Source organism: Emys orbicularis, chromosome 17 (assembly GCF_028017835.1).
Source record: "Emys orbicularis isolate rEmyOrb1 chromosome 17, rEmyOrb1.hap1, whole genome shotgun sequence".
NCBI classification, from domain to species: domain Eukaryota; kingdom Metazoa; phylum Chordata; order Testudines; family Emydidae; genus Emys; species Emys orbicularis.
In genome coordinates, this window is record NC_088699.1 from 20,671,964 (window position 1) to 20,796,737 (window position 124,774).

Below are 124,774 nucleotides of genomic sequence, written 5' to 3' on the forward strand. Positions count from 1 at the left end.
TATAGCACGTCTACCGCTTCCTCCTCCTCCACTAGGCTTGTTACCGTGTCAAAGAAAGCTATTAGGTTGGTTTGACAGGATTTGATCTTGAAGGGGATAGTGGTTTGATCAGTCAACGGCGAGGAAATGAACATTTGCTGCAAGTCTTGCAGCAGCTGGCCAGCCTCCGCACTGTCCCAGATCCATGCTCCTGGATCAGAACCTGCTGCCCCTTCCCCGTGTCGTCGAGAGGGAAAACGTGGAAGTGGCAGGCGAACCAGCAGCTCTTTCCCCCGGAGGGATGTGGAGCAGAGGGGCGCTGCTGGACCAATAGATGAGGGAAATCTTTGATCGCGTTGTGCTGATTCCTTTCAGAGCCCCTTGGCAGCTGGGCTGCCCCACTGAGATGTGCTAAATATGCCTCGCTGTTAACATCCGCATGGCTGGATTAAGGGTGGAAGGATGCACAGGGCAGCTCTGCTTGAGAGCGGGGGCTATTGGATTAACTGCTAGGCTGGCTCCTGTCCCCTATCGGCCAAGCTTTCGGGTGCTGGAATATGGACATGGAAGTGGGATGAGTCCAGCCGAGCCATGGAAGGGGAAGGACTTGGGTTTGTGAGCTCTGCGGCAAAGCAGCTCATCCTGACTGGCTTCCAGGTAACGCAGTTCAGCTCACCTCCCCGCTCTTCCATTGTCACGGGTGTGAAATAAAAGCAGCCGCTCTCCTTGCCTGATGACTCTCTCCCGGGGGCAGGGCTCCAAGAACACGTCTGTCACGAGAGCGCAGGGGGCTCCCAGCTCATCACCCTAGCCAACAAAGAGCAGGCGAGACCCAGAAAGGCAGGGAGATCGCACCTGCTGACACAGCAGGGCAGCAGCAAGGTTGCAGGGACTGTTAGATCTAGGGACTGCTCCCATGATCTCCCTGCTGCGTGGAGCAATAAGACTAGGGCTGGTCCCATAATGTTGAGTTCTTTCAGCCAAAGACCTCCCAATTCTCCCAACTAACTCTTGCTCCTGCCAAACCTTGTCTTAGATCCATTAGAGAGCCCGGCCGAATGGTTAGAGTAGGGGGTGGAGCCAGAAGCCCTGTGCCACTGACCTATGACCTCAGCAAAGTCACTTAATCTCTCTAACTCCATTTCCGTCTCTGTAAAATGGGACTGGTACCACGATCACGGAGGCTGGGGCTACTGAAGTCATGTGTCGATTGTATCCTGGCCAAATTTTATAATTGCAAGAAACATCTAATAACGAGAATGGGTCAAATGTTTTCATTTCAAACGCTTTTGACACAAAAATGCCTTTTTGTTGAAAATGAAAATTTTCATGGAAAATTTGTTATTTTTACCAAGTTTTCCAATTATTATTATTATTTTTTTTTAAACAATAACTGATTTTTTCCCAGTCCTTCCCCAGAGATGCTAGTTTGGGAAGCTGGGAATGGGCGACAGGGGATGGATCACTTGATGATGACCTGCTCTGTTCATTCCCTCTGGGGCACCTGGCACTGGCCGCTGTCGGAAGACAGGACACTGGGCTAGATGGACCCTTGGTCTGACCCAATAGGGTCAGTCTTATGTTCTTATGAGAGAAAGGCAAAGCATTAGTATTTAGAGATGGAGCACGCTGAGGGACAGATGCTAAGTGAGGTTAGGCCGGATGGCAAATCAGTGGCCGAGCCAGGAACGACTGACCACTAGACAACATGCCCGGGCCCAGATCCCCAATGGGAGTTAGAGGCCTAAATACCTTTGAGGATCTGGGCCCCTGTGCTTATGAAAGAGAGAGCTGGAAAGTGCCACTTGAAAGCAGGCTTCTCCCACAACATTTATGACCCTTAACTGCCTCTACTATCCCTTGGCCCCTCGGAGAGGCTGCCATTCGGCAGCAGCTTAGCAACGGGAAGAGAAGTTCAAAGGTAGGGATCAAGGTGAAACCACCCAAAATTAGCCGTTGGGTCTCTGAATAAATAGAATCATAGACTATCAGGGTTGGAAGGGACCTCAGGAGGTCATCTAGTCCAACCCCCTGCTCAAAGCAGGACCAATCCCCAGACAGATTTTTGCCCCAGCTCCCTAAATGGCCCCCTCAAGGATTGAACTCACAACCCTGGGTTTAGCAGGCCAATGCTCAAACCACTGAGCTATCCCCCATAGCACATATGTGGACTAATGACTCCTGCCCACTATGCCACTTCTTCCTCTCTCCCCAGTGCATGGTAAAGGGAGGAAACCAGGAAGGATTAGCTAGAGTGGAGGGAGGCTACCTCCCCTGCCTTCCCCGGAACCCCAGAAGGGTTGGCTCAGCTAAGAATGATTTGGCCTAAGTTACACACAAATAAAGCCGACTCCAGGCCTGACCAATCCGTGCCCAATCGCACCGTGAGGTGCACCTAGTAATAAACCACTGATTGAGCAGCCCGGAGTGTCAGGAAGAGACTCCCTTGAGGGACACTTTCCTGATGGGGGAAGTCTCATTCCCAGCCTTCATGTATCTCATCAGCCGTGCGACATGGACAAATTGGGCCATTAAGCTTCATTTGGACATGTAGTTACTGCGAGAAACTTAGCCAAATGTCTGCACGGTTTATTTTGATAAACTGCTTGGTGCCACGGAGCGAGGAAGAGCTGGTGACAGGGGAACTCATGAGCCTATGCGTCAGCTGTGTCTAATGAGGAACATGGTAGGGAGACAGCAGGATTCAGGAGAGGTTGGTTCGCTTCCCAGCTCTGCTACCGACTCCCTTGTGTGAACCTGGGCAAATCACTTAATCTCTTTGGGGCTCGGTTCTCTTTTACTATGGCTACGGAGCGAGGCCCTCCCACTCGGAAAGCATCGGTAACCCCAGCTCACTGGTGGAAGGTGACAAAGCGCTTGAATACGCTTTGACTTGGTGGAACACAAGGCTGGAGGCAGATTTCAATGGAGCAGCTGCTACAGAAGGGAGTGAATGAAAGGGGTTTCATTAGGCATGGCTCTGGAGCGAGAAAGGGTACGTCTACACTGCAAAACAAACCCCGTGATAGTAAATCTCAGAGCCTGGGTCAGTTGACGCAGGCTCACGCTATAGGGTTAAAAATAACCGTGTCGATGCAGGGGTGCGGGCAGGAGCCCGGGCTCTGACACCCTCCCCCGTCCCAGATTTCAGAGCCCGGGCTCCACACATCTACATGGCTATATTTAGCCCCATAGCACGAACCTGAATCATCTGCCTGGCTGGGAGGCTCGCTGCCACAGGTCTTCTCTTGCAGCGTAGACGTACCCTTACTCAGCAGGGTTTCATATTACAGGGCGCAGGCTGCTGTGGCTAATCTAGGGTTCCTAGATCTCCCCACCTCCCATGGCACTGGTCTGGTATTGGGCCCAAGTCTTCCTTTTACAGCCACCTTCCACCCGCAACATGCTGGCTGCTTTGCTTTTGAGCTCTGTCCTCCTCTCCCAGGCCGGGGCTGACTTAGCATCAGGGCATGATACAGGGGCCGCTCACTGACAAACCCAAGGCTTCAAAGATTCTGAGTCAGGCCTGCAAAAAGCCATGGCTTAAAACCCCGAACTTGTAAAAATAGTTGGGGGACTTTTCCCTTTAGTTTCCTAGTTAAGGCTCCGTTAGGGGACATCCTGTTCAAGAGGCTTTTTCCCATGTGGGCGAGGAACTTGCTCTTACTTTAAATGAAAGCTGAGATTCTCACATGACTCCAGAAACTGGGGCTTTTAAGAACACTAACTGTCACCAGAGCTGGCAACGCTGGGATGCTGTGGGCTCAGCACGGTAACTTCCCAACTACAGGATCGGATCCATTCATGGTCAGCGCCTCCTTCTGAACTGAGACTTTGGTCTGCTGAGACTCCCAAAGGACGAGGGGAAAGCCCACCCATCTCCACCTGCTTGATCCAGCGACGCGCCTGATGTTCTTTATTTTAACCTCTCCACCCTGCCCAGGCTCGGAGTCAGTGATTTAAGTGCAAAGCATCTGGAGCTGAAGGTGGGTGGGAGCCTCAAAGCTGCTCAGCAAAATCAATAGTGCGTTGTAATTTAACTAGCAAATGATAAAGTTGAGTAGAACATCATGGTCTAGTAGCTCCAGGACACCGGAGTGGGAGTCAGGAAACCAGAGTTCTGTTCTCAGCTCTCCCACTGATCTTAGACGTCACCGCCCTACTCTGTGCCTCAGTTTCCCTCCTGCCCGTCATCTGCCCAGTATATTTCGACTGAAAGCTCTTTAGGGTAAAGACTCTCTCACCGTGTGTTCGAGGACTTGGAATAAGGGGGCCCATATCTTGGCGACAGCCTCTGGGTACTATTGTAATGCACACAATAAATAATGCCAAGCACAGGAGGGGAAAGGTACGTTCGCTGGTACGGGTGTTACGGAACATTTGCAGCCAGGGAACAGAGCAGGGTTTTATTTTGGGCGACGGGGGAAATGATCACAAATAAATCTCCAGTCACACGGCACCTTCTCTGCGTCTGACCAGCTTGGGGCAGTCTGAGCACGTTCAAGGTCCGAGATGGACAGAAACGGAGGTCTCTGGTCCATAGGTCACCTGGCAAGGATGCCAGTGCTTCTCAGGAGAGTTATCAGCTGCTCCTGCTGCATCCTCCAGCCCCCCTTCCCAAACAGAGGCACACCACAGCTGGGCGTTCATGTAAATGACAAGTTTATTGACAAGGACAGAAGGTAAAGCTTTACCAACAAGTGAACACATCAGAGTGGATATGCAGTACAATGGAATGGCATCGACGCTGAGCAATTCTCCTTGCCTGCCCTCCGGCTCCCCTTCCCACAGCCCACGCTTCACGGCATGCAGACACACACACAGCACAGGCCCAGAAGAGACGCACAGACACCGCGGGGGGAAGGAGTTCCGGGCAGGCGAGGGCTTTGCTCAGGGTTTTGTTTAATGCTTTCCCGTGTTCAGGCTTTACAGAGGGCTTAACTGAGCAAGACTCGTGCCGTTATTCCCAGGGATCCTCCACCGCTTCTCCCAGGTCAGTGACCTAATCCGGTGCAGGCTCACTGAGCGGCAATCTCCATTAGCCAGCACCACAGCCAGGGGAATACGGGGCGCTGTGCAGAATCTGCCGTCCCTTGGCAGAGAGAGAACAGGGCTTTCCCCTGCTGCCCCCTCACGCCCCCTCTGCCCACCCCCTCCCGTGCACACAGCTGAACTCTACGGTGGAAACTTACGAGAGGCCGGGTGCTGCTTCACAGCTTGGCTCCGAGGGGCGGCTCGAGAGAGGCACGTGCCTCGGCGCACCCAGCACTTTATCAATTACTGTAATAATTATTTCCGCAGTGCTCGCAGCCCAGCTATCCTCAGGGCTTCAGACAACTAATCAAACAGCCAAGCTGGTGCATGCTCAAGTGCCTGGTTTTTACAACTCCGTCCCGCCTTCTGCCCAGCCAGGATTCATGCTGCCAAGCGATCTCTGCACCGAGGACGCAGCTCAGCTCATACAAGCGAAGGATGCAGTTGCTCCCAATCTTCACTCGCTTCCCTGGCTGAGAACTGGCTTCAACCTGAGTCTCCCTGCCATGGAACCACATTTCATCCCGCCCGTGACCTGGCCTACCCTCGCTGGCCCCTTCCCTTCCCCCTTATTCTCCAGGGCCACCGTTACAGTCCCGTTCTGTAGCCCCAGATTCACATGCACCTCACAGGTGATCCCCGCCCGGTCTCGGGGTTCAAGAGCACAGGCTCTGAGGGTTGTATGTGGTCATGTTAAGGGGGTCGCTTCACTCCTGGGGGAAGCGCTGTGCCAAGCATCAGCTGAGAGCAGTGGGGACTGCAGAAGCTGTTCTGGGGCTGGGTTGACACATTCAGCTATGTAGATGGACCGATGGATAGAGCCAAGCCAGCTACTATCCCCGCTTTTGTTTCACCTTTCATGGGGTCTATTCCAGCGCCTTGCCTGTGACAGGGAAACTCCCTGGCTGGCAGGAAGCCCAAACAGCCACCCTCCACCCTGGGAGCCTGCTGCGTGAGCAGGAGCTGCAACAGAGAGGAGTAAGGGAGCCAGTGAGTTTCAGACGCTAGGACCCCTAATGACCCGCAGTCTATTGCCTTTGGCACAGAAAGCCCAGCTCTGGCGACGGGATGGAGGGGACGAGCCTGTGAGATCACCTCACCTACAGCACCCACTGGCCCCTGCAGCAGTAGGGTCGTCCGGAGCTGAGGGTTTACAGGGCTGGAGATTGCACTCAAGACTCTCCCCCATCACTAAATATTTTGCGTGTCACAAGTGGGGGGGAGGTGAGCTGCGACTCCCAATCAGCTTCTCGGCGACTCTCCTTTGCACCCCTGCATAATGGGTGCTTCCTCCTCAGCCACTTTTGACGGCAAGCTTTCCAGGGCTCTGGGAGAAAAGGCTTTCCAAAGCCCGGGGCAACTTGCCCCGCAGTGCCAGTGACCGCAGGTGTAAGGGGGGCGAGGAGGGGCTTGGACTCCTCCAGCGAATTTAACCCAAAGCGCACAGCCAGATGCTGCCGTGTCCCCCAGCTTTCGCACTCACACCTCAGCAGGCAAGCGCTCGAGGATGCTCCCACAGAGAACCGTAGGCAAAGCGGCTGTGACCATCCTCTGCCGAGATTCAGATTTCCCGCACAGGTCCTTCAGCCTGGACAGCAGGCGGAGCTAGGCATAACCCAACTCAGCTAGCTGAAGCTGGCCCAGCGGGAGGAAGGCAGACAGGCTGTCGCAGGAAGACACAGGGAATGAGCGGGAAAGGGGAAAAAAGGCAATGACTGCACCCCGTGCTCTGCCAAGAGCCTTGCATTCTGGGAGTCAGACCTGCTGTTTCCTTCCTCGTTTTGCCATCTGCTGCCCCATTATCAAACCAGACCCTACCAGCTCCTACTTCCCCATGCAATGAAGACCCACTTCCAAACCCCAGGACCGCAACCAGGCAAGATAGCTGGGGCAGAGATTTCTGGGATGAGCATCGGGTACGACACACAAGTACGACCCAAAGCCCCATCCAACCCAAGTAGATGCACCTTGGGTCTGAACTGGCTCTCTCCACACGTCACTGGCTCCTCAAGGCTACGCTAGTCCTAGCTCACCTGCGTTCCCGTGGATGTTTTCACTACTCCAGATCTGTGTTTTGTTTTTTTTTCCCTTTTTTCATCTGGTTACAATACAAAAAAAACCCCAAACGTATAAAAAATATAAAATAATAAAGTGCAGTTTGTGTTTCTATGATGCCTTTGCCTTGTTTTAATGAACAAGAGACTTGTCTTTTTCGGGTTTTAAACGAGCCATATATTACAAAATATCAACTACGCCTAACGCGGTTTAGAAAACGCTAAAACATTGGCACGAGATGGAAAAGCCCACAAGAAAGAACGACAGAACAGTGGCGCTGGGGGGACACGGGAGTGGTTGAAGCAGTGGTTACAAAGTTTCCATGGACGCTAAAAATATCAAACAGTTGTTCCCTATATTATTATTAGCATGTGGATACTAATCGCTACCTTGGTTTCTCGGTGCGTTTGTCTGAAATCCTACACATGAATACAGCTGCTTCCAGTTAGAGTTCTTTGCCTGCACCGATAACGGGAGGATCCGGAGTCTCCCTTCCTCCCTCTGCGGAGTGAGACATGGACCCATGCTGTTAGTTTTTCAAAATGCCGTCGTAGACCTGGTAGATGTACTGGGACACTTCAGGAGCCCGGCACTTCAGGGACAGCTAGGAGAGAAGTGAAGCCGAGGTTAGTGTAAGAAGGCAGCAGATAACACACAGCCCATCTCTACTAGCTAGTCTGTTAATCCCTCAGGATCCATTTCACTGCATTGGATCCAGACTCCACCCAGTCTAATACACAGCGAGGCTGCCACGATGCATCACCCACTCTGCAAGGTGCTATGCACACCAATGGTGCTGCACACAGATGTCTAACGGAGAGTCAGTCTGGCCTAACATAGGTAGGCAAAGACAAGTAACACTTTCCTGTCCCCACCGTTCAAGTTCTTCTGCCCTAACGATTGTGCACCTTGAGCTGGGTTGACTGAAGACCGAACCCAGAACCCTGTGGATCTCAAAGCATGAGCCTCTACTAGTTGGGCTAAAAGACCATGTCCCTTAACTCTGTTGCAGCAGCAGACTCAAACCTCAAAGGGGTGACAAAGAGCCATACCGGGTTAGCACAGGTTACCATTGTCTTTTCCAGGATACCAGTTTTTTTTTTTTTTTTTAATTTACATACAACTTCAAATATTTAGTCCCAGTTGCTGTCCACCAAAGCGCTGAGTTCTGCAAAAGCACACTCCCACTCACGTAGGAAAAGCTAGCCAATTTTGTGACAGAATTGGGGAAATGAGCAAAAGAAGATAAATGGGACCCCACCCTTACGAATGCTTACTCCTTAGCGGTATGATTAATAGACCTGCACCAATGTTCAATGGGGGACCTGTACACTCCTGACAGTCCTATCCCACAGAATCAGAATTCACACCACATTAAACCAAGATAATGCCAGTGGTATTCGGCTGGCGTAGGTCAATAACCTTGAGAGGTGCTTTCCCTTAAGGGCAATGCTAACCACCAAGCTGCCAATTCCCAACAGCAGACCAGCTCACAAATCAGAGCCCTGCTCGCACGACAAACTTCCTTTTCGGCAGTATATTTTCAAGGGTTTTAATTGTTTTCCTTCCACACAAAGGGCCCCCCGGGGTGTGCCTTGAGATTCTCAAACCAGGAGAGAGACTCCATCAGCAGCGAGAAGAATCTACAACAATAAGCAGTAGGGAGGCAGGCCAGTTAAAGGAAGTAGCTACATGTGGGACAAGCAGCGCGCTTGCCTATGAGTGGCTGCCACAGAGGCCAGGCCAAGGAAATCTCCCAAGTCTGGACAGCTGGTCTATGCTTCAACAGCTCAGCATGGCACAAATCTAGTCTTGTTTACTAGAGGGGGAGGTGGAAAGGCAGAGGTTGGGGAGAATTCTGGCAATGCTTTTGTGTTGATTTCTCTTGGCTAATTCGAGTGGTAACAATCTCGGCCAATAAACGCCTGCTGCTGAGTCAGCATTAACCTAGCTCAGCGGGTCACTAACGTAGCTATCATCAGTGGGTTCCCAACTCCTCCCAGCTCAGCAGAGATTTCCTTTGGCGCTGAAATTAACAGGCCCTGCCCCAAATGAGCACGCTGGGAAGAAGCAGGCTCAGATTTGACATAGCTTATGAAAGGATGTGTGGCCTCTCCTCTCCGCCCCATGCCAAGAGCCCAAGGGTCTTACTGTGTAATTCGGGTTCCCAGGTTGGATACGTAGCTCAGCCAAGATCCAGATGCCATTGGTGAGCTTCAGAGACTGGTAGAGCATGTCCTGGCCTTCCACATTCCTCTTGGCAATGGTGTAAACATTGTTGTTCTGCAGCTTACTGGAAACGGTGTCTTCAAACAGAAAAACACCTATTAAATCAAGTGTGCACACCAGACACACAGAACTACACCCCCAAATGTCACCTGTGTTATCCTAGAACCCCTAGTCACGGACCATGGGCCCACTGTGCTAGGCAGTGTACAAACAGAACAGGAGTGCACAGACGAGGAAGAACTGGCAACTGCATGAGACAGTGAGTCTACGGGGGAAGGCGCACATCGGAGAATGAGGCAAGAGCAAGATTTGGTCACAAGTGTTCCATCTCCCTGGAGACCTCCCTTCGGATTTGGGTCTCCCTCAGGGATCCCTCTCCCACCTCCACGATCACACTACTCTAGGCAAGGCGAGAGTACAGCAAGGCCCGGGTCCCTTCCGTGAGCTGCAGATTCCTAAAAAAAAGCCCAGAACTTGGACAGGCTGATTTTGGACATTGTGCCCTGCGCTTCCAAGCCAGAGGATGCTGCTTGGTAAGAACAAATGAGTTCACTGCCTAAATCTCAACTTTGGCTTCTCAGTCATTAACACAATTCTCTGCACCCTGAATTCAAACCCTTTTCAGTGACTTAGCGGGTGAGAGAAAACGCCTTTCCCATCTGCCTCCCGGCAGTGCGGCCGTGATGAGGTTTTTATACAATTTGTGACTGTAGCACTCGGGAGAGACGTATGATTTTACCTGCACATAAATATACGGCTGTAACCATGACACCTATTTCTCAGGCACCTTACAGCGAAACAGCAGCAGCAGCAGGGATCCAGAATACACAGCATCCAAATCAATGGCCCACACTGATGGCCTGTGGAACCCAAAACCCAATTTAAGGGATGGGATGGCTGTGGTCTTTTTGAGGCCAGAAGGAAGAAACTCTGGGCCATAGAGGCCAAGATATGAGCAGTGCCCCTGTAAGTCTCATTCCTAAAGCCACACAACCTGCTGACCTAGGAAAGCAAGTTCAGTAGACGAGAACGGAAGAATGGCCATATTGGGTCAAGACCATGGTCCATTCCTGCCCAGCGTCCTCTCTCCAACAGTGGCCAATACTGGAGCTTCGGGGACAATGTCCAGAACAGGGCAATTCTGGAGTGATCCACCCCTCTTCCATTCCCAGCTTTTGATAGTCAGGGGAATCTTGAGATAACCACAAACGTCCCTTGAGGTCCCAGCCACTCCTGGCTGTGGGTTACCGGGGTAATTCCCTGGCTTTCCAGGACGTTACTTACGGCAGTAAGTTCAGCTGATGTTCTATCTACTAGTTCACCAGGTGGTTCTTGTGTTCTAGCCAACTTCCAGTTGGCCTGAAGATGCTGGCACAAAGTGGGACTGGACTCAAGCTGCGCCAGGCTGCCAGTCCTTTTGCTCCAATCACTAGACCACATGGTCACCCTTCTGCGTATTAGCTGAGGGCGCAATTATTCACAGGCTCAGGAAATTCAGGAAAGGGAGGAACAAGGATGTGGCCTGTGTTCCCAGAATCGCCTTCCTGAGCAAAAAGGGGGATAGAAGCTCCTCAAGCAATGCATGCTGGGGGAGCCTTCTGATGCCCGTTTTGAAAACCCAGCTCCCTCCTTTGCTCCAAAACTGTTACAAGTGTTTACCGCACAGGTGAGCTGAAGGCACTCGGCTGATTAGAGCATGGCATTTTCAACTCGCCCACTAGAGAGAGCAGAAGGAAAGTTCAATACCGTCTGTTTCCAACCTCACAAATTCAACCGCTCCCTTGTGCCAGATCAGCCTACAGGTGAGGACGAGGGCCTGTGTGGGAAACGAATGGGCTGGGCTGTGTCGGACCCTGGTCAGTAGCTTGTACTTTCCACAGCAACCAGGAAGATGGAGAGGAAAATGCAAACTTGGTTGCAAGCAGCTGGGAAGACCCAGCATGCCCTTTGGAAACAGTGGCAAATAAACCTCAAGGCAAGCAGGCAGAGGGCACTGGCCCAGAAAACTCACTACATGAAAAGGGATGGTGTGGTGGCAGGACAGTACACCATCCACATAGGGAGTGGGTACCTGACCAGCCAGCGCCTTCGGTCGCCCATGTTCACGAATACTAAACTCCAGAGTGCCACACAAAGGTTTTGTTTAAAGAATGGAAGCAATTAAGTCAGCGCTGGAGCAGGGGGGGTCAAAGGAGGAGCATCTAAGCCTCACTCCATACAGCAGAGAGCAGGGAAGGGGTCTGACTTCGCATGCTGCGAGCTTGCCCTGGAGCAGCTGCCCCTCTTCCTCCGCTTAGCCAGCAGGTGGGGGCCACAGCTGAGTTGCTGCAGAATCGATTACCCCTGAAGAGCCGAGCAGCTCTCTCCACAGCATGGGAACTTTGAGTTCAGGCTTTACTCAGTGACGACCAGCAGCTGGACTAACCCCTGCTCCTGAAGGCTTTGGGACAGCGATTTGCAGAGGATGGGCACGGTTCATGCGGCTAACTACCCAGACAGTCAGGTTTGGGTTTTCCTCTCTTCCTTGGTTACTATGGAAACTAGGAGAGGCAAGTAATTAATGAATTCCTGAGTTAAAACCCCTCACTCCCCATTTCTCCTCCTCCCCCATACGAAGGGCCCACCTGGGTTAGGAAAAGATGCAGAGCAGAACAGTCCGCTCCTAAGCGCAAACGGAGCTGGAACAGGCACGGAGGGGCTCTGTTACAAGCCGTATCAGCTGACAATTGTGCTGGGCACAGACAGGCCCCTGCCAGGGATCAGGAGACGACCAACACACTTGTTTCTTGTGCAACCCAAGCAGATTGCCACATAGAAAAATCTGCAGAGGACCTCAAAGGCAAAGATCTACTAATGGTGGGGATGCCACATTGGGCAGTTGGTCCTGTCCGAAAGGAACATCAACCACATAGTAGTTGCAACTTAGGGGTAGATTCGCTTCCCATGTGGAATGGAATGGGTCATGTTTAAACCCGTACATTTAGCAGCTGCTGCTCCCTGGCAGTGCACACAGCGGCAGAGTACCGGCTCTATAGCTTCCGATACCTTCGCTCCAGTTACATTAATGATGGTTGCTACCAATACATCACAGAGGGCGAGGCGCATCCTTGCACGGGATTGGCATCCTGACAGCCTGGATTCCGTCGGTGCAAACTCAAGGCTCTGACCCCCAACGGGGGCACTGAATCTAATCGCAATTGGAGCCCTTAAGTCTAAAGCGTGAACCTGCTGAGAAGCATTTATTGGCCTCTTACTAGCAGCAAGCCTTGAAGATGCTAGAGAATTGCTAATTCGGCCAAGCGTGTCATTTCCAGACGAGGAAACTGGAGCTGAGCGGTCCAAGGTGATGCCTGTCCAAGATCACGCAGGAAGACAGAGCTGGGGTTAGAACTCCCAGTCTCCTGCTTTTGCTGTCTTGGAAGCGCGTCATAAGATCCCTGGACACAGAAGCCATCAGGTTACTCAACCACTTATAACAATCCAAAGCAGTGACAACACAAGCCGAGCGTACTGGGGCTTGGATTGTCACTTGAATCTTTCTGCCTCCGTCTCTATTAATACAGACTTCAGGATACACACACTGGAGAGCAAGTGTCATTTCCAATTCCCTTCCATCCCCAGGTAGCAGCTCCAGCCACTTCTCTGTGAGCAAGTCTAAACCAATGTCAGTTTCTCCAAGATCAGGCAGTGTCGCTAGGCAACAGTGCCAGGCAGTGCCTTGCTCAAGCAGGACAGTTAATGCCATGCGACAGCGCTGCCGTTATAAACAGACATTTGCTGGGAGCTGGGAGATCGGCCTTGCTTTGAATTGTGCTGTGTGTTTATCAGTGAGAGGAACGGCAAAGCCTCAGTTAATGACCACACGGAAAAAGCAGAAGCTTGTAAAAAGGCTATGCTGACTGCGCGCAGACTCCCTTCTCTGCGCCTACAGGACCCAATGACAGTGCAAACCAATCTGAAGAACGTATGGTTCCTTTAGCAGCGCAGGATAAGCGGCATCTGTTCTCAATATGCAACTTCAAATAGGATTTTGTGAGGGGTTGGTTTTTTTTAAAACATGTTTGTCTTCTATACAGACAGGGTTATTTTTAATTGAATTTTTAGATTAAAAAGGTATGACAGAAGGAGTTTTCCTTCTGGGGAAAGCTCTCAAATACATAACAGACACAGCCATCCACCTTTCGCATGCCATGCATACTTCTGCCCATACTTTTTAATGACAAATTACCGTTGTCGGATTGGGGGGAGAGGGGGGGAGGAAGGGATGAGATGCCAATTGCTAATTAAGGCCTCCCTCCTGCAAAGACTTGCTTTACATTGCAAGCAGTTGCAATGGCCTCTATGGACCACTTGCTTGTGTAAAGTTAAGCACATGCATAAGTCTTTGCAGAATCAGGGCCTAATTGTATAAAGGGAAAATAAGATTAATATATCATGCTCAAAAATATGTGAACTGTGCATTTTGTAACACAGGGAATTCACACACACTGAACCAGATTGCTAATCACATCTAACTAGGTCCCGGATACAGGATCACATATATGAAGCTTTGCCACCTACTTATTGAGATGGGCCTTTTTTTGAGTTCAGAGCCCTCAGTACCATTCAGCAGTGAACAGTGGAAATCAGCAAACAAAACCTAATAATTTCGTCTGCAGTCGTGCGACCCTCAAATGCCTCCCTGTGCTTCTAGCGACATCTGACAGAGTCTGTGTAGCCAGTGAAGAGATGGGTTCAAGCAGAAGGTGCATCTGCAAACCTTGCCTGATCCCATCGGGAAGAATCACAGTCGTTTCCAACTGATGTCAGAAGCACAGGGCTTTGACTTCAGCTGCATGATCAAGGAGAAGCTGGGCTGTGAAGGAGACAATGCTTAAAACACAAGCAACCTCATAGTGGGAATGCAGGGAAATGCCAGAAAAGGGCATGCATGCTTGTTTCTGAGTTTGCTCCAGCATGAAAGTCTCTTTCTAATTTAGAAAGCCAGGATGGGTTAAGATATTAACAACAATCCTGGAATCTCTTAGCTAATCACGGTCTCTACTTGTGCATCTTTACGGAGACAGAAGATTCTGCATCATTTCAGTCGAGACATTCTGGATTGGCCAAGAGATTGCAAATGTAGCAGCTGCCTGGCTTCAGCCCTCTTTACAGATGTGTCTGAATTCCGTGCTGCTGGAGGTGCCGGACTGGCGAGCAGCCTTGGTGGCTAAATACTATTTGGCCATAGAACAAGGCAGCAGTGCAAGCTTCCCACTGCTCACGGGGTTTAATTCTGACATGGAGGAGCCCACCTTTAAGGTTGCGGGGGAGGGGGTTTCCATACCCATTCAATAATTGGCGCCTCTGCTCCGAGTGCCAGCAAAAGCACCAGTTGGACAGGTGGTGGTGGTGGTGGTGGGGAGTTCGTTTATAATGTGGACGTCTGTCCTCCGGGAAGTGGACTGAGACCCACCAATCCATCAGAGAGACCACTGAGCAGGCAGATGGTAACTACCGTCCATACCAATCTGGGCTGCCACTGAAATCAGAGCTTGAGGCGAAAAGTGCCCTGAGTCAGACTGTCAAGGGTATTTAGGTACCTAAAGATCAGATGGGAGCCTAGCAAGGTGTACAAAACGCCTATGGGAGTCAGACACCTAACCTGTTTGTGTAGATTCTACTAGGTGCCCATCTACATTTTTAGGTGCCTAACCACCTTGGAAAATCTGGCCCCATGTCCCACGCACTGTCCAATCCCCCCAAGTCCTCAGCCAACGTGTACAAGCGTCGCCCACAACCGGCAAAAGGAGCTAAGACCAGTTACGGAACATGGACCTATTTGTGCTGTAAAGATCCTGCCCATGAGGAAGGTTCCCCTCCTTTAGAAGGGTGGCTGTATTTCACCCCGCATACGGAGAACTAGGGCCATATTTTCAAAATTGCTGAATGCCCAGCTCCTCCCCAATGGAAATCTGGTTGTTTCATTTAGGTGTGCCAATGGAAGCACTGGGGTGCTGAAATCCTGTCCCATCTTGTTCTTTGAACAGATTTATCACACCAACTCTGGTAGCAGAATTAGCTTCACTGTATTCAAACCATCTCTCGGCAGCAATGGGGCTGGAGAGGACTTGGAATGTTCCTTTGTCTAAAAGTGGCTCTCTTATTTTCTTCCCAGTACATTACATACAAAGCACAGAACTACGGTGACTAAGAGATCAAAAGCATTCTTTAGATTAGGCCCAAGTATTAAAGTGCAAACCAGTGAACGGTTTCATTTGTATGTCAAGGGTCGGGCGAAGAGCAGAAAACAAAAGGCATGGATTGTATGGGAAAATAATAGAAATGTACTAAGATATTAATAAAAACACACTGGACTGAAAATAATGGGACTGTCATTCCATCCCAGGGTTCTGGGGACACTGATAAAGCAGCAGGTCAAATAAGGTTATCAGAACTGCTCAACAGAATGACAGCGAGATTACATACAGCCAGACTGGCATTATTTTTTAATTGTATGTGTGCATGTACATACACACACACACGGAATTCCCATCGTGGAAGGGTTTTAAGAACAGGTTGGACACATACCTGCCAGGGATGGTCTAGGTTTCCTTGGTCCTGCCTCAGCACTGGGGGATGGACTAAATAACCTCTTCCACCCCTACATTTTTATGATTCTATGACACACCTACAGACAATACGGCTCTTGTTTTATTTGAAGGGCTTGTCTGGACTAGGGTACAAGGTGCATTTTTAAAATGTATTAGCTAAAATATGCTGGCAGTCAGACTAGATGATAATATATAGCCCCTTTTGGCCTTAAAAATCTATTAACATCTTTTAACTAACATGTTTTAAGAAATTATAGTGTGAAAAAGGAAAATTGTATTTTAACATGCATTAGCTAAGGGAGGAGAATGTGCATTTTGCAAAAAATTACCTAAGCTAAATACATTTATGAATTTGGTATCGCACATGCATGGTAGGAACGCTGACTGATGCTGGGAGCTATGAACCTGTTTAATAGCATATCCAGATGGCAGCTCGGACATCTCATGAGTAAGAATTTCAGTGCAGAACAGGACTCTGTATTGAAATCTTTCTACGCCACTGGAGTTTCTAAACTTTGCCCCTCACTGCTCTGGAGGTCTCAGCTTTTTAAGCTCGTCTCGCCTTTTAACTGGATTTTCCCTGCCTTTTCACGTGAGCAGAATAATCAAGGTACCAAAGTCTTAAATTAGCATAAAAGCCACGATATGAGAAAATGGAGGTTGTACCTTTAATCTTACCTCTGACCCTTTGTGTGTATCCATGACAACAATCTTTAATTACATGATCACAATCTTTAATTACATGATCACATGGTTTCTCCACTAAAATATCATAACTGTTTCCCTATGGCCTCAGATACATGAGCAGAACCTGAATGTATTTAAAATATAAAATGCACCCATATGTATACCTTAAATAGTAGATGAGTCTATGTATTCACACTCTGGCCCAAATCTGCATGCCACTGCAGCAAGACCCACTGATTGCAATGGGACTCATGAGGGCATTGTAGTCACTTGTGGGATTGGGGGCATAGGCCCAGATTTTAAAAAGTATGTAGATGTTGCTGCACTCAGCATTGCAACGCCTAACTGATTTAGGAGCCTAAATCGCTTTTTGAAAATGAGGCATAGGCTCCTAGACCCGTGAGGTGTTGAAGCGCTGAGTGCAGCCTCACCTAACTACCTTTAAAAATCGGAGATTCAAGGGACAAAGTCACATCTAGTCCATCCGGGGGAGACAAGCGTAGGATTGCTCCTTCCAGTACATTTTGCCCACAGATTCAGTAACATTTGAAATGTCTTTATGTTTGTGTTTCGATCTGCCTTTTATTTAAGGAAAAACGATAAATAACCAGAGTTATTAGGCGAAAGGTGCTTTGAAATCTGACTGCTGCCCAGTGACAGACACACAATCCTGGATGTACAGTACTGTAGAGCACAGAGCCAGACAAGAAATTAGCAAGCTGCATCCCTGACTCAGTAAAAAACCCATCTCTGCTGTAAAGAGATTTATTTGTAATTTAAATATCCCATAGACTCATAGACTCATAGACTTTAAGGTCAGAAGGGACCAATATGGTCATCTAGTCTGACCTCCCGCATGATGCAGGCCACAAAAGCTGACTCACCCACAACAGAATCTTCCAGCCTACGACCCCTGCCCTATGCTGCGGAGGAAGGCGAAAAACCTCCAGGGCCTCTGCCAATCTACCCTGGAGGAAAATTCCTTCCCGACCCCAAATATGGCGATCAGCAGAACCCCGAGCATACAGGCAAGATTCTACAGCCGGACCCTCATTTTACCCGCGATGGCCCGTTAATGCCTATTTGACTAAAATCACATTATCCCATCAAACCATTCCCTCCATAAACTTATCAAGCCTAATCTTGAAGCCAGAGAGGTCCTTTGCCCCCACCGTTTCCCTCGGAAGGCTGTTCCAAAATTTTACCCCTCTGACGGTTAGAAACCTTCGTCTAATTTCAAGCCTAAACTTCCCCACGGCCAGTTTATATCCATTCGTTCTCGTATCCACATTACTACTAAGCTGAAATAATTCCTCTCCCTCCTTGGTATTAATCCCTTTGATATATTTAAAGAGAGCAATCATATCCCCCCTCAGCCTTCTTTTGGTTAGGCTAAACAAACCGAGCTCCTCGAGTCTCCTTTCATAGGAAAGGTTTTCCATTCCTCGGATCATCCTAGTGGCCCTTCTCTGTACCCGTTCCAGTTTGAGTTCATCCTTTTTAAACATAGGAGACCAGAACTGCACACAGTACTCCAAATGAGGTCTCACCAGCGCCTTGTATAACGGAAGCAGCACCTCCCTGTCCCTACTAGAAATACCTCGCCTAACGCATCCCAAGATCGCATTAGCTTTTTTCACAGCCACGTCACATTGCCGACTCATAGTCATCCTGCGATCAACCAGGACTCCGAGGTCCTTCTCCTCCTCCGTCACTTCCAACCTATGCGTCCCTAACTTATAACTAAAATTCTTGTTAGTCATCCCTAAATGCATCACCTTACACTTCCCACTATTAAATCTCATCCTATTATTGTTACTCCAATTTACAAGGTCATCCAAGTCTCCCTGCAAAATATCCCGATCCTTCTCCGAATTGGCAATACCTCCCAACTTTGTGTCATCCGCAAACTTTATCAGCCCACTCCTACATTCGGTTCCGAGGTCAGTAACGAATAGATTAAATAAAATCGGACCCAAAACCGAACCTTGAGGAACCCCACTGGTGACCCCCCTCCAACCCGACAGTTCCCCTTTCAGTACTACCCGCTGCAGTCTCCCCTTTAACCAGTTCTCTATCCACCTCTGGATTTTCATATCGATCCCCATCTTTTCTAATTTAACCAGTAATTCCTCGTGCGGCACAGTATCAAACGCTTTACTAAAATCTAGGTAAATTAGATCCACCGCATTTCCTTTATCTAGAAGGTCTGTTACTTTCTCAAAAAAGGAGATCAAGTTGGTTTGGCACGATCTTCCTTTCGTAAACCCATGTTGTAACTTGTCCCAATTGCCATTCACCTCAAGGTCCTTATCTACTTTTTCCTTCAAAATTTTTTCCAAGACCTTGCATACTACAGAAGTTAAACTAACAGGCCTGTAGTTACCCGGGTCACTTTTTATCCCCTTCTTGAAAATAGGAACCACATTAGCTATTTTCCAGTCCATCGGTACCTCCCCCGAGTTTACAGATTTATTAAAAATTATCGCCAAGGGGCTTGCAATTTCTCGCGCCAGCTCCTTCAATATTCTAGGATGAAGATCATCCGGTCCACCCGATTTAGTCCCGTTTAGCTGGTCAAGTTTGGCTTCCACCTCTGATACTTTAATGTCAATTGCCCCTCCTTTATTCCCCTCTGTCCCGCTCCCTCTATTCCTAAGCCCTTCATTAGCCTTATTAAACACCGATGCAAAATATTCATTTAGATATTGTGCCATGCTTAGATTGTCCTTAATCTCCACTCCATCTGCAAGCTTCAGTGGCCCCACTTCCTCTTTCTTTGTTTTCTTCCTATTTATATGGCTATAAAACCTCTTACTATTGGATTTAATTCCCCTCGCGAGGTCCAACTCTACACGGCTTTTGGCCTTTCTCACCGCATCCCTACATGCTCTGACCTCAATAAGGTAGGTTTCCTTGCCGATCTCTCCTCTCTTCCATTCTTTGTACGCTTTCTGTTTTTTCTTAATCGCCCCTTTGAGACGCCCGCTCATCCAGCTGGGTCTAATTCTCCTGCCTACTAACCGTTTCCCCTTTCTCGGGATACAGGCCTCGGACAGCTCGTGCAACTTCAGCTTGAAATAATCCCAGGCCTCATCTGCCTTTAGCTCTCTAAGTATGTTAGCCCAATCCACTTCCCTAAGTAGTTGCCTTAATTTATTAAAGTTGGCCTTTTTGAAATCGTAAACCTTAGTCACAGTCATAGTTTTATTTCTGTTAACCCTTCCATTTAGTTTAAACCAAATTAGCTCATGGTCACTCGAGCCAAGGTTGTCCCCTACAACCATTTCCTCAACGAGGTCCTCACTACTCACCAGCACCAAATCTAAAATGGCATCCCCTCTCGTCGGTTCAGCTACTACTTGATGAAGGAATTCATCCGCTAGCACGTCTAGAAACATCTGAGCCCTATTATTGTTACTAGCATTTGTTCCCCAATCTATGTCTGGGAAGTTAAAGTCCCCCATGATCACACAGCTCTTATTAGTTTTTACTTCCTTAAAAACATTAAATAGTTCTCTGTCCGCATCCAGGCTAGATCCCGGCGGTCTATAGCACACCCCAAGCAGTATCTCAGGGGAGGCTCTAGTAGTTCTTTTACCCAGTGTAATTGTTGCCCAGACAGACTCCGTCTTATCCATACCATCACTTATTATTTCTTTACATTTTAGCTCATTATTGACATACAATGCCACACCCCCACCTTTACCTTTTTTCCGGTCATTCCTAAACAGCACATACCCTTCCATACCTGTACTCCAGTCATGACTACCATTCCACCACGTTTCGGTTATTCCTACGATATCAGGTTTCATTTCTTGGACCAGGAGCTCCAATTCCTCCATTTTGTTACCTAGGCTTCTCGCATTGGTGTATAAACATCTTACCATATGCTGTCTATCCTTTCTCCCATTAGTTATGCACTTTGGTACGGACCCAGTAGTGTCCATCTGCCCCCTCCTTCTTATGTCCCATTCCCTACCCCTACCTATATCTGTGCTTTTCTCCTCGCCCTCTTTTTCAGTGTTGGAATCTGGCGTGGAGATCAACTGGACATCTCCCAACCGTCTCCCCCAAGTTCCTAGTTTAAAGCCCTTTTGATGAGATGAGCCAGCCTCCCTCCCAGAAGTCTATTTCCTTCCCTACTCAGGTGAAGTCCATCCCGCGAGAACAGCTGTCTGTCCCCGAAAGCCTCCCAGTGGCCATACATCCCAAAGCCCTCCTTATAGCACCACTCCCTTAGCCAGCTATTTATCCTCACAATCCTGTCTGCCCTTTGCTGTCCTTCTCTAGGAACAGGCAGAATCCCACTGAAGATAATCTGAGCCTCGACTTCCTTACAGAAGTTACAGAAATCAGCATTCCTCACTCAGCTGGATAGCAGGGCTTCTGGTATAATCTGTCTCCCTCTCTAGGTGCTGTACTGGCGTTTGTAAGATTTAAACATTCACGAAGATGGAAGTGAAGGGTCTTCACGGCGAGGAGAAAGAATGCCAGGCAGCGCGCACTGATGGAGGGAAGACTGTTTTGATTAGCCCGCTCCTCAGGGGCTGATGCACAATTGTCGGTGTGTTCGCTCCATCTGTCAAATGCCTGCTATAGCTCTGCTACTATATTTAAATAACCGGTTCCGCTGTGATTATGGCAGATCAGCTGGGAAATGGAGGTATTTTTAGCTCCCAGCTCAATTCATGTTGTTGAACCGGAAATCAGCTAGACTGGAGAATGAATGTTGTCGTTAACAGAGTTCCTAAACCTGGAAGAGATCACACCACAGTGTGGATTCAGGAATTAGCTATTTAAGTGGGTCTCGTGGGATTCATATCGATTTACATGGACACCTATCGAAAACGAGCAGCTGTTGGAAGCAGTGATCTGTGCTGACGAGCAGCATCGCAGCAAATTTTGAATCATAGTCAACAGGCACTGAAATTCACAAGCTTTGTTCATGGCAACTGCTGCCCTGGCACAGCTGAAAGCTAGGACCAGGTCCCTAGAGCATGTCTGTCCCTGTCTGTGCCAAGGGTATGAAAGTTACACAGCTGCACTGTTCAGATGCCTCATAACGAACATGGGAGAGCTGAAATTTACAGTGAAAGCTTTAATCTGCTGCTGGGGTCTCTTCGAGAAAAAGGCCACGATAACGGAGGTAGATTGTTTAATCCACACCCCCAGGGCAAGTACACACAGACTTCAGCATTGCAATTCACTAACCTCAGAGGGAAGATTGGATGATGGCCAGAGGTAGCCTACAGTAAGGCCTTGTCTACACTAGGTTTTTAGCCAGGACCACCAGTGCAAACCCTTAGTGTAGACAAGATTTACACCACCGCTGTGTGGTTTGCACCAGTTTCAAATTGCAAGGGTACAAATCGTGCTGCACGTGCATCAAGTCTGCACCAGTGTAGCCACAGCCTAACACCTGTTATTCCATGCCAAGCTCTCAGCCTTCCGCACCCACTAGCTCTCAGCCTGCTTGGCTCTACGATCCAGGTGGTCAGTGCAGAAAATGGCTCCTGTAATTGCAGCAGGGACGAGGCATCAGCTCCGAAGACGAGATCAGAGGCGTCAGCTGATAAAAGCATTTGAAGGCTGTTTATCAGACCTGACCCATTTTCCTCCCTAAACAAGCAGAGGAGGCTGGCAGATTCTGCACACTCTGTAGCCTCCCTAGCGATGGATCACACTCAGGCACCGCTTCCAAAGCTCTCGCTAAAAGACTGACAGGAGCTTCCTCTCTCTGAGCCCTGGTGATGGCTGCAGATAACTCTGCAATAGAGCAATGTTATTACTCACATGGAGTGCAACCGCGCAGAAATCTAACGGGACTAGAGTGCTCCTGCGTGCCCCTCCGCTGAGAGCTGGGCTTCATTACAATTCTAAGCAAGCCCAGGCACAAGGTCTGGCAAATGGCTGGTAAAGCAGCCAAACAGGGAATGCTGCCAATGACGCTGCATCCTTTAATGACTCTCAGCAAAGGGGAACAGGTGGGTAAAGTGGAGAAAGCACTGCAGTGCATAGGCTAATTGCAACCAAGGGTCAGGCAGAAACCTTGACAGTAGAGTAATCCTACAATTAGAGGCATTACAGCTTCCTTAGCATTGGCCAGTGTGATGACCGCAAAATGGACCAGACGGCCCGTTGATGTACGTCAAGTAACCAGGAATTAAACTACCTATTCCTCCCAGGCAGACAGATCCACTGCAGCTATGGTTTATAGAGGGTAAAAGAACTAGTTTCTGGAAGTCTCGTCAGAAATAAAGCCACCTGCTGAGACTTAACATTTAGAATCTAGGCCCAAGGGGAGGGGGGCAGGATTTTAAAAACCTAACAAATTGTCCATCACAAGAACGAAACCTTCCTTCTGTGCCGCAGAGCACGACAGACAGGGTGGCTAATGGATGACGGTGGAAGGAGAAGGGTGTGATGGATTACAGGGCAGAACTTCCAATCAGGTGGAAATGTCCGTGTGCCATTTGAGAGGCTGGAACAAAGGGAGCGGCTGAGAGGCTGCCCTCGCCAGAATCCCAGGAACAGAATCAAGTCATAAGGTCCAACGGCTGCTATTTGCGTCACATCTTTTGTGGTCCAAAATAGAAAAAAAAATCCTGGCTACCAGGGCAGGCGGTGGTGTCTGCCTGTGATTGAAGTGAGAGGAGTGTTATCCCTGCGTGATGGCAGGCGGGAGAGACAGTACCAGGAGTTTGTGATCAGGAGGGACACACCTCTCTGTAAAACATACTAGCTTTAGTTACAAGCACTTGGTTCCCATCCAGGTCTCTCAAACGGGAACAATGCAGCTCTACCAGCCATGTACTCCCTCATCCTTCGGTGGCAAAAAGCTCTCCTGTAGGGCTTTTCATCAGGAGAGCTTGAAGCACTTTACAAAGGAGCTCAGTATCATTATTCCTTTGTACAGATGGGGAAACTGAAGTAATCTGTCCAAAGTCATGCAGCGGGGATCAGAACTCAGGTCTCCTGAGTCCCAGTCCAGTGCTCTAACCACTCAGCCACTTACTTGCAGATGGGGAAACAGACACAGGAGGGACAAGTGACTCATCCAAGGTGGCACAGCAAGTTAGTGGCAGATCTACGTCCCACATTCCCTCACTCCTAGTCTTGTTCTCAACCCACTCAGCCACAGCTGCCCCTACAGGTAACAAGCCTCAGGGATCCCAGCCTGACAGTGAAAGACAACAACTTGGAACCAATATGAAATTTTTGTGATGTGGGTTAGGTACAAACCACAGTAACTAGCAGGAAGGATTTGAAATCAAGCCCAAAGCTCTCTGCTCAGAGACACCATGACAAGGAAGGCAAATAAACGAGAAAGGGAGAATGTAAGAACTGTAACGGAAGGAAAAAGGGAACGGGTGAAATCCTAGGGAGGGAACTGTTTTCAGAGACATTCACTGGGGAACCTCCTTTTATGGAATTCAGCTGAAAGTTTATCCTTGGGGCTAGAATTTGGAACTGCTCAGCCTGTACCTGCAATCCTGATTTGTCAGCGTTGTCGATACACAATGCTAATGACCAGCAAAGCTCTACTGAGTCTCTGTCACTCCTGTGCATTACATGAGGGCTCGCTGCGGTCCAGAACCAAGTTACTCACCAGCATTCAAGTGACACTCTTTAATCTGGAACTGGAGCTCGTTTTCATTTGGAATATCCTTCCACGTGGCAAGGAAGACCTGGCGTTCTGCATACAGGAAAGACAACGGTCAGTGTCCCGCCCTCCTGGTTCTCTGAACTACCCACATTGCCGGTCCCAAGAGTCACTGCAGAAGGACATGCTGCAGAGATAGAAGAGACCTGCCTGGTCGCATCTAGTCCATTCCTCGGGGTCTAGTTCAAGAGTTTTCCCTACAACACACTGGCTAGCAGTTTGTCCAGTCTAGTTTGACTGAAAACAGCAAAGTCTTGAAGACCATGTGGATCTGTTCCCAATGTCTTTGCTGCAGCAGACTTTAACGAGTCAGGAGCAGGTGGGGTTTGTTAGGAAGAGACCCCAAAGCTCAGAATACAAGAACCACATCATGCAGGATTTCCCTTTCCCATCAGCAAAAAGGCCAAATGTAGAAGCCAGCTATGATTCTGTTTTCCAAGCACCTTCTCCGCCTTTGATGTAAAAGCAGGCTATTGAACAGGAGAGAATGTGAAGACTTTTTTTTTTTTTTTTTTTTTAAGAATATCAGGGTTGGAAGGGACCTCAGGAGGTCATCTAGTCCAACCCCCTGCTCAAAGCAGGACCAATCCCCAGACAGATTTTTGCCCTCGATCCCTAAATGGCCCCCTCAAGGACTGAACTCACAACCCTGCTACGGACGGACTTGCATCAAGCTGTGCTTTGTCAGGACGTTGTACTCTGCCTGCCCAAAGAGCAGAGGGACGCTGACCAAACAGTACTCACCCATTTTGCCGTCCTCCACAAAAAGCACATTGAGAGGAATAAGGCAGCTGAAGTAGAAGACGTCGATGCTGTTTTTCACAGCCACCTGGCAGGAAAAGAAACAGGAGAATTAGGGAATTTTCTGTAGCCTGCTGGGGATGGACAGGGACAGGAGTCTCCTAGCCATCGTCCTCTGGGGTTCGTGCCTTTCTAGGAGTGGTGATCTTTAACGGCCCTGCCTGGAGGCGAAGGGCATCTGTGCACACTGGGGTATGTGGAGAGATGCTGCTGAGCCTGAAAGAACATCTCTCAGCAGTTACAGACAAGGAGCGCACCCAGCCTGCTCCTTCATCAGGTCTCACTCCCCTCCCATGGGCACTTCACTGTGCCAGCCGCTGTGGGCTCACAGCCAGCGGCCTCACGCTCATTTCTTATTCCGCCCTCATTTCCCATCACTCCCCCCACAATGCTAATCTATTCTGGCTGCATGCAGGCACTCTGTCATTTCACGCCCCAGTCCACAGATGGGCTTTTTAACCTTCCATGTATGTCCCCTCCCTCCTATTTGCAACCTGGTCCTTTCCCCACCCAACCTGTGTGTTCTACAATCTCAGCCGGCCTCCCCCTAGCTAGGCTCACACTCCCCTTTCCATCTCCCTGTCCTCCCCTCCCCTCCACACAGATTCCTTGGTTTCTCTTTTCTCAGTCTAGCCACGCTCTGAATACTCCATAGCCTGAAGCTGGTCTCCTGTCTCCAACGTCCCCTCTCCCTTTCTCCTGCATTGAATGTAATTTCTTTGTTGCAGCATGGAGGTGGGGTTTGGGCACAGGCTCCATTTGCCGGTTCATACTCGGTCGGCCACTAACTCTGGACACTCCCTTTTACACTGCACTTGGACGTGTCTCGGCAACACCTTGCTAACGCTGCTTAGCACGTATATTGCCGCGTTCGTCAAATTACCTCAGCGTGCCTCACAAGGCTGCATTTTGCAAATGGGGACACTGAAGCCCAATGGCTAAGTGACTTGCCGGAGGTCACACAGCACGTCAGTGCCGGAATCGGGAATACAACCCAGATCCCCTACTCTCGCCTCACTACCCACATCTACCGCACTTCCAGCTGCCTCGCTTTTTAACCCTTCACACCTCCTGTGCTTCACACACACAAGACCAACAGTGCAGATTACTCCAGGGTAAGGGGACATTTAACACCCGTTTGCAGCAGGGCCTGAATTCCTTGGTGTTTAGTGGCTTTACCCTGGGGAAAGCTGTGTAAATGTCACCATGGCGGTGGCTGGCTGAGTCGACAGCTCTGAACTGAACTGGAAGGAACACGGTCTGCGTTATAGCAACTGGGGGAGGGCAATCAATGGGTGAAACGTTTAATCGCCAACAGCCCCCTTAAACTCCCACAGCGGAAGAGATGCACACAATTGCCTCTTAGCACTACAAGAAGCCATTCTGCGTAGGACTGACTGCTCTTTGCTCACCAGGAGAGTGACTGCACTTGAATTTTCTTCTTGATGAGGCGTATGGCAATAGTAGGGGCAAACCAGAGGTCCGGGAAAACGTATGGTCATAACTGAGGTCAGGAGTCTGGCTCTGGCCTTTTATTTCTCCCTCTCCCGCTCTCTGCCCACACCATGCAATGTCGCTGGAACAGAGTTTGGCAGATAGCCACAATTCCTTGGAATAGGTGAATCCTAACCCAGGCATTGGATAGACAGTATTGACCGGAAAATGCATAACATCTTGTTATGGGCTGTGGCTGGGATATGTAAAGACCCTTGAATGTCAATAGGAATTGAGCACCTCACTCCCTGAAGATCCTGGGGAAATCAGATTAATGGTTCACCCACTGTGTTTGGATTTCAGTTAGGTGACCAGTCAGAGGATTCGTAGCCAGTGGTGAACCAGATTAATCCACAGACGCAAAATTAAAGACCTCTGTGTTTTGTCTGCAGAATAAAATGTCCATGTGTTCTGTAGGGCCTATTTAGAAATAAAACTAATCCCAGGAGAAATAGCTGTTGATAAAGGAGAGGAGGGGGTGATGGGAAATCTGAACACACCAATCAGCTGGTTTGGATGACATGCAAACTAGAGCGTTAAGGAAATGAGGTCAGCGTTCTGAACAACTGAAAATTATTTTGGAGCAGTTGGGAGGGTCCCCGGAGAGCAGAGAAAAACATGAGATTTGCATGTGACAGAACTTGTTTTTTCCACGTCTTTTTTGTTGCTGTTGTTTAAAAAGGGTGTATATTTAATTCACACAGTGAGAAAAGATCTTTTAAAAGCAGGGATTAGTTAAAACCATTACACCTTGTAAATGACCCATAAATACAAATAGCTCCACATTATGGTCTGTTGTCATACACCGATTGCCGACATCACATGCTGGCAGGTTTGAAGGCTGAGAGGCAGATGGAATATTACATTCAGTTCTTGCCATCACTTTAGAGAGATCTAAACAAACTAGGTGGCTTTCAGAGAGGTGCAAATTAACTGGGAGACTGGAAAGAACGACTTATCCAAGCTAAATGTATGAGGTTTGGCTAAATGATGCGGGGGGGGGGGGGGGGGGAGAGCAGGGAGAGAGGCGTCTATAGATACAGGAAGAGTGTAGCCAGATAGGAGGGAGGTGTAACTATTCAGGGGGTAACATGGGGTATAACTAGGGAGTAATGGGATTGAACTGAAGCTGGAAAAATTTCGGCTAAATGTCTGGGAAAATGACAGTGAAATCTATTAAGCGGCATGTTAATCTCCTGAGGAAAGGGGCCGCTCCAATGCTCGGGGCATTTTAAATTGGACTTGACTGTGCACTAGGAAGACGTACTGTAGTGAGCAATGCTGCATGGCAGGGAGGTGGACTCCGCCACCGAAGAGATCTTTCCTAGCTCTGATTTCTATGATTAACAGCCGTGTTTATTCTACAGCAACAGAGGTTCGTTAGTTTTTGTAGCTAATTGTTGTTGCTATACAACAGCAGCAGCTTACAACAGGGGCCGGGGAAAAAGCGTCCTCTCCCTCCAGGCACAGATCTAGAGGCACCCACCAAATTAATATGCTGATCTTGCTTCTGCAGTTACGAGAGTGCTATAAAAAGGTATCTGTTGACCTCCCTCTCAACTCTGCCGAAGAACAGCGAGCCAGCCGATTCTGATGCAGCGCAGTGCATTGGAGCACTAATTTCCTCCTGACACCACAGCAAGCAGCCCAGCATCCTGCCTAGCAAATTACATCACAGGGTTCACTGATGACATCGCTTGAAAAAAAACATTCAGCATCTCTAATGAAAACCTCTGCAATCAGCCTTCACAAGCAGCCTTTGCAAACCAGGGGCAGCGCTGACGTGAGCGAGGGGTAATCCTGCTAGGGCTCACGCTCCCAGTTGTGCCACAATAAGTCCTGGTTTATTTTACAAGGTTTATCCTACATATTATCAGGCACTTCCTTCTATATGGCAGGGCTTCAAGAGAAAATCTGTTAGAGCCTGGACCCGTGACAGCCAATAAAAATCTCTCTCTCACCCTCCCATCGAGGCTGTGGGTGGCTCAAGAGACTGGAGCAGTGATGTGGAGTCTCATGAGTGCTAGGTCACTTTGTCTGAGCTTCAGCCAGCTGGTTTGGAGCCTTTTGATGACAGTTTGCAAGAGACGAGGCTGACAGTCTCAGCACAGGCAAGCGTCCACCGCACAGAAACCCGAGGGAGGCCCAGGAACGACTGGACTGCTCTCTTCTCTGATCCCTGAGAGAGAGGCTAGCCCTAAGAGGAACACACTGGGAGTGGGGAAGGGTTTGTGCTGTCCCCATTCCATGGAGCGAGAACTTTACATTGCTGGAGACGTTACCCCAGCACCTTTCCCAAGCAGGACATTTACTCACAAACGGGACAGCTTCCCCATTCGCCTGTGCACCAGTCTTCAACAACACTGCAAACCTTTCGACTGGGAGCAGGTCTCAAGAGTGCCTGGGGATTTCTGATCTCTGGTCCTCGCTCTAGATGCATCTGATGCACTCCTGTGTCAGTTGCACAAACCACGCAAAGCGTGCCCTGCTCGAGGGGTTAGCCACAGCTTGCTACCTACAGCAGGGCTATCTACAAAGGAGGGAGATTATTAAAAACAAGGCTCTGCGGGCCAGAGACCACAGCCCAGTTACCTGTCATTGCGCCCCTATTGCTGTCCATGCTCAGCACTGCAGTGTCTGACACATACCATCACACACACTATTACAAGCTCTTCCAAGAAAACTTGGAGGCAATTCTGGGCCAGGATAATTCTCTCTTCTGTTCCGAAAGGTTCTCTTAACTCCTCTGTTATCTAAGTTTTCCCCTGACAGGTATGGTGCTTTTACAAGCAAGGATGACCGTGGGCTAGTCGCTGCTGAAAGGAAGTTCCCCAAACGACCTCAAGAAATTCTTCACAACCTGCTCCGTTCAGCTGCTTCCCTGTAGCCTTGTATAACAGCACTTTGCTTGACACACTATGAAGGAATTTCCATTCATCTTCAATAACCCCTCTCATCCAGACCAACTTTCCACAGGAGCTTGCTGATCCAATAGGGCTCACCCTTCAGAGAAGTTTGCCTGCGTGTAGTGTGTAATTAATTAATTAAGAATGTACAAGCACTTTCAGCCTCAACCTCTTCTGAGAGGGAGACCGCCTGGTACACGCTGGTTGAAGCTGGCTTTCCATCTGCAACCTGGTTTGAAGGGGAAAAAACCTCTTCTCTTTGAATTCTGCCAAAAAAGAGAGGATAAAGTCTTTTGCAAAAACAAAGGGGACAGGTTTTATTTGTTCAGACAGGCTTTCTTGTGATGCTCTAACACTGAAAAGGTCTCACCCAGGCAAAACCTGCACCAGGCACCCAACCGCTCAGAGCTTGTTCAATTTTGCACCTTTGGCACCTCGAGCCGTCGCAGAGAGAGAGCGCATCCTCTGTAGAACCAAACTGTTGGGATTCACGTTCGCTTGCTTTGCTGCGTCTGAACTCTTTCGCTGCAGGAAGACATCAGAACGCTGACGGCTGGCAGCTGCTGTTCTAGGGTGCGTAACACTCATTTCTTAGACATTGTGAGCGTGCACTGCTTAAAAAAAGAAATCAAACCCAAACCACATTAGTACTAAAACGAAGCTCTAAAGACGGGTGTGGACGCACTCGCCCTGCCCTGGAATGCCATGTGCTCAGCAAAGAACACACCCTGGGAGTACCAGGACCGTGCACCTCAGTCGTAGGATACATCTTCCCTGAAGCTGGAACTATGCTTCCCAGCCTGAGTAGACAGTTACGTGTTAGCACGCGTCTGGCTACCCACGCTGAAAAGCACGCTCCCCCTTGCAGGGCAGATATACCCAGAGTGTGCATCAGAGCGCCTTACAGCTATGATGTTATCACGGTGAGAACTTTCTTTTCCAGGACCTACATCATCTCTGCCAGCACAAGGCCATGGTTTATTTCCATGACCATGTCTGCAGCCAGAAACCTCACATGAATGCTCTCTGCTTCCCCTCATGTTGTTTGATGGGTACGGTTCGCAGGATCCTACAGGATTTGACGGCTCAGGCAGCAGACTGGCGTGCCCGGAGCGCCCAGGCTGGATGACATGCCCTTAGCTGCAGCTGTCAGCTCCTGAAATGCTGTTTGCGTCAATGGTCAGGAACAGTAAATTAGTGGAAGGAAGGTTAGGCTCTCACGGGCGTCTGGCTCTATTGTAACTTCCAAAGCACATTTTATTGTATCGAATGTGCTGCAGCTCATGCCAATGAGGACAGGTCTGGCAAACTGAGGAAACCTGCTGCAGACTCCAGTCTGTGCTCTGGGGGTTAACTACCTTTCACAGGTGATTTTTTCCCCTCCTCGGTGGGATATGGCTCTCTCGCCTTAAGGAGCTAGAAAGGCAAAGGCAAGGAAACGGATTAAGCACCTCTCTCTTCAAGGCATGAAATAAAGCTGACCCAGCAGGATCAGGTTTTCACCTGGGTCTGAAGGGAAAACAGGGTAATGGAGTGCAAGAGGGAGCACTTTTTACTTGCTTGACTCACCATTGCTGGAGATTATACGGGATTGTGGTGGAAACAATACATTGATCTGTGGTAGGTATTGGGAGAATTACGGTTCTAGTCCCAACTACCATTGGCTCCCCATTGTGACCATGAGCAAATCCCCACCTCTGTGCCTCAGTTTCCCTTCTATCAAACAGTGGGGAACGGTACCCACCTAAACAAAGGGCTTCAAGAAAGGATCCACATAATTAGCATTATTCACGGTGCTGCTAAAAAATGAAGACTGTCCCCAAGCAGGCTCACAGTGAAAGCAGCACATCGTTACTGATGGGCCCTGCCAGTTTTCTTCCCCAAGGTCCTTCCTTTTCAGATACACAGGGACAGTTTAATCTACCACCAAAATATAGCCAGCTCTGGGGTGGAACGTGACAGCACACAACATCAGACAATGGTTTAGGGCAGGAAGAGCAGAATACAGTACCCAGATGAAACCACGGGCGTCATCTGCAATTTGGCCAAGACAGGAGCGAACATGTAACTCTTGCAAAAAGTGCCGCAAGCAGTCAATATTTTTGATACAAGACTAAGGTTGATCCAGAAAATACTCCCCTCCAACAGCACAATGCCTCCCAACGTACTGGGGAACTGGGTCAGGACCAGCACAGAGAAGAGCCCCTACTGGATCGTCATCACCCCTTTCTGTAGTGTCTGGGTTTCCCTGGATTTCTCAGCCAAGCTCCAACCAGGTCCAGCCCTGCTTGGCTTGTGAGATTTGACAAGCTCACAGAGCCCTGCCTGGAACCTCCACCATGTCCTTGTCAGGCCCTCTACCTTCACATATGTCTTTCTAGGAGGGAGTCTTAGTGTCTCCCCACACCCTCTGAGAAGGGTTAACAACTCCCTAAACCTGCCACCCCCCCCTCCACCCCCCCCATGGAACTAACCTAATGCATGCTCAACACTCAGTCAATTTGTCGCTTGGAAGAGATGATATTTGTTTTTTCCGTCTCTCCTTCCAAAACAATCTGTTTGCTGAGGCTAAAGTGGTTTCCTTGCTTATGTAAGCACTCAATGCCTTCCCACATCACCTCCTCTCTTCATGTACTTGTATGGTCCCCTTCATCACAGCACCGGATCCCCTCACATGTTAATGAAATTATCTTCAACATCCCCAGGAGAAAGGGAAGCATCCCCAATGTGACTAGTCCATGGTTGTAGAGGAAGTGCTGGGAACTAAACCCAGGTCTCCTGATCTCCAGTGGCTTACCTAGGTTAGCCGCCTTCAAAGGAGAGAATTGCATCTTCACTTGACCCTTGAACGGCAGAAGGTTTCACTACACTCTTCAAACGCAGTTTGGAGGAAACTTGTTCTTCATTTCACAGTGCTTTGCAGGGAGTCGAAGTTCTGTTTCCAGTATCGCTGCACTGAAGGAGTAGGCCTGAAGTATAGAACTGACGGGAAACTATTCAATCTGAGGCGACTGCGTGCCATCACCAAGGTGAAGGAAACTGTACTTCGAGACTTTCTCTTTGCCGATGATTGTGCTCTGAATGCTAGTACAGAGCCAGAAATGCAAGCCAGTATGGACAAGTTTTCAACTGCATGCAACAACTTCGGTCTCACCATTAACATCAAGAAGACTGAGGTCATGCACCAGCCAGCTCCCCACGCTCCGTACTCAGAACCGTCCATCACTGTAAATGGACAGAGACTTCAGACAGTGGACCACTTCACGTACCTGGGCAGTACCCTTTCCCGAGCAGTGTCAATCGATGATGAAGTAAACTGCAGAATTGCTAAAGCCAGCTCTGCATTTGGCCAATTGCGCTCCAACGTTTGGGAACGTCGAGGGATCAGCCTACCAACGAAGCTGAAGGTCTACCGAGCAGTGGTGCTTCCAACTCTGCTGTGGACTGTCTATCGGAGTCATGCACGAAGGCTCAATCACTTCCACATTTCCTGTCTGCGAAAGCTTCTAAAAATCAGATGGCAGGACAAAGTGCCCGATACTGATGTGCTTACTAGAGCCAGTCTGCCGTCAGTTCACACATTGCTGATGAGAGCCCAGACCAGGTGGGCCAGACATGTCGTGAGAATGTCAGACGAACGCATTCCTAAACAGCTCTTCTACGGAGAACTCACTCAGGGAAAGCGCTCCCATGGAGGACAAAAGAAGCGGTTCAAGGACACGCTGAAGACCTCTTTGAAGTCCTTCGAGATCAACATCGCCACATGGGAAACCTTCGCACTGAACCATCCAGCATGGCGCAGCCTCATTCACACAGGCAGTAATACCTCTGAGGTGAGGCGTACTGCTGAGGCTGAAAAAAAGCATGAGCTGCGCAAGTCCAGAGCTGCTCGTACATCATCGACAGTGCCATTACATGTCTGTCCGACGTGTGACAGGACGTTCCACGCCCGAATCGGACTGATCAGTCATCTTCGGACGCACAGAGCCTGGTCATCGAAAGAATGAGTTGTTGAGGTCTTCATCGATAACGATGGACGAACATCATCATCAGCCATGAAGAAATGCAGCAATTGGCAACACAATCACTACAAATGTGTGCCAGCCAATTGAGAAGAATTTTAAGGGCATTTTGAAATACTGAAGTCGTGCGCTCGGCTGCTAGCTCACCAGCTGCGCTGAACAAGTCCTGGTGATTGATAGAAGGTAATGCCAAGGAATGGAACACATTGTCGATGTAGAATGTTAAAATCCCAAGAGAACCCCAATGCTCCAGGCACAAGTAGGTACATTAAGGCTCTTTGTGATTCGTTCTAGCTTGTTTTTTATTAAATCATCCAGTGCAGGCAGTTACTGTTGGGACAGAGAGCTGCAAAACTCCAGAGTGGCAGCTGGGAGCCCGTAGCCTTTAGCACACAGCTGAGCTGGACTGGATGACCTCCTGAGGTCTCTTCCAACTCTAACCTGCTATGATTCTAGGTCTATGTAGTAGCAAGTCAGACCTGGCAATTTTCTGAAATTCTCTTCCCTATTGCAGCATTATGGGATTGCCAGACTAGACTAGACACCATCACTACTACCTCTGCATTGTCTAGACCAGTGGTTCTCAACCTATTACACAAAGTGTTAGCTGTGCCACAGGTTGAGAACCAGTGTCCCATACCTAACCCCCCTCCCTCAAACCCCTATTCTCAGTGCCCTCTGCCCAGAGACCCCTCCACAGAGTGGGGCCAGGAGTGGAGAGCTGGGCCTGCGACCCCGACCCCGGACCCCAGACCCTGCTGTGGGGGGCCGGGCAGCACCCAGCTGCCCAGACCCGGCGTGGGGGAGCAGCCAGGACCCTACCCTCAGACCCCACCAGGACTTTGCAGTGTTGGGCTGGGCAGCAGCCGGCTGCCCGGACCCTGAGCCCCGCCATGAGGGACAGCCAGAACCTGGACCCCGAGCCCCACCACACGGGGTTGAGTGGCAGCCGGGAGCCTGTAGCCTTTTAGCTGGGCCACAGCTGTGTGCTAATTGGGCCGCATGCAGGCCGTGGGCTGAGAACCACTGGTCTAGACTTTCTCAGAGCAAGATCAGACAAGACTGCATTGAATGTCAAGGCTGTTTTATAATAGCATTTGCTCCTTAGGACATTTTTTGGGAAATTGCTATTACAGACGCAGCCTTAAAGCCCTGTCTATACAGGAGCAGACTGTGCCAGCCACAACCATGATTGCACGTTTTAAAAGGAAGCAAGTTTTACAGCGCTGTGCAGAACTATGTGGGACAGCTGGCAAACACAGTTGTATTCAGCGTGGAAATCCAGAATGGACAGCACTGTATTCGCTAAAACTGTACGTCAGGTTACCCCTCCAGCAGAGATCAAATGCGTCTTCTGAACGTTAAATCCCGGCCAAATATGGAGGCAAAGCTCAGTAAAATGAGATTTGGGTGTAACTCTGATGGGAAACTATTTTAAACATTCACAAGCACTACTACACAGCCAATGGGGAATATAGTCTTCACTGTTAAATACCCTCAGTGGACTAAACAGTGTTATAACATGGCTTATTCTTACCTGTGTGGTCAGAAACACAGAGTCTAGATTTCGACCAGGGTTAAGGCTTGGCTCCCCAACAAGGTTAGAATATTTTATTCTGCCCACACAAGGAAAAAGACAACCCAGGTTGCCCACAAGACGGTGGATTTTGTAGTGCAGATGGGCTCTGGACTGGCCCCGAATTCTGGGTAAGATGGTTAGTGAGAGACAGCCCACACACAGCTCATCATTTTCAAGTGACAGAAGGCACTGAATTTTAGAAGCCTTTACTTATTTCATGGTTCAGCAGCTGCAGTGGTCTTGAACATAAAAAAACCTCACAAAGTATCCCGTATATCGGGGCAGGACACTTCAACACTTGCAATTCCTCCCAGAGCTGCTCGGCATAATGCAGAAGTTACAACATTGAGGGGATTTCTGAACTACCCTTGAATGGGGGTGTATTAGGACTGGGGCTTCGCTTTGGTACAGGACAGATCCCAGCAGGCATTCCAGCATGCCTTTTTTTATTCCAAACCTGGCTCTGGGTCTCGATAGGATTAATGGATTTTTTTTTTTTTAAACCACCGCATGCTCTCATTGCAGAGCCACTACTTTATCCCATGTGCACTGAAGCAGAGACTTGAGATGCAACTGCCACTCGGGTTCCACACCTTGCTCCAAGGTGGGGAAAGAAAAATAGAAGCCGAACAAGTCTGCGTTTCGTTGGCCTGCAGACAACCCGGGGCCTCTGAAGGCCAGCTCAGCCCTGGCTCAGCCCTGGCACCTTTGGGCACTGGTAGAAGAGCCTAGCAACTACCACTGGGTTTAGCCAGCGCTGTGCAGTGGTGAGATCAAGTCAAATGCCAGGCGGCCAATGAAAGGCCGAGTAAGTAATTTGAAAATGTTCCTAAGCAACCAGCACTGATGGAAATTAACAAAATGAGAACTAAGTCATGAAGATCTCATTTAGCAACAGACACTCTTAAAAAGGCTCATTCCAATAGCAGCTCTCTTTTGGGGGAACGTAACAGGGATATAAATACAATGAATCACAGTGGGGTCTGGAGTCTGTTTAACTCTACAGGGCCAAGATGCTTCTGTATTTACATCTGGCTTCATCCTTTAAGGGTCAATCAAACTTTGCTACAATAGCTGATGAACTTGGCTGACCGTTCCCATCAGCAGACTACAACCATTTTCAATATTAGGTTGGGGTGAGGAGGGAAGGAGTGTGCTATCCTTTATCATACAGGGCAGGACTACTGGTAAACACAGTCTAGAAGGCTGTTAATGCTGGGTGTGGACCCTGATTGCATCTTGCGTAAGTAGATCTCTTAACATTTAGTTCTCCCTTCTCTAATGTGTTGGTTTTTGTTAACGTGTCAAGTGCTTTGATCACTTTCGCTGATTAGGAAAGAGGTAAAAATTAAACGCCATGTAGTGGAGAATAAGACATTCTAATACAATTACAACAGGAACAGGACAAACTCATTACTTCTGAAATTGCTGCCTGCAGAATGAACTACTAGCCTTTGAAGTTTTTAGTTCACATGCCATGGGAAGTTAGAGATGAGTTTGGTTGCCTGAGGACTTATTTTTCTGTTACTGCAACAAAAACGGAGAATAAAAAAAATGAAATTAAGGGCCTTAAAGTTCAAACAACTCCTGTACACTGGCTCCTAACAATTCCATGCACAGAAAATCCCATGCAATATCGCACTCAACTTACTGAGAGTTTTCTGTCTTCAGTGAAAATAGGTGTAGGGAAATACAGGAGTCCCTATATTTTGCTATAAATTGCTCTCTCAGTAAGGCACAGTGATTTCTGTAGGATGTTTTAAAAGTCATTATTTCTGTGGGAAAACACAAAGAATGCCATTCCAGAGCTGGGTGCTGACCGCGCAATGACAGCTCTCCATCAAATCCACTGCTGTCTGGAGAGTAACAACCGTACTTGTTAACTTGGCTTCCGTTACCAGCGTGACTCAACTCTCAGCTGAGAGAGATACTATTACTCCAGATGGCAGCTTCCCTGATTGTAAAAGGGCAGCCAACTTGTGTGGCAGTGAGGTAGCTAGTCAACGAGCAAGCAGATCTGGCACTAATGAATGCTCTGCTTATTTCCAAATAAGGCAGCTGGAGGTTTCCACATATGTTTTTGCTCTGCTTTATTCTTGTAGCATTTTCTGCTAGAAACAAACTGCATTCTGATGTCTTTGGAGGTTTCATGGTAACCCGATAATTCATCTCCTTTCTGATCAAAGGAAGCAGTGGCTTCCGTGTGTGTTTTTGGTTGATGGGACACCCCTTCGTGTCCAAAGCCAGATCTAGAAGGTCTGGGACTCGCCCATTCTGTCCCCATGAGCTAGTGTTCATAACAGCTGAACCAAACTGATGTAATCACCACCTTGACATGCCTAACTATTCCTGGCCCTGGGAAATCTGTGATCCTGTACGGGTCTCCTACACCGTGGTGCAAAATGCTGCAACTCCTCCCTCTGTGGAATGGATTCCAAGGGCATTATCAACCCCCCTGCCCTGCCGCCTTCTCGCTAAGCAGAAAAGGCCCCCGCATGGGAGATATCACGTGCAGCTCATCCACGTACTCCCCTAACCTCGTGACTTTGCCCAGGGTCTATGGGGTAGGGGACCTGCTCATCTCTGCTCCACTCATGCAGAAGCAGCTATTGCACCACTCTTGATGTGATGCCAATTCGGAGCCTCAGGAACTAAGCAGTGGAGCTATTTCTAGCGGTTTGCCCGAAGACTCATTAATAAGTCATAAGCCAGGGAGTGGAACAGTCAAGAGAAGGAAACTGTTGTTCAGGCAGATGAAAGTTACAATTTAATCATTGCATTTTTTTTAAACCCTGGAGGGAGTAAGAACTCTCTCTACATGGGAAGTGCTCCGCTCCGTCTGGGCCCCTAATGCAACTGGAGACCAAACCAATGGGATATATATATATTTATATTTATATTTATATTTTCAGACCCGCTTCATCCCAACCTCCCCCAGCCCCAGATCAAGTCACTGAGCTATATGTGCTGTGAAACTGATTATTTGCATCTACTGGATACGAGAATCTCTACCCAGGAGATGCATAGATAGAACAGGCTATAGACAGGGGAAACACTAACCAGCAGCTTCCAGGAAACAGGGAGCTACTGCAGACTGAGACTGCAGGCTTTGAGAGCTGCATCTGCCTGACCGGTGAGGTGAATGCAACATAGATAAACCTAGCAGGGCCAAGACCCCAGAATCGCCACTGAAATATCTGACCCCAGCTGCACTAAGGGAAGCGGTGAGGCCCCCTGGAGGGAGAACTGCTTTACCAATCCCTGAATTACAGTGAGAAGGGTGGGCCTGAGAAATGAACTATACAAAACAGCTTCATTAATGTAACATTAACTACCCCTTACCCTCTGTTTCCTGGACCGTAGCTCTTCGGGGCAGAGAAAGTGCCAATGATCTCGGGGAAGCACCACTTAAAACTAGCAGGGCTAGATAAATATTTAATCCATCTTTCCCGCGGGTTCCTTTATTCTTACATCTCAAGCCATCATCTGAGCTGAATTAACGCCCAGCATGGGGATCCACTCCAGATGTTCGCGGCTCTTCCTCTCCTTTCGAGCCTGGCTCTTGGCAAGCCTAGCAAATCCCCACCCTGCCCTCTCAACTAGCTCCATATGTACGTTGTCTGGAGCACATCTGAATCTGCTGTATTCACGCAGCTCCAAGAGGGCTGGCTTATTTACTGCCAAAACGAACAGGTACAACACAAACAAGTCACTCCTTGGGGGAGATGAAACAAGATGGGTATTTCCCTTTCGGAGGAGGAAAGATGGCAAACCCAGCCTCCCTCGTTTATCGGATAATCTGCATAGCTCTGCACGACTGCCTAGTGCACATGGCTTTTCAGTTCTGTACATTAACACCACGTGGCATCTGGGCTCTGCAGAACTTCCATGCTTCACTGGCCAACTTCCCCGGTTTTGTTCAAGAGCGCCTGTGTACGTCATGAGCCACAAGCTGCCACTTTGCAGAAGGCAGATGTTCTGACGCAGTGTGGCTTGGATCTGAGGTTAAAAGGGTTACGTTTTCCTGCTATAAAGATGTTGGGAAGGAGGGGTATTAAAATATCAGAGGAGTTTGTTTTAACTCCATGTAATCAGAAGAGCACACAGCCTTTGGAGAAGGTGTTAAATACAAGCCTTTAGGGTGACTAGCCCAGCACCCAGGGCAAAGCCCGGCTCTGGTAACTACATTCTGCCTCCCCGCTACAGTTCCAGTTAACCAAGGAATCATCTTCGCCTCCTGTCCTACACCGTGCAGCCTTGCTGCACACTCTTGGCCATGTCCCACCCAAGAGGTGGCTGCAATGCAGTGGCATCAAGTAAGCCCTGCATGTCAGTTTAGGTTTGCGAACTTTCAGGATGAGAGAGGACATAGATCACCTCTAAGTGCTACAAAAAACCCCTTCCCACCATTTCCAACAGATTGCTGGCCAGAAGTCCCCAAGCCATTGCTCAGCATTTCAGTGAACTTCTGCATTCCTCTGCGGAGGAGCCCCCAAACAGAGGCGACCTCTAGTAGAAGCGGGAGGAAGACAACTGAGCTGTGAGCCCCCAACGTAGCATCAGACGCTGCTTACCTGGAGGTTGTTGAGAGGCTCCATTTTCATGACAGGTCCCAAGGTGTTGAGGGGAAGGGAGACGTCAATACTTTGGTTTGGCATCAGCGGAGTATGAATGGCCAGCGGAGTGCTGGGGATGACGCCGAAGCTGGGCGAGAGAAAGCCAGAGGGTGTTCACACAGCACTGCATTTCTGAGAGCCCTACATGCGACGTAGTCACTTATTTTAAAGGGAAGGGGATCAGGGACTGCTGTCCCAAAGGTTCTCTCTGCTCTCCATTTTAGCGTGGGCTGGCCTCACTTACTGCCCTTCCTGAGATGTGCCTCACTGTGATTTAGGGGAGAGGGAAATAGGTGACAATTGGCATCAAGGTGGACGCTTGAAATAGGACAATGCACATGAACTTGAGTCTCATTGGTCGCCCTGGCCAAGAGAGATTATCTGCTGGTGACATTTCCATTCTCTCCCGCCTGGGGCCAGTCTAATTGCTGAGCAGCGGCCTGCCCGGCAAGGAGCAGCTTACTAGCATGTGAATTCAGAAGGGCTGGAAGGAAGGCTCATGCCCTGGGACAAACACTCTTCGCTTTCACCAGACAAGTAGGCAGACAGGCAGCTGTGGGCCTTGTGTCAAAGCTAGGAGCAAAGGACAGATGCAAGAACTAGTACAGGGCAGGGAGAGGACAGTCATGAAACAGCTAACCAAAGAGGAATCAGCAGGTTGCACCAGTACTGCCACAAAGCAAGGCAGTCCTCAGCACTGCCAGATGGCTGGGTTTGGATGGGTGCTGGCTCTCTGCTTTACTTTACACTCTAACTGGGGAAGCACACCACCAAAGCAGATGGGAGTTACACTCACTCATCCCATTCCGGCTCAGACACATTTTAACCCCGCGTGTCCTACTTGGTGGCACACGTTTAGATGGTACACGTTTCACCTCCATACTCTGCAATGGCTTGTGTGCAAGTGCAATTCAAGATGTTAGCTTGGATTGAGACCGGTTATCTTAGTGACCAAGTCTCTCCTTATGTACTTGTCTCAGCAGCTCAGATCAGCTCGGGCATCTAGGCAAATGCTCCTTGAATTTGAACTCCAGGGAGCTGGAGGCAGGATATTCTCAGGGGAAGGTGGGCTGCTTTGCCCTGCCAGGTGGGGAAGAGACCATGGTGGTGTGTGCACTAGAAATGCTCGGAGTTCTCTTTGCATTGGCTGACACATGCTTGTTGAAGGGATGACAAGCACCCAGAGCTCTGACGGATGCATTGTAAATTAAAAAATAAATGCTGTAGTACTGGAGGGGGGGTGGGGGGTGGGAGGGAATCTTCCTGCTCACAGAAGTTGTATCACTGCTACGGCTCAACGACAGGGGCACGTGTAACACTATGTATATTGAAACGGAAAGGGCAATCAAGCTAGCTGGGAACAAGGAGGAAACGGGAAGAAAGAAAAACCGCAGCAAGAGCAGAGAAGGGAGAAAGATCATTCCCCTCCCTGGCACCCACCACAGTCTTCCTGACCAGACGCTTCTTGCGTGGAACCTATTAACCTGGCTGCCCCCTCTGAGGCCATGCTGTCCTGAAGAATTGTTCTTGAATCTCCTCCCATACAGTCCATCCTACTAGTCTGGCTACCTCTCTGATGGCCATCTTCGTCCCAAGCTTCAAATTACACAACGCTCCAGAGTCCAGACGGACATACCCGCATCACGCAAAATCTGAAGGTCAGTGACTCGGGGAGCAGGGGCACTTTAGGAGGGCTGGCCTGGGCCGAGAGGGCGCATGCAAAGTGTGGCACTTCCTATCTCAGCTGACCCCCTGTGACTTTGGAAGGGAGACCTCATGGGATTCTGACGGGAAGGAGAGGGTGAGACCACCAAAACCAATTCCCAGCTGCACTGGACCAATAAGGAAGCGGAATTGTTTGGATTGGCCAGAGAATCCACATCTCATTTAAGGAATACAAGTCCATCTGCTGCAAAAGCAGTACATGCTGGTCTACTGTCCCTTGCGAATTACACACTGCCTAGGTCTGAACATCCTCCAGGGGAGCGTAATACCAAAGTGCGTTTAAACAGAGCTTTACACAGTGGGAGACTCTGGCAGCAGGGAAAGTCTCCGGCCGGGGGAGGCAGTGGTCGGGAGGGAGGGAATGGCCCTGGCAGCTCCCCACAGCCAGAGCCTGAAAGGTAGTTACACATCGCAGTGGGGATGCAGCCTGCTTTTCACTGCAGTGTGTAGCTACATATATCATACATGCCACCACCAGCGTAGACAAGGCCATGGCTGCCGAAAGGGAGAGAGGATTCCAGTGTCTCTTGGCAGAGAATTTTCCCTTCCTCTACAAGGCCACTCTTAAGAAATGAGGAATCTGCATGCTAGAATGAGACCACTTTAATCAGAATGGGCCCTTTACGCTCTTGACAGTGACTCAGCGTACGCGATGGCAGACCACTCCACGTACCCTCTCTTTGACTGAGGCAGGTACAAATGGGAACGAGACGAGAGCGGGGATTCTCTTTGTGAGGGCAGGTTTATGAACAGCGATCTGTACGCTCCAGACAGTCTACTGGACTGCAAGTGGCAGCTCTTGCCAGCAAAGTGATTTTGCTACCCACTGTGCTCGCCATCAGCTATTTCACTGGTGATTTGTTCACTGACAGTATTTGTTCACTTAAAATAACTATTTCAAAAGGCCTGCGTTTCCAGACAGTTTAAGTCTTGTGTGGAGGCTGTGCTCCCTCCCAACTCAATTTGGAAACGCAGTCATTCGTCGACTCGCCAGGGACGGTTACATCTGCTGACTCAGCAGCCTTAGCTGTACTTGGCTAAGGCTTTACCAGCCATAAAAATCACGCTTCCGCCTTACAAATCCAGGGGTTGTTTCAAAACATCCCTGAAATGTAAAAAGGGGCAGCTGCAGCTTCGGCGCTAGAAGAAAGAGGGGACCATATGCTCGCTTGCTCACCAGGGCAGGGCAGACTGTAGAGAGCAGATTGTATTAAAAACAACACAGATGCATCAATCTATGATATTTTCAGTTGTATTTCATACAACCCGTAGCCAGAACTCGTCAGCACATCATATTAAGCATTCGCTCTCAGGACTGAAATATACATGTACATCGGGGCCTGTTTGGGGCTTTAAAACAGTTCCTTACAGATCTACCCCAGAGCAGGTACCAGTAGCATAAATGACTTCAGGTGGCCACAGCCAGACTGCGTTCTACTAACTAAGGGTAGTTCTTCACTACCCGCCGGATCGGCGGGTAGCAATCGATCTATCGGGAATCGATTTATCGCGTCTCGACTAGACGCGATAAATCGATCCCCGAATGCGCTCCCCGTCGACTCTGGAACTCCACCAGCGCGAAAGGCGGAAGCGGAGTCGACGGGGGAGCCACGGCCGTCGATCCCGCGCCGTGAGGACGGGAGGTAAGTCGATCTAAGATACGTTGACTTCAGCTACACTATTCTCGTAGCTGAAGTTGCGTATCTTAGATCGATCCCCCTCCCCCCCCCCTCCCAAGTGTAGACCAGCCCTAAGAGGTAACATTTTCCCCTCTCTATACGCTCACCTAAGCCAGTTAGATTCTCAGCTGGGTTACTATGGGCTGTTCTGTGGCTTTGCCCGGAGATGAACTCGTTTTCGGGTGGATGAATGTGTCAGACGCGCATGCTACAGTTACTAGACACACAGGGTGCAGTTTTCAAAGCCACTCGGTGCTGACTTAACTCTGCTTCTACTGAAGCCAGCGGAAGTTTTACTGTTGACCTCATGGGGAGAACTGCTGGGCCACCACAGAGCACTCTTGAAAGTCCCACGCACAGCAGCTATGAGCCTTCTCAAAAAAGTTCGCCACCTCCAGCATTTAACCTAAACAAAGCAATCTCGGCCTCTAGGTAGAACATATACACAGTGCTTGCCCTGACTGCATGTAGAAGAGGTGATGAAGAGAAATCTCACCATGATGTCGGCTATGCTTTGACTCTCACTTAGCTGGTGGCCTGCACCCATGGGTAAAAAGTACAGGTAACTAACGATCCCATAAACTGAAGAGGTTTTAATGACAAATCATTGCCATTAATTTTTTCATTGTCTTACTGTCGATCTAGAAATGTTTTCAGTGGAAGTTTTAGAACAGCTGTTTGCCCCTCTTACCTTTTAACCCTTCATATGCGGTTCAGCCAGTAAATGGAAGATGATTTAGTTAGCAAGGGGCCAACGGTAGCCCGCAGATGACTAACCGGATAGATCAAGAAGGCTAGTTTAATCCTATTTAGTGGTTTGGGACTTACAACATGCAGCCAATGAAAGAGCCCATGTGTGTGTCTGGATTTGTTTTAAATCCCACAATGCCAATGAAAATTGTGCCCTAGAAGGTCACGAGCAGCAGGCTGGGAACCACAGGTCACTCGCGCCCATGTCTAGAACCGGGAAACTGAGCCAGGAGCCCTCTCTAGGACCTTGCCACTTCCCTACCAAGGTCATATGGGTTTCTTACCTGTTCTTATTAAACTGAATCGCAAAGTCAGTCATGTGCTGCAAAGCCTTATTGGTGAAGTTCATCTCCATGTAGATGTGTCCCTGCCTGTGAGTGAATGTCCCAGAGATCTCCAGGCCTTTAGCCTTCACTGCCGGCAGCCAAACCTGAAATACAACAAGAAATCCTGCTCAGCACCAGCCCAGCCCAGCTTGGAGAAACCCAGTGAACCCTACGGAGTTTTTAAACATTTGAAAGAAAGGTCCCGAGTCGTGCAATCCATTCATTCGGCAACTGTTGCAGTGTCCATAAATGCTGACAGAGTATGCTGCACATGGAGCAAAGGAATCTAAAACAATCAGGCTCACCAATGAGCAATACCAAACCTGCTGCTCCTCTTCCATTGAGAAAACCCTATTAGTTTACAAAGCTCCCATTGGAGCTTTGAAACATTCGATAACACCAACGTGCACAGAAATGGAAGGGGGCCGGTGTCCAGGACTGACTGGTCTCTTGAAAAGGCAGATTCCTCCAGGGAATGTGCTGGGATAATCCTGAAGACTGAACCAAGTACAATCACGGGGCTGGTGCTCTTATCTGTTCCTGAAGAACCTTTGTGGGGGAATCATGAGCATCAGCAAACACAGACTAATGAGGACTGTTGCACCAGCCAGTGACACCATGGTTGATGGTGTCACACCAGGCCTCATGTAGTGAAATTCCCAGATCTGGCTCAATCTGTAAATCTACGAATATCTGGAATGGCCTAGCAGGCAATGCCAGGTAGCGACAGGGCATGAAACATTTCACCCCCTGATGGAGCCTTTGAGGGCATACTGGGGTGTTTTTGTTCATCCTGGTGACATGGCCGAAGAGCAGGCAATGCTGTTTTGAATACAACGAGCTTTTGAAGGAAGGCCAGCTCGCTGTGCGATTATAATGTTTCACACAAAGTCAAACCGCTTCATTATGCTCAGGATTTGGTCTGAGAGCACATCTAGGCAGACGTGCTTTGTGGAGAATGCTGAATGTAAATGTGATTGGTTGAGCAGCGGATAGTGGTGTTTAACTTGATACTTGGTGGGACCTCTGTACACAATCTTTTATTTGGCATAGTACCAGCAAACAGCCAAATGCTGGAAGCTTGGCATAAGGGGCAGAGCAGTTTATGCACATGGGTTTTATATTATTGTAAACAATAATGATTGGTTGGTTATTCACTGAGATTAACAAAAGTTTTACTAAGTGGCAGCTCCAAACAGGAAGAAGGTGAACACACTGGTGCCACAAGGAAGAACTCCATCCCTCAGTGACACCCAGGGCATGGAAAAACTAAATGCCACATTCAAACAGCTGCTCTGAAATGGCATGCTTCCCCCAGAGACCTAGCTTCACATTGGCTATTCTAGCTCGGCCAAAGCCTTGTTAGCAGGACCATGTTCTGCTGATACTGAAGGATCATCAATAATTGGATTAATAATAAAAATAACGGTTCCGTCAGAGCTTTCACCATCTTTCTCTTCCACAATCAGGTGCAAATCCAGGGTGCCCACTAACACGGTGCTCACTCCAACCACTGATTTATTTTAATCCCTCGTAAATAGGACTCCCCTCATACAAATGGATTTTCTGTTTATTGATCAGCACGAATGGTTGGACCAGTGGGGTGAAATCTTGGAATCCTGCTACAGGACATCTAGTTAGTAGCTGCCCAATGGGGAAAGTGACAAAGTCCAAATTTTTGCAGCTCCCACAAATCCTTCCTTACAGTAACATTACCTTACTGGCAATAGTAGGGAAATGCTGAAAACAGAAGTCTAGAGCCAGTTAGATTTGTCCTTCAACAATCGCTGTCACTCTGGGGGAAACATAAGATATACCTAATGGAACATAGCTCAGGTAGTCCATCCCATATCTCCAAAGAGCATGAAGGGGACAACTGAACAGCCTCGTTATCTCCATGCTGCCTAAGCTGTATCATTGGTGAACAACGTACTGTACCAGCGTTTCTCTTACGTACAGATTTCGGAGCCACGTATCCCCCAGGCACCATGCCGATACCAGTAGAGAGTTCGAACAGGTCGTTGAGTCCACTGCTAACCACAGCGGGGGTGGGTGAAGGGGCAAAAGTCGCAGGCACAGAGGATGGAATGAAGGTCTGTCCCACCTGCAAGAGTTAGGAAGAAAGGGTAGCGATGAACAATGCACATGTAGAATGCTGCTTATTAAACAAGGCATGAATTTGGGCAATATCCTGAATATTTTAAAGCTTCCCTGCTGAATTATCAAGAGTGCTAAATAATGCATTTGTATTCCAATGCTCTTGGAGACTAATCCCTGCAATCTGTGCTGTCACCTTAACCACATGTTATCCTTGAAACCACCACTAGTGGTTCCCCACCCCCCCCATGTAGAAAAAAAAAAAAAAGACCTCTAGGCTCAAGAGGATACACTTTAGAGAACAAGACTGCATATGCCTGGCAAAAGGACAAGATAATCTAAATCCTTTTCCTTTCTCCATGCTAATTGCCATGATTGCACTGAATTCATACCAAAGGACTTTGCATATCCAGAAATTGTGGTGGAGCCATGATCCAGCTGGGCGCAGAGGGTCATGCCATCCCAGCAGAACAGGAGCTCTCTCTATTCTTAGTACCATGATCAAAAACGGTTCACTCCTCTGCAGACTGGAGATCTAGTCCCATATGCTCGCCAGGAACGGAAAGCCTCTGCTAGAGAAGTTCGGTTATTTCCCTGAAGGACTTAGTTATAAACAGCAGGAGACCAGGGCCATTCTAATGAAGACAATAGCTCTGCCTCCTTTTGCTCATTAGAGTCAGGAGAGGGGGACTCTCTCTCCAGAGATGGCAGCTCCAGTCCTGAAGAACTCACCTGGGGACCCGAACACTTTTGAAGGACCCACTACCATTCACTATGGTGATAACCGTCTGTTTTCACAAACACGGTGGTTTAGTAAAGCAGCAGTGTGTGGGGGAAAGATTATATCAGAATTATTATATTAGGGGGAGCTTTTTTTACTGGAAAAAAATTGATGGCACTTACTGCCGGACTTCCTCCAATGCCCCCGCCAAGGTCACTGCCAAGCTGAAAGAGAGAAAGGAGAGAGAGAAGAGAAAGGCAGAGTTCATTTAAGCTAGGTATTGGTTGCCAAGGATAGAGTTTGCAGTTCACTCAACGGAACCGCTGCAAACACGTCTCATGCACTCACCATGCACAGGACAGATGAACAGTGTGTGTTGTGAAAGCACATACAGTGGGGGTTTCTTAAGCTAATAAAGCTGCTTAGAGAAGAAGCTGGTGAAGAAACTAACACCTTGTAATGTTTCAGATAAACATGTTTCAATCCATCTTCCCACTGGGACTGAGTCCACATCTTAAAAAAAAAGGAGTACTCTGACGGTTGATCAATTAAAAAGCCAATCCAAGCTCTGACCTATCATCTATTTTGCAAAGTCTGTGCAATTCTTCATGTGTTTCACACACCAGTGCTTTTCTATGAAACCCATGTCAGCTACCAGCAGTCCTGAGCAGCTCTACAAAAATCCAGTAGGGGTAACCATGATGGAAGATAAAACTGACAAGCTTTGGGGTTCTAGGGAGTTGTTTCTAGAGTGCAGAAAAAGCAAAGACTTCACAATTATTTAAACACATCTCAGCTGTATCCTTTTAATGTGCGACTAATTTTAATATCCAGGGAGAGGGATGTTGACTTCCAGTGTGACCACTGCTCGTGCAAGCTCAGAAGTACATGCTTTCCCTCAGAGTTCAGTTACCCCATATGGAAAACAAAAGAGCGCCTAGTGGTCTGTTGGGGCCTGCTCTACAGCCATGAGACCTGACTTTAGAGAACAAAGTAATCCAGTATTTTAATAATGATTTCCTTGAAGCTACCAAGCTGCCATTTGGGGCAGCTAAAATTGTTCAACATGCTCCTCTTAGAACCATCTTATTCCAAATTGTTTCATTTCTGCTGTCCTTCCCCGCTGGATCACCATGCCTTTGCAGTTTACCTTTAAGCCTTCCTTTGCTCTTTAAGCTTACCATGAACTTCCCTTGAAAAATGTTAAGATTGTTTGTCTGAAAGGGGTAAAGCCCATGATACAATTTCTGGATTTTCAAGAGAAAATTCAGTGCTGGGGTCAGCAGAGGTGACCAAAACCTGTGATCCCATGGGGATATCTACCTGAACACAGGTACAAGTAATACTATTGGTATCGCAGTGCTCCTGCACCACGCATTTCTCAATTCCATCAATATTTATAACTAATGAGGCAATGTTGATCTATACTGAATATCTACCATAGATTCTCATTCTGCAGGCTTATCTTAGCTCACAAGCTTTTGCTAACAGGGCAGTGCTACGTATCTCACCACACAGTTTTCCAGTCACACATAGGACACAAGACACACGCTCTGACCACAAAGACAGACCACCACCAAAAAGAACAAGAGCGTACATGGAAAAATGCAGTGACAATCACATGGGGAAGGGTTGGCTTGCTGGGACAACACAGAATGTCATATGGAAGGCTCTGCAGCTAAGTTTGGCCCAGAGGTATGTGGGGCTATTTGACAAATGGGATCATCAAAGATCCATGTGTGCTTGGTCCAGTGCTCATGGAGGAGGAGAACGAAGCATGACAACACGGCCCAGAGCAGGCCCTGGAGCGGTGCAAGCTCAGAATCTGCAGGGCTCACGTACATCCCGTCCCCACCATATGGCACTTGTTCTTGGCCGTTTCCGCCGCACTTTCTGGCAGCTCTCATGGCAAGTGTGTGTTTGTATTTTAAATTGGCCAACAGATGGCATATTAACCAATTGCTTTTTTCCTGCAGTGGATACAAATACGTTGGCTTGAGAACAAGCTTGGAGGCCTTTTTCAAGTCAAAGGCAGGGCCCTATTGGATGACGGCACGGCCACCTGAAATCCTCTGGCTTTAACCAACACCTTCGTTGCTCTGGGTTTCCCCTCTTTCTATAGGTGCTGCAACTAGGGGTGCTGCCCCACTCTCTGGCTTGAAGTGGATTCCATCATATACACGGTTTAGTTTGGTTCAATGGCTCTCAGCACCCCCACTATACAAACTGTTCCAGCCCCCCTACTTCTCTCGGGTATATCCTTCCATCTCCTACAGCAGCCGCCTAGCTCTAAAGACACAATGCTGCCTACCGCTAAAGGGGCATTAAAGAACATTGCAAAATTGCAGTAGCCTCCCTCCTGGCCAGAAAATCTAAGCGCGCCCTGTCTAATGAAGCTTGCACCAAAATCACTCCAAAACCCAGGTCTGCAACCCGGTAGCACAATCCTCCAGGCCCCCACAGCGCAGCAACTGCTTCTTCATACACAGACCTCGATGCTTTGTGTAAGGAGAGAGAGCTGCTGGCATTCACAGGAAGCAGCATGGAGCTCCATTCTTTTTCAGCCTACAAGCGTGCAGGGCTCAAGTGATCATTTCTCCCGGTTTACGTCAGAGACAACAGACGAGGTGAATGATTCTAGTGTGAAATAAGAGGAGCGGTGAAAGGCCTAAAACGCCGATTAATACTGAGCTTGCAAAATGGGGTTTATTAATCTTCTGGCTGCCGAGTTCCTAACCATTCGAATAGGTCCGTCTGACACAGCAGGGGACTGCTATGCAAACAGCTCTCTCAGTCTGAGCCATATCGTAGAAGAAAAGACCTGAACACGTCTGCATTAGGACTGGCTTGCCACATAATCGCATATAACTATTACACCTTCTCTCACTTTATATTCTTGCTTGTAGGTGTCAGCCAGCTCTGACTCTACATCAAAAAAGCAGCGAAGTCCAGGGGAAAAAAACAAACCGAGAACAAATGGAAGGAAAAGCGGCAAGACCTGGTCATAACAGACTCATTTCTAAATGTTATCGCAGGGGAGTGGAGTTTCTGGGACCCTTGTCTGATGAAAGAGAAAAGAAAAAAAAGACACTCCCATCATGCAGCAAAGATCTTATATAAAGTACTATGGAAATGATTGGGAATAAGTCTGCATAATTGAGACAGATGTTTATCAGCTTTTTATCAGTTTCTTACTCAGCTCATCTTGGAAAGCCACAGGCTCGAAATTCAAGCTTGAAAGACAACAATCAATTCTTTGAAACGCTGGCAACCGCGCTGTGCGCTGCCGGTCTGCGAGTGCAGTGGGAAATCTCAGAGATTGGACAAAGCACGGCTTGTAAATATCAGGAGCTCCCAACGGCAGTCTCCTCTTTGAAGGAATTCCAGATTTATGGTTCTCCATCAGAGCAGGCACAGAAGCCTTCCCAACACATCAAGGTGCAATCCCTGACCCCGAGAACTATGTGGTGGGAACATAATTCCTTGTAGGGATCACCCATGCCAGACAGGTTGAAGGGAAGGAGCCAGATTAAAGGCAGTCCTCCTGCCAGTGGTGGTGAAGGGTTATGTTCTGCATGGACTACAGAGGCCTGAGAGAGAGAGGAGCAGGAGCACCTATTTCTCATTGCTGAGGGCCAAGGAAATGTGAGGCAGGGTTTCTGGCCTAGAGAATTTCCCTTACCCCTCCTTAAACATTTTATTTGCTTTCATCCCCTTGAGTTGCTGCCTCCTGGCCATGTCTTTCCAACCAGAAGCAGCTTTGACCTACGTCCCTCTGACGCCTCTCAGTCTCTCGCAACCCACCTTAAAGGTTCTCTGCACAGCAATGCAAAGGCCTCCGTCTCCGTTGGTTCATATGCACGGGACAAAACTCAGCTGATGCATAATATGCCAACTGCTGTGCCAGCCCAGAGGCCCGGAGGCCCTGGGACAGACAAAGGCGATGCCCCACTATGACCTAGAGCTGTAACTCCCCGGCTCATGTACTTGCGCCTGACACCAGCATGCATGGCATGGCTGAGAGGTGCCTCTGCTGCTGCTACCGCGGTTACGCTGCGATGTGTACACAAGCAGAGGGATCACACCCCTACCTCGTTGTTAGACATAGCCCGAGTCCTCTTCGACAGAGGCACCGCTGTCTATACAGTGTGTTGGAGAGGGAAACTGACACACACCTGGTTTAAATTGTGATTGATGCAGAAGAAATGCAACAGGTTCCCAACTGAGCCCAGGACAACCTATGCACACGAAGATCAGTCTCAACTGGAGCACCTGTTGACTTGATACTGCTTCCCCTGCCCCCATCTTTCCTAGGTATCTATAAACGTCTCCGGTTTAGAGACCACCGTTCCAGCCTGCTTGTTCCCTCTGCCGGAGGGGGGGGAAGAGGAGAGAGGAGGGAGGGAAGTTTAATATGAACTCAAAAGATGGAGGTGATAATAGTGATGTGTATGAGTAACGAAGAGAAAGGAGGCAGACAGCGAGAACAGGAACCAATTACCCATTGAGTGTCCTCTCCCATCTGCAGTGACAGGCAGAATGCAGAAGGAAAGAAGCAGATATTAGTCAAGCGTAAAGCAATGCTGAACAAATTCCCTGGAGAGCTGGCAGCATCTGTTAACCATTTCCATTCATTTTAACAGCAGGTGTCTAACTGGCCAGCCATCCTTAGCAGGAAACACAATGCACCCCATGCTACATAGGAGCAGACAATTAAAGACAGATCCGCTTAGATTAGAAAAGAACTGGATTACCACCACACCTTGCCCTGCCCAGCCTGACAAATTCTTACTATTTCGGTAGGACGGGTAAACAACCACCGCCCTTAGCATCATGGGTGACCATCTCTGGGGACCTGAGGCTTGATCACAAGCAACTGCAAATAGCTTGGACAGCTTGCCGGATTGGCAGCCTGGCATTGTCCTGAAGGTCACCCTGCCAGAAACAGGAGCTCCTTTTCCATGACTGAAGTACTTCCCCCAAGAGCAGCCATTTCGGAGAAGGAGAGTGGCAAGCAGGCAGCCACAGAGTTACTGGACATAGCAAGGACTGCCTTCAATTATATCTACCTAGCTACACATATGGTCCCACCACTGTAATATCATAGAAGCCACTACAAACTAGAGGAAGGTGCCAGACCTCCAGACAGCAGCAACAGTAGCCCTGAACCTCAAACAACCGCAACATCTCTGCTTTATGTTAACTGCCTCGGATGACGCTGCAGATGCTCTGCAGTCAAAGAGCAACTTGTCCTGCAATTTTATTCCACTGCAAGCAGTTACACTGACTTGCACTCCCACGTGACACGCCAGCCCCTATTTGCGTGTTAACGGTGCTCTGTAAGGACAGAACTCGAAGATGTCTGTGCAATATACGTGGATTACAGGCTTCCACAGCCACGTCTGCAATGTTACGTGAGGTATGCCGAGAATCTAGTCCAGGTGCAGAGTGAGAAGGGATGGAGTTACTGACAGGAGCTGCAACAACCGGGCTCCAAAAACAGAATCGTCCTTGGTCATAGGATTGCTAGATCTGTCGATGCAGCTAGGTAATACATGGAGCCTTACTTAATCTGTGGGCTAACAGGAGAGACATGATTTTATTCATCTAACTACGTTGTCATGGTTCAGGGAGTTAGATGAAAACGCTATGTTACTAAGAACGTGCGCAATGTGAATCTGCCTAACAGCAAGGAAAACAAAGCGTTTTCTGAATAGCATCAATTGGATTTGGTTGGCTAAAGAGCTGAGACGCAAACTGTTGCCAGTATGAGGCTTGATTTGGGCTCATTTTATTTAAGGCACGGTCCTAGCTGCAAAGGGATTTGGGGGTGTGCCGCATCCATAGACCTCCTTGAAGCTGTCAGACACATTTCAGTTTGCAACCTCTTTTCTTTGGTTCACACGTGGGCATTTTCAATACGCAAGCTAATAGACTCTCTTCCGTGTGCGCTTTTCTCAACAACAAGATCTGGGGGCCTGTAGAAAGACCGTTATGTCAGCGCACAATCAGACAGTACACAGTTAATGGAGCGGTCACACGAACAATGCAAAGGAAGGACCATTGATTTCAGTGGCACTTATTGTCATACTACTTGGTCCTTTAGGGGCGCCTCCATCAGAGGATCTCAAAACTATTTATTAGCTATTTAGTTTGATTTAAATAGTAAAAGGAGGTGCCCATAAAAAGCTCAAGGTACCACAACGCTCAATTTAACATAACCCCAGCAGCATTACACAATCAGACAGGAATGCAGCCAGCTACCAGAGCTCCTTTCCATCCCAGCACTGATCCAAGAACATGCTTTTAACAATCCTAAAACCCCATCAAGTATGTGTCTTTTGCGGTGTGCCCAGTTCATCACCAAATTTGGGCCATTTCTTTAACCTCTGAGGATAGGACAAGAAGCAATGGGAGGTTTAGGTTGGACATTAGGAAAAACTTCCTGTCAGGTTGGTTAAGCACTGGAATAAATTGCCCCGGGAGGTTGTGGAATCTCCATCATTGGCGGTTTTTAAGAGCAGGTTAGACAAATACCTGTCAGGGATGGTCTAGATAATATGTAGTCCTGCCATGAGTGCAGGGGACTGGACTAGATGACCTCTCGAGGTCCCTTTCAGTTCTACGATTCTATGAACTAAGCCTTACAACAGCCCTGGGAAATTGGGAAGTATCACCCCCATTTTGTAGAACTGAGGCACAGGTAAGTTTAAATTACTTGCTCAAGGTCACCAAGCAAGTCAGTTGCCGAGCCCGGAACAAGGACCGACTCCTAGTCCAGGGTTTTAACCGTTAGATGAGGTTCCTGCTCTAACAGAGCCAAAATACAGACAAAGCTAGAACCATTAAGGCAAGTAATTAGAGCAGATGTGTGTAAAATAATAACATGGTTTAACTCTTTAAAACTAAATTACTGACGAGGGGCTCGTTCCCACTGGGGACTAATGGGCAGGCCTCTATCATTTAAAAAAGAAGAACAAAGCTGGTTTTTTTGAAGGAACACAGTCAGCTGAAACTAGCCAGCCGGGTATGCACATAATGCCAGGTGCCCTGAATTTCCCAGCTGCAAAGCACAGATGGGGCATGGATGGGCAGAGGACTGTTGATGCCGAAGGACTGGTAACATCAGAGGCTCAATTCAGTGGCTGCTGCTAACCAGCATTTGTGATCTGCCAGTGCAGAGGAGCGTGGGCAACAAGCGCAGAGCAGAACATGATGCCGCTTCCAAGGGTGGCAGGCAAACCGGTGGCACCGCATGGGTCACGCAAAACCCAACAGCGTTAACATCACCTCGCAGAAAACCATGGGGCTCCAGGAGGCTGAGTCGTTCATTTAGAGATCACCTCTGCCACCAAGTGAGACTGAGCGGCATTGAGTCCAATCCCATCATAAAGCTGAGCGGATGCACCTGAAACGGACTCTCGCCCAAGTCTGCCAAGACATGGCGCTTCAGGAAGGGACTGCAGGAAGTCTGGACATTCAGTGTTTATTACGCAGCTCTAGAATTCTGGGCATCAATCAGTATGACTGGCTGCCAGGCTTCTGCCAATAACTTTGTGGTAGATGGGCCATTAGAAAATTCTTTACCTAATAGACAAGCTGTCCATTTCGACAGGTTTACTGCCCTGGTGGTGAAAAGTGACTTGTCACATAACAGCTCCTGTTCAATGAAGAGAATCACATTGCCTATCATGTCTTGTTGCTTGTTTGTTCAACAAGAACATCTGACATTAGGCAGCTTTTCAAAGCAAAACCGTAACACAGGAATGATTCGTAAGGAATAACGACTATCATTACAGCTGCAGTATCCAAGCTCTGTCTTACCAAGGGCCTCGTTAGCAAACAGCCAGGAACTGGAAGACTGCACGTGATTTGCACAGAGTGCAGCCAGTAGAACCTAAGTTTCCTGCCTCCCAGCGCTGGCTCTAATCACTAGAAGATGGCTACCCTGAATTATAAACAGCTCACATCGGGTTCATGGGATAAACTTTGGCTGCTCCTCTGTTACAGACCCGGTATTTTTTAAATTTATGTTTTTCATTTATAACATGCCCTGAGCACACTCCCTCTACGTATGGGCAACACTATAGCTATATCTCCATATTGCTCTGTTACACTGTAACTCGCTATTTAGATAAAATACGAGTTATTTGCTAAAGAAATTAACCTATCAAATAGCTGGAAGTCTCACATGGCATAAGAGACCAGGCCTGGCAAAGCTGAGGGAGGAATTCAATGAAGTGCACAGGATTAATTTGCTGTGTATCAAGTTTTGCACAATCTTGTCACCATTCAAATGCCTGGAAAAGAAATCAATCTGTTAAAAAAAATTAAAATATAAATGATAATTTGCAGTGAAACTTGCTCATCGGGCTGTTTCTTCTCTGCATCAATCTTGCTGGGTCTTTCGTGTCTTGTTTTTCTGCACACTGAGCATCTCTCTCTGAAGTAAAACACCTCTCTGTAGAAAGCCTGCATTTGGTGAAGGCGCTATTTCTGTAATGGGCAATGCTTGAGAGCAGCATTTTTACCTACTCAGATTAATGCCCGGCACCTTGACTGAAGAAAAGACTTATTTAGCTGAGGGATTCTGCCAGCAGTCTAAAATAAAAGATGTCCCGTTCTAGTCATTCAATTACCAGTGCATTCTCATTAATCACAGCCACGGAGATGGGTTTCACCATATACGAGTTTGGACGTTTGCTGGGCCATTTCTCTCCACAATGATCGAGAGGGGTTTGTAATATGTACAGAGCAGTTAACTTACAGACACGGAGCTGCTTGGGGCATTTAACCTCTGTCAGGCCACTGTCTACCCACTCTGCACTTTGGGCTGCAGGGCCTTGCTAAAGACATGTGGCATAGGCTGGATGTTTGTTGCATTCAAATAACCACCACTCCCATACCTTCCTCTGCAGCAAGGAGTCTACTGGTGGGGAGGGGCCGGGCAATTTCTAGAGAGAGGAAGGAAAAGCAGAGGGGACGAGGAAGCAGATGAAAACAGGAGGGGAGGTGGACAGAGGAGACTAATGGTAGGTTAGGGAGTGGAGTCTCACAAAAGGAGAGGTGCCCGTGCGTGTCAGCTCAGGACCCACACAGTGGCTCTCTCTCTAGGCAGCAAGGACTGAGTGGCACAGCTGCAGCATGAGTTGAGGAAAGAAACGTCGTTCACGTCACGCCTTAGTATCCCTTCCCACAGCACAGACTGACCCCACAGAGCCATATTCAAATGTCCTTGGCAACTGGGAGAATACAGCGAAGGTCCCTGGAAGAGCCCTAAAACAATGAAGAGGGAGACTCAAAGCAGGGAGAGAGACAGACTGCAATGTCAGGGCGAGGAAGAGAAACAAAATTCCAGGGGGACGTACGGATGGCAGAGGGAAGAAAAGTAATAACTGAGGAAGATGAGGTAGGAGATTCATTTTGGATCCCAAACTCATTATTAAACAGCATGAGCAGCCAAAAGGACCTCCCCTTTGCCCACGGCCCCCTTGCCACGTGATGATCCCTGGTTATGAGGCGGGGGATGGAAGTCTCTCCCTCCCGGAGACTCAATTTAACCCCAGTTTGGGTCGTTAAACTCGGACGTCCCATACACACGTACCGGTACCTACGCACACACAGCACGTGCTCTGTCTCTCACATCCAAAACAACACGCAGACAGAAACAGGTTAGTTTAGGGAAAGACGAGCAGTGAGGGAAGCCTGGGATATACAAGGAGGAGAGTCACTTGTACATATCCCAGAGAGGGAGAAAACACAACAGGGACATTAGCTGCAGCGGCACATCACTAGTAAGCGTTTGGGGGAAGCGCCAACCGAAAGGTCGCTCTAGCACCGTGTCTGTAACTCATGCAGGCGACCATTTTATTTCCCTTGAAGTCTGAAACAGGGTGACCACTCTGCCGATACATGGCATTTTGTTAGAGGACACTGCATAGCCCCATGGATTTACTTTAACAGAAGCAAAACATGAAACAAGTGACAAGACTCTAGGCTTCCTGCTCCAATTTGTGATTCCAAATGGGTCCTTATGTTAACATCTCCCACACCAACACTTATAGGAATCTTTTCCCAAAATCTATTCTAATTAGGTCGTTATACTGCACCCATCTCTATGGTATCTGAGCCCAAACAATAACAAAGAAGCTGGGTTCACTGCACGCACAGCACCAGAACTCTAGCTCTTATATAGTGCTTTCCATCAGTAGAGCATTATTCCCATTTTACAGATAGGGAAACTAAGGCAAAGACAGAGGGGAAGTGACTTGCCCAAAGTCACCCAGCAGGCCAGTGGCAGGAATAGAACCCAGGTCTCCTGCGTCCCAGTCCAGTACTCTGCCCATGAGGTCATACTGCAATACAGAGGGATTTGTGACGCTCTTTGGAGCTGCCGCGGGTGGCACTGTTTCGTGGAAGGTTTGGATGCAATTCAAGAAATTGAGATTCTTAGTTCCTGGTCATTCTTGCAAAGCGTGGCAGTGGGCTCCTCAGAATTCCAGCCTGCCTTCTCCACTGGTGTGAAGTGCAGACACACAAACCTCTGCTCCGCCCGCGTGGAGACAAAGAGCTCAGGCTGACACATCTGACCTCTGCCAGCTATTAAAGGTCACCGGGTTTCCAGTTCATTAGCCAGTGAAATGCTAGGACTGGATGTGTGTGTTTAATGACCGTTTTACTAAGATTACTAGAGCGAATGGAGTATTTGGTTGCATCAGGGTCCATTCAAGTGCATGACAAACCTCCCACTTCTAACCCGTCTCATGTTAGAAGGCGGATGACACAGTGCTAAAGGCTAAGTGTGTTGCTGTTTGTTACTGCATGGCTGTCACAGGTTGAGGACCACCCCACCCTGCTCTCTCTCCATAATCAATCTCCCCTTTTTCATGATATTCTCATTACAGCTTCTGCCCAGCTTCCCTCCCTGGAGTGGAGGCATTGTGTATTTACTCTTGCTCCGGAGCTTGACCCTTTTAGGATTTGAATATCACCTTGCGAGCTGCTCCGGAGAAAGGGAGAACTAGGCAGAGCAGTGGAGTGCTTCTCCTGGCCTACCCGCAATTAACATGTCACCGATACTAAACCAAGACATGCTCTGGAGAATACACAAACAGGATGATGTAAGGCTGGTATAGCTGCATACAGCAGGCCATAAAGATGGACCTTTTAACAGGATTCACTGAAACTGGAGGGCAACACAAAGATCCTTTTGAAGAGGAGCCAGGGTATTTTAAAAAGCACTGGTCCTTGTAAAATAAGCAAGGTCCTTGTAAAAGGTCCTTGCAAAATAAAAGCAACTCCTTAGTCCCTCTTCCCAGTCAGAGAGTGCATGAAACAGACCTACCAACGTACAGCGGGATTCTACAGCAGGTGACAACATCCCTTTTACTAAGGGAAGAATCTGGCAGCAAACCGGCCTGGAAGTAAAAATGGCCAAGTGTTCTGGGCCTTTCTGATTTGCCTTTGGGCTCAGGGCGGCAAGCACCAAGGACAGTGAATAACCAAGGTCTTGCCAACGGCACAGACCATGAATGGTTCCTCCAGTGGTTCGTTATTTCCTACCAGCTGAAAGTGAGTAGAGACAGTGCTTACCAAGCTGTCCAGCCCGCCTCCCAGGAGATCCACAGCACCCATCTGCATGGAGGATACTTGGGGTACATTCACTGGGGGGCCCAGGTCAAGGTTCAGAAGGTCACCCAGAAGGTCACCCTGCGATGGAATAACCTGAGGCTGCTCCAAGTTTGTAGTGGTAGTGGTTCCCACTGGGCTGTCTCCTGCATCAGTGCTGCAAGGGGAGAGAAGCAAAATGAATAAAGGAGAATGGTTAGTCACCTTTGTTACTGGCTTTGGAGCACCAGGGAGAAAACAAGGCAGAAACAGGTGACCCATGAACAGTAGCCAAACAGTTCAAAGTAATACTGTTCCATACGGACAACTGACAAACCAATTCTGTTACAACCCCAATCGGAGGTGACAAAACTGGAGCTTCGGTACATGCTCTGAGATCTGAGGACCTTCCACTGGTCAGACAAGTCCCACAACTCAAGAAGAGGGAAATTTCAGAGGTAAAATCAGACAGGAACCTCAGATTCAGCACAGCTGTTATTGGGAGAAGTGGCCCCAAACTCCTCCAAAATAGGAGCCATGAATAAAACACAAACTAAAACATAATAAAGATTTGCCCTACTGAGAGGGATTCTATGGGAGATTAATATGATCCTGTCTACTGGGCCTACGAAGGAATGTACAACCTTGGGAAAAAATGCACAGGTTTTGCTAAGGAGAAAGCTTATTATTCTAATGGGGACTACCAAGTAAGTTTCCTTAGAGGTCTGTCACTAGTTGCCCCAGGACCCAATGAGAAATTTACAAGAAAGATAATGCAGATCAATTCAGCTGATGTTAAAACACAATAAAGTATCATGCTCAGAACATCTCCCCACACTGGACTTTCTCCTTAAAAGCTTTTTGTCCATAATTTGGGATTTTCCTACGAGACTCAAAGGAGTAAAGAATGACATGTTTATTAAGGACATGGATACATGCTATAATGCTGGGGTTTTTTGCCCTGGGACTACAGCAAGAGGGTTACATTTTCCAAAATTGCCACCTGAATTAATATATTTGGGCTTTCCCAGGACAACAGCATAACTCCAGGGTCCTGTGTCCTATCTAACCAGTCCCTTCTCTAGCCGCCTCTGCTTTTGCCACTCCCAGAGCAGAACAGCAGCAAGCGTTTGTTGGAGCACAGGTGACTGTCTACCTTTGCAGACAGAAACCTCCCACCCACGTCTCCCACCTGCAGTGGCGTAGAGAGGAGATGGGAGCAACAGTGTGGACAAATCCCTGGAAGCTAGAGAGCGTGTGATGCTCCACCTGAGTTGTGCACAACTCCCTCTTCCGAGCTGCTCCTCTGGCCCTCAGTATTTCCTCCACGAGGCCCTACAGGTAACCCCTTTGGTACACATGCGGGTTGGTGGAGCATGACCAGAAACAGCTGACCAGCTGTGAGCTGCCCACAACGTGGCTGGGTGCTGGGACACAGAAAAATGCCAGCACAGTGCTTTGTTTAAGTGACAATACACTCCCTAATACATGCAATACCCTTCACGCTGCTGACACCAACTATTACTAATTTCTCATAGGACTATGCCCACAGGTCTCATAGGACTTAACCAGCTATTTCTGCCCACCAATCAAGACAACTGGGGCACGGTAACCCTCATAACATGACAACACAGATCTCTGCACAGCTCATTCCACTCCTCCTCAATTTCACTATGCAGTTTGAGAGGGGAAAAACCTCATTAACTTAAGCTGGGGCAAACAGCGTTGCTAAGGGGTCCTGCTTCGACAAGGCATTATTCATAGCATAAAAGAAACCAAGCTACTGGGTGAAAAGCTAAGCCACTACCTTCCACTAGGCAACCTTAGCTTGCCGTATGCAAATGAACAGACTTCCCAGTGTTTTCAGCATTAGGAAAACGCGAGTCAGTTTTCTAGCATTCAGTAAGAGGACACCCTGTGCGCATGAATTCACTCTCCCCACAGCAGTGCCCCCGACAGGCTGCTTATTATGAAGACATGATTGAAGGTGGTAATTTGGCTCACAGCAGCAATGCTGCACAGGAGGCCGTTGCATGAGCTTGATCAATCTGTCCTTCGTCTGGGAGTAAGGAGGATCGTTAGAGTCAGGGCCGGCTCCAGGCACCAGCTTAACAAGCAGGTGCTTGGGGCGGCCAAGGGAGAGGGGCGGCACCTGCGGCAATTCGGGGCCGGCAGGTCCCTCACTCCCTCTAGGAGCGAAGGACCTGCCGCTGAACTGCCACCGCCCATCGCGGCTTTCTTTTTTTTTTTTTCCCCCCAATTGCCGCCGCCGGACTCTCTGTTAGGCTGACGTCAAGCAGAGGAAACATGGCTTGCCACGGAACGCCAGCACTCACTTTTAATTTATGAAGGATGCCGGAGCCCGGCATCAGAATTTAAGGGACTTCTTAAAATTTTCATTTCCCCCTCTTTTTTCCTACTGCTGCTGAAGCCAGAGCTGTTTTCGGCCCAGACAACAGGTCATTAAGTAGCAAACAATACCAGAGCAATGCAGAGATATGAAACATAGCAACCTTGAAAGAGCAGAGTGGGTGGGCTGGCTGAGTAGCAGCTGCCAGTGTCAAGTCAGATAAGCAATGTGCACTGGAGCGGATAAAGACAGAGCTCTCGGTGACAAGTGGACTTGGTTAGACAAGTCAGCTTCTGCAATGATGTGAAGAGCACGGCACAAGAGAGCTGGTCACACTGTGGATTTGAGCTGCTTATAGGATCAACACCTCCACTCTTCTGGAGAGCCTGTGGGTGGGACTAGTACCTGAGCAGTGCGGCCATAACTTTCCCTACCTCCTTGCACACTAGTACTGTACTAGACATCAAAACACAGGTCTCCTAAATGGGCTTGTTACCGCAGGCCCTGGGGCAGTCCTGCCAGGCGATGTTTCATAACCAGGAAAAAGGCAATTCAACATCCCCAAGTCGGTCAAGTTACTGCTACTCTTAACAGCTAAAAGAGTTTCTGTATGCATGGAAGGATGGTGTTAGAAAACAGCAAAGAAACAATTGCCTATATAGACTTATCAGTAAGATGGCAACCAAGTACAGCGCTCCAGAAGTCACTTCCCAGGTTTTCTGGTACACACTGCCTTGGAAAGTGAGCTTAGATCCCGTACCGCCTGTTGCAAGCAGATCTGCAACTGTAATTAATACAGTTCGCAAGCCGGCGTGCTCACCTGAGAGAGCAGCCATGGTGACACAGTGAGCAGCAATACGGCAAGAATCCCTGCGGATTGGTAACACTCACTGCTGGATTCCAGAGCATCAGACAATTTCTCGGGCTGCTATCCCAGGGTGGGCTTTTTTTGGTTTGTTCTTTAACTGTAGAGAAATGGTGTGATATCCAGGGAACAACCCAAACCATTTCGATTGTCACAGGGTATTTCAGGCTTTCCACCATAGTTCAGACATCGATCGGACCTCATTTTAGCCCAGGCCAAGCTGCAGTGATTGTGACCAATGGTTTTCTCCACGCTCCGTGCTTTCAAAGATTCCAAGATTCAGAGAGAGATCTTGGCTTTTTCTTCCCCACTTTGCATTCCCCACAGCAGGAGAGGCCAATAGCGTAATTGGCAGTGCAAGAAGGGAGACACTTTCCACATAACAAAGGCCTGTAAGTCCTGCTTTCCCCCAAAAACCTTTTGTACCATCACAGAAATGTACACCTCCCACTGGCTGTGTGCACAACTACTGGGTTTGGCTGGTGTGTTTCTCCTCCTGCCAAACCTGCACCACTTGTTGAAAGCTCCTATTTGTCCAGCTCCTGTATCAGACCCTCCTCCCCGTGTGCTCTCAAAGAACTGTGTGAACGTCTCTTTCCCCCTGCCCAATACCTAACAGATTCATCTCTAGGATGCTTCCCATCTCCTTTGGTCTAGAAGCTCAGAGGCTACAACTATCATGGGACAGGCTCTGAGATGGCTCGACGAATGCTTTGTGGACATCTCTGCAACTGGAAAAAAAATCTAGCTTTTTAGTGGGCTTGTTAGGAGGAAAGAAAACAGCAGCCCTCTGACACCCTCCGTGGCTGCTCCCGGCTTACCTTCCATGGTGAATTGGCAAGTGCTTGCGGTGGATTCCATGGCTGCCCTCAACAAAAGCGTTGGGTGGTTTGTGGTACACGGAAGCCAGTGACCCGATGTGGCAGATCAGCTCATCCAGGAGAGTTGGCTCGATCAGGTCAGTCTCCTCAGAAATCAGAGGTTTTTCCGATAAGACCACTTCTTTGGCAGTCACGGGATCCGTGGAGAGAAGGCGCCAGTAGATATAGCCACGATCCCGCAGGTCTGGGTTGTCCGAATCCTGAGACAAAGCACTGCGTTACTCAAGGGGTTGAACAGGCTTGACCACTGCAACTATATCCTGCTTCTGCAGTAACCCTGCTTTCTTTCATTGAAACTACCCACTGGAAAAGCAGCCGTGACCAGGCTATAGATACTATCGACAGACTGCTATTCTGTGGCAATCCCATCATCCTTAGTAATAAAAATTGCAGGGTCTGACCCCTTGCGCTCATTCCCAAACACAGCTAACCTATGTGGTCAGAGGGGAAAACCTTAGAACTTACATCTAATGGAATTTAAAAGGGATCAAGTCCTCAAGGTTACTCAGCACAGAAGTTGACGTCAAGCTTTAGAACTGACCTCCTGTAAAGTATCACAATTTCATTTCAAATGTGATCTTCAAAACGTCCTGAAGGACACACCGTCAAGACAGAAGGACAGGGGAAGGGGATCAAATTGACTCCTTCAGCCACATACTAATAGAATATGCATGATACTGTGCATCATGAAAGACAATGATCAGGGATTCCTGGAAATACGTCTTACCCAAGGACACTGGTGGAACAAGCCACACAACGCTGCAGGATGGGGCTGGTTTGCCTTTAATCATCTACCTTTATATCGAGAGCGTTTTTATGCCAGAAAGGTCTCATTTATTCCTCCATTTAGTTAATAAAATATATATGAGAAGACACAAACTGAATCGATTGTTAGGGCTTTCTTCCGTTTTCCAGGCCTCCAGCTGTCAACGTCTGTGTTTTATTGGAGATAATTCTTTCCTAGCATGAAATTGACATTCCTTTTTCTATTTTTTTTTTTTTTTTAAACTAAAAGCGCTGCTTAAAAAAAACAAAGCAAACAAATGGTGTCCGCTGATCACCCAGGCTGGAGTTTAGCAGCATAACGTCGATAAGTGCCTGTGCGTTTTCACCATAGAGCTTTGGCAATATGTCTAACTCGCTACGTGTCCTCATTCACCCACCCAACCAGCCTCCCCCTTTTCCAGTTCTGTGAGCCCAGACCTCTGACTGGCAAAAATCCCCCTCCCCCGCCAACTCAGGACTTTCTCCAGCAGGCAGTGGACAAGTGCCCATTTGTAATGAGATTGAGCTGGCTAAACTCATTTCACTTGCAGTGATCTAGAAGTGATCTCAGGTTTTCAGAGGTCAATTGCGAATGCCTCTCGAACTTTGGCACCTCACCTGGTGAGCTGCTCAGCTTGATGGTGGACTTTTTTTTTTTTTTAAACCCTCTTGATCTCAACAAGAGATATTGATTCATCCTATACATGTAGTCACCTGCTTAAGGTCAAACAGGGCCTCTATGAGGGTAGATGAAGGAGGGAGATTGAGGGGAAGATCACTTGCTCCCGACTGCCTTTAAATACATTCAGGGTACCGGGTCTATACTTACCTCTGGGTCCGGCGGTAAGCAATCGATCTTCTGGGATCGATTTATCGCGTCTTGTCTAGACGCGATAAATCGATCCCGGAAGTGCTCGCCGTCGACACCGGTACTCCTGCTCCGCGAGAGGAGTACGCGGAGTCGACGGGGGAGCCTGCCTGCCGCACGTGGACCCGCGGTAAGTTCGAACTAAGATCGTTCGACTTCAGCGACGTGAATAACGTCGCTGAAGTTGCGTATCTTAGTTCGAAGTGGGGGGTTAGTGTGGACCAGGCCTCAGACTCAAGTCAGAACGCTTCTTCCGAAGCAGCTTTCCCATAGCAAACAGAACCGTGGGATTTGAACCGGAATGGCGGGGGGGGGGGGGGGGGGGGGACTCAGATTTTCCTGCCCATGAGAGACATGCAAAGACCAACGATATCTTCTAACCCGAGCAGAGAAACGTGCCCATTCTTTCACGCTAAAGTGAAAAACAGGAATCTCTACCTAGGAATCAGAGCTTAGAACACCACCCCACTAAAGGGCCTATTGCTAGCAGTGCCTTGTTATTCATTTGAAAATACAATAAACCAGACTGAATCAAGAAAGTAGCCTATTATAACCCTAGGGTGCCTTTGAAGTGTTTTGTGACTCAGCAGAGTAGGTTTTGGGATCTGGGATATTAGCCCCTCATTCAAACCGCCACCACAATTAGCACATTTGTGAGCAGCCTGGGACAAAAAGAAATCCTCATTCTTGTGGGTTCAGAACTTGTCTTAGTTTCTGCTGTAGCATCCATTAGTGAGGAAGGGTTTGCCACCAGTCCCATCTCTCCCTGCTCTTCCACCCAGCGTATGATTTTAGCCACAAACCATTTTCCCGGAGGAGGAAATTCTTTGGATTCTTACAGAACTCTCCCATCCTGTGCCTTACTTGCTAGTGAAGAGAAAACACCAAGGCAGAAGTGAGGGCCGAGAAAGAATTAGGTAGCAGCTGAATGAGCGTAAGAGAACTGATGCAGAGTGCTTTGCAAACTGGGTTACTGTAGATCAAAGCCCTCTTCCCTGAAGGGGGAGAAATCAGGTGTGCATGACGACATCCTTGAGTCTTGCCTCTTGGTGCACAAGACTGCCCTGGCATTGCCAAACTGGCACAACACCAAACTGCCTGCAACCACGGTGCACAGACAGCATGGCTTACCAGCACCTCGGCTCACTGAATAGTTTGGCTTACCTGCGTGGCCAGGCTCAGGACCTGCTGAACCAGCTCCTGCGTTTCTGAGGGCTTCTTTAAGAACAATTTCACTATAGCAGTCAGCAGGGTGAGCTGCACCTAAGATAAAGCAGGGACACAACAAAGAGATTAAATGAGCATCACTGGCATCAGTGCTGCCTCAACGTTAGCTTCAGCATGGGGGGTAGTGCAGAGCTACTGGAGTCCCTTGTTGCATACCAAGAATGTGGATGCTCGTTATAGTGTTTTAACGCCATGGCCGGCAACAAGCAGCTGCTAACAGTAAAACAAATGACATGCAAATGTGGGTGTTGCCTTCCCATGAAGCATGTTAGTGTCTTACCCAATAGGTTAGCAGCTCAAATTGGTTTTAGCAGCTTGTCCTTTGTAAGTCCATGTCACAAACCATGTATTCATTTCACCAGCCACGTGAAACATGCTGTCAGGGCAGCAGTGATCCCAGTGCAGACTACCCTATAGTTTACACCAGCACAATCTCTTAGTACCATGTGTGACAGGGTCAGGCCAGATGGCTATAGAGAGTGATAGAAGGTAGATACATTAGCCCCAGATTAAGCAGGTCCCTTTTCCCTGAGTAAGATAATGGGCTGTTCCAGAACAATCAGGAAGTTGCTGGAACCAATTAGGACAGGCAGGCTAATCAGGGCACCTGGTTTAAAAAGGACCTCACTTCAGTTAGTGAGGTGTATGCGAGGAGCTGGGAGCAAGAGGCGTGCAAGGAGCTGAGAACGAGAAGGTGTATGGCTGGAGGACTGAGGAGTACAAGCGTTATCAGACATGAGGAGGAAGGGTCCTGGGGTGAGGCTAAAGGAGGAGGCCATGGAGAAGTAGCCCAGGGAGTTGTAGCTGTCAGGCAGCTGTTACAGGAGACACTGTAGACAGCTGCAATCCACAGGGCCCTGGGCTGGAACCCAGAGTAGAGGGCGGACCCGGGTTCCCCCTTCCCCCAACTCCCTATTGGCTATAAGAGGTTAACTGAGTGAACGGCAGGTTTGAGCCACTGGCAGAAGTGGCCAAACTGAGGGCTGCCATGAATCTCTGAGGTGAGCAAACCCGCCAATAAGCGCAGGACCCACCAAGGCAGAGGAGGAACTTTGTCACGCATGGCAAATGGGGCAGTTATTTTAAGACCTATCGGGCTAATGTACATCAGGTTTCTCCTCTGCCCAGAGCAAAATCCACCTATCTGATGCACTGATCAATATTCTAGGAAGAAGCAAAACAAACCTTTTAAATCATCCTCCAGACAGCCAAGAAGGTCATTATTCCAGCCTCAGACTTAGGGTACCCCAGGCTGTTTAAACGTAACATATAGGGCTGGTTGAAATTTTTCCACCAAAATTGTATGACGGAAAATTGGGTTTTTGGCTAACAAAGTGTCCCTCCAAAAAGCGTCTGCTTTCCACATAAAGGTTTGATTTTTGTCACAAAACCAACATTAAAACAAATGAAATAGGCTGATTTGGAGATGCTGCTGTAGTGCCTCATGGGAGTTGTAGTTCGGTTGCCTAATGTCCCCATTCTCCTTTATGGGCTGCACTCAGTGGCCAGACTGTATCTCCCACTGTGCATCAAACACCCTCCTAAAGAGGAGGGGACATGGGTGCATGATGGTAGATGCAGTCAGACAAGAGAAACTAGCCTATGGATGAGAATGGGAGCATGGGACACCCAAACTACGCTTCCCATGAGGCACAGCATCAGCATTCCCAAATCAAAAAGTGTTTTTATTTTTGAATTTTAGCCAAAAATATCAGTTTTCTGTGGGGGAAAAACATTTTCCAACCAGCTCCACCAACCCAACAGTCTGCCATTTGAATACACTGCATGAGAATCTGAGAGATGGGGCGATGAGCACAGTTTTACCTGGGTGCTTTCATCATGGAAGCCCTCCAAAAAGCTCTCCAGCAGCTCATCCGCATTGTCAATTCTCTCTGCGTATTCACCCACTATCCAGATCATGGCAGCTCTGGCATCTGGCTCATCCAGGGAGTCGAGGTTCTCGCATAATGTGGCGATGATGCTCTCATACCTGATTTACCAGAGCACAGTCATTATCAAGGTCAAATCAAAGCATTATGTAACCGTAGCCAACTCACATCGGGCTGTTAACGGCAAAGCACCCTGACCCAAGCCAAAATGACTTACATTTTTATGATCCACAAGAGACGCATAACAAGGAGATTAATTACCTCAAGAAAGTATTCCTACACACTCCCCTTCCAAAGGAGAGTGTGTCAAAGGAGGTAGATTTCAAGGGCTCCTCAAGAGCTTTGTAATTTTTCCCCCTCCTTGTAGCAAGACTGTGCAAGAGAGAAACTCCAGGCACAGAGTCGCCTTCATTTCTCTCTTTAAAAAAAAAAAGGATCTTTGATTCCACAGTTCAAATCAGCTGAATCACTTCCCTTGAGTCTGTATCAGATTCTGCATTTTCACTGGCAGCTCTTCCTGGCTGGAAATTCTAATCTGTGTATGATGCACCCCCAACCCCTAACGGGTTAGCTGGGACATGGCCATTGGCATGTGATCCTAGGTTTAATATTCTGTAAGTGCTTTCCCACACTCTGTTGATTATCCTGATGGTGCAGAGGCCATCTACCCTCGCACTGAGGAGGTTAATCATTAGTACCAACTGATCCTGGAGACTCAGCTGAAAGATACTGATGCATTATGCCCTAGCTGAATGGACAAGAGCCCCTCGCACAAAAGAGCTAGAAGGGGGTACTGGCCCACCCTGTGATAACGCTAAGCGGTAGGAAAGCCCATACGCATTTCATTCAGTACCTCTGCCTGGAATCTCTTAAAGTGAAATGTGTTCATGAGCTTCCTACCCGTGCCAGTCATCCTGCCCATATACCAATAGTGAAATCAGACAGCAATCTGTTTGCAATCCAACATTAGAGTCCCTTTGTACCAGAGTCTGAATGGGTGCTGCTGTTCAGAGGGATGGCTACCACATGCACGAAAATCAGTTATACTAACAATATGAGCTGCTAGCTAGGCTGTGCCAAGCAAAACCTAGGTTGTTTTCCGTTACGACATTACACCTGCGGTACTTGCACGTACTTGTTGGGATACTTGCGGAAGATGTCCCTGATGACAACAATGGCCTCTTGGACAACGTAGTTGACCTTGGTTTGGATGAGGTCCAGCAGCGTGCTCACGCAGCGCTCTGCGGATTGCTGAGGAGAGGAGAGACGCGGTACAGTCAGATGACAGCTGCAGTTCCAGACAAGTCAAAGAAACCGGACAGGCTGTGGTACACTTCCGCCCAGCACACGACATGTAACTGGAGTGCAATGCACCAGGAGAAGGGGCAAGACAATGGGGCTGCACTTTAGCTACTCTCACAAGAGAAAGGATTCAGAGTAGCAGCCGTGTTAGTCTGTATCCGCAAAAAGAATAGGAGTACTTGCGGCACCTTAGAGACTAACAAATTTATTAGAGCATAAGCTTTCGTGGGCTACAGCCCACTTCTTCGGATGCATATAGAGTGAAACATATATTGAGGAGATATATATACACACATACAGAGAGCATGAACAGGTGGGAGTTGTCTTACCAACTCTGAGAGGCCAATTAAGTAAGAGAAAAAAACTTTTGAAGTGATAATCAAGATAGCTCAGTACAGACAGTTTGATAAGAAGTGTGAGAATACTTACAAGGGGAGATAGATTCAATGTTTGTAATGGCTCAGCCATTCCCAGTCCTTATTCAATCCTGAGTTGATCGTGTCTAGTTTGCAGATCAATTCCAGCTCAGCAGTCTCTCGTTGGAGTCTGTTTTTGAAGTTTTTCTATTGTAAGATAGCCACCCGCAGGTCTGTCATTGAATGGCCAGACAGGTTAAAGTGTTCTCCCACTGGTTTTTGAGTATTATGATTCCTGATGTCAGATTTGTGTCCATTAATTCTTTTGCGTAGAGACTGTCCGGTTTGGCTGACATCAGGAATCATAATACTCAAAAACCAGTGGGAGAACACTTTAACCTGTCTGGCCATTCAATGACAGACCTGCGGGTGGCTATCTTACAATAGAAAAACTTCAAAAACAGACTCCAACGAGAGACTGCTGAGCTGGAATTGATCTGCAAACTAGACACGATCAACTCAGGATTGAATAAGGACTGGGAATGGCTGAGCCATTACAAACATTGAATCTATCTCCCCTTGTAAGTATTCTCACACTTCTTATCAAACTGTCTGTACTGAGCTAACTTGATTATCACTTCAAAAGTTTTTTTCTCTTACTTAATTGGCCTCTCAGAGTTGGTAAGACAACTCCCACCTGTTCATGCTCTCTGTATGGGTGTATATATATCTCCTCAATATATGTTTCACTCTATATGCATCCGAAGAAGTGGGTTGTAGCCCACGAAAGCTTATGCTCTAATAAATTTGTTAGTCTCTAAGGTGCCACAAGTACTCCTGTTCTTTTTGAAGATAAAGGATGGTAACCAGCTCAGAACACGTGTATGGACTTCCGGAGCATGTTCCATATGGTGATCCATGCCTGTGTATTACAGGGAATTCAGCGCTTTACTCAATAGAAATATCGATTCTTTGACCCCCTACTCTTGCCGAAGGACAAAGTCATGGCTGAAATGATTCTGTACCAGCAGGTGGTTGGGTCTGCATACAGGCAGAAGTTATATGAATAGATACTATCTGCAGCAATACTTATGCCATCCCCTTGCTGGTTAATATATAGAACAGGCTACTACGTATGCACTGCAGGAGTTGCTTATCACTATTCAGACATGAGTGGGGTACTTGGACAGGGGCTGTGCATGTGTTGGCGGGGAGGGGAGAGAGGAAGTAAAAAGCCATTGCTAGGGCTGGGTTAGTAGCACAAAGCAAGCACTGCAAAGGCAGTGACAGACCCAGGACTGGAACGAGTTTGCTGGACCCTCATGAAGATTAGCTATTGCCAGTGCATCTTACTCAATAACTAGCTTGAAACCCCAGACTCGGACTCCATAAAAGTGGCAACAACTGGCCCCTAGAATGCTCTCCGTGCCATACGGAGACCCTGGAAACTAGAGCTGTATTCATTAGGAGAGAGGAGATAAAGGGATACCACAAAGCAGGATGCCACAAAAGAGCTAAGTGGCTCAGACACCAGAGGGCCTGAAATGAAGATAGCCAACTGGGCGCTAGTGGAGTGCATGTGATGCCTCATTACACAGCAGGTGATTAATGTGAGGAACAGATTGCTCAAGGCAGTACACAAGCAGCCCCCATAAATATACTCATAAAGCATTCAGTATAGGGTACAAACAGTACTTACTCAAGTGGATTTGCGATTTGAGTGAACTACACAATGTCAGAGCATTGGGGGAGGGTGGAAGAGGAACAAAAGGGGATTAAATCAGGAAAACTGGAAGCTCAGTTTGACAATGGGCATAAATCTCTAAAACAAACCTCAGCCTGACCTAAAGCCCTGACTTGGGCAAAGCAGAGAATGAGTCTCACCCACGCCATTTGCCTCAGTCCATCTCTGCATGCTTGCACTGAAAGCAGAAGACCTAGAAATTCCCAGTGACAGATACATGCTGAATACAAATCTCCTCTATTCACCACATTAGGTCTCCTTATTATTGCTCGATATGTACCACACTATTAAGATGGCAGGGAAAAAGCAATCTGAATTCGTGTAATTTAAAGGTGTCTGCCTTGATTACAGGCTGCTCCGATCTCTTCTCTCACTTGACAAAACATCATTTGAGGCCTGTCAACCAGAAGAGTCTCAGTGCAACCAATTTACAAATCTCATGCAGGCAGACCTGTGGGCTGTCTCTTCTGCACAAGGCTGTGCTTGGGGATCTCAGCAAGGCCCTAGGCCAAATACCATCTCTTCCAGCCAAGTAGCTATGCAGGATTGGGCTATTCATTCCCCCCCACCCCTGTATTGCCTGCTGGTGGATGTGGGGCAGTTCCAAAGCTTCACTCTCTGGGAACAAAGACTTCTTCTATTTTTTACTATCTGATCTTAAAGAGACATGGGTCAGACTTGGGAAGTTCTTCATAGTCCAAGCGCTGAGAAATGCAAACAGTTAACAGGAAAAGCAAGTCAATGTTTGTAATTCTTTCCCGTTGAACACTGAAGTGCGATCTATTACACAGGGGACAACATTCATTGTTTAAATATGTGCAATTGATTTTTAGCGTGAGCCTCCCTTGAAAGGGAGCGGCCAGAAGGGGATTTGTTCAGGGAAGCAGTCCTCAAATCCCCATGGCAAGATGCACCCCCTCCTGTGGATGGTTAGCTATTTTTAAGATGGGCATTTCAGAGGTTCCTGCAGGTGGACACTTTACAAAAAAAAAAAAATACATCCTTTATTAAACTGGCCAGTTATAGGAGCCAGCACTAAAGCAGGCAGGGTTTTCATCTGGGGGGATACAAGTGAGTTAAAAAAAAAAAACTGTGCTATATAGAAACCAAATGAAACCCAGTACAATTCTGCAGTGTCCTACAAACTGAACAATAGAGGTACTATGACTGCAAGGTTTGTTAAAATGCTGCTGGTTTCTTAGATTGGACCAAAGTCCACTAATAACATGACTCCCTTCTCCCTGCCTCCCACCGGTCCCTAGTGCTTGTTACGTTAACTGCAGCTCTGCTACTTTCATGCAGTCTCTTCTTAGTCCTCTCTCAAGTTTACGCCTTTGGAGCCATGTTGAGGCTTCATTTGCACTCCTCCGATCACAGCTGCGGCCAGCGTGCTTCCCTTTCACCCTGCAGCTGAGACGCAAGCCTCCAAACCCTCGCCAGATACCGCAACTGCTCTAAGCGTCGAGTCACAGTAGATACAAATTTATTCCCAAGCCAACTCTTCTAGAAGAGACACAATTAGATGAAAGGTAGGATTCTTGAAGGTGGAGATGTGGTTCCCTGTGAACGCTCATTCATCATGAGCTCCCACTGGCTGCGCCCTCTGTCAAAGGCAGATTTCTAAGTCATCAGAAACTTGAGCACTTGGATAGCTGAGAGAGTGCAGCGAACCTTCCATTAGTCCCTATACGCAGTGAAAACAGCCTGGAGTAAACTCTGGGGCACTGAGAACAGGTACTGATTAACCCAGAGATGAACGTCATTTTGCACTGTAGTAGGCTGCAATGTACTTGCCACCTTTTAAATTTGGTTCTTGTCAGACGTAAACCGAACTATTCTGTAAAAGCAACGTCGTCAAAGCAAGGCTGCTAAAAGCAAGGTTTAACTCAGCCGATTAGGATATACAAGGGGATGGTTACATGGTAACGGGCTGCCACTGCAAATTAGCTGGGACATCGTTAGCCTTTGTTCATGCTGGGCATGGCCCTCACACAGTACCTGATGGGAGAGACAGACTCCTACGGCATCCAGATACCTTGGGAATGCGCCGATGTCCATTCCGTATCGAGGAGGGACACGTGGCCCAACTTCTAACCTGAAGGGAATCTAAAGGGCCTGGAGTGGACTAGTCAAGGATTTGGCTGAGAAGCCTAGCCCCAAAACATACCACCTCTAATTTGTCCAAACTGCTTAATAGCCTCAGCTCTTTCAATCTCAGATCCTCTTTTTCTCTCACTGTTGCTACTCTTCCAATAGCCTGTTCCCCTCTACTTGGCCACAGATGACGCACTCTGGCATCCAGCGACATCGCAGTCAGGAAATGCAGACAGACCAGTGCTGATCACTGCCTCTGGGCAGCTTTGAGAGATGGAGGAGGAAACTCCATCGCAGGGACATATATTTTTCTATCAGCACTGATCTGAGCCAGAAGAACCAGGGAACAGCAAGGTGGTGGGGATAAGAGGGCTAATCGAAGGCCATATATCCTGCAGATGGATGAAGCAGTCTGAGGCCTTGTCTACATACAAACTTGCACCGGTTAGTCAAAGTGGTGCAAACCTGTGTGGATACTCTTGTTTCCATTTAAATCAGGCTTGTTTGGGAAATAAGACTGTCCACACAGCTTTTTCCACTGGCTTATCTAAGTCACTAACTACAAACCGAACCTTACACTATAAGCCTTCACTCTTCACAGTGATAGCTGTCTAACACCTTTCAGAACAACTAGATTTGCTTTAAAAGTTAAATCAATACACCACCTTAATACTGTCATTTGTAGGTGGCTGTTGAACTGACAAGGGATCTTTTACACTGTTGTTCTGGATAACTGCAAATGTTCATGGAAAGCCATTCACATGAGTCAGACTAACAGACAACTGAATAAAGCTCCACGTTTTACAGATCTTTAAAACTAGACAACCCGACAGTCATTTTGAGTGTGTGTGTTCCATTTTGCAATTGACTTCAACTCCAAATGCTGAAAAAAATAAAAACAATCCCCAATACTTTTTGTAGGTCCTATTCAAATGGAACCGGGACACAAGCCACTCCTTGATTGCACTGAGTCCTCTGCATTCCTTATGCAACCAATAGGACCTCTCCTTTAAAGATCCAGCTCACGGCGACTAGGGCATTCTTAACTGGTGTAAATTGTTATCGCTTCACTGAAGCCAATAGAGCGATGACAATTTACATCAGACGACCGATCTGCCCAGTATCCTTCCAGTAGGCTGGGATCCAAGAGAAAGAGGACAATCTTGTGGTTAAGGCACTGAGCTGGGACTCAGGAGATCAGAGTTCCATTCCAGTCACACACATACAAAACGTATGACCTGGGGCAAGTGACTCAATCTCTAAAATAGGGATAAGAAACCTTTCCTACCAGACAAGACCGAAGGGGAGAAATCCATTCAGATTTCTGAAGTGCTCAGACATTGTGGCGATGAGTAAAGCCTATAAACCAATGTCGGGTACTTGCCTCGACCTTGATAGCACATCGTCCAATAGCTCGCACAGCCTTGCGGACAAAGTCGACATCCACCTCGGTAGCGTACTCCTTGAGTTCTGCCAGGACCTGTTGGGAAAAGCATCACACAAAACACGAGTCATTTGAGTAACAGTTCCATTGTCCCCTCCTCCATCTCTACCTAGCCATGCTGCTTAGGTACTTGAAAATTAAATGAAGCTACCGATCCCCAGAGCGCAGAGAGCTTTAAATATTCTGGGCTCAAAGTATTTAGTTGGGTTAATGTAAAATGTGCCCATCCATAGTTCTAGGCACATGTACAACATTAACGCCGTCCTTAAACACCAAAAGCAGCCGCTACATCCACCAACATTTAGCGAAGAACCAGCTTGGAGGAGACAATCAGTCCAGCAGGGCCCAATGGGCACAAGAGGAAAGAATGTTAAGGGTTATTCTCAAATTGCCCATACCAAACCCTTGGCAACACAACCAGCCGTTTTGGACTTTGGAGTCACTGCTTCTGTGGGGTCTATAAGGAGGTAGAGGAAGGAATGGGAGGTAAGTAGTAGGGTCCTGGATTATTCCCCGGTACACAGAGTACTTTTCTTCTCCAGTGCTGCCCATCCCTTTATCTATTGGCTCTGAGAGCTCTGGGGGACACCAACAATCCTGTATGGAGATTGTAGCACAGCTTGTTATGCAGACAAGATTGTTTCTTGACACACAAAAAGTTGTATGTAAAATAAAGTCAACTTTACCCCTTGCCTTGACTGCTATGTAATATATGGAAACCCTGCAAGAATTCTCTCCAGGAATTGCCAGGATCTTATAAGACTCTGAAGGATCATTTGGTTTAGAAACAGTTCTGCCAAAATCAAACCTTCTGGTTATTTCTTTTATTAGCCCTAAGGACACAGAAAGCTTTTGGTTTCCAAAGCTCATCCACTCCTGCTTAAGTCTCACATCGTTTTCCACGTGTGACATCAGGGACCTGCTGTGGATTTTATTGTGATGTCACAAATGCAATTTGGGTTGCAAGTGAGAAACAAACAGCACGAAATGGGAGACTTGTTTGAAGAACCTGGGCTCACTGCTCGGACAGCGTAAAAGGGCCCTGAAGGGGTGAGCAACACAGCAGAGGCAATGTGTGGGCAGAGCAGCTTTTATGAATGCAGTTTTAGTAGTTCAGTGTATGATATTTTATATATGGCCACACAACAAGACAAACAGTGCCATCAATGGCTTCCTAAGCAGTAGCTTACGTAGAGCTGTATTTCTGCAAAGTGCTGTACCAACACCAGCTACGTCTCAGAACACCTCAGAGGCAAGTATCCCCATTTCACAAATGGGGAAACTGAGGAACAGATTACATCTCTTGTCCCGAGTGGAGAAAGAGTGGATCAGAGAGGGGCTTATTCTCAGTAGCTTCCACTTTAGACCATTATTGAGCTCTGTGATTGAGCTTTGCCTGTTTTATCAACGTGGCTTTAGAACCGGGAAGGGGACTGGAGAGTTCCAGGTTCTCAGCTTCCCCAGACTACTCTGCCTCTCTTGAAAATCAGCTGCATTATCTAGCAGAAGGCACTTCAAAATTTAGTGAGAAATCTGCAGGCCAAAATCCAAGAGGAGCACTACACATACATATTCCTGGCAATTGGTTATCCACAGATTTTCCATGTGCCCCGCAAATCAGACATGGGGCTGCCTTGCTCCATCACTTCCCATAAAGTGCAACACAAACCGCTATTTTAAGATGCCACATTAAACAAGAATATTTAGTTATAAATGGAACAGGATGGCACATCAGCAGCAACTGGAATCGCTCTGTGTTAACAAAGAGGGGCTAGTGCTTGAAACACACCCTAGGAGAGAAGGGATAGACCATGGTGGAATTTCAGATACTGGGATGACAGGACAGAAGCAGCACAGAATGGGAATATGAACATAGGGTAGGTCTACATTTACCGCCGGACCCGGAGGTAAGCAATCGATCTTCTGGGATCGATTTATCGCGTCTTGTCTAGACGCGATAAATCGATCCCGGAAGTGCTCACCGTCGACGCCGGTACTCCAGCTCGGCGAGAGGAGTACGCGGCATCGATGGGGGAGCCTGCCTGCCGCGTCTGGACCCGTGGTAAGTTCGAACTAAGGTACTTCTGCGTACCTTAGTTCGAAGTGGGGGGTTAGTGTGGACCAGGCCATAGAGTAGTCAGGAAGTCACAAGTTCTAATCTCGACCTTGCCAACAACTCATATGCAAGTTACTTCAGCTCTGTTTGTTTCTGCAACTCCGGTCTGTAAAATGTACCCCCTACCTAACAAGTGTGTTGTGAGGTTTGTACAATGCTATTAACATGTAAAGCACTAAGGAATTTCCAACCCCTCCGTTAAGTAACTGCAGACTGTACACTGTGCCAGAGATAACACTGATTTGCTGCTGTTTATTGCACAGCAGTTCAGAGAACACTTTTCGAGGTATTAATTTGTGCATAAATCCTCCCTAACGGCATGCATTCTGGAGCTGGTATATACCATCTATCGGGGATATGATCGCAGTTGGAGTAACTGACCTGGGCAATGTTTGCCTGGGATGCCAGGCGGATCATGATGTCCAGCTTCTCCAGTTTGACATAGATGGGGTCGTTGTACTTCACAAAGAATACCTTGATTTCTTGCTTCAAGATTTCAGGCCTGGGGAACACACACATACACACAACAGAATTGCACACACTTGTAACTCAATGACTTTCCATTTCAACAACCATGACCTGATTTTTAGGACCACCTTAGCTTTTGCTAAGAATGCAGTGGTATCAGCGCCTATCAGTGATTTGCACACAAATATATTAGAACTGCATTTCAAATTAAAACGCATCTTTTACCTCCAAGCCTTCTGGTTTTTTATGCTGCTGGGTTCAAGCCGCTTTAACTCTGCCTACTTCCCCACCTGCCCTCCACGCACGCATAACACCCTCCCAACACAGAATGCCACCTACACAACCAGATTGTCTCCTTCAGTGGCTAGACACCTATATCAACATACAGCCATTTTCCCCAAGTGTACCAACTCCTGTGTCATACCATGTTCTCAAGATCATCAAGAGATCACAGTATTTGAACCTGCTGAGAAAACAAATGTTGATCCCCTTCTCCCAGTTTAGATTCTTTGTTTGACAGTGGAGGGAAGGCTCTTTTGTATCTCCATGGCAGGGAGAAGGGAGAAAAGGAATGCATGTCCCAAATCGCCTTCCCCAAGAAAGCTTGGCTGGCTGAAGAAACACAACAGTGATGCTGGTAGAACCAATCAGCTGTAAAAACAGTCAATGACTCCAGCCGACAACTGTGTGTTCAAGGATACAGGAAACAGGACTAGTCAACCAACTCCTCAGAGCTAGAGGTTGGGTCATCACAATTAGCACTCCTGGACACACAGAAACTTCTGAATGGATTAACTCAGCCAGATCCCCTTTCACCACACCCAGTGAGAGCAGCACTCTGGCCTGTACCTTTTCTGCACAATTAAGTTGATGTTTCTCAGGGCAACATACTGAACTTCAGGCTCTCCGGACAGCAGAGTGACAAGCGGAGGGGCCAGTTTCTTCAGCAGCATGTTGTAATAGTCAGACTCCTTGGGTAAGAGCTCCAGGAACTTCATCAAGACTTTCACGGCAGAAAGCACCACGGCCGAGTTGGCATGAGACAGCCGAGGAGTCACCCGCTCACAGATGCTAGAGACAGAAAAGACTATGTGGATTTTCAGATTATTTCTGAATTTCTCCCATAAGCCCTCAGCTGAACGGGGGGCCTCTCAGAAACACAATAGGACACAGAAACCCATGGTTGGCAAGTAACCCCTTGCAATCAGACGTCAGCCATGCCAACCGCCATATAAGGTGGCAACTGCATTTATATTCCATCCACTTCCACACCCTGACTTTTAGAGACTTTAAATATGAAGAGTGAGCGGGGCGTGTTCAGAGCTGTTCAGCAGGCAGCCCCATTCGGGTGAAGCTAGGACAACACAGGCCTGGTGCTTGGAGATCTCTGTAGGTTCCTAGACCTGATTAAGAGCCTGTTTTCTGAAACAAGACAAGGAAATCTTAAAACATCAAGGATGAGGGGAAAATTCATCCTACAGATTTTTTTTAAGGGGATTATCTGATCTGCCTCAAAAATGCAGGCACTGAAAAAACCCAGCAAATTAAAGCAGGCTTGCATAAATACATTAGGCGTGTGCCCTTTTAGCTTCTTTACGAAGGATACAGAAAGCAGAAGGTGATTTTTTTTTAAACAGTGCTTTTTTCTGCTTGTTTTTTCCCTACTATTCAGGATGTAGAGATTGGTCTTTACTGGCTTTGGTGGAGGACCAGGGAAGGTCTAACACATGTTTGCTTGGACTTCTTAACATCTTAACTGAAGGGCGTGGGTGGGGGTAATGAATCTAACACAAGCTCTTCTTTTCAATGTCAGTCACTGAAGTTAAAGAGGTATTCCCAAAAACAGTGAGTTTTAAACAGTGACAGAAATCCCTTCCCCATTTCATCCCTCAACTTTATCGTCAGTCCCATGATGCCATAATTTAGACTAGTTTTCTTGGCACCATCGAATTTTCCAGCCTAGACAGAACCTGAAATAGTGTGAGAAAACAAGCTGTTTTATACAAAGAAAACAAGAGTCTTTCAGGCCCCTCTTTACATTCAAAGAGCAAAAAAAAGGGCACAGAGCCCAATTTTTTTTCTACGTCTCCTTTAAGAGGCGTAGTCCTACCAGCTTCTGGGTTGTGCAGAGTGCATGTGCCAATTGCCATACCACCATTGGTTTTGACGGATCCATTGCTGGACCGGTGGTTTGCTATGAAGAGTCTAGCCCTTTAAAGGAACCATGGTGAGCAGAGAGGTGGGATCTGTGCAACTTAGTAGCAGTTCCCAATGGATTCTTGTGTGTGCAATACCTGGAATATCAAACTCTCACGGCTTTTCAAGCTGCTTTATTTGAAGGCTATTCGAGGCCTGTATCGCAGCCCATTACATCAAGCTCCCACCCTCAGACAGGTGATGGGACACTGCAGCGAATTCATCAGAACTTTTACTTCAGAAAGGCCACCAGCCACACATGAAGGTGTGAGCCAGTGCGTGTACCTCTGAGCCTCGCGGTCATCCTTGGGGTTGTAGTTAGACAGACAGTCCAGAATGAAGATCTGGCCCCATTCGGTGCATTCATTCAGGGCCGTCAGCAGCTTGTTAATGTTCTGAGGGTTTAGATCCAGCAAGTTACTGTTGGGATGCGACTCGCTGATCTCCGACAAGGCAGCCACCGCGTTAGCCACCACCTAGGAGAGGAAGAGAAGAGGAGAGGCATTCACGGTTCGTGTGTCACCCAGGACTCGAGGGATTAACTTGGTTTAGCACATGTTATGCAGCTGGGCCATGTTTGAGACTTTGCCTCGATGTCATGGCCTATGATAAGTAGCTGTCACCAAACCCTTCAGAGACCCATGTTAATCTGACAGTGCAGTTGCAATTCATGGGAGACCCAAAGTTTCAAGGCAATCTTGCAATTTGCTCTTCATGGGCTGCCCAAAGTTAGAGTCCCTCCTAAAATGCTCTGGGTAGCTGAGGGAGGAAGGAGAGGGGGAAAAACTGCATTGCTGTTAGGAGACCACTGCTGATAAAGCATGAGACCACTAGGGGCCCACAGCAGAGCAGATGGTGCAGAGAGCATCATGTCCACAGAGGATATGTAAAAGATGGGTCAGGTAGAGAGAGGCTAAAGGCGTGGCCTATCCGTGCTGTCCAAAGGAACATGGCCTTTCCTACAAGCACTGCCTTTTGCAATACTAATTCCGGGTATGCAGCCAAGAAAGATGTCAGTACACAGCGGAGCAGTGGTGTGGGTCAGGTGGGCAAAATACCCCAGCTAGCTACAGGCTTCAAACATCTATTCAGATTGACAGGATCTTCCTGACCTTAACTTGGGTTGAGGCCAGCCTCTCTCACTTCCAACGAGGAGAGACGGTTAACTCTGTTCTTTGTTGATCAGAGTCTGCCGCGTGACAGGGTAACCAGTTTCCCAATGGGCATTGGAAGTGGTACATGAAGCCTATTTTGCCCCCTAGCCAGTCCCTGTAAGCCTCAGTCTGAGCTGTCTGGATGGCACTAGAATGTCTACAGAACTTTCTTCCTATGTGAAAAGCACTTACTAAGAAATGAAAACTCTCTATCACACGGCAAGGATCTGCCGAGGAACGCAGTTTGAAAGAAGGCAACATGCAGATTTTGAAGCAGGTGATTCTCCCAACTGGTTGTCTAACAGACAAGAACCGTCCCTGATTACAAGTCCTTCCCACTACAATCATTTGTCTACCAGGTGCTGTACAGGATCTAGTTACTGCAAATACTGCAGTACATTACACGTGGTAGTAGCCAAAGCACACGCCCGGACTTCTAGTCCGCTGTAGCAGCGTTCACTTGGGATGTTACTGCCTGGCGATTCACAGCCTGGCTTGCCGGGCAGTAACAAGCCCCTAGTTCCATGGTCAAATAACAAGATCTTCCCTTTCACATGTAATCTGGGAGTTCAGGAGCTGTATATCCTAACCTGGCGTCATACGAAGATTCTTAATACAGAACAGCTACCCAATATAGCAACAAAAAAGCTTCTGTCGCTGAAAATGCATATTGGGTGCTATGGAGCTGTAAGCCGGAGTTCAACACATAGAACTACCCAATATCACACTATATAAAACTCTGTAAAATAGAGATGATGCTGACCTTTCCCATCAAGTGCTTTTGTAACACCGACAGACCCCGATCGTTGGCGGGCGGGATCAAACCTGAGACCTCTGGAGCTAAATGCATGAACCTCTACTGCATGAGCTAAAAGCCAACTGGCTGTTAGCTATGGCTATAGAGCAGATTCAATCTCTCTCTCTTGGTCTCGGTGTCACTAGATGGGACAGAACACCACACCCAGGAGGTGTGTGGGTTACACTTTGAGAACTGCTGATGAAAAGTGCCATATAAGAGCTAGATATCATTTTCATTAGAGATATAAAAACGGAATACAACAATGCACATCGTATGCAGGGAAACCCACATCTAATGTTCATCTGCTAAAGTGTCCCCCAGGTTTCTAGTACTAAATTGTTTGACCTTCGGTTACAGAACCACCTCTATAAAAGTCTGCTGCTCCACTGGATGGTTTCTTTAGGTTTCCCTGTACACTGCTCTGAAAAGGACACGAATATTGCAAATATTTTACAATCCTGCAAAAGTTTTACAAAGCATCAGTCACCAGTTGCTACAGAACCAGTGTTCCAGAACCACAGCGAACGTACGCGCGTGTGCACGCCATTTTGTATTTCAGCTCTAGACGCCATAATGCTGAGTGCTTTAAAAAAAAAAAACCTAGAGATTGATTTCCTTAGCTGAGCGATTCTTCCATTGCTAACCAAGAGAGGCTCCTCCATGCTGACTGCCAGCTGCCAATGCCGCTCTGATCTAACCAACAGCCTCCTCGGATTCCCTGCTCAATCATCACACTAGCTAATTTATTTATACATCCCAAACCATGCACCCCCCAATGGCATCAAGTGGCATCCTGCTCCTGTTTGCATCAGCCCTGTTTCAGGACCTACATGTCCATCATAAATCACACGGCACAACGAGGACTAATGCTGGGCCTGGGTCAGATTTGATACCCACCCCCAAAGCATCTTGGGGGCTTCAGTCTCTCCTTTACTAATCCCAGACAAAACCCCTGGTCTGAATCACTGACTATCACAAACTGGCTGATTTCACCTCTCACCTGGCTTTTGGCAAACGTCACATTTAAACACCATTCCAAGGCAGTTGTAGCAAGCGCAGTTTATAACAGTCTGGCCGAACGGTGATAATTTTGCATTTAGGCTCGGATTCCCCCAGGGAGCTGGGCACTCAAATGAAGTTTCAGTGGGATCTGGACACTTAAATCACTGAGGCGCCTTCAAAAATCCCATGCTGGAGACTATTACAGTGTATTTAACACCATAAACATACATGGTGTATTACAGCACTAGTGAGAACCATTCTCTGGAGCTAATCTAACAGGCTCCACCAGGCCCCGGAGAAACCTGCATTAAGCAGCTGTGCTGCGTTTGTGAATGTTCCCCTCTGGCAGCTCAGCCACACAGCTCAATGCAAATGGCAGAGGGAAATATATTAACAAGGGAGCAGGAGGTGGCTGGGTGGGAAGAGAGTGGGTCTTTCTCTACCAACCTCCATGGAAAGGGGCGGGAGTGGAGGTAAACCAGGAGGGGAGACAGGATGCTCACCAGAATGAGCAATCAGATTACTTTGTTATTATCTAAGGCTAATTGGAAATTAAACCAAGTGTGTAATGCAGCTAATGAAGTGTAATGTTCTGCTGCTTCAAACAGGAATCTTCCACTTACTAGCCCATTAAAACGAGGAAGAAAACAGAGAAAAGCAGGTGAACAGATTAAGGAGCTCCAGAGAGATGTGGCTGGCGGGTTTATATGCAGAGAGAAGCAACCAATGCTCACCAAGGAGGCTGTCCTCAAAGCCCGGTCCCCCCACCCCACCCCGATCTTGGATGTACAGCAGCCTCTCCCTACATGGTACTTCCCCAGGATGGAGGGAGCTGTTGGCATTTTCAAGCTGTGTATGGGGCATATTCAGTGCGTTTGTTTCATTACAGAGACACCCAGCCGGGAGGCTATGGGCATTTGCACGGATACGTATCTGAAAGCTCATTCCTACAGCCACAGATGCAATTTGACTTTTCGGTTGGGAGATGGGCGAAGCAGCCTTTCAGTATCAGAGCAAGCGTCCAGCTCCTTGCAGAACAAGATCCACACGATTTACACTAGAGTGGCTTTAGCACCAACACTGACAGGTGCTTTAGGATCTTCTGCTCATACTCAGTCATACCCCTTTCCTACACCAACTCACCTCAACATTGCAAGTTGTCTCCTGCACAACAGTTTAAGATACATTCACGTTAAATGGCGCAAGTGGCCGAACCAGATAGCTCAGATTAGGGCCACCGGGCCCTTCATCCGGTTTATTTACGTGATGGGCGCAGGTGACCTCTGGCTAAATGCCAAGTACTGTCCCTGCCCGGTGATTGGAACAGGCACTGCCCTGGTCTGAGCACAGGATTGAAAACTAGTAACTCCCCATGACACAGATTTCCTCTGGAGCTTCGGGGAAGTCATAGTCCTCCACTTCCTTTTCCCCTTCAGAGGTATGGCGCGTGAACGTCGGATGTGCTTGGAGGTTAAGTGCTATATAAGTGATCAGTAGTTAATCCAGTCCTGAAAATGGCTTTCCACGTTTGTTTAAACCATTAAACATCCTCTAACTTGCTCTTTATGGCAGTGGGATTGGTTTTTTGGGTGGGGCGTGGGGGGGGGGGGGGGAGAGAAGGAAAAATGATGCTAGATTTCAGCAGGCACTTATTTTGTGCAGTGGGATGGGTTTTAGGGGAGAGAAGGAAGAGGGCCTAGATTTCAGCAGGCATGCTGGAGCACACATTTTTTAAAGTCTTTCCCCTTCCCTCCAGGCAGCGCTAGCCAGACTAAAAGATCATGCTCCTTCTCATCTCGCTTTGGGGAATGAGGGGGCTTTGGCAGCGTGATGAGAAGCAAGATTCACTCTAGCTTTAAACTCTGCTTGATGAACTGCTCTTTGCAGGCAGCAGAGAAACCAGCTAGGGACGCACACGCCAACCTCAACACTGTGAACTGTTTGCTTCTCTGGTGTGGCTGTGAGCACATCGTGCAGGGAACACAGAGCTCTGCTAGACGGCTGGGATAGCCTGTGCTGCCGTAAGACTCCCTGTTTAGTGCTGTTTCATCCCTCCACCCCCACCCCGCCGCCCCAAAAAGAATTTCCAATCCTACTCACTCAAGTATTCATCATCTCCTACCAGGGTTTGTCTCACCACTTTCCCAAAAAGGCACTTTGAAATCTCCCTTGCAGTTGCTCTCTCTGGCGCCATCCAGTGGCAAAAAGATTATGACTGTCCTCGCACAGGCATGTTACCATTTAAAACAGAGGCATGAGACACTGTCCAAACCCTCACAACCCAACCAAGCTAGGTCTGGGCAGCCATGTAGAAAATACTGCTGGGGGAAGGAGCCCAGAAGCTGAAGGAAAGGTCACATTTTCTGACAAGTGCACACTTCAGGTATAGCCAGCAAACAACAGCTGAAAAAATGCCATTCTGTTCCAAAAAATAAAAGCCAGACACTCATCGCTAGATGAAGCTGCCTCAGAGTCAGAGCACTGATTGATATTCAAGATCTTGGAATGATCCATTCAGCTAAACAGTCCAACACCTAGGAAATTAGAAGTATCTTGTAGCAGGTGTTAAATTATTGCTCAGTAATAGGAAGGAGACCGTCCTATGAATTTTGGCAGCTAACCTTTATAAATATACAGCATCTGCTATGATCCATGCTCCCCACCCACCGCACACACCCCTGTTTAAAACCAATGTGGTGTCCAATTTGCATTTTTAAGTAAAATGCAACACAACTAAGTGGCTGGTTTCTCCGCTTCTTGGGCCTTCTGAATTAAATACATCATAACCTAAACACTCCTGCTCAGTTAGTAACCATACTCCCCCAATCACTCATCTGTGCTTTGGTTCTCTGAACGATACACGATGCAGTAATGGTTACACTGCTTGATAAAGGTATATGATTTGTGTACGGCGCTTTGACGCTATGTGGCAATGGGTGCTATAGGAAAAATGTAAGATAGCAATGGGATATAAAGCCCACAGCTGTGGGCCATTTTCCTGGTAAGGAATTGTTTCTTTAGGTTTGGGCATGACCAGTCCCATCTGAGGGGAAAGCACAACAGGAAAACCTAAGAGATATTCAACCCCAGGCCTATCTGTCTTGCTCACTTATGAACTGAGTCGGGAGCTTGGTAGATAGAAAACAGCAAATGAGTGAATTCTACTAGATCAGCAAAGGCCTCTATATTCTCCATGCCCCAGGGAGTTTCCCTTAGTTTTCCCATACCAACAGTTCTTTCGGTTCCATCTCGATCTGGCAACCCCTTAGTTCTCAGCTGCTTAGAACACGATTGGACAACTCTCCTTTGGCCCAAACGGGACAGAGGCGGCACAGCATGCAGAGGCGAACTGCACTGCTAGTCTCATTGCAAAGACGTGATCAAACATGAATATCTCGGGGGGCAGTTGTCACTGCAAAGGGAACAAAGTAGGCAGCACAGAACATTTCTCTTTAGCTTCTTGGTGCAGAGTTGGCCCCCAAAAGTTTGTATAAGATTCCCACACTTTCTGCATCAGTTAGTGACATGCCAAAACTCAAACACCGTAGAGAAGTATTTGTGCATTTTCGCATTAGTTCAGTGAGGTATGAAATGTAATTTGTGACTGAACATAGGTGGGCACTGGAAGATTAGGCCATCTCTGCTGAATGAGAATCCAGCAACAACACTCCTCTCTGGTACGTGCAATGGACTTCTGGGTCTAACAAAAGGGAGTTCTTCATTCTCCCCTTCACACACTAAGCCAGCCAGCAGCAGAGGCATATTAACCAGTGCCCTCTGCAGGAGCAGTGTGGCCATATCTGGCCCAGGATGTAGTTGCTTGGGGACACCAAAGGGAGGCAGTCATCTTGCAAAAGACAAGCTGGGCAGAGGAGGAAGAAACTTCAGCCTCAGATGGCCGGGAGGCACAGCAAAGTCAGAGGCACAGCAGCCACAGTGCAGTGGACTCATATAAGCCCCAGACCAGTTAGCAAATGGGTAAGGAGGAGGAAATCCCCAACTCCATCTGGGGAACGGAGTTCGTTTCTTTGGTAGGTCTTCCATAGCACAGGAAACCAGGCGCTGGGAAGACTGGCAGCAAAAAGTCACAAGGGTAATGGCAATCGGCGTCTTCCTTTGGAAAAAATATACCATCTAGCTCTTACATAGCATCGATAGCTGCTTTTGTAAAGCACTGTGAGATCTATCAGCCCCATTTTAAAGTTGGGGAAACTGAGGAAGGGAGGGGACATGACTTGCCCACGGTCACCCAGCAGGGGAGTGGCAGAGTCCCCGAGTCCAGTGCTCTCTCCACAAGGAAGAAAAGTACTGCATGGTGGTATTTTCATATTGAATTCAATCAACATCCCTGTTTTTAAAATTGAAACAAATCCACCACAAATGTTGCCCTCCAGAGTGCTGCAGAAGATACAGCCAGCTACAGAACACAATCACCTTCCCCTAAGTCCCCAGGACTCGGCTCTGCTACTCAGAGAGCATCCGAGTGCTCTAACAGGGACAACCCCATCACAGCCCTTTTTCAGTTCCCCTCACTCCCTGTACGTTCCTTCAGGAACATGCAACTAATTCAAGTTCTACCACGAAAGCCAGATGCTTGCACGCAAAGCGTTTGAGAGCAAGTGAAGCGCTCTCCTCTGCTGTGTGAGCGAAGGTTCAGAGTGTAGGCAAAACTGTTCCCTTCTGGCCTTTGCGTGGGCTCAGTGGCCGTGCATATTTGTGGATGGTGTTAACACGATAAATCGCTCCGATAGCACCGTTAGCGGAAACAGTTCTCTCATACTCCTTTCCACCTGACGCTCATTTGTTCCTGTTCTTCGGAAGGACAGTCCCACTCAGAAACATGAACCCACTTCACCTGGCTGGAGAAATAAGAGTCCGCCACTGCAAACGGACTCAGATGCAGAGAGCAACTTCCTGCGTCAGTTGCGAAAGATTCTTTTCCCGCAAAAATGGGACAAATCAGCCTCCCCAACAAAGATGGGCAATGGAGATTTAGCTTTACCACCACTATTTATACTCCTCAGAACACAGGAGTTTCTGAATGACTAGTACAACTCCGATTACCTGATCTCTAAAGAACCTGCATTCACAGGCAGTGAAATGGAGATGAGATTAGCAACCAAATGAGTGGTCTGGGAGGAGGAAACGGTCTCCATTTGGTACCACCCACCCGACAGCTTCCTCCCATCAGCCAAATTGTGGTACACCAACCCCATATCCAAACCTCCCTTCCTCACCACACGTGTATTTGGATTTTACAACCTTGCCATAGGTCAGAGCCATTCAGCCTTTGTACTGCATTAGCACTGGCCAATTCGGTTTTCTACTAACAAAAATCATTTGTTATTCACTGATGTACAGAGCCTAGCAAAAAGAATCTAGGCGTTAGCACAGATTGCTCCCTCTTCTACTCCCAGATCTTCTGACTTCAGGGACCCAGTAAGTTGTTACTACCTCTTATTCCTCTTAACCATGCAGAGAACCAATACAACTCAGAACACGAGCTGAATTCCCTTCCTTCGTGTGTATCAACACGGAAAATCCCCTGAAGACAATGGGGTGACGTGGGTGGAAATAGAGACACGTTCTGAAGATAATGGGCTCGCAGAGATGCCACCAAGGCCATAGATTGAAGGTGGCTGGGTTTCACAGGTAACTTGGCCTGGTGATGGTGCATTAGGGAAGAACTCAGCTTGAGCCACAGAACCCAGGTTGAGTTTGTAGGACCCACAGAAAAACATCTGTTCCCTCGTAAATTGACGCAGTAGGGTATGAAAACGAGGCAAACATGGAACTCTGCTATGCTATTTTTAGTCACGCTACAGAGCAGAACTGCATTTTAATTGGAGATGCTCATTAAGGCTTACTAAAGACTAAAGAGAAGAGATGTTGCAACACTGAACTAGTGTTCAGTACTAAAAACCTGAGGGCATGAAGTAATGGGAGGAGATACTAACTCAGCACAAATCGAATTTAGGGAAGATCCCTGCAGAGAACAGTGATTCCGCAGATTAAGAGTTATCAAAGGGAGCCATAGAATCCAGGAGAGAACAATAGTGTTGGACCCAAGTAATGAAAGGATGGGTCTGGACATCCTGTTTCCCTTAATGTTTATATTGCTGAAAAGAGTCGACCAGCTCAGTGTTATGAACCCCAAGTGAATTAGCAACAGAGCAGATGGAGTTCATGTTCCCTTTAGTACAGTGATGCCACCTTGTGGTTTAGTTATTAATTGCCAAGCCAGAGACAAAAGCCAAACCCCAAGCTATTGTGCAGATGGAAATACACCTCTAACCCGATATAACACGACCCAATACAACACGGTAAAGCAGTGCTCCCGGGGGGGGGGGGGGGGGCTGCGCACTCCGGCAGATCAAAGCAAGTTCGATATAACGCGGTTTCACCTATAATGCGGTAAGATTTTTTGGCTCCCGAGGACAGCGTTATATCAGGGTAGAGGTGTACTGAAAAGACTGGTAATCAGCCCCTCTCTTTACATGCAATTCAAAACCTAAGAAGAAAATTCAGTACCAACATCCCGTGCATACCAAGAAAGAGTTCACTAGAAGCACATCATCCTGGGCTGTCATTAACATGAACAGGTAAACTTTTTAAAATATACATTGCTTGAAATCTAAACCAGTAGCTATTACGAGTGTTCAAAGAACCTCATAATCAGGGCCAGGCCGGATCATTTACCTACTGCTGTGGCTTTGTTAACAATGTCGGCAGGTCTTGTTAAGAGTAGCTATCAACTCCAGTGATTTGCCGTATCAGGAAATAGCACAATTCCACCCAAGTCAGTAAACGTGGTATTCTAAACAAAAATCCTGCTTCAGTAAAATGAGGTGACTGGAACAGATGAGACGCCTTTCCTGAACTGGCTCGAAGCCACCAATGTAGGAACAGGATCCAGAAGGCTGAACAGGGCTGGGTGTAAGCAAAATCTAAACAGGCAGCCCCCAGAGTGTTATATTCATTCTAATCCTGGTTGTGCTAAGCATCACAAAAGGAAATCCATGGCAAACAGGGAGCAAGGCCTGTCTTGTGTTGAGGGTCAGGGCTGGGAGGAAACCCGGGGTCTGTTCAGAGCCCTGTGCAACAATGGGCAAACCTCAGTGTCTCTCTGTGCCTACCTGTGGAAGGAGCGTAAGCACTTCCTGGCTGGGGAGCGGAGAAGCTAGTGATGAACACCACAGAAAAGCTCATGAATAAACCGACAGGACGCAGTTTTAAGCCTGTTCAAAAGCATGTTGGACTAGTGCCTTGTAATGAACAAACAAAATCTTAAAATGTTTAGATTCCCGGACTACGGCACCCAAGGGGTAGCTACGTGTGTGTGCATAAAATGATATGCAGTTACGTACATACCCACACTCCCCTCTGTCATACCCCCGAACACTACAATCTCTGAATGCCCCATGACTCTTCCATAATGAGATGTTATTCTAAGAGAAAATATCTGCTTCCAACAGGGTCACCCTGTAATTTACAGCCAAACATCATCCTAATGAGGGGGATCTTAACTGGCAGAAACACACATCCCAAGCCTTCCTCAATTACCAGGCAATCAGCAGGCCCAAGATGGAGTTATTACTCTATGCAGCATCCAGTTGGAATGATTAACATTTGCCCATGCGGCTAGGAGGCAGCTGATTACAGATCCGCAATAAAAAGCCATCTCAATGGCTGTTTGAGTCATTCAGGAGGAGGACTTTTTACACACACACACACACACACACACACACACACACACACACACACACACACACACACACACACACACACACCCACGAAAAAAAACAACGACATTAGAAATGAGGATTTCCTACTGGAAACTAAACATTCCATCCGCAGAAAATGGCAGCTGCTCTATATTCTTGTGTCTCATCAAAAGAAGAGGAAAACTCTTTTGTCCTAATGAAAACATGAATGAGTTAAGATAAAGGTTTGCAGCCAGCTGGCTGCACCATTGTGCACGAGAGATAACACGCTGCAGGGAGAGATGCCGTTTGTAGCTTGCTGCTGTCTTTTGTTTAATTACAAATATATACTCGTTTAAATGAGAACTTCCAGTCAGCGGTCCTTTTCAACCGGTTAAAGCACCAGATCAAAGAGAAAGAGCTTGTTAGTAAATATTGGTTTGTACCCAAAAACAGAAATAATGTAACAAACACAACTCCTGGCTACCAGCTTTGCTGCAACACACCCACTCAATTTCCAGGAAGCAGGGATGCGCTGGACTTTTTGAATAGGAAACAGATGACTCTTCTAATCTGTATTAGATGGTCTGGGAGTACCTACATGGGGAACAAAAAATTAAAAATGGGCTCATCAATCAAGGAGACAAAAGTATGACATCTAATGGCTGGAATTTGAAGCTAGACAAATTCAGGTTGGAAAGAAGATGAAATTTTTTAACCGTGAGGGTAATTAACCGTTGGTTCAATTTACCCAGGGCTGTGATGGATTCTCCAACACTAGCAATTTTTAAATCGAGATTGGATATTTATCTAAAAGATCTGTTTGAGTTCAAACAGGAATTATTTCAGGGAAGTCCTATGGTGTGTTATACAGGAAGTCAGACGAGATGATCACAATGGTCCTTTCCGGCTTTAGAATCTATTATGCAGATTGGACACAACTCCTGAGTTTTGGAGTAAAAAGATTGCCATGAAGAGGCATGAATTTCCAACGCTCCAATGCCCAGTCATAGGAGGTTGGTGAATCAGTGTTACTGCAGTATTAATAAAAGGGTGTAACCAAGGTTAAGTTCTCAAGAGTGCCCCCTAAAGATCACCCTGCCCACTCTTAAAAGACAAGCATGTACGAAGCCCGCCTAAGTACATGCAACCCCATGAAAACAACAGACAAACACAATCCCAACACCTCCCTGCCAACCCTGTACGTTACACATGTTGTTCTAAGTCAAATCAATGCATTCTTATGAATAAATCTCTCCCCTCCACTGCTGTCACTCCTCACGCCCACATTCTCTCTGCTGGCGAAGCCTGAGCGGAGTCTAGCCAACAGTATTGCATGCGTCAGGCAGCTCAGTCACTTTGGAGAGTCTTTGGTGAGCACGGGGGCTGCAGGGCTTCATTCACCCCCCAGGGCTTTGCCATCCCAATGCACCCTCCTTGCAATCAGTTGGCTTATTCTGGGTACTGAGGGATGGCAGGGAAGCTGTTTTCTTTAGCAGTCTTTGGGCCGGTTCAAGCCATTTATTCAAATGCCCCTTTTGCTGCTGTCCTCTAGTGTTTTTCCTGTTTTCATTTAATTTTGTGCAGCACTCGGGTTCAAATGTTTTAGAAGTAGTTCTGAGTAACCACCGTTTCAAGTCACTCGCAATAGCAGAAGGTTTGTTTACCAAAATGGTTTCTTCACGTCAAGGTGGTGGATGGGACAGGCTTGTTAACTCCTGGTGAAAGATCAGATCCTGTAAGTGGAACTAAACAGCAGAATCTAACATCTTCACAGCCTCGTCAACATCATCTACAAGAAGATTGGAGTTCTCCTTATGCCTTGTAAAGGACAGAGCCATTCACACGGCAGGGACACAGTGTCTCCAAATAAACATCAATATTCATGTGAAACTCGGGACAGAACAAAAACCAAAACATATCTTGAAAGAGATCATCTAATATCAGAGCTGGCACGTCCCCATATCTCTTGCCACGGTGAAAGCCAGACCCTTTAGCTCCACTGTCTCTAAAAAGCTGTGAGATCAATAAGAACCTTTTATTTTCTAGCTAAAGCCCAGCAAGGGTCTGGCATTTTACCACCTGCCCTTGATTTTTCCACGGCTCTCAGGAAGGCCTGAACAACAGGTTGGCAATATTCTGCATGATTCGATTTGTGCCTAAAAGACTGATAGAGCTGCCAGACATACACGAGCAATGTGAAATGACAGGCTTGAATGAAGTCGAACAGACCTGTGTTCCAAAGTAGCGGAGAGCAGGGACACGCTCATGCCATCCTACCTTCACATACATAAACCAGCAGAAACGTCTCTTCTTGCTTCCTGCGAGAATTGCATTAATAGATTATCCAACTTGCTGGATGCCTGTAGTCCCTAGAAACAACACTGAAGAAAAGGATTGCGTACACTGTGGGATTTCTCCAGCTGTCGCCCACCCCTGTCTTTATTCATAAATACTGATCCTGGGTCCAGGTATAGGAACAGACTCCCTCTCAGCACCCCTGCTGATGTACAGATTTACTGCATAATTTCCCCCTTTGGAGCTGTCTTGGATGAGATGGATGGATTAATCTATACCTCAGCACTCCTGATAATTCACTTAACTGTATTAAAACAAGAGCATTGACTTTTTACAGCCACTAATCTAGATACATTTACTGGCACATTGATCCACCTATCCTAGGAACAGCTGGGGAGTCTGTGAAAGGCAGTAGCAAGGGGCTGTCTCTTGCACATTGCTCTCATGATATGACAGGCCTGGACGCCTCCTCAGAACAGGGAGAGCTCCTGCGGTCAGATTTTCCACCAGAAAAATCACAGCCCTCAGGGGAATTGGGAAGTCTAGAACTTCAAAACACTGCAGTTAGAAACGCCTTCCCATTCTTGAAGCCGCTTGGAGAGTGCCATATATTGCCGCTGGCTGCAGTTTCAAGGCACAGCTTTAAAGGAAAACAATAATGTAAGCTGGAGGTGGTGGCTTAAGTGGACTAACCGTCACATGTGAAATGCCAAGAAAGCCTGCATCTCCAGGGCCAAGTCTCCAGCCATTCTTCCTTCAGATACAGGCATAGTGGAGGAAGGTTCTCTTCCAGGCAGTTCATTGTTTATGAAGCTTTTAGAGGAGACCTTAAGAAATGAGTTCTGGGATTTTCAAAGGAACCTAATGGAATTAAACACTGAACTTCCCACTGAAATTCAGTGGGTAGCTAACTCCTTTAGACCGCACTGGAAATCTCAGTGGCATACGACGTACCATGCCAAGCATACCAATAGCACTCAATTTTTCGTAAGTGTAGTATCCATAGCAATAATTCCCCTTGCTGTTACTCTTGGGCCATGTATGATCTGATGGAAGTTGCCTCGCTGAGCACTAATGCTGTACGTTAATCTAAGTTATGTTAGTTGTTACACAAGTTATGTAACTTAAGTCAACGTAACTTACATCGGCTTAAAGCGGCGTCTACACCGAGCTACATCAACGGGAGAGTGTCTCCTGTTGACATAATCCACCTCTCGTTGAGGTGGATTAATTAAGTTGACGGTTCAGGTCTCTCCCATCGATTTATCGCATCTTCACCTGACCCGCTAAATCGATGCCGCTGCATCAATTGCAGCAGTGCCGATTTAGCCGCGTAGCAAAGGCAAGCCCTGACAAAGACACAAGCAGAGCTAGAGAGATACCGTGACAACTATTTCCAAAGCCTGTTCTGAAATGTCTTAGTATGTACGTTCTCTTTATATATGGTGTTAGAACAAAGAGCTGTGGTTTCCAGATAAAATACAAATTAAAACAATAAAGCAAATCTGTGATACAGAGGAAATGTAAGCACACCCAACCCTGCCTATTTTACATGAAGTTATAAGGCTACATGGCTAGCATCACAAGTCATGCTCATCCACGAGAGGTAGCAATGTTTCGGCCTTTTTCGCGATGACAATATAACTGAAAGACCCACACAAACAAGGGAAAACTAACTAGAAAGGGGGAGTAGTGAAACTGACACTATGCCATGTGCTGTCAAATGCACAAAGCAAACAATAGGAAACAAAACAGAATTGTTTTTCCTCTCACTTTTTTCCAGTTACAGCAATCTTAGGTGTTACTGGTAGCTATAGTAGGCAAACCCAAAAGAGAAGGAGGTGTAATTTTTAAGCTGATGTTCTCCTTTAATTGCAAAAGGCAGGAACAATGGAGGGAAAAGGGATATTTAGCAAGTTCCAGTTCTGACTTGACATAGAGCTTACTAGTAACTGTAGTTGTCATTCACTGGGTGAGAAAACCATTTCCCCTTAGCTATGTCTTCACACCTTTATTTACCTTGCAAAAGCTGTCTTGCCACCTACCCGGAGGGTGGGGGAGAAGGAAGCCAAACTCATTGGTCTACCCTTCCAGCAATGAATTTCATAAGAGGCTCTTCTCTTCATGCTATATTCAAGACCTCCTCCTTGAACCTTTTCCTGATGGACATCTGCACTGTGACACCAGCTGCCTAGAACTAAACTCCTAGACAGAGATCATACCCTGACTTCGCTGTGGTAGCCCCTCGAGTGCAGGAACTCCCTCTCCCTAAATATCCAGCTAGCCTGTCCCTTTGCACTTCTAAATAAAGACTGAAGAGGGTTTACGGGCTTAACCACTGTATATGACTCCACTACCTCTAAATGCCCCTCATTCAGCTTTTTCATTTATGATCTGCTGTGGTCTTTTTTAATGTAATGCCCATGTTTTAACCGTTAAAGACAATACTTCTTTACAATCAAAAGCAAGTGCTGAAACTTGTAGCTCCTCTTAAGATTATAGAGAATTCTTCACTCTGCGTAAAGCAACTGCGGTAAGTGGTTTGGACAGGCCTAGAGACAAGAATTCAGTGCCACACAAACAAGCTCTCTCTCCTGACTGGTAGATATCGGCACTTGCACAGCAAAGCTAGAGGCCCCCAAACCACTCACATGGTGGTTGTATCTGAAATCACGGAAGCTCAGGAATCCCAAGGTCTCTTCTTGCCGTTGCATCAGACCGAGCAATTAGGAACGTGGGATCGTATAAACTTTATGGTACATTTTAAACTCTTATTGAGGAATATGCAAGATACGAACCCTGAGCCTTTTGCACCCATCAAAGGGCAACAGAATGGTGCTGAAGAACGCCGACCCAGGAGAGCAATAAATGAGCGCAGGGCCCTCAGAAAGGGGCTCAAATCACCTGAGCTAAGCACTTTCATAAAGACTAGAGGAAACTCTGGGGGCAAATCTAATCGGATTGAGACTCCTTCCACCACTGTCAAATCAAGAGCAAAGCAAGCTTGGGGAGAATGGCAGGAGATTGCCAACAGTGTTACAATTCCATGGGCAAGACTCTTAATTGATGTCAGTCTGCTCTCTGTCTGTGTACTGCATACAAGTACAAAGAGAAGCAAAACTTCCATGACAGCAACACCCACAAGTGCAAGAATTTTATTTGTCCTAGGAAAAGGGAGCAACCTCATGGCATCTCACTTGCACCTGTAACTGCACTGGCTCTGAATTTCCTTAGGAAGCCTGAGTTTGTTTTCATTTAGTACAGACGATCCCACAAAGGTGCTCAATGCCTGGTTTGAAGAGCCACTGTCTGGATGGGAAATCTCCTCCCCTCCTGCCCCATCTTTAGATATTAAAATGACTAAAAATGAGGAATAACTCAGTGATGGTGCTGGGAGTGCTCCAGGACTGCCTGCGGCCCTGCATCAGGCAGTGCCGTTCTCATGGCTGAGGAGAGCCGGATGTGACTCATTTAGGAGTCAATGAGTACAGCTCCTGACCTGGCTGGAAGAGGCACTGACACTACCGTGCTCCTCTCTTTGCAGGAGCTGAGCAGCACAGCATTCCCAGCTCAGAGCCCAAGCTGCGATTCCTCCCGGGGGTCCCCCCACTTGACCGATTGGATGGCTGGGGATAACTGTGTAACAGTTAAATGACCTCTGGTGCCAATGAAGAGTTCTTAGTGGTTTACCGAGAGAGAGAGAGAGAGAGAGAGAGAGAGAGAGAGAGAGCGCACACGGGAACATCTAGCGCTTGGCAGAGCTCAGATGGTAACCTCCAACATATCATTCTCAGGGATCAACCCTGAATTAAACAAGCTAGTATCGGAAATGAAGGGAAGACAAAAACAAGCCTACAAGCAGAGCTCAACACTTCTGTTATTGCCAGCAGAACCCGCAGTCTCCGAAAGAAACAGGAGATGCCTTTTGAGAGGACAGTGGCAGCATTTCACCATCTGCCTAGTAGGGCTGGGCAATTACAGGATGAGATTGAATTTCACAGTTATCCAATTTATCTGTGTTCATTATCTGAGACAGGAGAACTGGGCTGGGGAGTAATTCTCGAGTCTCAGCCAGGGAGAAAGAATCAAGAGATAGCTGACTCACTGGCTGATTTCAATGCCAGCCCCACTGAGGCACCAGACGCCATTTCATAACCACCGCAGTGCAAAGGGTGACTGGGCAAGCCAGAAAGCTGATCAATATTTCTTTTCAAATCAGTAAATCTATTAAAGAAAAATATTGCAATATGCTTCCAATCCTGCCTCTTGATTCCCGTCCTGCACAAGTGCTGATTCACAGCAAAATTGTATTTTCATTGCCCTCTACCCTTCAAAAATTCAAACAAACAAGCTGACATTCCTTTTACTCCAGTGTGGCTCTTTAATGCAGCATTTTGCTAAATTGGTTTGGAAAGGGAGGCAGATGTACACACCAAGAAAAGGTCTGGCGTAAACTGAAATTTTACTTCTATAAAGGTTTCCAGTGGAAGAGTCACGTGGTGGAGAAATCAACAAAGACACAGAGAATGTGAGTGTGTTGGAGGAACAAGCCACTCCCCGCTCTTTATGGGGGCTGAATGTTCCCCAGTAGACACATCCATAAGGAAGTGGGACATCGAGTGCATTTATCCCTCCCCGGGGGGGAGGGATAGCTCAGTGGTTTGAGCATTGGCCTGCTAAACCCAGGGTTGTGAGTTCAATCCTTGAGGGGGCCACTTGGGGATCTGGGGCAAAATCAGTACTTGGTCCTGCTAGTGAAGGCAGGGGGCTGGACTTGATGACCTTTCAAGGTCCCTTCCAGTTCTAGGAGATGGGATATCTCCATTAATTATTATTATTATTAACTCTCAGGATTCCTGATTACCTGCCCTGTTACAAGTATGAAGTGCATTTGAGGTACGTTACCATTGGATTGGAGTCTGCAATCAGGTCACGTAGGGAATCCAGGAATCCCTGATCCTCCACCATTTGGGCATTGATGTCATGCAGCTTCGCCACGCAGACGGCTGCCGTCTTCCGCACATAAGGGTCTTCATCCTTCAGACACTTCCGGAGCGGCTCGCACAAATACTCAGTGATCTTATCCACACGGATGCATCCCATAGTACGGACTGCCAGAGCACGGATCAGCGGATTTGGATCTTCACAGTCCTGCAGAGGGAAGCAACAGCAACAAGTGAGTTTGTAAAGCAAGCCACTGATGGTTTTCACCATAGCTGCTGAAAGCTGGGATCAGGATATTCTGATTTTACCCTGCCTAGACAATGGGTCCTCCCACTAGAGAAAGGCAATTTTCTGGTCCAGGACAAAAGGCTGAGAAAGCTTACTGGTTCTGAAAACTTTCCTTACTGGTTCTCAGTGGTTTCTAGCCCTGGCAGCTTGCAGATAATGAAGTCATGTTCTCAATGCCATTTGTTTTTCCTCACCCAAAGCTTCAGCTGACATGACCTGATCACCCAATCTCAAGGACAGTAAGCTAGAGAGGAATGCTTTTGCCAGGTGAAAGCCGGGAATTCTAACCCTGGTGGTTTGAGGTAGTGACTGCTAAAATCGGGTGAGAATTCAAGTGGATGGAAGATGGCAATTAACATAATGGGATTTTCTTCCAAGCCAATTTCTCATAGACCTCCAGAAGTAGAAATAAATGTCCTACATAGTGTCACCATGAAACTGGGGTTCACAGCCATGGTAATTTGCAATGCATCAGACCTTAGCTATCATCGATCTCTCAGCCTAGCAGTGCTTTTGTGTGTGGGAGGGTGGGGTGCAGAACTGGACACAGTAGATCTCGCACCTCAAGACCAATGTAATTTTAACCCGATTTTAGAAATTCAGCCTCTGTTTCTGCCAGTTACCAGCAGGATTCATCTATATTGTTAACAAAATGCTTCAAAATTCAGTAGACAAAAGACTGAAGCATGAAAGCCCCCAACAACATGAGGCACGCTTACCTTGCACTATTTAATCTCTTATGATGGAAAAACACCTGAAAGGGACTGATTTTCAGATGTATATGTGGAAGTGATTCTCTGACAGATGCGTTCAACTCCTGGAAGTCAGGAACTGTAACTCAGATGGTGACTTAGCCTGAACTGTTCCAAACTACGCTACCGCCCATCAAAACTCACCCCTCCCTCCCTCCCTCCCCCCCCCCCATAACACATTAGAGGGGAAATTTCAAAGCAGGAAAAGAAGGAGGTCAGAAAGTGCTACATCACTCACTAATAAGATATAATGGATAACTACATTCTGCCCCATGAGTCTGCTCAAGTAGGGAGCTGCACCTTCACAGCTGACCTAGGAAAGCAGATGTCCCTTCTGAACTTGGTCCCCCCCACCCCGCAGCAGCAAGCTCACACCCTCCTGCCACACCAAAAGCTTAGAAACATGCTCTGACTTATTTACTGGTACTCTTTGGATGTTGGCAGGTCAATTCAAGTCTATTTAGAGCATTAAGCCACAGTATACCTAGGAAATAAGTTATTTTAGTCAAGTGTGTTAGAAGATGTAGATATAAATGACATGGTAAAAGTATGTGAAATAATGAACAGTACAAAAAAGGTGGATCAGACTCTGTTATTTACTCTGATGACACAAGAAAACAAGGGAACAATCACTGAAATTGAAAGGTAGGTAATTTAAAACTGATACAAGGAAATACTGTTCTAAATAATGTACAGTTAACCTGGGGAACTCATTGCTACAAGGTATTGAGGCAAAGACGTTAGTGGGACTCAAAAGAGGACTAGACATTTCTATGGATAACCAGAAAGTCCAGAGTTATAATAAAGGCTAAAACAGGAACAAGAACTCTGGAAGGAACATAAACCCTCCTGCCTCAGGACATAAGCCACCCTCTAACTGATGGGGGTCAGTAAAACTTACTCTGGGTGCTCCTCTCAGAACCACCTACTGCCAGGCTTATGCAGCTTCCTCTGCAGCAGTTGCCACTGTCGGATATGGGCTACTGGACTGAAGGGACCTTGGGTCTGAGACAGCAAAGCAATTCTCAATTTCCTGCACCCCCACCGGAGTCCCACACGAGCCCAAAGACTGGGGAGTACAAGTATGTAGATTACCTGCAGCCTAGAAGAAGCACATGCCAAACAAAGCACATTGACACGAACTGTATGAGGCTGTTTTCTGATGAACCCTGGGCCAAATTACCTTCACAAAGCTGTTGACAGCCATAATGGCCATATCCGGCTGACTCTTGGCATAGTTCATTAGGTACAGGTACACCAGCTTCTTCAGCTCCAGGTTGTCGGTCTGCATGCAGTTCACCACATCTGGAAAGAGTGAGCTGGATAAAAGGAGAGTGGAGGGAGGGGAAAGCAAAGTCAGATGAACTGTCGCACGAAGGGTAAATGACCCGATTGACTGCATGACAGTGGAATCAACGGAGACTAGGGAAAGTCTGGAGTTCTGCTGTAGCTACTCTATTATATGTTCAAATCAGAGGGCACTTTCCGCCCCAAACATAGTCTGGAGACGATTTTATAATAGTTTAATCATTTAATCTCCTCCTGTGTTTTCATATAAACCAGTGCCTAGAGCTGTAAAATAAAATGCTCTTATAGAAGATGTATCTGATTATGAAGTTGACTGAACAATGTTAACATCACGTCTCGTTCTGGGGTTCACCTGAAACAACAGGGAATGGAGCAACACTTCACAATGTTTAGTAGGGGACAGGAGAACTGATTTAGACTGAAACTGTAAACCAAATTCCAGCCCAGTATAATCTAAAACAATTAAGAGATTTAACCACAGCTCATATAAATACCAAGTTGCAATCTGTAAGCAGCATTTCAGAGGAAGGTTATACTGGATTACTGCATCTCTCAGGTGAGTTATGCAGATCTCAAAGCTAATGGGTCATGGGCCTTGGGGTACTTGAAAGGTGCTGTCTCTTCAGTTCATCATCTCCTCTGTCCTGCAGTGAAGTCATAATGCTAATTTGCAACCTTACATTCATTTCCCTGGCAACAGACCATGAACCCAGGATTATGACGACTTTACTGCAGGATACAGGAGAATCTGGAAGCCTTGACTGAAGCAAGTTGCTGCAAAGCCAACACAAGAATACTTATAGTTATTTGCCTTTTGTATAAGCATTTCTCTTTAGGAGCTTGATGCCGTGTCAAAGGCCTAGTTTGATGACTGTTAGTTCAAATCATAACTTTGTTTGATAACGACTGGCATACAATCATCTGAAAACAATACCTCCGAGTTGCCTTTTTAAACTAAAAACAAAACCCCCATCTAGGCTAACAAGTGGATTAAAAAAAAGTCAGCCCAGATAGGACACCTAACATAGCTAAACTATGAACAGGTTTTGTTTAACAAGCCTTTGGCTAAACCGGCACTGGAGAATACTTTTTAATTCTGTGCAGTAATTTATTGCCCATGTAAGTGAAGAGCTAGAACTGGTTTGAACCAAGCAAAGTGCTAGCAAGCTTCTTCCCGACAACCACCACCACCTTCCAGCAATCAAATAAAGCACTTGATCCTGGCCTATAAAGCCTCTACTCTTCCAGCCCTGGAGTTCCCCAAAGAAGAGACTGCCCATTCATTCCCAGTTTAGGACAGTATGATGGACAAATATCCATACAAATTAAGAGGAGACCAGCAGGATAGAGTATTGGACTGGGACTCAGAAGACCAGGGTTCTATTCCTAGCTCTGCCACTGGCCTGCTGAGTAACCTTGGGCAAGTCACTTCCCCACTCTGTGCCTCAATTTCCCCATCTGCAACATGAGCATGATCCTGCCCTCTTTCATAAAGTGCTTTGAGACCTACTGGTGAAGAGTGCTATATAAGAGCTAAATGCATTTCACTTGTAACTGGGTCAGAATTAGTAACAAGGTTTCCAGATGTTCAGAATCCATCAAACCTCCCAAATGACTGTGAATTCAAATGCTGTCACAGTGTCTCCGGACAGAAAGGCTCCCACACAGGAGATGTGGAAGTCAGAGACCACGTGGGAGAGGGAAAAAGCCTTTACCTGACATCCTTCCCCACAGTCATGGCAGCAATAACCTTCTTCACTGCTTCTTTCCTCTTCTCTTTCTTCTCATTGTTGAGTTCAGCCTTCAGTTCAAAGATCTCTCCTGCAAGGACACAACAGTCTGAATTTCATGAAACCAGTGGATCTAGCTTTAGAGTTACCTGGCAAGTGACTTGTGCTCCCATCAACGCTGAAATGCTGCTTCCATCATCTTTGGGCTAGTGGATGATTCATGAGGTTATAGGAGGCCCCAGAAGACTGCAGCATGAGCTGCACTGGGGAAAATAGAAAACCAACAAATGGGAGGCCCAAATTTGATAGCCTGGGACAGAAGAGACCAGCAGAGAGTCAGAGTGATTAGCCTTTGGAGCAGAGCTTGGGGAGGAAGCGACCCAACATTGCTCAGCCCCATTCACCAGTTAAACAGCAGTGCTGATGAGCTCCTAAGCTTGGTAACAGTGAGCTTAAGAATGTCTGGGGGTTGTTGTTCAGCCAAGAGAAACAAGGTGATCTTCTGCGTTCTAGCAATGGTGTGGAGGACACGGCCGCAAAGAAAAATGCTAATAAAAGCCACAATGTATGTCAGAATCTCACCACTTTCCAGGGCACTAAACCACATTGCTAAATTAGTCGCTGAGAAAGAGCACAAAGAAACTATCATATAACAGGGATCAAAAAGATCGAGGGTGCAGAGAGGGGAAACACTGGACTAGAACGTGTAAGAAATTGTGGCTCAGTTTAGCTAAGAATTCTGCCCCGACTTTCCTAGCTTCATTCTTGTCACTGTTTGCTTCCCGCAAGCACAAGTGAGGGAACAGTGGGATGACACAGATCACTGTGCAATACAAGCACGGCAGGACCAGCAGCGTCAAAAATAGGGAAGGACGATTTTAGTCAAACAAAAAACAGGTGAGGCAAAAAGATACAACAAGCAAAAGACACTCAAGGAAGAGTCATGCCTGGATTCAGAAACCACCTATAAAATAACTGAAGAGACCCTTCCTGAGATTAATTCTTCCAGCTATACCCTTGCGCAAAATCAGTTGAGGCCTTAACTCTGCTCAGACAGCAGCTGTAGGACACGCCTGGTTTGGAAAGGAAGCAAACCCTTCCCTCACTGGCAGCTGATTTCCTAGAGTAGGCATCACTATCATCAGAAACCACAAGCCACCTAACAAGGACACATAGCATAGCAGGAATCAAGGGTAACGTCAGGGGTGAGCTTTTGTGGAGGACCAAAGCACCCCCGACAATGCTACACTCTAGCCCAAACCTTTGCTCCACATAGACCAATGCAGACAAACTACTGTAGGATTCTCCTTGAGAGCCCATGATTGCAATATAGAAGGGCTGAATGGTATGAGAGGTGCCTGTTTCCCAGATGTTTGTGTGGGTCTAAAAATATCTGGCAGAGCCAAAAACGTTTTTTTGGGGGGAGGGTGGCCTTTGGAGTAGGAACAAGGACATGGATTTCCAATCTGAAAGCATGATAGCAAACAGCTATGAGAACAAAGCTGCATTTTCCGTCCCTGCAGATTTTCTGGTTTCTCTTGATCGCTGCTCAAACAGGAAAAGGAACCGTCGAGCCAGGAGTCTATATGTGACAACAGTCCCTTTGGGACGGAAAGTTGTGCTGTTGATTCCACCATGCCAGACTGCAGGTGGAGGAAATGAAGGCAATTACCTAAACCGCAAACAAAATATGGCAAGGGATTTGAAAACTATAAAGAACACTTTGAGGAAACTGATTCGTTAGCATCAGGCACTATTGCTGATCTTGTTTAAAAGCCAGTAATGCGATATGGGCCAGTGAAACCTGCTTGGCATTTCATACCAACTCATTTAAAAGAAGACTGCAATCAATATCCTTAAAGATGTTTTATTCCAAATGGCATTTTTAGGACAGTCTAGCAGGCAGGCATGTCTGGGAAAAAGGCATGCGAGGCTGCTTTGCCGAGAGGTACATAAATCCTAATTTTCTCCTTAAACATTAGCTCAGTTCATGAAGCCTAGCAAGCGCCGTTTGACTCGGTGCCAAGAGCTTTGATCAGGCAAGACCAGGAAGTCAAAAAGGAATGAACTGCAAAGATGATAGTCATAAACTATATGCCCTCTCACTTCCTCCGACGATGGGCCATCATGTTAGCAAGCCACAGTTTCCATAGGAAACAGCAGCAGCAGCAGAATTGGCTTGTAGAAAGATGCATTAAAGGTGCTGAGTTGTTATAAATGACTTCTATAATGCTGTAAATTCACACGGTGTTTAACAGAGTAAGGTATGTTCCCTGCCCTAGTGCCAATGACTCAAGCAGACCATTGGAAAGGAGCAGAAGTTACTGTTCTGAAGAACAATGTTGTGGCTGTTTCCATTCCCAGCCATCTGAGAAAGACATCCAGCTCATAACTCTTATTGAGAGCACATCTGAGAGTCCGACTGAGCCAGTATGCAGCACCAGCATTTTCCTTGTGTCTGCATCAGTTTCTGTGGGATGTACACTTCTGTTTTTTTATAAAGGATATGGCAATCTTATAACCATTCCAGTGAGATCCAATTTCCTGCTACCTGGCTGAATCTGCAGCTAGGGCTGTCATTTCTCTCTAAGGGCTCATCTACATGGGGACACTCAGGAAAGTTGCTCCAAATTAACTTCTAAAGTGGATTAGTTAAATCATATTAAATCCCTGTGTGGACACACTTATTCAAAATTAAAGTGGCCTTAATTCAGTTTAGATGAATTTACTGTGAATTAAGCTAACACCAAATTAAGGCCACTTTAATTCTGAGTAAGAACATCCACACAGGGATTTACTGCAGTTTAACTAAACCACTTTAAATTCACACCTTTTGTTAATCTGAATTCAATTTCCTGAGTGTCCCTGTGCAGACAAGCTCCTAAAAAGACATAAATTCATTTTGTTTCAATAAGGTGCTCACTCTGAAGCATAATGACAACACAAATGGCAATGCGGACCATTCAACAGAAACATTTAGACATTCTGACACAGTGGAAGGTGCTAGAGACGAAAATCAACATTTTCCCCCAACCCAGACTCAGCCACAACAAAACGCAGGATCAGTTCAGCAGCACTAACGTCCCTAGAAAAGGCAGAGTTTGGAGGGCTTGGAGTTAATGGTCTGTATTTACTGCTAGTCCTTTAGGCCAGAGTTTAAGAGTAAGGGTAGGTCTTCACTACCCGCCGGATCTATCGGGGGTCAATTTATCTATTCGCGTAGCTGAAGTTGCATATCTTAGGTCGACCCCCCCGCTAGTGTAGACCTGGGCTAAGACAAATGACTCCACAGTGGTGGAGTAAGGGAACGCCTCCCTGAAGTGTGCATCATGACTACTTTATACCCATGAGCCATGCTATTTCAGAAACACTACCTCTTTCAACAAGGTGTACTGGATGATCACTAGGGCTAAGTGACACTCATGGTTACAGTAAAGTCATGTGGAGCACAGGGGTGAGGAGTTTGGTTGGGGGAGGGATGAATTGACTATCTGGCTCTTCTGGTAGATTTCTCCATGGATTTTGAGAAGGCAGCAGAAGAGGACCCACAACTTTTTTAAAAAGTCTGTTGTGAGCTCATAACAAGCCTTCCAAATGGCTAAAAATGTGCACATATAATCGCCCAGACCCTTCAAGCCTATTCTTCCCCACCACCCAACCCAAGCACACGTCTAGTTGTCTGACTGGACAACTGTCCATGGTCCTGAACCCTTCAATCCAGCCCTAAACCTCCAAACAAGGCACTGTACATTTCAAATCTCCAAGTTTTGCTTCCCTGATGCTCCGGAAAATCAGGGAGTCAGGAAAGGTAATTTGAGTCACTGAGTTTGCGCATTGCAAAACTATTCAGCACTTCAGTCCTGCCTTTTGATGCTACTAGAGGAAAAGGGGGAAGGAGGGGCTCAGTGACTGTTTCATGGCCTACTTTTGAAGAACTTCTCCCTGGATGATTGAGAGGAGAAATGGGGACAAAGCTAACAGGAGAGCACAAATTCTTCTAAGTGGAGTTCCAAAAAGCCACTTTAAAATGATAGCCACCCAGCATCTCCAGGAACCTGCAATATTTTGTAAGAGTTTAAAGCTAACCTTTTTTATTGGTTGTGAAATACTTGGAGTCCGTCATGGTTCCAATTCCTTAGCACACCTGCAAGAACAATGAACATGTGAACAGAAGTTGCAGCGGCTGTCGACCACTATGCAAACTACACACGCAGAGAAACAAGGCTTAGCAGGAATAATGTGAGGGAAAAAGCAAGGGTTCTGAACATACCTTTGGGCCGCACCAACTAGTGAGGTAACTTAGCAAATACTTTTTTTTAAATCAAGGACGTTTCAACTGAAGTTTGCTGGCAAAACACGGCAGTTTGTTTTTGATAGGGCAGAAAAGGGGTTCAACAATCTCCCACCCTGTTCTTTCAGTCCTCCCTGGTGGAGATATTTTTAATTCTACTGAGGGAGAGGACCTTTATGTGTTCTCCAGATATTTCATTCACCTCCTCCCCTCAAAAGTGAGGTTATATTTAAGAAGTGTTCATTTATGGAAACAGATTCACGTTTCAGAACAACCCATTTCAGACAATGGAGGGACATAAGTAAGGAAAGGGTAGTCACCCCCTACTAGTGCATGTTGGGGCTGCATCACAGAAGTAACTGCAAAACAGACCGTTCCCCACATGCATCAAAAAACCGTTTTTCCTCATTCCTCATACACAAAGCATCACTTTTAAAAAAGGTGTTTTACAAGAAACTTATGGAAGCTTGAAGCTGAAATCTTTTCCATCTCACTGCCACGCCATCTGGACGCTGGCCTGTTACTGTAGGGCTGCACTGCAAACGCTGGTTTGCTGTTATAGGTAGGTTGGTCATGAGGACTGGGTTGCATGGGGACACGTTGGTCTGTTACTATAGGACTCCAGTCAGAATGGCTTCCCAACTACTTGCACTTCTTTGTTTCACAAAACGGAGCAGATTACCAACAACATGTACTAATTATAGGGACGTCACAAACATATCAGAAAGAATGTAGAATCCATTTCACTTTTTTTTTTTTAATGTGATTGGTGACGGCCAGGGAGGAAAGAGACTCTCCCAAAAACTTTTAAACAGTACCTGGGGAAAAGACAAGCACGGGAGAAAGAAGTCTTATTTCTTTTGATTATGAAATCAGTATCACAGCCAAAAACCTGAAATACAACTTGCCTCTATAATTATCCAATCAACTCCTTTCCTAATTTTTCTCCCTCTCCTTTCCTGTTTTTGTCTGATCTCCTTTCTTGTCTTATGTGCATTTCCGTCTTCTCCATTTCTCTTGCTCTCCCCGTCTCCACCCATTGCTGCTTCTCTATATATAGATAGATAGATAGATATCCTATCTCCTAGAACTGGAAGGGACCTCGAAAGGTCATCGAGTCCAGCCCCCTGCCTTCACTAGCAGGACCAAATACTGATTTTGCCCCAGATCCCTAAGTGGCCCCCTCAAGGATTGAACTCACAACCCTGGGTTTAGCAGGCCAATGCTCAAACCACTGAGCTATCCCTCCCCCGTAAGCTATCCCTCCCTCTCTCTCCAGCCCCTATTTCACTCTTACTCTTCCTTTTTTCCTGGGATAGGGACACCTCTGTTCTTCCTAATGACTCTTCCTCGGCTGAAAAGCTGATGTGGATCCCCTTGTAACAGACTGAGCCTGCGCCTCCTCCTGTCAGCCTGAAGTGTTGGCTACAAAACAAGCAAGACAGCTTTTCCCCACAGGCTGATTCTGCTGCCTCCACAGAGCTCCCAGGCCCTGCTGGCCTGGGGGAACAAATTTGGGTTTGAACTCTTTCTGTCCCAAAAGAATAGCAGACCAGCACCACTTCCTGTCTGTGCTGCTCATCCCCCACCACTCTAAACACATCCTTTTGGAGCTTCTGGTCCTATCATACCTCCTTCCCTCATATTATGTTTATCTTTTCTCCTTTGCCTCCAGATGATGCTAATGCTGCTGTTTCTCTTGCTTCAGCAGTAAAGTTACTATGGCCTGGTCTACACTAACCCCCCAATTCGAACTAAGGTACGTGAATAACGTAGCTGAAGTCGACGTACCTTAGTTCGAACTTACCGCGGTCCAGACGCAGCAGGCAGGCTCCCCCGTCGACTCCGCGTACTCCTCGCGCCGAGCAGGATTACCGGAGTCGACGGCGAGCGCTTCTGGGTTCGATTTATCGCGTCCAGACAAGACGCGATAAATCAAACCCAGAAGTTCGATTGCCTGCCGCCGAACCAGCGCGTAAGTATAGACAAGCCCTATGAGGAGTAGCAGCAGAGGTAATGAGATAATCCTGGTCACTTTCAGTTTTCTCCATAGGGGAGACTCTAGGCACAGCTGTAATCCTGTCCAGCTGCCAAGGAGTGGGAAACAGCAAATGTTAGTCTCTATATGCCCTCATCCTTATCAGATCTTGCCTGTGGTGCTCTTGCCGGTGTACCTACCCTCAGCCCAGCAGCTGCAGCACGGTGACCTTGATCAGGATTGTTCACTCTGGGTCTGCTACTGCTTTACCACTGGGCTAGCTTTGTGTTCGGGAGCAGCAACACAAGAGGTAATTTTGAAAACAGAGACAGGGAAGGATACTCAAAAAAAAGCGGGGGGGGGGGGGGGGGGAGGGGAGGGGGGGATATAGCATCACTTTGAATTTAAACTCCCGAAGCTCACCAGTCTTGGCAGCAATCCCCATAGCTTTCCAAGAGAGGAAGTTGCTACAAGTCTCATTTCATAATTAAAAACGCAGCCTACTTGCACTGCAATGTTATTGCTGACACACTGCTTAGGATTTTAGCCTCGCTTGAAAGAGGACTTACATGTCTTTCGTTTACTAAAGTAATGGGCACATGACCAGTTTTATGAGAATTAATGTCGTTCTCGCTATGCTTTAGTTTTCTTACACACAGGATCTATCACCCTGGCCAGACCCTGCACAGATTGAGTCTGGTATTCTAATAATGGCCAATACCTGGTTATTTAAGGAAAGGCCAGAAACCCAATAATACGCATTTAACTAATTGTGCAGTGCTACACAGAAGAGGAAAATTCCTTGCTAAACTTCACAGGTGACCTTTATGCCCTGAAGCCTGAGATTTCATTACCCTTATTATTTTAGCTTGCTCAGCTACAAATGTCATTAGCAGTCATAAAATTACTCAGCTCTTATTTAAATCTAGTCACAGTACATGTCTTAATGACCTCCTGATTTGGCAGATACAAATAACATTTAAGACTATTATTTTAATAAGTACCACAGCTACAATATTCCAAATACAATACAAGGCTGCCTTTTCCCAGGGTGCAGAGTATTTTGCTTCATTCTATGTTTGAGCTGGCTTCACACATGCTGTCAAGGGCAATTTCCCAGTGGTACTCAGTATAATCTGGTTTACTAAGCAAACACATTACAGGGCACAGCTAGTCTCAAGTGAAACCCAAGAAACAAAGAGAGACATGAGAGCAGTGATTCACAAATGATAATGGTTTCAAATAACTGTCAAGGAAATGCCAACTTCTTCTGCACAATTCAAAACAGGAGGAAAGCTGAAACATGTTTAAAGATGGACAACAGCCATTTTTATTAGCAAGAACTGAGGGATGTTTAAAGATGACCGAAGTTGTAAAGTAACGATAGGCTCATCTTTGCCGTCCTGGAGCCCAGTGTCTAACCAGCTAAACTCAGAACAAGTAAATTGAGAATGGTTTTGAGGTTTGCAACAAAAGGCCTACGTTCACTCCCAGATAAGAACAAGAACATGACAAGAAAATACCCAGTGGGCTTTAGTCTCGTCTAGCAGCCCTGCTGGCTCACCAGCATGTTGTTCCTTTAAGTGTTTGAAATTCAAATTTAGATTGAACCAGATGTGTCTAATTCAGTGAGTAGAGCAGGAATAAAGGAATCACTACATCCAGAGACAAACAGTCTCACACAATAGCCTCAAAGAAAGAAGGGTCTTGCAACTGACAAATACGAATCCTGACCACCCAAAACTCTGTTAACAGGAACCTACAGGCCCTATCTAGTTTTGTGCCCGGCCCTGGGTAATCTCAGGGGTGAAGACACTAAGCTTCTTAAAATCTGAAAGGGAAAAGTCTCAGACTGAGACAATCTGAGTGGATGATTAACCTGGGAACTCTGGAATGGGAACAGTCCCAGTTGGTACATAGAAGTAGACACGCTCTGGATCCATGGGTGGGTCCCCAATCTCCCTAGGAAACAGCCCCGGTTTAGCCAGACTAAGCGCTGAGCCAGCCCACCCAGCTGTGTGTGCTTCATCCACCCAGTAACAGCTCCTGGGTGGCGAGGGATGGTCCGAGTGGGGCTGGGCATAGGCGGCCAGTTATAAGGGCCTGTGGTGCCCCTGCTCCACCAATATTTAGGAACGTGGGTCCGGCTCCACCAATGTTTGGGTTTAACGCGCTTGGGGGGGGGGGCACGCTTCAGGGGGACGTGGGGTCCAGGGCGGCGTGGGGTGTTAGCGGGGGGGCTGCCGCTGGCAGCAGCGAGTGACCCAGCCCGCTCCCTCCCCCCGACCCGCCTCTTTCCAGCTTCCGCCCCCTCCCCCGAGAGCCGGCGCCAGGCCCCCCGCTAGCCCCCCAGGCCGCCTTGGACCCCGCGTCCCCCCAAAGCGCGGGGCCGGTCCGTCCTAGGGCCGCTCTGGGGGCAGCCCAGGTGCCCGGCGAAGGGGGGCGAGAGGCCGCAGCCTCCAATCGCTCCGCCCGGCACTAGGAACAAAGGGCAGCGGGACCCGCCGGGGGCAGCTCCCGTTCCGGCGCCCCAGGGCCCTGCCCCAGCCTCACCCCAGGGCGCCTCTTCCCCTCCGGAGCCCCACCCCCGGGGCCGCCTCAGAGCCCCCCCCCGGCCCCGCCCCGCCCAGAGCCCCCCGACCCGGGCCCGGCACCCGGCGCCCCTCCCCGGGCGGGGCCGGCCCACACTCACCGGGACAGCGGGGCGTCGGGCACAGGGCAGAGCGGGGCGGGGCGGGGACACACACACACCGCTGCGGAGGCGGCGGCTGGGGACGGGAACCGGAAGCGGGGCGGCTCGGAAGACTGAGGGTGATAGAGTGTCCCCCCTCCCGCCGCCTAGAGTGTCCGTGCCGCCGCGGCCATAGAGACACGGCTGGGGGCAGAGCGTCGCCTCTTGCTCCCGCTTCCGGGGGCTGCTCTGAAGTGGGGCCCGGAATACCCGCCCTCCCCCGGGGGAGGCGCTGGTCAGCCTGGGCCCGGCGCTGGGGTAAGTGTGGGGCCGGGCCGGTGAGACCCAGCCCCTCCCCCCAGGAGCCTGGTCCCCTCCCCCCTCCGCGGCAGCTGTGCGGCGCCCCGTGGGCACGGCTGCCCCCCCCCCCCCCCGATCTCAGCTGGTCCTTGGCGTGACCCGCGGCCCCTCGCCCCCAGCAGACTCCAGGCAGCAGGGGCCAGCCCGGGGTCGCTCAGCCCCACCCCACGGACCTCCCTCCCTCCTCCCTGGGGACTCCCAGAGGCCGCTTGGCAAAGCGGTTTCACCCATGGTCTGGATGCTCGTTCACCCACCTGGTCAGAGCCTGAGACAGCCCAGCTGGCCCACCCCCACGCTGGCTCCCTTCGGTGCCCCTCCAGGTCCCTCGCGTGGGGCACCGATGCCAGCGTCACAGCAGCTGCTCAGCCTGCAGCCCTTTCCCTTGGGCTGGGAAGGACTTTCAGCATTAAAACAACCCCCCCTAACTGCTGTTTCCTTTGTTCCAGTTACCGTGAGGGAGGTCAGGATCCTTCTGCACGGAGGAAGCCATGGCAGAGCATGGGGCTCATCTCACCGCTGCTTCAGCCAGCGATGACAGGCCTTCCATCTTTGAAGTGGTGGCCCAGGATAGCTTGATGTCAGCAGTGAGACCTGCACTTCAGCATGTGGTCAAGGTAAAGACGCCCCCCTCCCCCAGACTTTAGGGAGGAGCTGGTATCCATAGAGCACAAGAAATGTGAACATATAAAAATATGACATCAAGTGAGTTTAGTGTTACAGTAGGCCAAGTTAAAAGCTGTGTGTATTTCATAGGGGGAATAGTACCTTCTAAAGTCGCCACCTAGCATCTTCTGCGTATAGCATTGAAGTCTCAGTGACTGTGTTACTTGATTGCATTTACAAAACTTTAGTGCAGCAGTGCTATTTCAAGGAAGGGCATATGCCAGTATTCTCACTGGAAACACCTAGTGGCAGCCTGTGAGGGAGGGAAATGTTCTCTCCAGCTGGGGACACTCAAGCAGTGAAGTAAAGTGGCTTGTCCAAAACACCTAGTGGTTTACTACTCCATCATAAACATGTGTTATGGATTGAACCTTGGAAGACAAGTTTTTGTGTGTCATGATTCTAAAAATAAGTGACAGTGTTCAAGTTGAATTTGTGCCAAGCATGTGCTTGGTGTCAGTTACCCTGTACTTCTTCTCATGGACAGGCTAATGATTAAAGCAGAATCAGGACTCCTGTATCCTATTCCTGGCTCTGACACTGACTCTCCATAGACCCTAGGCAAGTCACTTAATTTCTCTGTGCCTTGGTTTTTCTATCTGTAAAATGAGGGATAATACATACTTACCTCACACAGAGGTTGGGAGAGCTAATTCATTAGCGCTGGGAAACCACTTTGGTGATTGTTGAATGGAAGGTGCTATTAAAGGGCAAAGTGCTATCTTAGGATGCACAACGCCTGTGCCTGAGCAGATGCATTGGCTCAGTATAGCACACAGATTGTAACCTCTCTCCACTGCTGTTGCTATAATGGCACAGGAGCTGAGAATGCTGGACTTCCAAAAATAAAGTTAAAGGGCTCCTTTGTGTGGAAAGCAAGTTGCCCTGTGGTAGGTACATGACATTTCCTTTGTGCTGTTGAAGAATCGGATAAATTGCATATAATTAGTGCACTGATTAGCACTCCCCATCTTCAGATCACTGTGCAAACATTAACTAGTCCTCTCAGCAAGCCCGTGAGGGAGGGAAATGTTCTCTCCAGCTGAGGACACTCAAGCAGTGAAGTAAAGTGGCTTGTCCAAAAAAACAGATGAAGTCAAAAGCAGAACTAGGACTGACTGGCGCTCATGAGGTCTTGGCTCCGTGCTTCACCTTTTCCTCTAGCACACAAAGGGATGAGTGCCCAGATCTAAGTCCTTCTGCCTGGACTGTTGCTGACAATGCTACTTTAGTTCCAGACATGGAGTACTAAGGCATTTATATCGAACAAATGTTCATGGAGGGAAAACACAGATATATACAGTGCATTTGAGTCTCCAGTGAGGATACATACGCAGACAGTTAATGTTTTAGGGGATATACTTCCGTTATTGGGGAATGAGGGGGATCACTACCATGTCCCCTGTGAAATGCTCTTTACTCACCTTTCACCCCTGGAATTCACATCTGGCTTAAGTCACACATAGATACAGTATTGCCAGTCATATGCTGGTAGCAAACTGAAGGATTTAATTTTCCACAGGGCCAAAGTTCTATTAGCCAGTGTCTTATTCTGATCACTGCTCAGGTCTGTGTTTCTGAACCATTTCTTATACTGGATACATAGGCCATAATTGCTTTGAGTGAGTGAATGGCTCTTTGACACCACTTCCTTCCCTGTTCCATGTATCTTATGTTAGGCGCTTGCTGAATCCAATCCCGGCCGCTATGGCTTCCTCTGGCGTTGGTTTGATGAGATCTACACCCTCCTGGATCTGTTGCTCCAGCAGCATTTTCTGTCCAGGTGTAGCGCCTCTTTTTCAGAAAACTTCTATGGCCTAAAGAGGATAGCGGTGGGAGACAGCAGGGGGCTGCATCAGCTGGCCAGTACTGGGCTGCCAAAGAAGCAACACTGGAAGTCTCTCCTCTTGTTGGTTCTCGTTCCTTATCTGAAAACAAAGTTGGAGAAACTAGTCTCTAGTCTGAGGGAAGAGGACGAATATTCCATCCATCCTCCATCATCCTCCTGGAAGCGCTTTTACAGGGCCTTTTTAGCAGCCTATCCCTTTGTAAACATGGCCTGGGAGGGCTGGTTTCTCAGCCAGCAGCTGTGCTATATCCTTGGTAAGGCTCAGCATCATTCCCCACTGCTGGGCCTGGCTGGTGTACGCCTGGTTAGGCTGACAGCAGAGGACATCCAGGCATTGGAGCAGAAACTAGCAGTAGCTACTGCAAGTCAACAGCCAGCTCACAGGTAAGTTAGAAAGGAGCCAGACAAATACAGCTTAGAATTATTGCAGTGTTATGTGGGAATATTCAGGGCTGTCTTTCTATTCCCAGATAGTGCTTTAGCATAAAACTGCCTGTGTGAAGAGGTACCATATGGGGGTCAAACAGGGCTCCTATTATTGTCAAATATGTTTCCTTTATATTTAAAAGCTCAATGTGACCACCTTTGAAAGGGGGAGCAGAGTCTAGTAGCCTGCCTGTCAGAGTTAACTTCAGAGGTCCCTGACTGCAAAACTGCCTTAACTTGCAGTGAGCAATCTCTGTGACCTGTTCAATCCTTGGGTAGTCTTCTGAGATTGCCACCAAAGAAGTGGGTGGGACCAATTGTCCACCAGTGGACTGGGACTAGCAATTCTGTTCCTACAGAAATCCTGAACAGAAGGCAATGCGTTTTGGACACTCCCAATGTTAGCCTGCTTTGAAACAATAAACCACAGGTGAATTCCTTTGTACCCCAATCCTTTTCAACCCCAGTCCTTCCACCTAAGAACTTCAATGGGCCTGGACCTACTTTCCAAGTTTTAAAAAGTTCCATGCCCCATGCACCAAATTACACCTCCCTAAAATACCTCTGTTGTTCATTTCCTCAGTTGATTCTAAATGTTGTAAACATCACACATTTGTAACAAGGTATCTTTTTAAAAAGCAGTAGCTGACTAGCCCTAAAGTCTGTCTAGTATGCAGAGTCAGGTACTGCCTCTGCCCTATTGTCTACCTGCACTATTAGTTTGCACAGGTGCCTAGACTGGGTGCTAATTATCTGTCTGTACCTTATCTCCCTGCTGCAGCATTAAAGAGCAAGTGCAATCAGCAGTGAAAAAAGCATTGGGAGGTGTTGCCTTATCCCTGTCCACCAGCCTCTCCGTGGGCGTGTTCTTCCTGCAGTTCCTGGACTGGTGGTACTCATCGGAGAACCAGGAGACCATCAAATCATTGACTGCGTTGCCTACTCCTCCGCCACCTGTACACCTGGACTACGGCACAGGCTCACCTCTCTTACCAAAACTGAAGACAGTGTGCCCGTTGTGCCATAAAATCCGAGCCAACGACACAGTCCTCTCCACATCCGGCTTTGTGTTTTGTTATCGCTGTGTCTACACTTATATAAAGAGTCACCAAAGGTGCCCCATCACCGGCTATGCAACAGAGCTGCAGCACCTTGTTAAGCTGTACTCCCCTGAAAGCTGAAGGGAGTGCACGGCGCTGACGCTTACAAAGCAGATACATAATTGGTTCAGGCACTGTATACTCTAGGTTCTTGTACGTGGAACACAACTTTTGTGCCAGCCGGACTGCGTATAACACATTACTAGGGCAGTAAAAGGTACAGGGACCGTTTATTAGCAGAGTAATCAGGCTTTAAGGCACATTTGGACACTAAGTTCAGCAGCAGCACTAGGGTTGTTGTTGCCTTAAATGCTGCTCTATCCAATTCTGAGATGCCAGGGCTAGGTTGACAGATTCTCAACCAGAAGGCTCTGGTACTGACCACTGTCAAAGGCAGATACAGGCCTAAATAAACCACTGATCAGCTCCAGGCTGGCACTTCCTATGTTCTCCCTAGCTCTGCTTCTAGATTACTCCATCTTGGAATTCACAAGAGCATTTACAGAACAGGGCTGTGCCCCCAATTCATATCAGTTTGCCATAAATTTAGGCTTCTTCCCATCTTCCGTTGGATGACTCAGGGGTGAAGTTAGCAAGCCAGGCAGCACAAGCACAAACTAGGGAAAGGATGCCCTCTGTCTGAATTGGGTTTACTGAGCATATGTGACTGAAGCCAGATAAAAACTGGAACCAGGATTACTGACATAGGAAGGAAGAAAGAAGCAGCTTTGCTATCTATCATGATACTGGGAATTAGGACCTAACTAGACTCATTCCACTTCTGTTATCTAATAGTTTAAACCACTAGTAAACTGCTCATCTGAAAGTTTATATTTGCATGAAGTGAATCAGACTGTAGCTGCTTTCATCATAATATATGGACAGCTGGTGGAGACCCAATGTATCAAAGTAAAATCACGCAGTGCCCTCATACTGAAGAGGAGCTAAGACTTAGGCTGCAGTTTTAATTAGGACTGGTGTAGTGTAGCTTCATTTAGCACCTTAAGACCATTTGGTCATACTGAAATGTCTCCTTTGATCTCTAAGCAGGAAGAATATAGAAGTTGGCTAGTGGTGATTTTAAGGTGATTCCTGCTTCCACAGCACTTTGGTTGATCTAGTTAATCAACCAAAATTAACTGGTTAATTTTAGCCAGTTTGAAGGAGTGGCTTTTCACGAAGTACGAACCTTGTTTTCTACTTAAAAAAACCAGGAGTACTTGTGGCACCTTAGAGACTAACAAATTTATTAGAGCATAAGCTTTCGTGGGCTACAGCCCACTTCTTCGGATGCATATAGAATGGAACATTATATATACACACACATATATACACACACACACAGAGCATGAACAGGTGGGAGTTGTCTTACCAACTCTGAGAGGCCAATTAAGTAAGTGGCCTCAGAGTTGGTAAGACAACTGCCACCTGTTCATGCTCTCTGTGTGTGTGTGTGTGTGTATATATATATATATATATATATAATCTCAATATATGTTCCATTCTATATGCATCCGAAGAAGTAGGCTGTAGCCCACGAAAGCTTATGCTCTAATAAAGTTGTTAGTCTCTAAGGTGCCACAAGTACTCCTGTTCTTTTTGCAGATACAGACTAACACGGCTGCTACTCTACTTTCTACTGAAACTACAGAGGGCAGCAGTAGACTATCCTAGCTGGTATGGTATTACAATACATTATAGAAACAGCAGTTTAGCCTTTTAACAACTTGCCTCAAAGAACTTGTACAATCTTTTCACATTAAGAGCCAAGTTTTTTTTTTTTTTTTTTAAATCCTTTGAGGCACAAGAAGGGTCCTTAACTCCTGTACACTGTTAAAATGAAAGCTGTCACTTTAGATACCAGACCAGTGCTAATGGCTACCTCTACCTTTGGAGGCATATTAATAGGAAGGCAGGCTCATTTTGCTGCCTCCACAAATAGTTATGGGATCTATAAATATAGACACTTCACCAGCTTAAGGGAGCTCATGCAAACACACCTTATTGGGGAAAAAAAAGAGTCACATTCAGTGAAAGATTATTCAAGATTAAGTAGATTTTACAAGGCTTTAATATAGCTCTGATTTGGAATTAATTCATATCATCCATTACATCTTGATTCAGCAAATATTTCCCAACAGTTGTTACATTTTTTCTGAAAAATTGATAACCAAGATGCTCCAGGAGAACAATACAACCTTACAACATGGCCAGCCCCAGAAGGCTTGATTACACAGATCTACAAACATAGTCCCACTGACTCCGGTGGGACTGCTCATGTAAATAAAGGCTACCAGACTGGGGCTAGAGTGTTTATTGAAAAGGTGGTTTTAGGGTTAATTTTTTGCCAGGGTCTTTTGGTGTCCAATAGTGCTCCTCACTCTCAGCTAGCACAAGTGAAGAAAACAGTTTGTCTCCTTATTGCAGCCCATGACTGATCACTGACGTTTCTGTTGAATTACGCTTAGTCCTATGGACTTTGAACCTTTTACGTTAATTTTAAATCAGTGATTCATTAGTGTCATGACCTAAGATTTATATAATTTTAAAGTTAGTACAGTAACTCTTCACTTAAAGTCGTCCCGGTGAACATTGTTTTGTTGCTGATCAATTAGAGAACATGCTCATTTAAAGTTGTGCAATGCTCCCTTATGTTATGCAGCCACCTGCTTTGGCCACTGCTTTCAGAAAGAGCAGCCTGTTGGAGCTAGCTGGTGGGGGGCTGGAACCAGGGTGGACCAGCAGCCCCCCCCCCCCCGTAAGTTCCCCACAGAGCAGGGGGCCATGACAGGGCTCAGGACGGAGGGAGCTTGCCTTTTTAAGTAGATCAGCAAGTTGAGACAGCAGCTGCTGCCAGCAGTGTACTTAGAGTGGGGTCAGCGTACCTAAAGGGGCAACGCACATCTCTCTCTTACACATGGTGTGTGTCTGTCTCTTTCTGCCATGCTGTCATCATTGCTGTGTACAGTATTAAATTTTGTTTAAAGTTTATTTTTTATTTATTTTACACACACAGTATATGAATATGTCGTCTTGTCTGGTGAAAAAAAATTTCCCTGGAACCTAACCCCCCACAATTTACATTAATTCTTATGGGGAAATTGGATTCACTTAACATCATTTCACTTAAAGTAGCATTTTTCAGGAACATAACTACAACATTAAGTGAGTTACTGTACATGACACTAGAACTTCAGTCTGTATTTGCACTTCAATGATTGTTTTAAGTAGCAAAATAATAAATCTTTTTCTACCCCGGCACCTCTTTCTTTACTTAACTGGTTATATCCTTTAAGCATTCAGTATTGCTCTAAAATCCCCACCCAAGTCTTACAAAGATACTGTGTTGGATTTGATGCTCCAATTATTCCATTGTACTCCATGTGAGCAGACATCTGAACATGAAACTATTAACCAGACCTGGAAAAAAAATGAAAGCTGAATTAGAACATAGTTTAAAAAGGCCTCATTAATAGTGATTGCATAATTTACTCAATTACAATTTAACCAAGTTCGCATATTTTATAAAAAGGTAAATAAAATGGAACATCCAAGATTCAATAGGTCACCCTCATTATAAGAAAAAGATAGAACTTAGGAAAGTAACCTGCTTTCACTAGATCCTCAGAAATAAGTCAAGATGCAGTGGTCCCAACACAACTGATTGCACCAACTCATTTTTTGAGTAAAGCTCAGCACTAGATTCCTCTCATTTTCCCTCACAAATAGCTCCTGCCAGGATGGCTGCTTAGATACATAATTCAATCGGTTTAAAAGGATGTATAAAAATATTTAGTGTCCAAAGAAAGACTAGTTAATTCTAGAGTAATGTAACCAGAATCCGCTCAGAGAGAAGATTACATTATCACACCCTGGTCAGAACCAAGACAAAATCTTGGCAATACCAGGTCAGACTATACTTCACTCATCATTGCTTTAGGCACATCTCACTCTTCCACTACATAACCGACTTTCTGTGGCAAAAAGCACCACTAACTGATTCTAATTCTGAAACGCTATTTTTAGACCAGTGATATTAAGACCTCAGTGGTTCAGGAGCCAAATTGACAATCAACATTACCCAGAAGAGCCACGGTAGTATGAATTCATTATTTCCATTTACTATTGTATATATTTTCACAGCAAAATGACTGACCAAGTGTTATTATTTTATCAGCTGGTTAATAACATAGTAAAAGCATCCTGGCATGTGCTGCAAAGAGCCGCAGGAGACACATTATAGAGACACTTGCGGCTCCCAAACCTCAGGCTGAGGATCACGGTTTTAGACAGTGTTCTCTTTACTTGAGAAGACCCTTCCCAGATCTTCTACCCTCCCCAGCCTAACGCCAAGACCTTATACATTCCAGGCCCTGTGTACCTGCAGCCGGTAGCTGGGCAGCTGTAGCCACAGGCTGAGAGAGCAGCAGGGAGTTGGAGCGACCTTGCGCCCCCCGCCACCCCCAAGCAGAGACATCCCGCGGAGCAGGAGCCGGACCGCGGAGCCCATTTAAACCAGCCACTTCCCTTAGCTCTTCATTAGAGCGGCTGGAGCCGCTTCCCCGGGATTAGCCAGCCCGGCCCACCCGGCCCGGCTCGGCCCCCCAGCCTGCTCCCGCCCGGCTCTGCCCGCCAGCCCACTCCTGCTCCCGCTTCCGCCCGGCTCACCAGGCTCCACGCTGCGCTCCGCCATGCTGGTCTATGACCCCAGTGACCTTCCCTGGCAGCCAATCACCGCGCCCCGTCTGGGTCACGGGTCAGCTGACTCAGGCAGTGGGCGGGGCTCTGGAACCTCAGCGGTGTGCTGAGGGGGCGGGGCTGGCTCAGGGAGGAGCGGGGGGCGAAGTAGGGAGGGGCCCGAAGCAGGAAGGGGCGGGGTCTAAGCAGGGAGGGGCGGGGTCTAAGCAGCCGGAAGTGTCTGTCAGCGCTTGGAAGGCGGGAAGTTCAGAGCGGTTCAGAGCGGCCCGTCGCTCCGCAGAGCAGACCAGGCACCGGGTCAGGCCCGTTTCTCCCGGGCTGTGTGGGGCGGAGCGCGGGCAGCACCCCCGGGACACGGGTACGTGCCTGCTGCGGGGTATAACCGTTATCTCCCCTAGTGAGCCCGTGAGTGATTTCAGACTGAGATCCGAGTCCAGCTCCTGGGCCGATCCCCGGCTCAGGCATCCTGGGGCAGTCACTGCAATTCGCCTGCAATGGGTGTTACCGAGAGCAGCGATTGGCCCTTGCTCTTGGGGGGGGGCGGCGAGTCTCCGTAACACACTAAAACCACTGTACACCCCCCCTGGAGTTTTGCCAGTGACGTCAATGGGGCCAGGAGTTCATCTAGGAGTGTGAAGTGAGCGGCCTTCGTGTGACTATCACTTACAGCCACTTTCAGGCCCTTTCGCACTGCCATAGCCGCGTGAAGTGGTGTTAGTGTGAACGAGACCCGGACCCGTTATTCGTAGTGACAGCTGGTCAGAGCTGTGCTGAAAGGCTGGGCTCGGGTAGCTCAATTTGGAAGTCATAAGAACGGCCAGGCTGAGTCAGACCAAAGGTCCATCTAGCCCAATGTCCTGTCTTCTGACCATGGCCAATGCCAGGTGCCCCAGAGGGAATGAACAGAACAGAACAGATTTCAGAGTAGCAGCCGTGTTAGTCTGTATCCGCAAAAAGAACAGGAGTACTTGTGGCACCTTAGAGACTAACAAATTTATTAGAGCATAAGCTTTCGTGGGCTACAGCCTACTTCTTCGGATGCATAACAGAACAGGTAATCATCAAGTGATCCATATAAAAACAGATTGAATAGATTTCCTCCCCATTTAAATATTTATTTTAAAACAGATGAATGTCTGGCCATGGATCATTATGAGTAATAGCACATTGTATTCATTGTCATCCGTCCTTTGCTTGGTTAATATACCTATTTCAGCAACATATTTTTTTTTAAACTTAATAGAAATTGTTTAGATGGTCCCAACCCAGAAAGTCAGATCTATAGCTTACATTTCTTAAAGTTTGGGAGACTCCCAGTAGGAGGTTCTGGTTTAGTTCTCTCTTTTTAAAAATAAGTAAATAAAATTAAATGAAAAACCTTATAGTTTTAAGCCATGCACTTATCCTGGAAAGCAGCATTACTCAGCTGGTCGAAGGTACTTTGAAAAATGCATCTAAAATTTGCAAGCATCCAATATCCCACCCAAAAAGCTTTGTTAAAAGAAGATTACGTTTGCAAGTGTAGCCTATGAAATGAAAGAGAGCTTCGAAGGAAATAGCTCTCTGGGCTGGTAATTAAATTAAGGATCTGGAAGTGAATACAGAATGCAGGGAACTCAGAAGAAATACAGCCAAGTCCTCTGAGCCAAGGTTACATTCAGAAAAGAGGGAGATGTGAGTGGGGTAGGTGAAAAGAAGAGGCCAAAACCAAGGGAAGGGCTAGCAAGGGTATAGAGAGGTTCTCACTCTACCTGTGGTAGTTATGTGGCCCCATCACTGTAGTATCTGAGCGCCTCACAAAGTCTAACCGATTTCTCCTCACAGCCCCTCGGTGAGGTAGAGCTGTGCTATTATCCCCACTATACAGATGGGGCACTGAGGCACACACAGTCTAACAGCCAGATTTTCAAAGGTATTTAGGCACCTAGTGGAATTTTCAAAAGCACCTAGAAAGTTAGGTGCTTTGTAAACCCCACTAGATGCCTAGCTGCATTTTGGGGTGCCTAAAAACCTTTGAAACACTGGCCTGAGATCATTCAGGAAGTCCATGGAGAAATAGAACCCAGGTCTCTGCGGGCTAGCTCTCTCTCCACTGGACCAGCCTTTCTCTCTGCTGCATGCTGCAAAAAAGAGAACTCTGATACATGGGAGCAAAACCAAGAAGGCCAGTTCTCTGAGACTCCCAGGCTATTGGGAAGGAGGATGTCATGGCTGACAGCATGAAAAGCAGCACAGAAGTCAGGAAGGATGAAGAAAGAAATAGAGAGAGAATGAGAATCAGATGAGAGGAGGTCATTTAACCCCCAAGGGGTGGCAGGTTCTGCCCCATGCTGGGCTGTAGAGCAATGGCTGCTGTGACATTTTATATTTTAACCAAAAACCATTTTGTTTTGTCATTTTTTGTTCCGAGTTTGGGAAAAGGAAGGAATGAGAAAGTGTTGTATGAGTATCAGATGTGTTTATGCCTCAAATTCTTAGGGTTTCAGCTGTATTCAGGCCAATTCCAGAACAAAGAACAACTTGCATCCATAGTATCCATAAAGTCAACTATTATTGTCATGATTTGTATTATTCGTGATATTGTATTATTGTGTCCCTAGCCTCTGTTTGCCAGAAGCAGGGAATGGGTGACAGGGGATGGATCACTTGATGATTCCCTGTTCTGTTCATTCCCTCTGGGGCACCTGGCATTGGCCACTGTCGGAAGACAGGATACTGGGCTAGATGGACCATTGGTCTGACCCAATATGGCCGTTCTTATGTTCTTATTCACTGACACCATCTGTGTGCTCAGCATCATTCAGAATATGCCAGAAAATATAGTCCCTTAGCCAATGCGTATAAAATATGTAGCCCTGGATAAGATGGCTCTAAGATAGTTAAATATGAAGTGTATAATTATTGAACACATGTTAATATCCATGAGTGGAGGCGCTATGGCAATAGTAGTTTTACCTGATTAAGGACTGGAAGATTTGACCATCCAACCTTTTTTTTTTTTTTCGAGAAGAGCTGCCCAGAGTGCCTGTGCCTGTTTATTTTCCTTTCCTGCCTGCAGTGGCCCTGATGTACCTCAGAAGACTCAATTTTTTCTCAACTTTAAAGTGGATCTGTGATGATTTCAGCCTTCATTCTTAAAGAAAAAGTGAGTTTCTGGCCGTCGTGGCTGTGGAGAAAGATTCAAAATGTGACCCCAGTGCACCCTCAAGGCTCAAAAAGCAGAAAGCAAACAAAAAGAACACCAAATCTGTTATTTTTAAACAATCTCGTGATTTTAAAGCCAATCTCATGATTTTTGGTGAGCCTGACTCAAAATTTTTGATTTGGGGTTGGCAATACTGGGAAAGTGACTTGAAAGTGTCAGTTTTACTCCTGTTTAAAGTCAGTTTCTAGTCTAGTATTTGTAGTGAGATATCACCCCTAGAGCCCCAGGCAGATGCAGTATAAAGTTACGGTGCCTTTCCCTAGAAGGGTGTTTCCAAACGTTAAATGATCTATTCCAAGCTTGGTGAACTGCAAAAAGTAAATAGCCTAAATGATAGAAAGTAATCTAGATTTTTCTACAATTGTTTCCATTGTTGTATTCAAGAGTAAGAATATGCTTTAAATTTTTAAGCCTAATCAGTGTCCCTTAAGTGACACGACACAAGATGTCAGAACATGTTAGTATTAGAGCTGAATGGGTCTAATATTTATTTAATTTTCTTTCTGTATATAGGAATTAGATACAGTGCTCCTGTCAGCTAATTTCTAAATTATTGTCTGCAAAAAAAAAAAAAAAAAAAAGTAGTTTTCAGGTGCCTAAGTAGCCCATGTAATCACAGTTAAAGTTGCCGCCCACCACCACCACCACCAAAATCTGAATTGGGGCCCCTGTATGAACTCCTTTAATTCTTGTTTGAATCCCATTATAGTTTTGGACTTCACAACATCCCCTGGCAATGAGTTCCACAGTTCTCATCTGCTCGTTTGGCAGATTCTCACACAACCACGTCCGTGTCTTTTCCCATGCAGCCACCTTGGCATGTTACAAGCTCCCTGAGCTCATCCACAAGGTTCCTACCCTGTCCACATTCAAGTCCCTCCTAAAGACCCGCCTCAGCCATGCTACCTAGAGTGACTATTGTTGATTTTTATATAAAAAGTGAGTAAGTTGCCTATTGTTATTTCCCTTCCTCAGATCTCTGTTCGTAGGTTGGGAACACCTCCTATGAGGGACTGTCCTCATTAAGTATTTGGAAAGTGCCTAATGTATAGTGGGCACCACTGCAAATATATAATGAAGAAGAAGAATAAATCATCTTGGGTCTGGCTCACTGCTTGTCTCAGAGTGCGTTGGGCATGGAACGTGTGGCTGTACTTTGAAAGTGACTATGTCAACATATCAGTCACTCCACTCAGCAGGTCAGCGCAGTATTCAGAGTCATGGTTGCTGATAGAAAGCAACAGAGAGTCCTGTGGCACCTTTAAGACTAACAGATGTATTGGAGCATAAGCTTTCGTGGGTGAATGCCCACTTCGTCGGATGCATTCACCCACGAAAGCTTATGCTCCAATACATCTGTTAGTCTTAAAGGTGCCACAGGACTCTCTGTTGCTTTTTACAGATCCAGACTAACACGGCTACCCCTCTGATACTTGATGGTTGCTGATGTTCACCTGCACATCTACCAATGTGGTATATGACATCATGTGCCAGCAATGCCCCTCTGCCATGTACATTGGCCAAACCGGACAGTCTCTATGCAAAATAATAAATGGACACAAATCAGACATCAAGAATTGTAATATTCAAAAACCAGTAGGAGAGCACTTCAATTTCCCTGGACACTCAATAACAGACTTAAAAGTGGCCATCCTTCAACAAAAAAACTTCAAAAATAGACTTCAACGAGAAACTGCAGAACTGGAATTAATTTGCAAACTTGACACCATCAAATTAGGCCTGAATAAAGACTGGGAGTGGCTGGGTCACTACAAAAAATAATTTTCCCTCTGATAGTCACATCTTCTTGTCAACTTGGAAATGGGCCACATCCACTATGATTTTATTGGCCTTGTTAGCACTGACCCCCCCACTTGGTAAGGCAACTCCCATCTTTTCATGTGCTGTGTATTTATACCTGCCTACTGTATTTTCCACTCCATGCATCTGATGAAGTGGGTTACAGCCCACAAAAGCTTATGCCCAAATAAATTTGTTAGTCTCTAAGGTGCCACAAAGACTCCTCGTTGTTGTTACTGATACAGACTAAAACGGCTACCACTCTGAAACCTAGTGAAATAGTGTTTCCTAATATCCAACCTAGACCTCTCCCACTGCAACTTGAGACCATTGCTCCTTGTTCTGTCATCTGGTACCACTGAGAACAGCCAAGCTCCATCCTCTTTGGAACCCCCTTCAGATAGTTGAAGGCTGCTATCAAATCCCCCCTCACTCTTCTATTCTCCAGACTAAACAAGCCCAGTTCCCTCAGCCTCTCCTCATAAGTCATGTGCTCCAGCCCCCTGATCATTTTTGTTGCCCTCCGCTCGACTCTCTCCAATTTGTCCACATCCCTTCTGTAGTGGGGGGACCAAAACTGGACGTAATACTCCAGATGTGGCCTCACCAGTGCCGAATAGAGGG

At 47.3% G+C, this 124,774-nt stretch overlaps 2 protein-coding genes and 1 non-coding gene across 3 annotated transcripts; 1 reads left to right on the top strand and 2 right to left on the bottom strand.

The window, feature by feature from the left end:
- Window positions 1-4,629: 4,629 nt before the first annotated feature.
- On the bottom strand, window positions 4,630-110,176 carry AP2B1 (adaptor related protein complex 2 subunit beta 1). The gene is made up of 22 exons (XM_065418074.1): window positions 110,071-110,176; window positions 105,196-105,253; window positions 101,095-101,200; window positions 99,255-99,390; window positions 96,993-97,238; window positions 79,417-79,607; window positions 77,785-78,006; window positions 76,849-76,969; window positions 74,292-74,387; window positions 68,547-68,662; window positions 67,347-67,512; window positions 65,460-65,558; window positions 62,603-62,862; window positions 58,552-58,744; window positions 47,142-47,183; window positions 46,099-46,245; window positions 44,100-44,245; window positions 39,620-39,749; window positions 24,988-25,072; window positions 24,190-24,276; window positions 9,220-9,374; window positions 4,630-7,672 (listed from the first exon to the last, which is right to left on the bottom strand). The coding sequence occupies exons 2-22, from the start codon at window positions 105,230-105,232 to the stop codon at window positions 7,598-7,600; spliced, it is 2,856 nt and encodes a 951-aa protein (XP_065274146.1). The 5' UTR covers window positions 105,233-105,253; window positions 110,071-110,176; the 3' UTR covers window positions 4,630-7,597.
- A 119-nt stretch (window positions 110,177-110,295) lies between these two features.
- PEX12 (peroxisomal biogenesis factor 12) lies at window positions 110,296-115,526 on the top strand. The gene is made up of 4 exons (XM_065418370.1): window positions 110,296-110,367; window positions 110,856-111,023; window positions 112,752-113,305; window positions 114,129-115,526. Exons 2-4 carry the CDS (start codon window positions 110,898-110,900, stop codon window positions 114,526-114,528), a joined length of 1,080 nt encoding a protein of 359 aa, XP_065274442.1. The 5' UTR covers window positions 110,296-110,367; window positions 110,856-110,897; the 3' UTR covers window positions 114,529-115,526.
- Window positions 115,527-118,288: 2,762 nt separating this feature from the next.
- Window positions 118,289-118,384, bottom strand: LOC135891091 (Z30 small nucleolar RNA). The gene has a single exon (XR_010562239.1). It is a non-coding gene; the product is annotated as a Z30 small nucleolar RNA (small nucleolar RNA).
- Between the last annotated feature and the right edge of the window lie 6,390 nt (window positions 118,385-124,774).

What these genes read in the sequence shown, in the direction of transcription:
- AP2B1 (XM_065418074.1), bottom strand. Translation starts at nt 105,232, where the DNA reads ATGACGGACTCCAAGTATTTCACAACCAATAAAAAAG. An exon ending in TTCCGCAAGTATCCCAACAA is followed by an intron (nt 67,513 to 68,546) that starts GTACGTGCAAGT and finishes CTGGTAAATCAG; the next exon opens with GTATGAGAGCATCATCGCCA. An exon ending in AGAGTGTCACTTGAATGCTG is followed by an intron (nt 9,375 to 24,189) that starts GTGAGTAACTTG and finishes TTCTGTTTGAAG; the next exon opens with ACACCGTTTCCAGTAAGCTG.
- PEX12 (XM_065418370.1), top strand. Translation starts at nt 110,898, where the DNA reads ATGGCAGAGCATGGGGCTCATCTCACCGCTGCTTCAGCCAGCGATGAC. An exon ending in CACTTCAGCATGTGGTCAAG is followed by an intron (nt 111,024 to 112,751) that starts GTAAAGACGCCC and finishes ATCTTATGTTAG; the next exon opens with GCGCTTGCTGAATCCAATCC. An exon ending in AGTCAACAGCCAGCTCACAG is followed by an intron (nt 113,306 to 114,128) that starts GTAAGTTAGAAA and finishes TCCCTGCTGCAG; the next exon opens with CATTAAAGAGCAAGTGCAAT.